Genomic DNA, 144179 nt, shown 5'->3' with positions numbered 1-144179 from the left:
ATAGTTATTGTTTATAATTAATGTTATAAAAATAAATGATTGAAGAGCAACTTCGGTTGTGAAAATGTTAGCACAAATTGTGTCGTTTCATTTCGCCGATATTTAATTGTGCGATATTTTTAACAATGTTAAAATGTTATTGAAATCAGTCTATGTCGGCATACCTTTTATCTTTTAATGGGTTAGTGAGTACAGCTTTTCGGTTGCGCCAATACTTTTGGATATATACATAGAGAAATGGGGTTTAACGTCCACTGGACACAAACTAGGTCATTTCGGGACTAACGTGTGGTTCAATTTTAGTTCAAAAATTTGCATGCGCGTAGGGGGTCTTTAGCAGTGGAGAAACCCACAGGGTTGGATAGGCGATCCTACACCTTGTCACGTACAAGTGGCGAACCGAAAACCTGTCACTTGACTCAATGACAGACATTACGATCTAAGCGCACGGTTTAAACCATTCGGCCACCCACTGCATCCTTTGAAAGTTATAAATGCGTTTCGTAAACTGCAACCTTTGAATGTTATAAATGCGTTTCGTAAATTGAAATTTATAAATGCGTTTCCTAAACTGCATCCTTTGAAAGTTATAAATGCGTTTCCTAAGCTGAAAGTTATACATGCTTTTCCTAAACTGCATCCTTTGAAAGTTATAAATGCGTTTCCTAAACTGTATCCTTTGAAAGTTATAAATACGTTTCGTAAGAAGAACGGAGATGGTCCTGTGCATATGCCGTAAAATGTGGATTGTGCGTTAGGGATAGGGTAAGGGTAAGTACGTATTTTTAATAAAGCTAGGAAATATCACGAACTACTCCTAGGTCAGTGCTTATGTGGAGACTTAACCTCTCCCCCAAATTCTTAAAACTAACCCACATATGACGTCATATGTTTTAAAATGTGCAGGACCGTCGCCGATCTAGCGTTCTCCACCCGTTTCGTAAACTGCATCCTTCGGAGGTTTTAAAGTTTCGTAAACACCATACCTCGATATTGGATGACAGTAACCCAACCCAGATTAAGCCCACATGGTTACAAGTTAAACATGTTTAAAATACGCAACGGGTCTATAAAAAAATAATATACTGTCCTTTTAGAGTGATTTATTTAATTCAAGATGTTTAAGAATATGTTTCAGAAATTGATTAATTTTCACATCGAAGGCAGAATGAGACATTTTATGAATGTTAACTAGACAATCAAGTCTATAGATCAGATTGTATTGTATTACAATTTCTCGAAGAGGCGTCGAAGAAAGTCAAGAAGGTCGCCATTTTGCCTTCTAGTAGACGTTTTGAGTTGTTACTTAATTCAATTATATTTTAATTTTATTCGTAAAAGGAATAGGGCTGTCGTAAAATTTAATTATCACAAATCTAATATAACAGTTGTCAGTCTAATTTTTTCTCGATTTGACGAAGATGTTATTTATAGTAAATTCAATTATATTTTGATTTTTGATTTCATGTGTAAAAGGAATATGCTTGTAAAATTTCATTAAAACAAATCAATATTTGAAAATTGTCGGTATCCGTTGGAAACGGCGATAACCTAAGACAAAAAGTATCTAAACTATGAACTTTGTAATCCTTTCGCCCGGAGAGAGAGAGAGAAAGAGAGAGAGAGAGATATCGGAGAACCAGGGAAACCCCACGTGGTTAACCAGGCGACCCAAAATTTAAAGGGAAAGAAGCATAGATGATCAAATACACGAAGGAAACTACACCTGTTGGATGCATTGGAATTTCTGGTCAGGTCAAACTTTCCCCCGTCATCCATCAAATACACAAGAGAATTACATCAGCCGAGAGAGTTACTCAGAGTTTCCGGCATGTTCTCCGCTTGTCAGTGGTGCAGGACGAAGGGCCTTGCAAGAAACAAGGACTAGTGGTCGCAATAAAATGGTAATTTGTCTCTTTTATTTGAATCCCCCGCATAACATATTTATATCCGACTTTTTGACAATAACACATGTAACATCCTACTGACGGCAATTTATCAAATTGATTTTTAGATAAGAGTAGGTCCAACCGGACATACTGTGACAAGAAGAGATCACTCTAGATACAGGATTAGTAACGGACAAACAATGTTAAAGCGTATCTGTTGATTAAAACGTATGATAAAGCTGAGATGACGAGGACTGTTAATGACACACCACAGTCATAACTGGATAATTAATCATTCAATCAATAAGTCGTGACCATAGCTTACAACACTGATCGTTTTTTTATATCAAGATAGTGTTGTTATTCGGTAATGTGGATTACGATAAGCAAGTAGAATTAAACTGATGACAATATGTCTATCAGAATGAAATTGACATTTGTCTGCTATTGTTTATAGTTTCGATTTTATCAGTTTTTTCTGGTTTTAATAATAATAATAATGTGCATTTCTTAGAGCACTTAATCAACCTAATGCACATGCTCAAAGCGCAAGGCTGACTTAGTAGGCAGTTCTTGCCTTTATTTGTAAAAACGCATAATGTTTAATGGTGAACCATTAGATAAAAAATCTTAAAATACAGTATTTAATAGATCACCAATTCATTAGAATCCTAGTTTTTTCGAGGTATTGTTCACACGGTTTTCCCTCTCACTCCTGGGCGCACACCTGCCTAGTTAATAAATATGCTTTAAAAATAAATGGCATCTTTTTTCAAATTTCTACAAAAAAACAAGAATTGTTTATGTCTTATTAAGTAAAGACCTTGTCATGATAGCCGCTTAATCATCCCACTGACTTCATATTTTTCTAAGCCGCTAATTATAACAGTATCAGATTGCCATTTTGAACAAATCTGGATAATTACAACAGACCAGCTTTAATATAATGAATAGTGTAAAGCATATTTATAGGTATCTTTTAATAATAATAATCGGACATCTCGACTTAATCTTCATCAATTACAAAATGTTATTGTGGGGATATTTTTAACTTATTATCAAGGTGTAGGTGTTGGAATTATTTAAAGCATGCGGGGCGCTTTACTAAGTAAGCGTCTAAGGGCCAATAGCGCAATGGATACCGCGATGATTTTACCCCTAAAAAGACAATTTTTGTTGAGTTATTTGAATCAACGCGCTATGTTGTATGTCGTCATATCATTTTAAATGTGACGATTTACGTTCAGATATTGGTATGCGCTGCGTAGACATATTACGGCGAAATGAAATATGTTGAGAAGAATAGCAATATCTTAAAGATACCTTCCCACGTACAAACTGGGTGATTTGATGATACATTTGGACTAAACACATATTCAAACTAATTAATCTATCAAAAATTTACTACAAATCCCTCTCAAAACATTGTATTGGCGAGGAAATACCACAAGCTATAGAAAATATATTAAAAGATGTCATGTTTGTGTCACTTGCCTTGGCAGTCGTTGTACCCAGCAACAGGTGCGAAGCCGGGGGAGAATTCATTGCATATTAATCGCTATCCATCTACGAAGCCTAAGTAAATTCTCGGATTTTTCCTTGGATTTTATCTCAGAAACCTTTGTACGTTTCAGTCTCAAGTTTATCAACATTACAACACCAATCGCTCCTTAACGCCAAGAGGTCAGATCATCTACGAGTGCAGCCTTTTATGTCACTCGAGCAGACAGCACTTAATCACCAGGCTGCCAATTAGTGACACCCTTTCATTTTTGTCCTGTGCGCGCTCCATGGGTGTTTGGGGGCCGAATGGTTAGCGCGTGCGCGCTGCATCATAAGGTATGTCATTGAGTCAACTGGCGTGGTTTCGATTCCTCGGTCGCCTGTCCAACCCTGTAGGTGTTTCTCCATGGGTGTTTTCCAAGGAACCCAGTATTCTTCTAGTAAGAGTAATATTGGGTGTCTCTACTTGCCATATATATACTTTTATTGGAAATAACCACCCGATATATACTTTTGGGTGAAAGTATCTTTAACGCAAACGTGCGCATATAAAATTGAATATATTTTACTTTCTAAACATTAGTAATACATTAATATGTGCTTTTAGGCCACAATTTCATCTATTTTAAGGTTCCAAAGAATAGAGCCATTGATGTCCACTCGATACGAACAGGTCATTTCGGGATTAACATATATGGTACAATTTTATTTCAAGAATTCGCTGGCGCGTAAGGGTCTTTAGCGGAGGGGAGGAACCAGGGCGACCCAGAAAAAAGAAGTCGATAGACAGGAGACTATTCATTGTCAGGTAGTGGGATCAAAACCACAACACTTGACTCAATGACAAACATTATGATCTAAAGCGCATGCGTTAAACCATTCAGCCACGCAACATCCCAAAGATAATTCTTAATGTAATTTCCGTAGTTAATATATAGGCTAGCTGTCACTGAAGTAATATGCCAGGCTATAATCATTAACACAGTCAGTGTTCTATTAAAATAATCTCTATAATTAATATATAACCTCTCCGTGAATGGATGATTATGAACTAAATCATCCCAAGTCCTCGTGATCCACTTACTATAGATTTAGTTAAGACAAGTTAATATATAATTTAACCGCGAATAAAACTAGGTTAGTAGATGATGAGGAACTGCCAGAAATACCCGATCCATAGTCATCAGTGATCAGTCATCTAAACCGTGAATTCTTACTCAAAACATCGTAAGACTCTATTACTGAAAGTGACAGCTCCGGGAAAAGAGACTATTGAACATTCATATCGCGATTTATGTCTTAAAGATCGTCGATCGCGTGTCGTGTCAACACGCCATGATAACACAATTAATACTGGTTATATTTGGTTCTTTTCCTTTTGACAATTGGTTTAAGTGAGGTCACGATAAATGGATTTGAGTCAAGTTCTGTATCTATACAATAACCACAACAACTTCTTAACGTAGAAATGAACAACTTTACAGCCAGTTACCAGGTTGGCTGGTTCCATTTTATTCAAATGCCTAGATCACTGATGTTACTATAAAAACCTATGGAAGCGTATAGGGGCCAATAGCGTGATAGATACCGCGATATCATTTGGTAGTCTGTCATCATAATGTGATCGTTGCGACAATTTTGCCCCCGAAAAGACAATTAATGTCCAGTTAATTGAAACAAAGCGCTATGTTGTATGTCTTCATTTCGTTTCAACTATGCACATTTGCGTTAAGATATTTTTATTCGAAAGCTTTGTCAGCATATTTCATTTGGCCGTTGTATAAGTTGGCATGTTCGCAAAACATCGCCATGCGCTATAATATACTAAGGCGAAATGCAATTGACCTATTGACCCCTATACGTTACAATAAAAACTTTTTATCTTATTAATCAACAAGAAGGTGACGAGGGATATCGTCCCAACTCCAAATGTAGAAAAGAGATGATTTGGATAGGACATCCGTCGCTTCTTATAACTAAAACTAAGCCTTTCTTTCAGTCATTGACATGACAATAATTACTAATAATTTCGGGAAGAAGGCCCTGAAATAACATATATCCGGGACAGTACTCGGGGCACTCGATCCCTCATGTTATTTGTACTTGAGACTTAGTAAACTTAACTATCGCCCAGCAAAGTGGTGGTGGGGGGGGGTGTCTAGCGCATGCGCTTTTGATAAGGGTGTCACTGATGCAAGTGGCGTGGTTTTGGTCCCACACCTGTACGTGACAAGAAGTAAGGCCCTCTCTTTCTCCCTCTCTCTCTCTTTCTCTCTCGACCCACCCAACAATACCTGTTAAATCTGGCTTGTAGATAAGAGTGTTCGCAAGAAATTGTGAACGGGCGACGGTGTTAAGTATTGATAAACTAGTAGCCTACGTGGTCTATGCGATGGGGCATGGCCTCGAGTTGTAAGCTAAACAATCGCGTGGACAATTTTTAAACGTCATCGTAGACTCAATTGTCTACCTGGAGAAAATTAGTGGGTATTACCACTGGTTGATGGAATCTAGAGTAGTGAACTTTGATTCCAATTATTTAATTCCAAACCGTTTCTCACCTGGGTATTATTATATCCACTGGAAGAGAATCGGTCACAGACGAGTTATTTGCCCCTGTAACAGATTAAGTCATAGTTTGATGTTATTTTTTAAAAAATAGTTTCCACTTTACAGGCGCCTACGGTGGCCCATATAACCTAGGTGAAAACTAAAAAAACAAAGCCAAAACTAAAAAATAAAACCCAAAACTAAAAAATATTTAAAAGTCGTATATGGGCCACCGTAGGCGCCTGTGTCTGGCGCAGATAGCGCCCTATTCATAATAAATACCATAAATCTCTTTACAGTACACTATCCAAATAAACATTTGGAATATATATCTGGTAAAAGAAAATAACCTTTTAATGAAAACGTGCATGTGTCATGCAGTGTGCTACGAGGGAAATGTTTCTCTGACTGTGGCGTTTTTACCGCCCCTTCGTCGAATTCCAACAAAGTTATATTTACAGCACGGCTTTTATGAGTTTACAGGTTTAACCACAAAGACCGTAGGCCGAGGTGTTAAACCTGTTAAAGAATGAACCGGCAATAAATGACTTGTAACATTGACACCTGCCCAACATGCTCGTTTTTATTGCACAGAAAACCTACCCCACTTCTCTATATGATTTCTACTAAAACTTGCGTAAAACAGTAAAAGTGTGCAGTAACACTGAAAATGCTTATTCAACGAAACGAATAAAGGAATATTTCCCGTCCATGTTATAAATTGAGTTATTTTACATACATGCCAACCGGTACATGGGACATCGGTTATTCGTCCCAGGCGAACGAATAGGTATTGTTCCTTGCCAGGTTCCCCATCTTGCACCACCGATAACGAAATTTTAACTAAGATAAAATCCAAATTTTAGTAATTTGATTGGATAATATTAGACTGATTTTAGTGCTTAGCCAATTAAAATTGAAGTATCTACTAAAATTTTGATTTTATCTTTAGTTAAGATTTCGAGAAACAGGACCCAGTACCTTAAGCACTGGGCCACCGTGACTGCCAGAACCCCGGAATAGAAAGCATACATACCCCCCCCGCACCCCTATCCATATCACACTAATTTCTATAATTCAACCTCAATAAATGCCATTACGAGTTCCCAGTTATACCCTATAAAACATGATATGTGGTAGAATTTCACTCACAATAATCCCAACCACTACTCGACACAACCATAAAATCCATATGTTTATATTTATTTAAATATGGTTGACGTAATAAAAACAGCGACATGCAGTCAAGTGGCTTGTAATAACACCACTCTGTCATAAAAATTGTGTTTTAGGGTGAATCTACAAAGATAAGAAACTGGTATTTATCAGCTAAGCAAATCTGTGTTTAAAGGAGCTAACGCTCTATTCTTTTGAATCTAAAATGGACGCAAAAGTGCCAAAGAGGGCATATTAATATACTAGGGATGTGTGTATATAAACTGATTTACATATTTCTTTTAAACTGTTATGGTAATTACTAATCAGTTTTGTTCGTCGAAATATTAAGTTCGTTTCTCGCGTCTGGTTAGTCCAGTCAATATCGAAAGTACTGTTTGACACATTAACGACAAATTTTCCCTGGCGAGTTACACATATTGGTGAACTAAATGTACGTACACTAGATCGAATAGAAATAATGACTCTTAAACAGATTCAATTTCGAGAAACAGTCTTGTTATTTTACCCAATAATCAATGTCGAAAAGTCAGTTTCTTAAAAGCAAAATAATCACGCAAATCTATTAGTCTTTACTATACTTAACGAATAAGAAATGTATTTCGAAAGACAATTAATGGTGCGTGCTAGTTGGGTAATGGCGGCGGAAATATACTGAATAAGTTCTACCGATTGGTATTGTGATTTTATACTAACATCAAAAGACTTGACATCAATCGTGCAATTTTAGCGAGGAAACCGTGGGCAATGACTTTATGTTTGTAGTTGCTCTTTTTTCCAGTGGGTAAAGGGAAAGTCAATTTTGGGATATATAATAGTTATTTTTTTTTTTTTAATAAAATTATTTTGTTTTTGTCTATCACGATTTTTTGTGTTAAATGTGAAACGGATATTTAAAAAAGTTATCTCATGATCTTTTGTGTTAATATTGGATATTTCTGGATATGAAATATGAAAAGAATTTAGCACATTTAAAGACTTTAAGACCATTAAGGATTTCTGGTTCATGAAAATGGGTTATTACAGACTCGGATCTTTACCGACCAGGCCCCGAGTTCACAAAACATTCTCTGACTTAAGTTAAGAATTTACTCAACTTTCAATTACTGTTTATGAGAAATATCTTTGATCCAGAAACACAACACCAAATATTGGTGTATTTGATACATTAAAACAACAAAAGTTTTATAAAGGGCTATATTTTAGTTAAGATAAAACAAACAATTTTGAGTAAATTCTTAACTTAAGCCTGAGAATGTTTGTGAACTCGTGACCAGAGTCTCCACCCACCTTCGATCATAGCCTTATCAACTATGCGTTCTTTCTCACATTTTGTAGTTACAAAGCTTAGCGTCGCTTAACTTCGTGTACCCCCTCTCTGAACTGTACCCAACAATAACTTCCTTGAAACTTTTAACAATAGAAAACCGTCATGCCTACAATTTATGTAACTTTATTTCCAAAATTTTATCCAAGCATTGTCCTGTTTATCTTTTCAATCTTTTGTCTTTCTATGAAACTCCCTATACCAACATTAATAACAAACTAATAACTCTGCGGCCAAAGCTTAATATTGTAAAAAACAGCATCCGTTTTAAAGGCTTAAACCTATGGAATTCATTACCATCTTACTTAAAAATGACCACTAACTTAAATTCTTTCAAGAAACAACTTTTTAAATATTTTACTGTCAAAGAATAATACTGGTACCCTCTACATGTATGTCCATATATAAAAATAATGTATTTTCCTTGTTCCGCTTTTTTATGCCTTTTGCTATTGTTAGTTATATGTGGGTATTTTTTTTTTTTGGGGGGGGGGGGGGGGGTATGTGTTATTTTATCTGTCTCCTTTGGTGCTGTCATCTTTTGTATTATAATTTCATTCTGATTATTTTATACTCCTATTCATCCCTCTCGTTTATTTGTTATGATATCATCTATTGTATTATATTTTTCATGAAGGGCAGGATGGTAGAAAGGCTCCCGCAGCCTAATCCTTTACCCTTCTTAAATAAAGATATTATTATTATTGTTATTATCATGAGAGGGTTCGGTTATCTTGGAACACAACTATCAATGATTTTAGTGCTTATTCCGTGAATTTACAGAAAAAAACAGGCATATTTTAGTGTTAAGTATAAGACTCGTGCCTTAACCTTTTTGATGGATTCAGGTTTAACGGACGGGAGAGAGTCAGAACAGTAATAGCCATTTTTGTTATCAATTAAAGTCAACTATCATAAGACCACTTTCCTGGGAAAAAAAGACTTGTGCATTGATCGAACACTTCATGAATTGACTGCAAAACGATCATGGCGTCATCGCAGCCATCTTTGAATTATGACTTCATGTCAAAAATGGAAGTCCCTAAATCGATGCGCAATTGTCTAAGAACACATAGTTGATCGTACTTGAATTGGCTGAGCCTTAGGCATCACCCTAAGAAGAACAAAAGATTATCAACCAGTTGTCAATATGCGTTTCTTGTCCTAAATAATTTCGCAACTCAGGGTTGCCCTTTCTGTTTATTTCAACCATAATCCGGCTATGACATCAGTACCATTTCCTAACTAAAAACGCTCATGTTTGGTTTGTGTTATTAGACGTTACACCCCCTCCCAAAATTCGTGGGGTTTTTTCTAGGTCTTCCGGTTTTCTCACACTGTTTAAGACCCCTACGCCAACGTTGATGTTTATTCGACGTTAAACACAATTACTCCCCCTGCCCCTCGTATTTTTTTCTGGGTCTTCCAGTTTCCTCGCACTACTAAAGACCCCTACGCGCAAGCGAATTATTGAAATAAAATTGTAGTGTTAGTCTCGAATTGACCTAGTTTGTGTCGCGTGGACGTTAAAGGCACTAACACACACCCTCTCTCTATATGTATCTCTCTCTCTCTCTCTCTCTCTCTCTCTCTCCGGGCGAAAGGATTACAAAGTTCATAGTTTGGATACGTTGATATGTTTGGACTGTATAAAATGAAACTTTAGCACCAACCTGTGCAAGGAAGATGGTCCCCCGTCACGCATAATTTTGCAATTTAGCCTTATCATTTCTGTTTATTTTAGGGATTTATGTTATGTTTATTTTAATGATTGTATAAAAAGAGTCGAGATTTTGTAATTATAGACAGATAAACTCAATATCATATCATATTACGATGAACAAAGACATGATTAAACTGAGCCAAATACTATCTATCATTCACTGATAATCCGTTAAATTGGAAACTTTTGAGGTATAAAAAAGACATGTTTACTGATGTTGATTTTAATGAATCTAATAGCTTTTCCTTGTTCAACAAAAGTCTATATATTTAATTTAATTTATTTGTCTGTGTTGAAATAAAAAATGAAAGGATCCATTATACATGTCATGAACTGTCAAACTGATAATGTGTCATCCATCATAAGTCATAAATCTCTAGATTAAAAAATCTGGTGCTATCGTCTGCTTTCTAAGTTGGAGGTTGTGTGGGCGACAGGTATTTGTATTTCATAGGATTGTGACCTGTATATTGCAGTTCAATTACTAAATGCCATTGAAATAATTTACGAATACATATTACCTCGTAACCACAGTATTTAGGAATAAAGATTACCTCGTAAATACTGTATTTACCTTTTAGATACAGTATTTATGACTGGATTACGCTATCCAAACCAGTATTTAATCCCTCTCTCAAAATCGTAAACGAGCTGGTAGTATTATTTTTAGGATTGGCCTTACTTAACCCTAACCATATTGTGCTTACGAATAACCATTTTTCAAATTCAAATACATTTTAATCGTTCGAGTGTACACATTGGTGTGCACATACTAGATCCCTTGGCAGTTGGAATTCGAAATAAGAGTAGACCGAAGAAAAATTCCCCTCATAGCGAGAGAGAAATCAAATGGGGTTTAGCGTCCTACTGGTCTGTTCCGAACTTGGCTAATGAAGACGGGCATACGCCATACTTTGTGCTATGAGGGGAAATTTTGCCCGGACAGCGGCAATACGGCCTACTCTTATATCGAATTCCAACTGTCAAGGGATCTTTTAAGTGCACGCGAGAGAAATGGGGTTTAACGTCCACTCGACATTTCGGGACTAACATAATGGTTCAACTTTATTTCAATAATTCGCTTGTGCGTAGAGTTCTTTAGCAGTTGGAGGAAACCGGAGAACCCAGAGAAAACCCACGAGGTTTGGCAGGCGATCCTACTCCTTGTCACGTACAACCGGGGAAACGAAACCACACCAGTTGACTCAATGACATACCGTATGTTACAGCACGCACGTGCTAACTATTCGGCCATCCACCCCCACCCGTCATAGCACACTATATAGCGTATACCCGTCTTCATTAGCCCATCAGAACAATAGGATGTTAAACCCATTTCATTTCATTTCATTTCATACATGAACATGTTTTGTTTTCCTTCCGTCTCCCGGACCTACTTCGTGTTCTACTTACATATCGGAGCCACGGTGGCTAATTGGGTAAAACGCTGGCTCGCTGGCCTGGAGGTCGCGGGTTGGCCCAGAAAGTTAATCGGGATTTTCCGACGTGGTTTCCCCTTGTCAGTCGTACAGGACGGAGGACCTGACAAGGACAGCTCACTAATCGATCGAATGGGACGAAAAATCGAGGTCCCGTGTACACATTGGTATGCACATAAAAGATCCTTGGAAGTTGGAATTTGATACAGGAGTAGGCCTTAGCACCTCTGTCCGTCCAGACAAAATTTCACTCATAGCACACTGTATGGCATATGCCCGCCTTCATTAACCCAGCCGGAGTAGAACAATAGGTCGTTAAATCCCATTTCATTTCATTTCTACTTACATATCAAGGCATTGCAGTAAATATCTCGGTGGGTTCGTTTTACGCTATTGCCAAATTTCTGATTTTTAGCGAAGCCTACAATCTGGACCAAAAAGACACATATTTTGCATTTTGGCAATTCAGAAAAACGAACCCATCGTAAATATAAATGTAATATAAGATATTCGTGTTCTTATAAGATGTAGTATAATATATTTGCGTTATTGCATCAATTCAGCTCCACAGAGACATAATTCAACTGAAGAATATAATAGTTGCCTAGATACAGCATCATAGATAGGCCCTGTAGTTAAATTTTATTATAATATTTTTGCGCTATTGCATTGATGTAACATTACCATGTTCTACAAAGATGTCGCTAAATCAAAGTATAAAATATTTTTGCACTAATACACCATTTTCTCAATCATGCGAAATTGAACTAAATTTAATTTGGGAGACTTACGATCCTATATCAATAAATCATGGTTCGTATTGTGTTATCGTTCATGTTACGAGATCATAAAATATTATCTTATCTTGGCGTGATGTATAGTCACAGATGTCAGTCAATATTATGCTATCCTATGCTAATTATTCTAAGTACACGAACGTCTCTGTGAAGAAACGGATTAACCATGGTATAAGACCCAAGAAACTAGTGCGCACTTTATAAATGCCTAATATTATTGTCTGTCGTGCAAAGGCTAAGAGAGATCGTGGTGATCGGTAAATGTCAAATCTTCTACGTGGGAACATAGCATTGATTTGTAACGGTATTTAGTTAAGTTTATATCCACCTGAGCCCCGAGGCAATATTTCCTGGTGTCTTCTAACTAGTTGTAACTTGTAGGGTGATATTTAGCTTAAAATTGATAACCGGGTGAAACGTTTCGACACGTATTATAAATAATAGAAATTAGAAAAACCGAGAATTCTTTAATAAGCATTCGTTTATGACGTCGTCGTTTATTTATGGTTTTAATCATTTTTGTATTATGTAATCATTCATTTGTGATTGATTCATTCATTTATGATTGATTCATTCATTTATGATTGATTCGTTCATTCATTTATGATTGATTCGTTCATTCATTTATGATTGATTCGTTCATTCATTTATGATTGATTCATTTATTGATTCATTCATTTATGATTGATTCATTCATTTATGATTTAATTTACGATTTAATCATGTATTTCTGATTTAATTTACGATTTAATCATGTATTTCTGATTTAATCATGTATCTGATTTAATCATGTATTTCTGATTTAATCATGTATTTATGATTTAGTCTTGCTTTTATTTTGTAATCATTTATTTATTATGTACTCATTTTTTTATTATGTACTCATTTATTTATTATGTACTCATTTATTTATTATGTACTCATTTATTGTGATGTAATCATCTATTATGATGTAATCATTCATGTAGTCATCTTATTGACGTCTCGGGTTTTAAAGAATGGCGCCCACTATTCATTAAAATCTGGCTTAGCGACTTTGCCTGGAGTACCATTCTTCGCATATAGGTCTGTGCCTCTTCTAATAAGTGATGATTCAGGGTTAAACCGCCATGGGTCATTTTTCTTGATGTTTGTTGTTAGAGTTCTTTTAACCTTTAAAATGATATTTAATGGCATCAAGGGGCAAATAATAAACTACACGATTTCTCCATTCTCGTACAGGAAGGTGATACGATTCACACCTTTCACGTCTGTAGGCATTACATTCAGAACACGCTTCCACGTTTTTGTGAGCAAGTTATCGTTTCAGGATCTGAGATGACAAAGTTGTTAGCAATTGACATTAAGATGACACCATTTAAAATTAACAGATTTAGGTTGTACCTGTACTTTAATCATGACTGATCAAATTGAATGATGACCAAATCTATCACCCAATTAACTAAAACACTATTTATGGATACTAATTACCATGTTTTATTACACTGCGGCGTTTCAACAAGATTTCACAAGTCGTTATCAAGCACATTTAATATGCTTTATAACGACGTGTAATAACTATAGTAATTGTTGCAATAAATAGTGATTTAATTTATTGTGTCCAAATTACTAAAAGCCTTTGAAAGAATATAATCTTTGCCCCATTATGCATCTTTAGGGCATATCAATATCACTTCAATTTTTCCGGAAGCCACGGTGACTCAGTAAGTAAGACGTTGGATCGCTAACCTGGAGGTCCCGTGTTCGATACCTGAAAGACAGAGGGCCTGGCTATAACAACGTATAGCCATTCGGATAGGACAAAAAAACTGAGGTCATTTGCGTGCACGTAAAAGATCCCTTAGCAGTTGTAATTCGATATAAGAGTAGGTCATAGTGACAAGGCTTGCCTTCATCAGCCCAGTCGGAGCGGAACTGTAAAACGTTAAACCCCATTTCACCCTGTCTCCATCAGCCCAGTCGGAGCGGAACTGTAAAACGTTAAACCCCATTTCACCCTGTCTCCATTAGCCCAATCGGTGCAGAACTGTAGGGCGTTAAACTCCATTTCTATCACCTCATTTTATCATTTTAGCTTGACTGGTTGCCCCTTTTTTTCTGACCTTTTAAACATTGACTAATGAAATTAGTGTTGTTGTACATCAACATCATGTATATATATATTTGATACCTGCTTACATATATAATAAATACTTGTGCTAAGAATTTAAATATTAAATTTAGTATTTTTCTTTTTTATAAAGTCAAAATTGACAATACTACCAAGAGACGGAATATGGAGACATACTTTATTGACCGGTTCTTACCGGACTTAAATGTTTAATGTTGATATTCCAATAGTATTTAAATAAATCTTAATATACACGTTTTACTTCGACGTTGTATAAGGAAATTTTAAACCCTGTTATTCTTTATTTTTCTATTATCGGTTTATTAGAGAATATAATTCAAATAAATGTTATTGAAAGATTAATTTAAAGCCAAATTAAATAATTGGCATTTAATTCATCTCTTCTTTTCTGTATTGTACTATTGTCAGGCTATACCAGGAAGACTATGTAAATTAGTGAAAGATTAAGTTTTATAGCCAGCTTACATAATTGGTCTATGAACATTTATTTCATTTTTTTTCCCTATATTGGCTATTATCAAACTATACCAGGAAGACAATGTAAATTAATGTCATGTTATGTATTATACACTTTAACCCTTTGTTGTACGTTACCTGATATTATTTATAATCCATTGTCATGGATATCTATTACTGTAAGAATATATATATATAATAATAAGATATTGAAATACTATATATAATGGTAATTCAATATCTTGTATACATTATTAATATCTGAAGACACCGATAGAGGGCAGACAGCTAGCTTATATGATTTAATGTATGTCAGTATGAAGTAAAGAGGAGAATTTTTTACCTGGACGTATTTTTTATTTTTATATATATTTATATATATTGTATATGGCATTCTAGATTAGTTGATAATTTTTTTAAAAATAGCAATAAGCAAATAACAGAATTTCGATTTAATCAACCAAATAATTTTAACTGATCGTTATTTGATAATGTAGATGTAACAATATTAGACTTATATTAACAAGAAAATAGAAATGTACAATTAATTATGAAGATGATTGCTAGATAATGATATGAAATACCACAATAACAACTGGTGACACCATATGGTCACTGATATCAAATATGATTTCTATGATATTAAGACCAATAAACTTTTTACATCCACCTGTCAGGGATTGTGAATGATCACTTTATTACACAAAAGCCGTACTTACCACCAAGTCAACCCTATTTAATAGGCTTTTCTTCGGGACTAAATTGGTTCTTCAGTTAGGTTTATTCTGTGTGCTATTTTATTACAGCATTCTCTTTAAGTTTAGCGATCTACTAAGATATGACAGAGTAGACATCTTGAGCACCCAATAGAAACCTTGCTTTCCGGATGGTCATGACGGTCATCCTGCGAACATGTCAGACAAGAAAGGATAAACCACCTCAATTATATTGTTTTTTGTATTTGTTATTTGTTATTATTTATACAAAATAGGAGTCACTGTGGCTTAGTGAGAAAGGCCACGGCTCGCTAACTAGGGGGTCTCTGGTTATCTCTCGGTGTTGGCCGAGGGAGTTCCTCGGCATTTTCCGTTTTTTCCTTGTCAGTTTTGCAGGATGGTGGTGGTGGGGGGCTGGTAAGGACAGTGTCTAATCTTAAAGATTGGACGAAACAATGTACAAATGTGATACATAAATAGGAAATGGTACCCGGTGTTTTATAGGGCGGGACACATCGATGTCTGTGATTCAGATTGGTATCTTACAATGTTGAAAAATACAACATGCTGGTAATTTGAATCTCCATAACCACAGAGAGCCCATCGAGTGACAGTCATCTCATACCAATATTGAAAGGGGTTGACCATTTCGATTTTTTTCTACGACTGGTCAAAACAATCTGTAGGCAATGGCGTCATTTCCCTAATTCACGTCTGTTTACTTCCCGATCAATGCAATATGAAGGCAATGACTCATTTTCGTGAAGAATACCCCTAATTCAAGTCTGTTTACTTCCCGATCCTTCCGCCTGAGAATCATGAATACCAATCAACAGATGGCAGAAAATGTAAATTCAAACACTCTTATTCGATTCTAGATCCCCCAAAAGTGATCAAAAATTGTCGTGGGTTTCAAAATAAGAGGAATCATTAACTAGTCTTAGTCCTGTTATAAATAGGTTCCATATTTAACAAGTAACCATAAATAATACCATGGACCTTATAATAATACATGGACTGACAACGGCTTAATAACCTAACCAGAGATGGGTGCCGCGCTGTAATTTGAGACACGTCACGGTAATTTGAGACGTGTCAATCACGACCAAACGGAAGTTGTTAACGAGTTATGTCCCTTCGCGGCGTCTGTAGTTACCCGGCATGCGTACTGCTCCATTATGAGGTATAATGGCTTACAACGCCTATAAAATAAATCTGCGAGCCGTCGGATGTTTATATTTTATTGAATAATATGATAATAAAATTAAATTAATTTTAAACAAAATTTCTCACTTTTACTATCTAAAGAAACTGGGCAACACTGTGGGGTAATTTGGTTCAAATCAAATACAAGTTTATTCATGATTGTTGTTCAGTACATGCATTGGTACATGAAAATATCACAAAACAAAATAATTTTTTAAAAATGTTAATATTTATTTTAAAAATAAGAATTTTGCTCACTAAAGTAGATAAGATATCAAAGTCTATGGAGAAATGGATCATTAATTCCAAAAATAAATGTTTCACTGATTGAAAGCAAAAATAAAATCACGTATTTTTTGCATAAAATTATGTTTGTCAAAAGTGTTATTTTCAAAATCGATGAATTTCTTTCCAAACAATGCCTTAGATTACCGTGTATAAGAAAGATGTCAGAAAAATATGAAATAATAAATAGATTTTGATTGAAAGCAAAAATCCCGACGCATGTTTTCGATTGTTTATAAAACAACAAACAATGGCGATGTCTTTGTTTCGGAGATGCAGTCTACGTGTACTTTGAAGGTGGTAATTACAAAATTGTTTACAAATAAAATGTATACATATATGCAGCGGAAATTATAGTTAATGACTTATCTTGTCAAACAAAAGTTTATTTTAGAAGTTTTCGGTAAATTCAGGACACACAACGGAACGATGAAAACGGGTGAATATAGCTAATTAGCCAAGACATTGAGTAATATCGCTACTGGCTTCTCTCGTGTTTTCTCGCGTGGCAGGTCCATGATAATACGTAGATATTAGAGTCTCGTGCACAAATTAAATGGAGTTTAACGTCCTACTTTCCTGCACCGACTGGGCTAATGAAAACTGATATACGCCATGACGTTTGCTATGAGGGAAACATAAGTTACAATTCAATTGTGTGATTTTGCCTTTTGTCATGTGGAAATTTACTACGTTAATACTTGAACCAGTTTGGAAATCAATTGTTTTAGCTGTTCATGAGAATATGTGTCATCGTGTCATTTTACTCGATAAAAGTTGATGGGTCCGCTTCAAGACAGGCAGGAGAGTGTAAATGAGATTTAGCTTCCTACCTTGCCAGATCAAGCGGATAAATGAAGACCAATATACGTCATGTCATGAGGGAAATTTTGGCATTCCAACAGCCAATTTCGAATGGACGAAAACCCAAGCCCCCTTGTACTGATTGGCTTGTACGTAAAAGCTGGAATTCGACGGACACGCCACTGTCCGGCACAAAATCTTCCTCACGGCACCTATAGCGTATCTTCATTATCTCGGCTGGAGCAAAGAAGTAGAAGTTGGCATGCCCGTAAAAGTTAGAATTCGACAGAAGAACAACTGTCCGGCACAAAATGCCCCCTCGTAGCACACTGCATTACGTATGCCCGTCTTCGTTAGCACGGTTGATACAGAAAAGTAGGACGTTAAACTCCATTCCCTTTAGAATCGAGGGCACCAGGTTTGATCTTAACCTCATAGGCCCGTCTTCATTAGCAGGGTTGGTGCAGAAAAGTAGGACGTTAAACTCCATTTCATTTCGAATCAAGGGCACCATGTTTGATAATTATTGCATGCTTGGTGTTATAACTCTCAAATATTAGTTCCTACAAACCATAATGAAACGTCAAAATAAACAAAAGCGCGATGTGTACGAACCGTGTTTTGTACGATATATCTTAGACACTGTTATTAAAATTTGCGTTTTCAAACTTTTTTCGCCCACTGTGTCAAAAGGGATATCATTTTAAGAAAAAAACTAAAAATTATTATATCAGAAATCTCGAAATGTCAGCAGAAAGTTAGAAAAAATTGAAAGCGTAATGTCTGTTATTAAGAGAAACACTTTGAAGCTTTTCTTGGTCGCTGATGTGAAAATAATTTAGCATTGGTTATTCGTGATTTACGAATGATTCAGAGTTATGAAAGCATTTTTTTTTACCAATATCCTTAAAACTTATTACTTCTGCTTGCCTCTGTGCAATTTTTTTAAAACTTGAACGAGGCAAATTTGTTATTAATGGAACTTTTTTGGCTTTAGCATCTCGCAATCACAATATTTACATGTAGTTCATTTTGAGACTATTCCTAAAATATTGTACAGCCATTGTTTAGAACCCGTTCTATCGTCCATTGGATCCGCTGTGCCCTGTACGTGTCCCCCCCCCCCCAAACACTCCCTTGATGCTTAGAAGAATGTGGGTTGTTAAAGGACAACATTGGTGTCAGACATTATTACATATGTGACAGAACTGGTAACTGGTTAAACACATTCCAAATATGATTTTAACACAGATATCATTGCTACTGTAGATGTGTAACGAACATTTGAAGAAACGAGAAGTGACGCAAACAATTACAAACACGAGTTATCCTTCTATATAATAGACTAAAGTAAAGTGGGATAACAGACACACGGTCGAATTAACTGGTAATTAATTTGAAGATGAAAAGTTGTTATATGAGACTGTGAGAAGATATCTGACAATTCAAAAAAAGAATTGGCTGTCACGTTAGAGCGTGCCTATTTTAGACATCTGGTCTTCGTGAGATATATATGATAGATTACGAACGCAAAATCTGATCACACCAACAAATTCTATTTTATCTTAATGAAATACAAATAGTGCTACTACAATTAGCCGCCTAAGTAAATGGTTAAAGTTCAAAGCAAGGATTAAGCGAAATGATAAGTATAAAGCGTTAATGTAATTAATTGTAAGCTAATTGGTTTATTTAATAATGACTTAAGCTCCATAAATATACAAGGACAGTCACACTACAGTTTCAAGATCGTCAGATAACGACAATGACCTTTTATGTTTACTGAAAGTAATGCCGTGCTCCGAATTGTACGCTAATCGGTTTATTTTATAATGGCCTGACCTTCTGTGGTATAAATACAAATATTTTCGTTTTTCGATATTAGCGAAACGACCTAGTTGCTATTCGTTATTCGCCAATATCGAAAAACGAAAATCGAGCTAACTCTAAATCTTGATTGCTTTTTTTAGCATTCCTCTAGAAATATTAACTTCGCTCGGTCTTTACGGTTAAATACAGGAATACTACCAAATAACATACTGACAAAGTTAAATAAACCTCCCAAGAATCTCACAAAATCAAAAAGCGTAAGGGGAGCGAAGGCGGCTTAGTGAGTATGTCGCAGACGCCGTAAATAATGTCATTGTATAAAGCTGGACAGGATAGTATATTTATACATATTTACATATTTATCCCAACTTCTATTACCTCGAGGGGGTAATCCTGTTTCAATAAATTTTTTTTTAGCTCACCTAATCTGACAACCCGGAGGTCTTCATCTATCACAATAGTGCTTATTTTTCTAGCTAAAGAAAAGGGTATATTATTTTTGGTATGGCGTGGGTGACAAGATTTAGATGAAAGATAGATTCTGGTATCTGTTTCTTTAGAATACATATCCGTTATAAGGAGTTCTCCTCTTCATTTCACTAGAGGGTCAGTAGACAGAAGTCAATGACGAGTACTTCTGTATGAGAAGACAATTATTCATTCAGTACCAGTGCCATAGCAATTGCTAGGCTACATTTGAACCACTTCGATGGAACCTTCTAGGCCTAATATATATTAGGTCTACGTTGTATTAGATATACGGGCAACGAGCCAACGATATATTATTTTATACTAGATGAAATATTGAATTCGCGTGACTATTTCATTGAAATGCACGTACGGGATAGTGTCTGTAGTTGAAATTGTTGATGGTCTCGAGTAAGACATTGCTTAATATATTGGTACATCACTGGGACTAACTTCCTCGTACAGTATCAGTATATTACTAAATGTTTGGCTCTCGACCATACGCTATATACACATTTATTATATACATTTATATTAGCTGGTATGTTAAGCAAACATATATTAAAGGGAATTCGGTGTTGCTTTATGCGGGTCCCATTGGTTCAGATGGGTTGAATTACCCTAATATTACAATATTACGAAACATAACTATATTCACCCTGGATGTCAAACCAGGAAGCCCCGGGTTCGACCACGACAGTTCCTCTGAATAGTTTGGTGTGATTTCTCCTGGTCAGTGACGCAAAGGGAAGTCAAAAACCGTTAAAAGAGAGAGAGAGAGAAATAAGGTTTAACGTCCACTCGACACAAACTAGGTCATTTCGGAACTAACATATGGTTTAATTTTATTTCAAAAATTCGCTTGCGCGTAGGGGTCTTTAGCAGTGGGAGGAAACCGGAGGACCCGGAGAAAACCCACGAGGTTGGACAGGCGACCCTACTCCTTGTCACGTACAACCGGGGAATCGAAACCCCGCCAGTTGACTCAATGACAGACCGTATGATACAGCGCGCGCGTGCTAACCATTCGCCCCCCCCCCACCCGTTAAAAGAACACTTGAATTCCAAGTAAGAACAGACCGTAGCGCCGCTGTCTGGGCTGATTTTCTCTGATTGTGTGATAGAGCTCGTTAAATCGCATTTCATATCATTTATGTCTTGGCCCTCATCTGGTTCTAAAAGCTGGTAGCTATAAAAGCTCTGTAAAGAATCTTTATTTCAGTATATTACTTATAATAGCGGATAATTTGAAGAATCTGTAGCTATATAAGGAAACAAGAAAATCGCCTTGAGTTTTCTGGCCATTATGATTAATCTTTTAAGTTCGATGGCAGTCAGCGTTTTCATCATGTTATCTTCTCAACGTCACTGTTGAACAATCGGTAAAAAACGTTAAAGGGGAAGTGTAGTGTATAATCAGGTGAATGAAATGAATTGAAATGGAGCTTAACGTCCTATTTTTCAGCACAACCCAAGATAATGTTGTCGGCATAAAAAGGGGCGATATAGTTTATAATAAAGAATGGTTCAGTGTATGATAAGGGCTGTGTTGTGTGTAACAAGGGACTAAGGGAGAGTATAATGTAATAATAAGGGACAGTGTAATGTATAATAAGGGACAGAGTAATGTATTATAAGGGACTGGTAGTGTATGGTAAGGGACGGTGTTATAGCGTATAATAAGGGACAGTGAATTTTATAGAGGCGTATAATAATGGACAATGTAGTGTATAGTTAGGGACAGTATAGTGTATAATAAGGGGCAGTGTAGTGCATAATAAGGGACAATGTAACGTATACTAAGGGACAGTGTAGTGTATAGTAAGGGCCAGTAGATGGGGATAATAAGGGACAATTTAGTGTATGGTAAGGGACAATGTAGTGCATAATAAGGGACAATGTAGTGTCTGATAAGGGACTGTGTAGTGTATGGTAATGGACAGTGTGGTGTATAATAAGGGACTGTGTAGTGTATAGTAATTGACAGTGTAGTGTATAAGGGACTGTGTAGTGTATGATAAGGGACTGGGTAGTGTATGGTAAGGATAGTATAGTGTACAACAAGGGGACGTGTCGTGTGAATATAATAAAGGACAGTGTTGTGTATAACAGTGTATAAGAAGCTGGCTCGCTAACTGGAAGATTCGGGGTTAGGTTTTCTGCATGTTTTCTGGCCTCTTCGCACCATATGACACAGTCCATAACACATGTCTGGGATGCATGACATTAAATAGGATGTTTACCTTGGCCTCTTGGGACCCGCGGTAGCTCAGTGAATAAGAAGCTGAGTCGCTAACAATGAGGTCCAGGGCTCGCCATTCTGTTTTAATATGTAGGCCACAATTGAAAACTAACGATATTTTATGGTTTTAGGATATTACTGCTTTGGGTTGAGATATTAATACTTGGGGCTGGGATATTACTACTTGGGGTTGGGATATTTCTACTTGGTTTGGGGATGTGAGATTATTACTTGGGGTTGGGATATTATTTCTGGCTATTGGGGTATTCCTAATTAGTAATATCCGAACCCTAAGTAGTAATATCCAAACCCCAAGTAGTAATATCCCATGGGATATTACTTCTTGGTTTGAGGATATTATTACTTGGGTTGGGGGTATTACTACTTGGGTTGGAGGTACGGGATATGACTACTTGAGTTTGGGATATGGGATATTAATACTTGAGTTTGGAACATTACTATTTAATTACAAAATGCTGCCCAGTGATTGTAACAGAAGAGTAAAGGTTATACACACAAAGGTTATAATTACTGAGCGACGTTTCTATTAGGCGTATCTAGTTATCATCAGATGAGACAAGGTTATACACAGATTTCAGTTAGGTATTAATTAATAATAATCATTTTCTATAGCGTTGAAAAATCAGTCAGTCTGACTGCTCTGTGGCGCTTTACAATGTAGATATGATTGTAAACAACATACATGTATATACAAATAAACAAAGGAATACAAAATAATAGTCAAGTTGCAAAATAATTATGGAAAGTGAAGCATTTAAATTATAGTTCAAAAGTTTGGGTAAAAACAGTGTTTTTAGACCTCTTTTAAATATAGCCAAGTTTGGACTATTTTGGACTTCCAGAGGCAATTTGTTCCATTCTTTTGGTGCTGCGTACGCAAAAGCTCTCTCGCCAAATTTTGTGTCTTCTGTACTTGACATACAAGTTGTTTTTATGCGATGAACGTAAGGTTCGAGAAGGTACATATTGTTTAATCAAATCGGATAAATAGGATGGTGCCACGGTATTGTTTAAACAGTTGAAAGTGATTGTGTTAATTTTGAAAATGCTGCGTTGATTAGGTGTAATATGGTCAGATCCAGGCCAGTTTTAAAGTGCGTGACTAGCCTGTGACTTCCCTAATGTAGGATACATATATGGATCTGTTCTTTCGTTCGTTGGGCTTAACGGCCGATTTCACGCAAACAATTGTTTCCTAGAAGATAGAAATGATAGAAGAGCTATCCTCGCCTGGCGTTGGTTGGGGATAGAGGAGAGATTAAGAAAGTTTTCCTCGATTAAAGCGGAAATCGTGCCTTTTGAGTAATAGTGTCTAATGGTGATGTTGAAGTAAATATGCAGTAAATGACACTTATTTATCAGGATCAGTCTGATTGATGTTTATCTAGGTATTTTAACATTTACAAATTAAAATACCGCCATCAGTACATCAGAGGGGGATTACTAGGAATCAACATGTGATTAGAAAGGATATTTGGGCTTAAAGAGTCCATACATTGTCGGCCTTGAGACATGTTAGTATAATTGATTCGGGGGTGGGGGGATATTGCTGAATAAATAAAATGAAATGGGGGTTTACGTCCGACTTTTCTGCACCGACTGGGCTAATAAAGACGGGCGTAGCACTTTTGCCCAGACAGCCTACTCTTCTTTCGAATTCCAATTGTCAAGGGTTCTTTTACGTGTACGCCAATGTGTACACGGGACCTCAGTTTTCGCACAATACGAACGACTAGGAACTGTCCTGACTAGGTTCTCCGTAGTGCACCACCGTGGAACTTTCTCGGCCAACACCGGGAGCGAACGCTAGACCTTGTTATAGCATGGGTGGGAGGGGGAGGGGTGGTTAGCGCGTGCGCGTTGTATAATAAGGTCTGACATAGAGTCAACTTGCGTGGTTTCGAATCCCCGGTTGTACGTGACAAGGAGTAGGGTCGCCTGTCCAACCTCGTGGGCTTTCTCCGGGTCCTCCAGTTTCCTCCCACTGCTAAAGACCCCTACACGCAAGGGGATTATTGAAATAAAAAAATTGAACCATGTTAGTCCCGAAATGACCTAGTTTGTGTTGAATGGGCGTTAACACCCCCCCTCTCTCTCTCTCTCTCTCTCTCTCTCTTTATAAGAGGGTTATAAAGGCGATAGATTATAAAACAAATTCAAAGTATTAATCCGATTATATAGTTGAAATCCAAATAGACGGATTAAATGAAATGAATTGGGGCATTTTGTTTTAGCTAATTGAAATAAAATTGTACCATAAGTTTGTCACGATATGATCTGGTTTGTTATGTGTGGACTTTAAATCCCGTCTGGCTAGAGGGACTGCGACCAAGGTGTATAAGCGTTTTGTAAACGCACTGTAGTCATAACCATCCGTCATCATTCTCGACTTTGCTCAAAATGTATTGAAAACACACTTTTCGTTTTCCTCTAGTTGTGAAGGTGGGAGAATAGGAGGGACCTCAGGCTAGGGCCTTTCTTCATCTTAATTCTCGGGGATTTTTTGAAATTTTTATGGGGGATGCCCTTCCTCCTCCTCGCACCCACCATACTTACAAAATTCTGGCATGGCTATTGTTTGACAAAATATCCATAGGTGGGAGAATAGGAGGGACCTCATAAGTGAAATAGGCTAGGGATTTCTTCATCTAAATTCTCGGGGATTTTTTTTTAATTTTATGGGGGATGCCCCTCCTCCTCCTCGCACCCACCATACTTGCAAAATCCTGGCATGGCTACTGTTTGACAAAATATCCATAGGTGGGAGAATAGGAGGGACCTTATAAGTGAAATAGGCTAGGGCCTTTTTTCGTCTAAATTCTCGGGGATTTTTTGAAATTTTTATTGGGGACGCCCCTCCTCCTCCTCGCACCCACCATACTTGCAAAATCCTGGCATGGCTACTGTTTGACAAAATATCCATAGGTGGGAGAATAGGAGGGACCTCATAAGTGAAATAGGCTAGGGCCTTTTTTCGTCTTATTTCTCGGGGATATTTTGAAATTTTTATTGGGGACGCCCCTCCTCCTCCTCGCATCCACCATACTTGCAAAATCCTGGCATCGCTATTGTTTGACAAAATATCCATACCCGGCTATCTAAATAAGACACATCACAGCGAAAGACCCCAACGCGCAAGCGAAGTATTGAAATGAAATCGAACCATATGTTAGTTCCGTAATGACCTAGTTTGTGTCGAGTGGACGTTAAACCCTATTAAAATACATATGCAAATGTGTGACGACAAGAGGATACTTGTCGACACGTCGCTCATTCAAAAATAGTATTATTTTTGAGATTGCGCTATATGCAGAGATTTCCTGAAAACATTAAACATTATATATATCGAGTGAGTAATATTTTGAATACAGGAAACTGAAGCTGTCAAAAAAAAAGAAGACTTGCCGCTGGATACCAGTTATCGCTCGGTAAACTAAAATTGCGTACTCGCTTGACTAAAAATAAAATATTATTAACGAAACGAAATACACAGTAAGTAAAAAACGTATAAAGCTATGTGGTTACGAATCTACACGCAGCCCAAAGATGGATTGTTAAATGGTGTTTTTCGAATGGCAGTGTTAGTCTTACAGTAACCGATGTTGAATGTCGAGCAAGGGTTACGCTCCATTCCAGGCAATGTCTTCTTTTAACAATTTGCTTTTTCATGCCAGGAAATGTCAGATAAAAAATAGTGTAATATGTCTAAACATATTCTATATTTGGGTATATTTAAACGCGCATGCCTGCAATTAACCACAGTATGGAAATATATGCAGCTGTGTATGACGTACGTGGATATTACTATTAATATAGTTACAATCAACAGTCGGTGTTCTCCCACTCCTAAAGATCCCTACGCGCAAGCGGAAAATTGTTATTCCCGAAATGACCTTGTTTGTATCGAATGGACTATCCGATTAATAAATTTTATGAATATCTTTTAGGTTTGTGTCCAAGGAAAGACGAAGAACCTCTGAAGTCTTTTCCATCTTCTGACGAACTCCGATCATACGTGTATCGGTATCGGAAAAGTGGTCCAGAGAAAGCAACCCGACTTTTTTTCAAAATAGGTTACGAGTACCATTTACGAGCAGCCGGTTATATTCAGGTGAAGAATCCGTGTTACACCGTGCTGGCACAATGGCGGTCTTCTCAACTGTGGAAAACCTGGGACATTTACCTAATGCCGTATTACTGTGATGACACCTTAGATATGGAGACGAGAAGCAATATCTTTATACGAAACTCATTGTGGGTGACGGTTGCTATCCAAGAGGGGCAAATACAGCGCATTAGATCATGAAATTGAAGAAAAGAAGACTGAATTATTGACTGAAATACAATCAAAAATAGTAGAATATGTTGGTGCTATATCTCAGTGTGTTGGATTATAACCAACACGTAGTTTTGTTCAATGAAGGCAACGCCAAGATTTATAAATCTGTTTGAAATGATTACTAAGTGGATTGTGTTAATGTTTTTGTCAATTTTATATGGGGGGGGGGGGCACAGTGACTTTGTAGGTTAGACACTGTCTTGCGATCCCAGAGTTATCCGAGAAAGTTCTATATGTTTTTCCAAGTATAGGAAGAAAAAGCGAGGTCCGACGTACATTTGCACATAAAAGAACCCTTGACGGGACAGAGGGAATTCGATCAAAACTGGGCAAATTCACCTCAATGAAGTAGGACGTCTGTTAAACCACATTTAATTTAATTTAATTTTTTTAGTCGATCTATTTTAACAATTCTATAAATAATGATAACAATAGTAACTAAATCGATTATGCTTACACTACATCGAGTTTACATATTTCAGTGATTAAGGAATATAGATTGTTTAACATAAATCTATAGTACTATAAATATGTCCTGCTCCGGCACATAACAAAAATAGTAGTCGCGCGGTAGGACACGACTGACCACTGGATTATAGCCCCAGCATGTCGTTATGACCGTTCTCATTAGCCCAGATAGTGCGGAAAAGTCAGACGTTAAATCGCTTGATACCGTCGCCTAGAGATTTCCAATCGTATTGTCTCGGCCGCCTAGAGATTATAAGCTCAATTTACCTTATAGCCCCTGCATGATCTATGACCGTCTTCATTATTCCTGTTGGCGCAGAAAAATCAGACGTTAAATCGCTTTATACATCGCCTACAGATTTAACGTCTGATTTTTCTTTGCACCAACAGGGATAATGAAGACGATCATACATCATGCAGGGGCTATAAGGTAAATTGAGCTTGTAATCTCGTGATATCGTTGCCGCTGTAACTCTGGTTGAAATGATGTTTACATGTCCAAAGAGCATACACGGTCCGATTATTCTGTACCGACTGGGTTAATCAAGACGGGTGTACGCTAACGGTCAAGGGTTCTCTTACGTGCATGCCAATGTATACACCGGACCTCAGCTTTTCGTCCCATCCAAACGACTATACATTGTCTCTTGATAGTTCATCGGTCCTGTTGCACTGACAGGGGATCACCCAGAGATGTAGGGTGGTTAATTAGCTGACGGTAAACTTTACCATTGCTTTGGGTGCGTGTGTCAGGGGGAGACGGGGCAGCAACGAAAAGAGATTCCAGAAAAGATTTACCGAATTGCTTTAGTTGTGTCGAGTGGACGTTACCCCCCCCACCCTCTCTCTCCCTCTCTCGGAGCTGATCAATTAGATTAATATCTGATTTGTAAGTGTAAAAACATATATTTTATAATCTTGATTCGTACATTCATTCATAACAAGTAAATTGCAGAAAATACATGTGTTTATATGAAGTTTATTTAAGTATCATCCATTGTTCATCGTTTCCTGTGACACAACCAGCCAGTACATTTCCTTTTAATAGCAGCATCAAATGTAATACAACCAAATAATTCTCCACTGTCTGGATTTAAAGCTCGTACATCTACCGTATAATCACCCTAGAAATAAACAATAAAAAAGTTTACACTTGGGCTACATATTTAACCTAAATATCAATGATGTCTGCTACATATTTAAAATATCAATAAAGTCTGCTATGTATTTAACCTGTCATGAAAAATCTGCTACATCTTAAACCTATCACTAATGTATATATGCAACCTATCAGAAAGATCTACTATATATATTTAACGTATCAATAAAATCTGCTACATATTTAACCTATCAATAACCTCCGCTACAAATTTAACCTATCAATAAAGTCTTCTACATATTTAACTATATATTTAACCTATCAATAATCTCTGTTACATATTTAATCTATCAATAAACTCTGCTACATATTTAACCTATCAATAAATTCTTGTACATATTTAACCTATCAATAGACTCTGCTACATATTTAACCTATTAATAAACTCCGCTACATATTTAACTACATATTTAACTACATATTTCACCTATCAATAAACTCTGCTACATATTTAACTTATCAATAAACTTTGCTAAATTGCGAACAAATTAAAACAAATGAACAACTTATATTCACTGACTAGATGACTATCATATATAGAACACGCCCACCTTACATGATCTTAGACCTTACTATAGTTTGAAGTTAACGAACTGAAAGCAATTCTAATGTCATCAGACGGATCATAAAAGATAAGTTTAAACTGTTTCAATGGTATGTAATAATTGAACTAGAAAACACAGGGCACAATTCTATGGTATCCCAATTACTGTTTATTACTGGTCGACATTACATCTAAGATTCTCTTGTCTGAATCAAGGAATGATCAAATATAAAGTTGGTTTGTGAGGCTTAACGCCCACTTCCACTGAGGTTATATCCTAAAGGAAACTTGCTTGAGGCGCTAGCCCGGCTTAAAGTGGGAACGGGTAGGCGAAGTAGAAAAATCGTCGCCATCGCCCCTTGATTAAGTGTCAGATCGTGCCTTTTTGAGATACAGCATCTAATAGGCTATTTAGGGTCATTTGCATATACGATACGATTGAACATTATATGCTTCTAAAGAAAATAATACCAACAACTTAGTAATGAACCACCAGAGACATGCACTAATTGCCTTTAAGGAAGAACCGCATTACCTTAAAGGAGACAAATATTAATCAATGCAAAATTATTGAGTAGAAGATTAAGGTTGATTACGATAGCCGAAAAGTCGCTTAGTCATAAACAGGCATTGTATTCGATGGGGGGGGGGGGCTGTGAGTATGGTGCGCTCTTGAGCCCCTACAGAAGTAAATGTTCCCACTTAGTTTTGGATACCTTTTATTATTGAATTTACGTCGTTTTTTATGAATTGCTAAGATTGTGACACGCTAAATTTGTGCATAAGCTAAAAACATCAGGATATACTAGAAAGCACCATTTACATTCAGTTTTTCATAAATATTTTGATGATACCGGCCTCCGCCCCACCCCAGTACGTCCCTGACTGTGATGGTGTTCCATAGAATTGTGTCCCCTGTGTAAATAAAACCTACGTCAGCTAAAACATCAGCAACTGCTCCTAGTTCTGGTACAGTTATAGTAAAGGTGTCCACAGATACGGGTTGTGATTTAACTGGACAGGTAATGTCTATATTATTCTGTGTTAGCATTGTCTGAACTTGATTAGCTAATGTGGATATTCCTTGGTTTTGTTGATTCTTCATATCATTCAGCACCTTACAACCATCAAACGTACTGGAATATAATGTACTCAGAGTTAGACAGTTACAGGAATGCGCCGAGCAAAATTGATATCGGTTACGTTTTTGATGAAGTGGGAAGGGTGAGGGTGTTTACCCGAATATCACCAGATATCGACATAGCTGAATATGCCAAAAAGTGATTTCCGAAGTTTCTGTAGGGTTTTATTTTAAGACATATGTATATTGATAATATTAGTGTGATTCTTGGTAGGTTATTATAGTTTGTAATATTATTCGGAAGATTCTTGTTAGACTGTTCACCTGATGTCCAATGGAAAAGATCATAGTACCATTTATGTGACCACTTTCCCGAAATTTCGGTCGAACCTCAGAATGATTCTAAGATTCTTTTAAACACGAGAAGGTTTCAAGTTATTTTGAATTTTTGCCCGATTCGGTTGGTGTTGTCTTCAATAGTAAGTGCAGGAGAACCGCACTACACACAAACAAAACCGACAAAACAAATCTGCGGACAAGACAAACTACATATAGACAGTGTACGAAATAAACAACAAAATTAGTATCAAATCAAGTGAATGGATCTGGGACTCAGCCGTAGGCGTCCACTGTGCTGTACAGTCCCGGGCCTGTAATGATACAGGCTTCACTCAAAATGAAAAAAAAAAATGATTTACGAGAAAGACGTAACAGAAATAATGAGACCGATCTTGACGAGGTCGTCTCTTGAAGGCGATAGTCTGTCAGTTGACATCATGAGTTAGAACGTTAAACAGATTTAACGAAAGTAAAATTGAACATATTAATGAAATTCCCATAAAGATTTTCGATCGAAACCGCATTTGAACCACACACCATCAAAAACAAAAACAAGTCTTTAAGTTCAGTTAAATCGTACCGATACACGAGATGGAATGTAAACAGATTTAGTGGTGTCTGAGTGAATTTAAATATTCCTCTACAGATCTATTAAGGAAATTTTAAACTAATGCCAAGGATAAGATTTAGACAAATCGATTTTGATAACTTTTTAAACCGCCTACTGCATTTTGTAGTAGTGTTCTTAGAACTGTATATTGAATAAAACTGCAGGCATGTTAGAACTCGGGTCCGGTTCTTTAAATGTCCTAATCAAATTAATGTAGATGTTCTGCGCGGAGAGAAACGAATGCATTGGATACCTTGTAACTGTGTAGTCTTTTAAGGGTAGGACGGGGACCAGTGCAATTGAATTTGTACTTGTATGGAATAACTTAAGCCTGAAATACGGATCTCATCACTTGGGTCTATTGTATATCATTAAAAATTACTATAGATGAACATAGTAATATTATTATTATAATACATAAATGGTGCAATAGCAGGATCTACCTATGACGTTTAAAATATATATTTCGATAACGAAAACAAAAGTAGCAAACCAAATCATTACATACCAAGATCCGAAATCGTGGGTACATGGTATTAGGACAGTTCCAGCAAACGTATGTCTTCGTATATCTAATTTCAAAGACCATTTAGTTATGTCTTTGGCAATCTTTCCTTTAATATGTAGTACTAATGGTCCAGGGGTAACCAAAGGCATTGGTGTGGCTGTAATCTCCTGTATCTGGAGGGCCCTGTTAGGGTCACTGCTTGCTGGAAGATATGATTTATTAAGGATCAAAGCCCTTATCTCAAAATTAAAAATACCCAAATATATCAAACCCTAACCCTGGTAAATAATGGAAAGCTTTTATATAAAACCTAATTCGTAATAAGAAACAAACGCTCTCACCCCCAGAAACTCCAACATTTATTTTTGCCCCGGAAAGGTACCAGCGACACCTCCAGGAGAAGAGCGTCAGCGACACCCCCAGGGGACTAGCGCCACTATACAATAACCGGGAGGTTTTCAGGAAGTTCGTCTTTCGAGGTCAAAGTCTAAACTCAACTGTCCAGTTATCTGTAACAATGGTTAAGTGAACGAGACGTAATGACGCGCTTTAGGTCATGGATTGGAAAATATCAATGTGGTTTTCAATACTATAATCATAATCACGGGTCTGGTCTTGTTGACTTCAAACAGGTAAGAATTTGTTATATAATATTGAAAAAAAAAATATCCAAAAAGGACATTTGGCTTGATAATTCTATTGCTGAATGAGCGTATTGTCTCTACTACACCATATATTAGTCCTTATTTATACAATTAATGCATAATCATGTAGCTAAGAATATCTTATATATCCACGCAATTATTACCCAATTCACTATATCGTTCAAATTTGAATATTTCTGTTTTAAAATGGCTTCAGAAAAAAAATCGCATTTTTGAAAATTGAAGAAAGCAACCAACAAGTTATCTGACAGTGCTTTAAGACTTTATTTAAACCCTCTTCTCATTTGTTGTTTGTATTATGGAGATCCTGAATTTGATTTTCGTTGCATGTAAATCTTACGGTATTTAGGTATTTAATTAACTTAAATTTGATGCTCAGACTGAAAGATTATTTATAAAAAATGTTAACTTGTATTTCTATCTTATAGCAATAAACAGATTTATTATGAAACGCTTTTAATGTCAAATTTTCAATGTAAAACCAATTTCCAAAGACGACTTGTCAAAAAGTAACCACAATAATTGCATCGAAACAGGATATGGCGTCATACATTTAATGCGCCTTATTTGATTATTTCATTTGTAATATCGCATCACTCATATTATTTCAAATTTCAAATTTTTCTTTGGTTACATTACACATGAACAAATAAACTCTTCTGTTTTATTTATTTTTGTGTATTTTCTGATTCTCTCGGATTTTTTTTTTTTTTTTTTTTTTTTTTTTTTAAGAGTTATTAAATTGAATGTTTCAGGTTGATGTCAATAACCAGTCGAGTAATGGTTTGATTTAATATTAGATATAACTGTTTGTTACAACAATATCTCCTCAAGGGAACGATCGGAGAAAAAAATATATGGCCGCTTGTCACATTCAGAGGTATGCGTTTGAATCTCGGAACGACTGTACATTGTAGCTCACGAACCAGAACGTATCAAACTCGGTCCCGGCCGAGAAAATTCCTGGTAATTTTTCAGGTGGTTTCCTTATGTCAGTGATGAAGGATGGATGGCTTGGCGACGAACCGTGTCAAGTTGTACACGTTGAGATGCACGCTAACAGGGGCTGAGACAAGATTTTCAGGAAAAGAGCAGGTGGGGCAGAAATTTCAGATTTAGTGATAATTCGCGAAAATTTTAGAAAATGGAAAGCTGTAGATGCTATTTTCGACTATTTCGGTCCCCGGGTCACCTAAATTGAGCCTGTGCAGGGAGACCCCCAACCCCCCACGCTTTGGATCCGAGCTTGTGCAAAGCAATCTTTGACAGTTGGCATTCGAAATTAAAGTAGGCGGTTGTCAATTCAACAAATGTGACGTCCACTACCTTGTTCAGAGTGGTTCAATTTCTGTTGATGTAATCCTTAATTGAATTAAGATCTAGGCAGCCCCCGGTCCAAGGTGTATAGTATTGTGGATACCGGCTTGGCTCAGTTATGTTTAAAACACACTTTCATTTTTCTTTAGTCGTGATCCGTCTTCATTAGCCCAGGTTAGGAGCAGAACAGTAGGACGTTAAACCCCATTTCATTTCATTTCATTTTCTTTAGTCGTGAGAGTTGGTGGTTGGGAGGCGCCTCATAAGTGGAATAGCCTAGGATCTATCTTCATCCAATTGCGGCACTAATTCGCCAATTAATGGTGTTTTTCCCAACATATTAGATTGTAATCGTACTATCAATTTAATATTGCTGGGATTTAAAACAATCAGATGCTTGAAATTGTTTTCTTTGGAACAGAAATTCCCCTCATAATACTTGGTTTTGTTAAATTAGCAACAAATGATTTCTAGACGAAGGCCATCACGCAATATAACCTTTTAGCTTTTACTTGTTAATTTGACTGAGTTAGATTGCTATCCGGACTATTATTTTGTTTTGGTCTATAAAACAATTTAAAGAACATCTACCAATTTTAAAAGAATCGCTTCGATATATAATACATAGGGCGGGTATCAGGGATCATGGTGTTTTTATTGAGGTTTTTTTTAGGATGGTTTCTACCAAGTAATGGAACTTGAAGGCCGGAAATCATGGCAAGCGTCTAGTCGTTCAGATTGGCCGAATATCCGTACACAGTGGCGGTCACACCTGAAAGAGCTCGTGGGAGTTAGAATTCGAAGCACAGAAGGGGCTACATGAAGTCACCTTTGCTGACACATTTCATCATGATAATATCGGGGGGCATGCAGTACGAGTCTGCACGTGAGCCAAAACTACGTAGCAGTGCTCGTATGCCCAGCACTCTTGGGTCTCTCACCAATCCAACATCTGTGGGACTCGCCTCTCCCGATGTCCCCAACTGCAAAATCCCCGTCGACTGGAGAGGGCTTCCGCAAGCAACAATTCAAAGAATTTTCTCCATTACATTACATAACGTGGCTGACTGCTAGAGGTGGGCATACGCGTTAACGACTATTGATTTTTACTTTCGTGGGTTGCTGTCGATTTTTTTGTGTCGGTAAATATACAGCCAACAATCATGCCAAAAACCACATTTCGACTGCATTATGACCCTCCAGCACATCCAGTCACACCATCAGTGCGCTTTCATTGCATCTCATTGTCGCCTTGATGCTTCGTTGCATTATAGTATACTAGCGTCGCCATGTGGTCCAAGATCTGCTTACCCGGTATCTTCTTCCTTTCATGCACGTTAGCTTGCATCATCAGTTACTATTATTAAACTTAATTATGATAATAAACAGAGTTACCTCCCGTTAATTGTTAATTGCAGTAAAACAGTTTAGCTGCTGTCACTTTCAACCAACGAGTTTTGGCTGTGTTAAACTAATACATGATCTTGACCTTCATAAATCATGACCTAAAACATTCACGGGGTAATGCTGGTTAATTTGATGCCACATAATGTGGAGGTGGATCGCGGCGACGAAGCGTAATGGGGGGAACATACATACGCACATCTTTGATTTTATTTACATAGATATATCGAGGACAAAGTTATACAAAGTGTACTTTATGGGGGTCTCCAATCCCTCTTACACAAGAGCACCTGATACCATTACGTATTTGATGAGTTCACATGGCTGACACATCTATGTAGTATTTTTGAATATAGGAACCATACAAAAGCAGTTGAGAATGCTAGAGCATCTCCCTATTTTTGTTTGTAGGTAGGCCTACCACCCCCGTGGAATACAGATTGAATAAGCTAGCGTTGTTCCACCCTTGTGTTTGGTGCAGGGTGGAGAGAATGACAAGGACAGTGTCTAGTCGTTCGGGTCGAATAAAAACACGAGATCCCGCGACACATCGACGTGCACGTAAAAAAAAAACCTTGATAGTGGAATTCGAAATAAGTGTAGGCCGTAGCGCCGAGGTCCGGACGTTAAATTAGATTTTGTGGATAAGCTACAAATAATTGCTTACCACAGTCGCTCCATTTAAATTGTGTAATGGCAGCATCTATTGATGTAGCTACAAGCAGGAAGAGAACACAGACAGCGCCGTCATTCCTCATGTTGTTCTATTATAAAATAATTGTCTGTTAATCATTAAATTTGGGTTATCGCTTATATATGGTGGGAATGATTAAAGGTGTTTATCTCTAGGTATGTCACGTATTAAACGGGTATTATCACCTCTCTACAAATTACAATATGTCGCCCAAACAGGTGCTTGTAAACTGGAAAATCTCTTTCATAAATAACATTAAATTGTGGATAAGTATTATGTCTTTGAACATTCCCTGTAAAATTCATAAAATCATTTTTAACAACTAGCGAAAATTAGCCAAGTGACATCGCCTGTTTAAATCGGACAGCATGGTCGTTATATATACATATATATAGAGAGATCAAAAGAAAGTTACATAAACCAGATTACAACAGAGATCAAGATTTCATACTGACCATGTAAAAGTATGCTCTGACACTCCCTGGCAGTGAATAAGGCACTGACCTCTAACCAGTACGTAACTTCGTGATTTTTCACTGTGGCATTATCACACTGATCAGGGTGAATTTTTGCTAGGCCGCTACTATCACTAATAAGGATGACATCGATGCGACTTAATGAGTTCCAAATATTAACTTTTTTCTTCCGTCAAATTAAATTCTAAAACATTTTTTTCATTTATTAGATAAATAAATAAAGACGTTTGAATTATTTGTAGGTAAAATTCATTTCCTATTTAGTGTACATAGGTATTAAAATAAGTAAAATTCACCATTTAGCCCGAATCTGTAACGTCTTACGTAAACAATGCACGCGCTATTGAGCCAATGATTGATGCCGCGTGATGTGACGTCACGTGTCGAAACAGTCATCTGTTACAGGGATATTAGAAGATCTCTGTGAAACAGATTGTGGCATTATGACAAAAAAACAAGGTCCCGTGTGCACGTTGGCGTGCACGTAAAATACCCCTTGGAAGTTGTAAATCAACGAAGAGTCCTTCAGAGCACATCCCATGGTGTATATGTAGGTCTTCATTAGCGGATTTGGTGCAGAAAAGTGGAATTTATAAGAGGTTTATGTAGCAAATTCTATAGTTATTTATAGGAAGGTTTATTTTAATATTCTATAGAATAGGTTTTGGGTCAATATAGTTTTCAATAAGAATGGGTACTATAGAATTCTAAATATATATTTTGTTTATCATTTTTTTTATAGTTAGCCCATAGATTTTTCTCATTTGATAAACCTATATTTCTCTCTGTAGATTAATTTGAAATCTGTTAGTCCTCTTGGGTATAACTGTAATATAAGGAATTATAATAGTTAATTGAAGTTATGTACATAAAATAATAAAATTACACAAAGCTTTATATCTAATTTAATTTTATTGTAGGGAAATAAATTGAGTATTTCCCTTCTGTATTTGATCAAGTTGTACAGGCTGTACAGTTGTATACAACTTTCATCAGTTTCCTCGTCGAATTCGACAAAAACTACGTCATTTCGGGACTAACAATTTTATTTCAATAATTCGCTTGCGCTTAGGGGTCTTTAACAGTGGGAGGAAACCGGAAGACCCGGAGAAAACACACGAGGATGGACCAGGCGACCCTGTCCCTTGTCACGTACAACCGGGGAATCAAAACCACGGCAGTTGACTCAATGACAGATCTTATGATACAACGCGCACGCGCGCTAACCATTCGGTCAGGGATAATTTAACGTAAAAATGGATAACCGAGATTTTGTTTATCGACGCTAGCCTAAAATTGATTCCTAATATCTCGATTCAGAGTGAAGCAATTTGACTGAAATTTTCAGCATATTCTGTTTTCATGATGTATCTTTTAACTATTATAGCGAGAACTGTCAATTCTTTATCTGATCTTACTTAATGCACCTTTAAGTTAAGAATTTACTTAAAACTTTAAAACTTGTGTTGTTTTAATGTATCAAATACATCAATAAGAAACTATGTGCAAATTGTTGTGTTTCTCGATCAAAGATATTTCTCAGAAACTGTGCTTGAAAGATAAGTAAATAGTTAACTTAAGTCTGGGAATGCTTTGTGAAACCAGGGCCAGAGTGTTAATGGTAATTTGCCGACATGTATTCTTTACGGCTGACTTGATAACATCAACAAAACATATCGATTAGATATAGTATATTACCGACGTAAAAGAACCCCTGAGAGCTGGCATTCGATGCAGGGTAAGCCTAAACGGCACAACCCGGGCAAATTTCCCTCATAGCACAGATTAGGCACATTAAACCACATTTCATTTGATCGAGGTTCAACTCATATAAGGCCTACATGAAATTAAATGGGGTTTAACTTCATTCGTTTCTGAACTAACCGAGCTAATGAAGACAGGTATATGGCATACAGTGTGTCTGTGTCCAGATAGCGGCGATATGCCCTACTCTTAATTTCAAATTCCAACTCTCAAGGGTTCTTTAAAATACCCCCGGCTGACTAGGTAAAACCACACAAGAAAATCCCGAGGACCTTTCTCGACCAACACCACGAGCGAAGACGAGACCTCCTAGTGCCAATCTGTATCACAGAGAATTACGAAAGTATTCTAATATCTCTGTAAAAGATGACTGCCTTCAACACGTGCCGCCACAGCACGCGGCGTCATTGGCTGAATGGCGCGTGCATTGTTTACATAAGACGTTACTGCTTTGGGCAGAATGCTGCCTTTTAGTTATTTTAATACCAATTTACACCAAATAGGAAATACTTTTTACCAACAAATATGTCAAACGTCTTTATTTATTTTTCTAATACATCAAAAAAATATAAAAATATTTTAGAATTTAATTTGTCGGCGGAAAAAAGTTAATATTTGAGACTCATTAAGTCGCATTGATGTCATCCTTATCAGTGATTATAGCGGCCTAGCGAATATTCACTTCTGATCAGTGTGGGCCAGTGCCTCACTCACTGTGACTCGATAGGCCTACATATTAGAGCTCGAACAAAAAATAACTGAAAAGAGTTTACCTACATTAGTTTGTAAACATCACGTAAATATATCAAGGTAACAATATATATATAATGTCCTTCAGTGGCGGGCCTAATTATGTGGTGCCGTGAAGCTCGAAATGTTATTGGGGACCTTCCCAGCCAACATTATAAACTACATGTAGGTAAACAGTGTTAGTGTCTTCAGTGTTGTTGTCTTATGGCTGAGGCTATTTGCCCGAAAATCTTCTTCGTCGCCCGAATTTTCAGAATGCATCAATCATTAACTAAAAAGATAGGTTGCAAGGCAACGAAACATAAGCCCAAGGCAGCTAAGTCGTCCGGGAGTCAACAAGAGTTGTCGCATATTTGTTCTATTGTCGGTAATGAAACATATATAATACACTAAAATCTCATTAAGTAATTATCAGAAAATCCCTAGAATTTGTTTGGCTTTTAGTTCTGCCCCATGCTAACGTTTAGTATACAAAACATTTAATATCATGAATTTAGCTGCTAAAGTTATCAAAATTCATGAAAATTAATATACTTGTTCATCTTAAGACCTCAAACTCTGTTTATCAATCTAAAGTCAATCGGATGATAACTTTGGTCTCTTAGAGCATCCACAAGATTTTTTCAAAGTGATCAAGGGTAGTAATTATCAGAAATCATTGAAAATCGCTGGGCTTCTTCGTCTCGCGACCTTAAACACTGTATATCAATTTAAAGTCAATCGGATATTAACTTTAGCCTCTAGAGCGTTCACAAGATATTTCAAAGTGTTCTAGGGCCAAAACTCTGGCAGTAATTATCGGATATCGATGAAAATCAATAGGCATCTTCGTCGTATGACCTTAAACACTGTGTATAAATATAACGTCAATCAGATATTAACTTTGGAGCGTCCACAAAGATTTTTCAAAAATATCAAAGGCTATAACTCTGGCAGTAATTATCGGAAATCGTTGAAAATCAATAGGCTTCTTCATCTCATGAACCGACGGACGAACGGGGCGAGGACAATATACGACCACATTTCAATGTGGGCTTATAATGATTTTCCACAAATGTTATTGTGCGAGGTCTTAAATATTATAGTATTCAAAACATAAACCGCTCACGATTTTATTTTGCAATTTTACAATTATATTTCTATGATATGTGATCTTATTCTCTAATGTTTCTGCCCGGAAAACGGGGATACATATACATTGGCCGAAAAATCGACGGTTCACCTATGATGGCGGATCTACATACCGTCATTGCAATTTGATTAAAACCCAGATTCTATTTGGTTTCGTTTCGTTTTTTATAGTTCAAAATTTCGTTTTACTTGTCTTTACTACACTGGGATCTGGAAGAGTTGTTATATAACCCACGTTCTGAATGAGGTAAGGGATTAGCCAATGAAACGGTCTATAACGGCGACTTTTTGGCTTGAGGTACAAGGAACTGTGGGTAACCCACTAGAAACATCAACGCTGGTTAACCCTGACGTCATAGGGTCAAAAGCCGCTCGTATGGCCTCTGACGCGACCTTCCACTACAACCGTAGTAGAGGCCATCGAAAGTAGAACAAAAACGAAACGAAATATAGATCTGTATTTTAATCAGATTGCCGGCATTGTTAGCGTGTTCAGTGGTGTTGTTCAATGTCTGAGGTTACAATTCCGAGGTTAGGCCAACACCCTTTTCTGACAACCGTGTAAACACGAAAGAGGCTATAGTCATTGCCGAAATTTTGTTCAATTTTGGTGTGAAGCATTGGGGTTCTGAGAGGACGAACCCTATCGTTATTCGGCGTTTCCTAGACTCCCTTTATCCCCCCTGTGAAAGCGTTAGAGGGCCTACCATTTTAAATAATTTTGCGTTTTTTTTTCGTACTGGGCTCATGAGAGGACGAACCCTATCAATATTCAGCGTTAGCGAACGCGACATTTCGGTCTGAAATTACCTAGAGACTACCTTTATTGAACTGTTTGCTAGATTCTTATACCCAGTTATAGTGCAGTAGGCCTATAAATGTATATTGAGGCATATGTGTACATGAAGGAAACACGAAATGATTTCTTTATTCCCCCCCCCCCACCCCCAGAAAAAAAAGAAAAAGAAGTTTGTAGTGAGAAAAAGATTTCAAAACAGATATGCATAATGCATGCCGGTCCTTACTATTTAAATAATCTTTTAAAATAATGAAATTTTACAGAACTTTGCCAGTAGCATTATAAAGTAGTTCAAAATAATATGCTGTTTGGTGTCCATAATTATGAAAATGCACTGGTTTTTTGGTTAAAGGGGGGTAACTCTAATAATTTAACCTCCAGTAGTGCAGACTCTCATTTCAACGTCTAAAGCTTTCTGTTTCTTAACTTAAACACAGCTAAGCAACAAATATACGCACATCAGCAGCATTTTTTAACATCAGTTTCCTTAGCAGCTGCGGGCTTTGGCTTTGCATTTTTGTCTGTAGCAGCAGCACCTGGTGGGGGAGGTGAAGGTAAACCCATAGGTTCACCCCATTGTTTCAGCGGATCAAATTCTTCTACCTTCTGTGCACCATTATCAACAATTTGAGATGCAGCACCATCAATGCCATGGAAAGGATTAAAGCCTTCTGTTTCAAGAGATTCGAAAGGTTTGTTTGGGTCAGCAGGAGAAATGGGTAATCCTTCTTGTAGAGATTCTAATTTTCCTGTCATATCTAACATACCTTTTTCAACTCTAATAATTTAACCTCCAGTAGTGCAGACTCTCATTTCAACGTCTAAAGCTTTCTGTTTCTTAACTTAAACACAGCTAAGCAACAAATATACGCACATCAGCAGCTTTTTCATTGGCGTCTTTTATATTTTCACGGTGAGTGGTAATAACTGCATTCTGTTAGGGCTCCTCCTGGGGACTATAGCTGGTCCCAGCAAGTTTGAAACTGTGGAGCACCTACAATGTTTCGACAACATGTTGAACATGGGTATAGTAAAGACAGGGACATTAAAATAAATCGAGAATGATTAGATAAAGAAAGATTTCAGCAAAGTTTTATAGACACAATTATTTCCCTTGAGTCGAATAATTCTTCGAGACAGACTTTTGTCTCCTGAGTGTTTTAACAAATTGAAGGTTTAACGCTCATCTTCAACTTTACAGACAACCTTAATGCCTATTCACGTTGATTTGATATGGGTAATTGGTATTTGTCCTGACAGTATAAACTACACACCGAACAACCAGCCACATTTGAGAGGTAAAAAAACGTGCATGTTGACTATCGTAAAATAACCATTGACAGGTGGGATTTCAAATAAGACAAAATTACTCCCATAGCACACACTGCATGGTATATAACCGTCTTCATTGGACCGAATGGTGCAGAAAAGTAGGACGTTAAACCCCATTTCGTTTCATTTTCAAATACTAGATATTGGACAAAATAACAGAGACTATTGACTCGTTTGTGAAAAGCATTTATTTTCTTGTGGCATTTTATGAACGTAACATTGATCGGGAGCAAACATAAACAAGGCCACAGACCAATAAGGCAGCCATTAGAAGCTGTATTCAGAAAAAAAAAATTAGTTAAATTCACAATAAGTATCAAAATAACAAAGAAAAATACACTTGTAAAACAAACAAACAAAAAATCTACAACATGTACAATGAGGGGGAAACATGAATTATTCCGAAAAACGAAGATGACAAATAATATAGTGTTACTAAATAACTTAACAACTCTTGCTCATTGTGAAGCACACCAATATATGTTTTGCACACTTATAGGCGAAGCTTCTCAAAACACCGTTATTCTTGCGCAGAAATTGGATTGTTGGGTTTGTTTTTTTTACAGTAAACAGCACCATCTGATCATAAACATTGTATTTCTTAGCCAATTTGGTATAAATAAACATAGTCCGGATAATAAAATCACAGGATTTATAAAGAATAAGATTAAATTAATACTAGATTCTAAAATTACTAGTAGGTATCACCACTCTAAACAAAAAGATAAACCGTAATCCACAGAAGTTTTATTTTGTAAATCAAAATTATATAAATACTACAATCGTAAATAAAAGTAAAAATCTCCCTTCTATACCAATTATAAGGTATGTTAATTGAAAGTTAATATTAAAAATGGGTTTACATACATATTTTGTTGTATGCCTGTTTTACTTCAATTAAATGCCTTAAAATTGACAACTAGCATCTTAGAAATTCAATTACTTGAAGATTAAGAAAATGGGGTTCAGAAACTAGAAAGCAAAAAATTTAATTCTAATTTCTCTTATGATTAATATCAACAGTACCATCAAAAGGATGGACATGTACATGTCCCAATTTCCGTAACTGTCGTTTATTGTTCAACTGAATTTTAAATCTACTTATTACTAGCACTAGTAAATGATGAACGAGATCACCTTTATACAATACATTGTGCTACCAAGACATTAGCCATATTATTTCAAATGGGCTTTCTATTAATATGTGTATCAACGAATCTATAAACTGTTACAGGGCATTGCAAAGACCAAAATGAACGAAAAACTAATGACCCTTGAAAGACAATTTGGCAGCGCAAATGTCAGATGAAAACAATTGCTTAATAATGTTCATAAACATAATAATGTGAGGGAGATTATTATCAAAATGAAAATGTTATCTAACTACAATAAATATCTATACATATTCAAAGAATGTCATTAAAAATTCGTGAAATGATACAATAGCAATATGCATGATAAAGAAAAATTCCATCACAGTCAAAAAGTCAAACTTGTACACTACTTAATACTTATAAAAACTTATTCCATTTTGTTTTTAATTTTAATATTACAATACCAGTAACCACGCCCCTTACAACCATTTGATTTCATTTTATACTAGAAACTAGTAAGTTGGTCCAAATCACGGAGAGGGGGTGGTTGCACTAAAATGTCCGTGTATAACGTATGTCACATAAACCTTTGCTGGAGCTTTGTTGTTGTCAACAAAGAATTATGAAAAGTGGACCGGACATTGTATAAAAATCTTATTGCACACTATCCTAATTTTGGGCACTTTGAGGATGAACAACCAAGTTCACAGTTAATTGATATACAATCTACAAAGCTGATACTGACGCATTATCAAATATCAAACTGAACTCAACTATATATTTGTTAATTATGATCATACGACTACAAAATACATCTAAGTTTGTTCAAATTTAAAATTAGGAAAATAAATCTAATCCAGGTAAAAAGCAATCATATAGTTACATGTATTTTACAACTATCACTGAATATTTTAAGATAAAACAGGTTCAGTGACATATTGGTAAATCGTTTTGTACAGGTATTAATTATACTGCGAGTTTTTATTCTTTAAGGATAAATACATTTACAATATGTTTTGTCCATGATAGTGATTGGAGAATTGGAGAATATATTGAAAAAGAAGCACACTGAATATCAACCAGACTTTACTATCTCAATCACCTCGAATAATTATAAGCATTCACCATTTCAGACTTGACTTGCTCATTCTTCAATGTATCTATGTTTTTTTTTTCCCACGAAAGACAAGATTTTTCAGCACAAAAACCCATGCAAAAGATTCTCTCTTCTAAGTGTTACAATATTCAAACTTAAATGGTAACAGTGTACTACGAAATGTTTTGAGTGCAGTCTGAAATGGCGAACCCTAGCTCACATCCATGTTCACATTACATGTACATAATATAACAGCCAGAAGCTTTAGAACTCTAATCTATAGGCAGAGCAGTTGGCTTCGTGGTCCTGGAGTTGAATAAAACAGCGACTAGCGGATGGCGCGACATCAATCTTCAGCTGACTTAATTTTTCTTTGTTCAAACCCATCCAATGTCTGAGTGTTTCATTATCATATGTAGGTATAACCATTACTTCTGTATCTTTGTTGTCCCACGTTGGTTTGGCTTCCAACAATGCATTTAATATTTCTGGATTTGGAGTCAATGCGCTTAACACGTAGTGTCTTGCTCTGATACGTTTGAAAAATTCTACATCACAATAGTTGGATTCTCCATGATTAGGAACATATGTAAGATCTACGTAAAAAGGTGTGAGGGCGGGTAATGGAGGTAATTTGACTGGAGCTGGAGAAGCTCGACTAGTTGCTGTAGCAGGTCTACGGGCAGGGGCAGCTTTAGTCTTTGTTGTATCTAACTTTGAGGTTTCCGTTTTAGCAGGTGCTGTTGCTGGTCTTGTTTTAGAAGCTGGCCTTTTATCGGCTGCACTGGTAGCTGGCTTCTTTGTATCAGCTTTCTTATCTACACCGTTTGTTTTACTAGCGGCTGAAGATGGTCTAGCACTTGATGTTGCCTTTTTGGCCGGAGCAGAAGAGGGTTTTTTAACATCAGTTTTCTTAGCAGCTGCGGGCTTTGGCTTTGCATTTTTGTCTGTAGCAGCAGCACCTGGTGGGGGAGGTGAAGGTAAACCCATAGGTTCACCCCATTGTTTCAGCGGATCAAATTCTTCTACCTTCTGTGCACCATTATCAACAATTTGAGATGCAGCACCATCAATGCCATGGAAAGGATTAAAGCCTTCTGTTTCAAGAGATTCGAAAGGTTTGTTTGGGTCAGCAGGAGAAATGGGTAATCCTTCTTGTAGAGATTCTAATTTTCCTGTCATATCTAACATACCTTTTTCAACCTCAGGGGTTCCTCCATCAATAGAATCTGTTTCATCATCGTGAGTGGCAAGTGCCCCATTACCATTCTGTTTTACTTCACCCGCTTCAGTTTCTTCCAAAGATGGAGTATGGTCTCGTTCAAAAGCCTCTGGTATATTGGATACCTCCTGATGATCCAGTTCTTCTTGTTGGTCATTTTCGATTCCTTCATCTCTAACATCAGCAGCACGTTTTTCATCTTCAAGATCAACATCCTTTTCATAAACAAAAGATGACGGATCCCCTTTATCATTACCATCTTGACTACCCTCATCATCCTCATAAATACCAAGATCTTCCATGGTCTGTGGTGCCATGCCATTATCTTGATTTTGGGGATCTTCTCTTTCTGCTTCTTCCTCATCTTCCTCTCTGATTCCTCCCATACTTCTCAAACTAGCATCATCAGTAATGCCATATTGAATATTCTGCTGTACCGACTCTGCTGATGGTACAATATCAGGTTCATTTGAAAAAGAAGGCAGAGGAGCTGTTCTACCTGGTGGAATAGCAGGATAGTCATGATCCTCAAAATTAGGCTCTGGTGAAGACGGGATATCCACAGCTGGGTCTCCATACTCCTGGTTCTCGCCATGAGGAACTAGGTCTGGCTCTGATTGTATAGAATCATCAAGTACGTTATTTTCAACTTCGGTACACACCTCCTTCTCTGGTGCAGCTTCCTGAATGAGATCTGGTTCAACTGGTGCTTGCATGGGTACAGCAACAGGCTCTGGTAGGTTCTGTGGAATCTCCTCTTCTGTTTCATCAACTGATGATCCTTGCTGTTGCTGTTGTGCAGACAGTGTATCAATGGGCATAGATCCCACATCATCATCTTCATCATATATTCCCAGATCAGCAAGTTGTTGTTTATTGTAATCATTGGTTTGTTGGACATCTGCAGCAAGTGGTGCCGCATTGTATTGTTCTGGACTGGGGAGAGGTTCAGGAGATCCATTGATACCAGCAGCTAGTTCTGGAATTAAGGCTGCAGTATCTGGAACATGATTTATAATTGGTTCCGGTTCTGCAATAACTGGGGCAACTGGTTCCACAGGTGTGATTGCTGGGGTGACATTTTTAGCTGGAGATGTAGAGGAAGCTGATCCTTTAGATGGACTAGACGAAGCAGAAGACTTAGACTTGTCGGATTTTTCTTTGTCTACATTTTTTGTTTTTACAGGAGACTTTCGTGGACTATCATCCTTTTTAGTTGCTTTAGGAGGAGAAGATCTTGGTGTAGTTTTTGTCGGTGAAGCTTTTGTTGCAGTTTCTTTCTTGACAGGAGCAGCTGCCTTTGCCGGAGCTGATCTTGCAGATACTCGAGAGGCTGAAGAAGCAGATGTTCCTTTCTTTGCTCCAGCTGCAGGTTTTAACAAATCTTTACCTGTGCACACTGGGTGTTTAAATACATCAATAGTTTTCACTTTTTCTAAACCTTCAATTATTTTGTGCTGTGGGGCATTTCCTGGAAACAATACTCTGGTTATCTTCTCATCGGGATTTGTAGGTTTCCACACCAATAATGCACAAATAGAGAACATATTAGGCATTGGGAATCCTTGGTGTGTGCCAAACTGTGCAGATTTCTTGGTCCATTGTTGGTAGAATTCCTTTAGTTCTTTACTATCTTGGACTGGATTGAGTATGTACATGTCTAGTGAACCGTGGCCAACTTTATGGTATAAATTTACAGGTTCAAGTGTAGGGGCTTTCTCACCACGTACACAAGGATGTGGAACTACGCCTAACTGTTTCGACATTTCAATAATATCATTACCCTCATCGGCCAAATTAATCAACAAGCTTGGTTCTTTAGGATTACCATTTGGTTTAGTTTGATCAATTGCATTCATATAAATATAACCTATTTCAGGATGGGCACTTTCAAGACATTTTCGTTTTAATACTGAACTAATACCAAATAAATTATCTGTACCTAAATGGGTGAGCAAGACAGCATCAATTCTATCTAAATGACGGGTGAAGTCCCAGAAACAGGCCTTCCTATTGAAACCTGCGTTAACTAACAAATTAAAGCCCTTGATTCCAAAGAGAGCAGAATCTCCTTGGCATCCAGGAAATATGTACAAAGTAGGTTTATTAAATCCAATGTTACCAATAACATCAGAAGCTGGCAAGATATCGGTTAAATTACTAGTTTTAACAAAGCTTCCAATGTAGGTTGTGAATTGTAAAACACCATGCATGCTATCCAACTTCTCTGGTGGATTGACATTGAGTGTAATTACTTTCGAAGCTTCTTGTTTGGAAATATTACTATTCCAATCACCGACAGCTGAACAGTACATTGTCAGCGTCGTTGCTTGCTGTTGCTTCAGGGCTGTTTCAACTTCTGTATCATTAAGAATATGTGTCAGTTTCTTGAATGTGAAGACGCCATCCTGTAAAACCCAATCACCTGATCCCTGGAAAGCATGACCAGCAAACAGCAGGAATTTATGTTGGACTGGTAAAATAAGGAAGCTCTTTAAGGAATTGGTAACACTCTGTGTCTGTGGATTGATAAGAATCTCCACGGCAACATTGTCTGAACTGTGTCGAATAAGCCTCTCTCCTGAAAAAAAAATCAAATCAAACATTATTTAATGTTTAAAGATATGTTAACATGAAAAAAACAAAACAAATCAAACATTTTTTAAAGATCAATTAAGATATGTTACATGAAAATTATTGGCTTTGATAGTTACTTATTAACTCAAGACTGATTAACAAGCTAATTTGTTTTTTGGATGAAACAAATGAAATAGACTGTGGGTAAGGCCCATAAACAGCTAGGCACCACCGAATGGCTTTAGGGCATTTGTAGAGACAGAGAGAAATGGGGTTTAATGTCCACTCGACACAAACTTGGTCATTTTGGGACTAACACATGGTTCAATTTTATTTCAATAATTCGCTTGCGTGTAGGGGTCTTAAGCAGTGGGAGGAAACCGGAGGATCCGGAGAAGACCCGTGAGGTTGGACAGGCAACCCTCTCTCCTTGTCAAGTACAACAGGGGATTCAAAACCAAGCCAGCTGACTCAATTGCAGACCTTATGATGCAGTGCACACGTGCTAACCCTTCAGCCATCCAACCCCTGGAGCATTTGTAAGGCACTAAATTGTTTCACTGACGAGAAGTACGTTCATTTAATATTATACACACATTATTTAAATTCTGCGTGTTTAATTTTTTTCTATTTGACCCAATTTAAAGAGAACAGCTGTCACTCCACCTGTTTGTGTTTTTTAAAACATGGCACATAAAACAGAAACTAGCAGTAATCATTAAACTATTTATTGATCTGGGTGGATGATGTGATTCATATCTATGTGAAAACACTGAATCACCGACCATAACAACCGTGACAAAGATAAAATTCTAAGCATCTCATGTTTCCACTTGTTGGGAGATCCATGAAACCAATGATCAATAAGTTACTCGTTACATGAACTGATTAAGGGAGGGAGATACTCATGTTCCACGGCAGGAATAGCCGGCCTTGTCACTTTTGCAACGTTTGTCATTTTGAACAGATCCTACATGTATGGTCAAGAAATTCAATTACTACTTCTCTAATTTGTCATGTCATTTTGGAGAGTATTAAATTTGATGAAAATTTACTGATGGTGATTTCCTATCTTTTAGATCATGCATTTGTTTCATTATGGTCAAGAAAATCAATTACTACTTCTCTAATTTGTCATGTCGTTTTGGGTAACATTGAATTTGATCGAAATTTATGTATGGTGATTTCCTAATCTTTCAGATCACACACTCTTGGGACCCCGAACTTTCAAAAATATGACAGCAGACGAACCTACATGTAATCCAGTTTGGGATTGAAACCATGCCACTTGACTCAATGACAGACCTTAAGGTCTAAAATGCACACCTTCATTAGGACATTAAAGTGTTTAGGCATATCAACTATAAAAAGAAGAAAAGACAATTTGTTGTCAGCAGTATTCTCGGACTGCTTTAGGTTTTCCAATATATTCCCCACTTAAAAAACAAAGTCTGCAATTTTTGACTACCGGTAGCTTACATGTACGTACAAGTATACATGTACATGTAATAACATTTAAAGAAACACACAAAAATAATTCTTACACAGAAGAGAAAATAATATTCATTTTTCAGAAAAAATAAATAGATAGATCTGATTATAGATTTTTAAAGACATCCTATTTCTCAGATTTGAAATTAAAAACAAAATTGGAGATTAATGAAATATGGATATGCTCATATTAAGTTGAGAATATCGAAATTAAATTCTAAATGAAATAATCCAGAGAAAAATATTTGAATAAAGTCATGTGAAAAGAAAATCATGCTTTTAATCTACACTCTAAAAGTAACAGGCATGTTTTTATGTGCTTTAAAATAAATGATAGACAAGCTTTAATTTAAATTTGTCCTTGGTCATGCCAATGAGACTTACCTCCCTTGGATTGTGCTGTGCAACAAAATAGATAATTTGATTTTTTTTTAAAGATCTTACAAGTATATATTCTTGATAAATGCTTTTATACATTTTATATTTTAACAGCTGAGTTTTAATATTTGTTAGTATTGTATTTTTAATTAGACATAGACCTATTAATCTGGTTAATAGCCTAGAATGAAAGACTTATGAGATGAATATACATGTATGAAAATAAGTCTTTGAATAGTAGGCCTATACAATCTATCATGGTTTTATTAAATCACATACAAAAACAAAAGTTCCCAAAGTTTTAATTTTTTTTTTTCTTGCAATCCTTACCCCCAACTTAACCTCCCCGAAATTTTTTAAAATTATCAACAAAATCATAAAATCAGGATTTAAGCTACATGTATGGCTTTTCCATTGTTAGCATTAAACTTTTATGTCTGACAATGGATTTATGAATATAAATGAGAATACTGAGTCACTGATAAGAAAGCATGCACCCGATTACCAAAGTTAACAATGATGTCATCCATTATTACTAAGTGCAGTGCCCAGCCCTATTATTATAATACAGTGAAAATACAAACAATGATTAAAGGGAGATAACTAACCATTAGGCCCTTCCTCTCCAAGGGAAGCTCTATTTGCAATTTGTGATAATTCATCGTTAATATCCACTTCTGTCACCTCTTTGTCCCAGCCTTTAAAACCTGAAAATTAAATAAGAATTTGAAATAAGTTTGAATCATATGATTGGAATGTGGTTAATATTGATTAATATATTTATTCATATATTATATACATCTCCCCCAGCTGTTGTATGTCTATTCTAAAATAACTAATTATTCTACCATACATAGATCAATATCCTCTAAATATTGTTTATATTTTTTTAATATCAAGTAATGACTGTCTGATTGTCTCATAAAATGTCTACATTTATCATCTACATGTATGCAAACCATGAGTTTGATTGATCCCATAGTACATGTGTATGTGACAAGGAGTGATGTGGCTGGCCTAAGCTTGGTTTCCCCAACGTTCTACTTGGTTTCTTCCCGTATTTTTTAATAAAAGTACATGTAACTACTGTATGTGTGACGAATTGTCTAATGATTGTCATCTATGCAAATCATATGAGTTTGATCCCTTAGTTTATGTGACAAGGAATATGTGGCTTGATTAAGCAGATGGAATATCATCCTGATAATTCATTATTAATTGTATACATGTACATTATGCAAGAGCTAAATCTGCTTATTGCAGGTCTTTTTTTAGGCCTGAAATGTTATCTAAAATATTATTTAGACGATAATTTAACATGACAAGACAATAATCAACTCTCGATGCCATTGGATATCTCTGATATTAAGTAGATTAGAATGGTTCAGCCATATTTTGATATACATGTACTGTAATTTAAAAATAGAGAAGTGAGGTTTAGCTTCGAACAACCAGCAAGGTAATATTCTTTAAGTGGCATTTAGTGACTGGGCAGATAAATAAACTATAAACATACTTATACCTTCAAAGGCTAATGTTTCTTCGCTTGCAATAGGGTAATTTGAATGAAATTTTCAATATATTCATTTTGCATTATCTATTTTCGACCTATTATAGCAAGAATGGATAGCTCCTTATCTAAATCTTACATGTACATAATGTATCTTTAATTAATCTCAGCGAAATCATTCATCTTTAATCTATCTTCAGACAGTTTTATTTAAAGAAAGTATTATGTGTGTACAGTGTACAATTTATTTTTCTTTCAACAACACTGTACATAGCAGTGTGGTTAAAACATAGAAAACTCATGATTATTTAGGTCTACCATTTCATCTGCTTGTTTTATATTGAGAGAAAACAATAGAAATACCCGGTACCCCACTGCTGAACACAAAAAACATATTAGCTGTGGATACATGTACATCTTCAAACTTTCTTGTTAAATAACATGGACAATTCCATTATTTACAGTAGGTAAAAAAATATAAACTGCACGGAGAGATAGAGACAATAGATTGTCACTCATATAATGTTGATCTAAGTCCACTGAGTTTTGTCAACAAGAACATTTTGTAGAATAGTAAAACCTTAGTTAAATATTTTCATCATGTGACATATATAGCACCTGCTTCTAATGTTAATTTACTGTCTACACAAGTTTTACCTGGTTAAATACCTGACAAAATTTTATACCACATGCAAGGTACACTACATTTAAAACTTGAACATTCTGAACCAAATTCATGTTTTATTTAGGAATGGGATATATTTTTTGATTAAGAAGACACACGATATTGGCCAATCATACACATACATGTAGTCCCCACATATCGGGGGATATGTTGATTTTTCCTGCAGCAATCAGGGATTGTTCTTATTGTTCTGTAACAATGGGCTAATAAAGAATTAAATTTTGCCCAGACAACCATGCTACAGCCTCCTCTTTTTTCGATTTGCAACTCTCAGAGGATCGTTAAGAGGTTATTCATGCTAAAATACAATTTCATTCAATATTCATTGATACAATTTCATTCATTATTCATTGATAAAATTTAAGTATATATTCTATTGGCTTTCTCTTGATGTGGGGTCCCATACAGCCTATGACCAAATACTACAAGATTATATTCCAATATAACAGTTTCTCATGTGGCGAGATCACTTCCTGTTGCACAATTTGGAAAAGTTCATTCCCAGTACAGCGTATTCTGAATAGATCACTAGTTAGGATGACTTGCTTTTTAGTGTAAATTGATGTAGTCTTTAGTCAATTACAGACCAAAATGATTAAAACTTAAGTACATCCTCAGATAAAATAATACACATTTGTCCTGCATTCAGCAATGTGAACATTACATTATTCAAATATTTCGATTCTATTGACATGATTGATTTTTGGACATTTTTTTTTTTTGGGGTGCATTTAAAGTCTTTTAAATCAATATAGTTTCCTTGATCTGTTTATCAATATTTAAATTATTGCTAGTAAATATTTCATAAGAGACAAAGGGCAAATCAAATTCTAATAATTGTAATTGAGATCAAATAAATAATACTAAAATATTCAGTTTGTAAACTAGTTTCCTTGATCTGTTTTTCAATACATGTATTTAAATCATTTGTGGTAAATATTTCAGAAGAGACTAACGGCAGATTAAATTCTAATAATTGTAATTGAGATCGAATAAATAATATTAAATTAATCAGTTCATAAACTATTCCAATTCAATTTTTCGTGCGACAGTGAAGAAGATTCCCACTAGTTTTTAATTATACTAGACTACTCGCGATCGGTTGGTACATTTAATATTTATAGCTCTACTGTGATGTACATGTACTAATACCTACAGTATAGTAGTAGTATTATTTTCGACACTGTGGGTGAATGAATGATTAACAACACTCAATGTTTACTCTAGAACAATTATTACTGGTTCAGCACGGTACCTAACTTCATACAATCAACCAATACTGTAGACTATATGCTCTATTCAAAAGTACTATGGAAGGAAATTCTGGTAGGTCGCCAAGAATGAGCAAACTACAGATCAACTGATGTGCATAGTAGCAACACTCCCTCCTACAATGTTATACATTATTTGAGTCAAGCCACAAATATTTCCTTTGTCTGGAGTTTGTCTCAGAAATGTTACTATGAGGCTCAATAAGAAACACAGACTGGTAAAGGAAGGGGGAAGGGAATTTAGGGTATTAGACAGACAGATTGGTAAAGGAAGGGAGAGGGGATTTGTGGGTAAAGAATTACACAAATTGGAAGAGGAAGGGGAAGGGAGAGGGGAAACGGGCAGAATTTTAAAAATTCTGAAGTTCTCCAATTCAATGGCCCAGAGAGTTGATAATATAGGCTTGTCATGTTAATTAATAAATGTTTAAATAATACTTTAATATAACATCTAAATCCTGCAATATAGATTTAGCTATTAAATAATGGAACTGGTTATTAGATGTACATGTACGGCAGGTTTATTTTTCTATAATCGATGCCTTTGTTTGACATGTCTGGATGACCCAGTCTATAGTATAAGGTCATCAATTACAACAAAATGTCAAAGTGTCCTGGACTACATGATAATCTCTGATTATTTTATATTCACTGTCCAATAGTAGGTTTATACATGTACATGTATCATTATTTATCATCCACGGTATTCCTATTACCCAGATTTATTTCATGGACACCAAAGGTAATGTTTACTCCACTAACCTGGCTAATGCATACAGACAAATGCCATGCAGTGCCAGTCTGATTTATAAGAGTGTATGTCAGTCCCCAGATTTGTAAAGAGTTTATTCCAGGTCCCTCTATTTCAGTCACTGATTTGTAAAGGGTCTATGACTGTTCCCTCTATTCCAGTCTTCATTATCCCAGTTGGAGTAGAACAGTAGAACATTAAATCCTATTTCATTTCATTTCCAGTCTCTGATTTGTAAAGAGTTTATCTGTTTCTTCTATTCAAGTCTCTGATTTGTAAAGGGTCTATATTTGTTCCCTCTATTCAAATCACTGATTTAAAAATAGCTTATACATGTACCAGTCCTTGCTATTCCAGTCTTTGACCTCTGATTTATAAAGAGTCTATGCCAGTCCCCTCTATACCAACCTCTGTCTATCTCAGTCTCTGATTTATAATAATAATAGGGCATAGTCTCTTAATTTATAACAAGATGCCAATTCTGTGATTTGTAAAAGAACAAATGCCATATAATTATTTTCATTCAATGTGCAATGTTTTGGCTGTGCTTCTTGTTTAAAATCATGTCTGGCGCTGGCTGCTTTAATTGAGTATATCACACAGTTAGGCAATTCATTTCACTTTTCATTCCTGATACAAGCTGTTGGCATTCCTCCAGATTTTACCATCTCCAGTTTCTATGTTTTATATACAGACTGCATCAGTGATGATTGAAGACATTGATAACTCTCTTTAGGCTGATTACTTAACTCATTGATTTATTTTTTTCAACACCAAACCTGATCCAATGAATACAGATTAAGAAAGTAAAAAATATACAGATTTAAGATGAATTTAAAACTGAATTTATTTTAAGACATTCAATAGGAAAATTCTTAAGCAAGAATTTTGAAAGATAGTATTTGATTTTTAATGAACATGAATTCAAACACCTACACGTATGTGATCTTTTCATTCATGAAAGATCTCATTTTCTCCTATATTTTTTAGTCACATCAGTTTCTGAGCAAATTTAGGTAAAAAATTCACCCAATTTCATTCACAACTTCCACGAACAATTTTGTCTTCTAGCTTCTATTTTTTTTTCTTTTCTCACAAAAGGTAACTTTGATTGTCCTCTGTCCTCTTTAAAAATAAAATTTAAACACAACATTCCTTATAGACAGACTGTGTAACCGATTGAAGAAAATACAAATATTTAAAGTCAAACATAGAATGAAACGGTTAACACATACAAAGTTCAACTAACATATTTCCTATTGCACTTTCAACTCTTTTAGCACCCATGTTTGAACTGACTTTAAACAATGACAAGAGTTAATAAATCTAAAGGTTACATTATATGTTCATTACATTAAACCTGCCAATCATCATTTGAGGATTTTAAACCCCTTACAAACTACATGTACAATATTGTGTAAGTTAAATCTCTAAATGGGATATGAGTAAAAAAAATGATTTAATTTTGTTGCGTACATACATATATGAAAGAAATGATGAAGGGCAAATTATATACAGATGCTTGAGCATATATTTTTGTAGCCACCTACATGTACATGTATAATTGTTGGGTAAAATATTTTGAATGAACCCAAGGCAGGTGATTATCTATGTTCATATTTTACTTTTATTAATTAAATGTAAGACACTCAGTTTAAGAACATTTTAGCATTGATTCAGTAGTAAAAAATATGATATTTTCCAAAAATGCAAATGGATTTTAAATAATAAATGAGATGGGCCTCTTTTTCATCTAATTGGATCCAAAATTGGAGATTATCTACCATTAATATATTAGTTTTATTTCATCAATTAAATGTTAAATATTAGATAATATCTCAACAAGTATGATTGTACTATGAACCAGGAACTGACCATGTTGTTGGATGAAATTCAAAAATCTAATTCAACAAATCGATGCAGCAGTGTTCAAAGAACAAGCATGCAAATATTTATGTCGATCGGACTTGAATTGACAGAGCCTTAGGCTTTTTCAATGAGCATTTCCACCAAGAAGACGAAGAATAACAAGATGAGTAGCAACCGCCAACCAGTTCCTAGTCCAAAAATGCTAGATGATCTGTCATTTTAACCCCATTTTAAAAATACACCAACATTTTTAACACCTTGACATGTAGATTAAGAACATTCAACACATGGTATATAAAGAGGAAAATCTGGGACACATATCTCCTGTCTCACAAATATCAGTCATAAAAATACAGCTGATCTACTCACTCTACATAGACCTCCTTTCTAACATACACAATTAACAGCAGCAATCAGACTTCTTTACTTCACTTTAAATGTTCTTATTTATCCATTTCACTGATGTAGAAAACATGTGTCCAGTCTTGTGTATGTATATGAACCCCAATATGAAATGCAGCATATTTTTTATATCAAAGTTTTTAAAAAATAACACAAGGAGACTCAGTCACACTCAAAATCTAAGACAAATTTTTTTCCATGGAAATATATAACTCCTATAACAGATCAATGTTTGTACAAAGTTTCATAAGATATCTTGACTGGAACAATGGATGGTTAACATACGGTAAAAAAAGTTAGTAATAATAGGAACTGCCAGAAGTGACAGTTGTTCTTCTATAAGGGGTAAACATATCTAGACTTGCGCACAAGGTCTATTTCATCTCATCTTTTTTTGAACGGATGATTTTCACCAAGTTTTCAGAAGCTGAACAAACTAATGATTTTCACCCAGTTTTCAGAAGCTGAACAAACTACCAATTAAAAGACCATCTGATCATTTCAAGAAAGTACTTTGAACTAAATGAACATAAATAAATTCTTTCAATTTCATCAGCTGGTACTTTATGACTTCACAAATATGATTCAGTCCATTCCCACCATAATCTAGGACTAAAATCACTGGTAAATATTTCATGAATGGTTGTAAACAGGGCAATAAAAACAACCTGTATACTAACAATGATCCATCATACATGTACTATTCCATCTATGCTATAAATATATATATATATAGAGAGAGAGGATTTAAGGGCCACTCGACACAAACTAGGTCATTTCAGGAGTAACATATAGTTCTATTTTATTTCAATAATTATGTAGCGGGGAGGACCCAGAGAAAACCCACGAGGTTTGATAAGTGACCCTACGCCTTGTCACGTTACAAGCAGGGAATCCCCTTGTCAGTATTGCAGGACTGAAGGCCTCATTAAACCAGCGTGCATAATAAAGAACTCTTGGCAGATGGAATACAAAGAGTAGGTAGTAGCAACAAAGTTGTCGGGGACATTTCCCCAATTAGCACGGCTGCTGCAGAACAGTAAGACTTTCAACCAAATTTCAATTCTTTGAAAATAAATCTGAGATCTAATTCTATTCCCATGTTTCTCTAATCCAGGGAACAAGAGAAATGTGAAATAACGGCATAATACTCTTGTTATCACAAATAACAGAGTAACAATGCTTCTGTTTGACTAACAAGTGGACATCTTTACCGAGTCTGTTTGGACTGCCCTCACCCGTATTAAATGTATAGGAAAATACAGAATAAGGTTTCAGATTGATAAATAGAAAACTGTGACACTGTCAATAGTTGATGAATTACGGGAGGATAAATTCAACATTACGTTTATCCATATATTGTTACAGGAAGAAAGGACGATCTGTCCCATCACTATCTAGTCAGCTCAGTAATAACCAACCTTCTCAATTTAGAAAATATTGTAGTAGGTCTATAATGGTTACGTGCAGTTCATGATTTTACATGTAGATAAAAGTTCACTTTCAAATAGACATACAGTACATAAAGTCACTGGTACATGCATAGATATAGAAAAATTCATTTGATCACCGGAAAATCTATAAAGGCGAATTAAAGGCTCAATAGTTATTTAGCGCTATAGGAATATACCTTTCAAACTATAATATTGTGATGGTTTATTATCTAATAGAAATATCAGGTCAAAGATGGTTCAATTCCGTTCAGTATTTTCAGAGTTATGATACATTGACATTTACAGTAAAGTTAAATATTTCAAACAGTCCAGACTCCATGAATGATGTTAGTGTAAATGGTAAAAGTGAATAATAGTGGGAGGCACCTATTTATAACATATATTATTGTAGACTTGTTATAAATTGTTTACATTCCATCCTCCCATGCTATGTTTTTATTTAAAGGCCATATGTTTTAACTTGTATCCTACTGCCACTTCCAATCATGTCTTAATATTTTCTCTTAGAGATAGAGAAACCAGGTTTAATGTCCACTCAACAAAAGTTTAAAATATTTGCTTGTGCGTAGGGGTCTTTGGCAGTGAGAGGAAACTGAAGGACCCTGAGAAAACTCATGAGGTTAGGAAGGCAATCATACTTCTTGGGATCGTAACCATGCCATTTGAATCAATGCAAAACACAGAATGAATATTTCAAATCTTAAGTAATTGCACCTTCTGGAGATTGAACATATGAAATCGAAAGAAGATATTTGGACATACAAATGTAAGATTTCTCCTTCTGTGACTGTTTAAACTATAGAATAAGAGAGAATTATCCCAATTGGCCCAAACTTTCCAAATTTGAACAATAATTTGATAGTATAGTATCTACATGTAATCGTCAACATGCTCACAGGTCAACCTCATTTTGCTGTACCTTTGGAACAACTTTGCACAAATTCCATGTTAGCCCTGCAGTCTTGATAAAGAAGCCATGAAGTACAGTTGGATGTGGTAATGGTCATTAACATTAGGTTACAGACATGATCTGATATAATTCCTAGTCTCCTAGATATTGATTATATTATCACAATCTTATTACATTACAGACCAAAAATAGAATAACACTTTATATCCTTTAATATTAGAGAAAAGTACTGATACAAACAATCTTCATCATATTAAACGTGTCTGCACTTTAGATCAAAAGTCTGTCTTAACATACCAAAAGTGTACTTGTAATAGGAACGTTTTACATACATGTATTCTTATCAAAAGTTATTTGGCACCATGAATCTGCATACCCAGTCTATTTTGGGGTACATTACCCTTTCCAACAACTGTATAATATACATGTACCTACATGTATCTTCAATTGAATCAAGAGTTTTACATACCAGTACTGTTTTCATAACAGTAATTTGTTCATACTGAAAATATATTTGGCACCCCAAGAGTAATAGAACTATTAATCACTCATAACCATCATTTTTTATCAAGAAGATAGATTAGTAACTAATATTAAAGTAGTAGTTAATTGTGAATGATAAGGACTATAGATGGTAGTACTGGTAGAATATGGTTGACTACTGGAGAGATGAGGTTTTTTTTATCAGATACACCCTGTAGATCAAATAACCTAGCTGGTGTGTGGCAAGATAAAACTTGAAACATCAGTACAGTAACAACATATATACAAAATCATACTTTCAGAGACCACAAATCAAAATCATACTTTAAGAGACCACAAATCAAAATCATACTTGAATAGACAACATATACAAAATCATACTTGTACTTGATCAAAATAATTTATATTTGAATTTTGTTAAACTTCAAAAATATTTCTAGCTGCATCCTCGTCTGAAATTGGGATAACCCCAAAAAATATTTCTAAAGGCACACGTTTTCTTCTGAAAGCAATATACATGTACCCTAATCCAAAATTTGTGGAATTTGTGTCATTATATTGAATGTAGTAAATGGAATTTTCAGTTTACATATGAACCTTTAATGATTTAATGAGTTTATAAATATTTAGTCTACATGCTTTCTATTTATTTCTTTTTATCATCCTGTGTGACCCGTGCTGGCAAACTGAGTCACCATATGATAAAACAACAAGAACAATTTTTTGTTTTACCTCCAATAATTTATACTACTGTATGGCAGGCCATTCAAAATCATATATACATCTATATACATGTAATGTACAGATCCCAGAAGAAATTGACTGTTTATAAATTATTGGTGTAAAGATCCCTTAGCATGTAAATTTGTCAATCTATCATATAACCAAAGTATTGAACCCAATCATAAATCGTTCTGCTGCATCCAAGCTGATAATTGTCGAAATATATGGTGAGGTTGGAATCCCTCGACAGTTGTTGGTACATGTATTAAAAAAACAGTACATTGAGTTGAACTTGTAAATGTGTCCATCTAGCACATGGACCCATGTTGCTTTAAAAATAACTGGATTACTGAACTGAATTATACCCCATTTCCCCGTAGTGCATTTCAGCTAACAACTTATTTGTGACCACAGACAATACAATACCACTGAGAGTGGAAGCCTGCATCATGTATAATATTACAGTATTTCAACAGATTAGATAGTTTATAGAATTTCTATATCTCCCTGCCAAAAGGGACATATCAATGTCACTTGTTAATCTTCACATCAGTTTTCAGATGTGAAGGAACATAATACAACTGATCTATTTCCATATAAAAATTGTTTTGGTCTGAAAGGTCAAACTTCCTTGAATGAAGCTACAGAAAGCCAATCAAAAAACCTTTTGGTATATATAACTGAGCAATTCATTACCCGATATTATCTCCTTCAACTCTAATGCTACATATTTTCTGCATGTGTTTTCTTCAATTGACTAAATGGTTGGAGTAAATGACTGTAACAATGTTAACAGTACCACTTGTAAAGGAGTTAAAACTACTGAAACCATTAAGACCATTTAGAGAAAATTGCTAATTGTTGTTTTCTTTGATCAATTGGATTGTACATTTACATGTGGCTAGTGAAGATAAAGTACAACTCTGTGGTTTCCAGCAAGTTTTGTCAAGTTAAAGGAGTTACAACTACTGAAACCATAAAGACCATTTAGAGAAAATTGCTAATTGTTGTTTTCTTTTATTAATTAGGATTGTACATTTACATGTAGGTAGTGAAGATAAACAAGTACAACTCCTGTCTACAACAACCCTGCGGTTTCCAGCAAGCTTCGTCAAGTTGCACCCATGAACAGCTTATTTTGTTCACAAACAATCACTGAAAGTGGAGACTAGACACAGTATGATTCATAACCACAGGATAAAAATATTGGAATGCTATACATGGCCATATTCCTGGTCTAGTCAGCATTTACCAACAAGTGGATATGTACTGTCAAACATTGTACTTGGTTCATTATGAATTAGACCAGCATATTACATGAACTGCCATATTACATGTATATGAACTGCCAATGTCTGCAGAGGATATCATTGTCATTTAAAAATCTAGAAGCACATCCTTTATATCTAAAAAAAAAATTGTTTATTTGGGAAGTTCATGTACATGTACATTTCATCACAACCTCCCTACACCAGAATTATACTATAAAATATATAGCACGTACAGATGGTAAGACTTATTATAGATGGCCAATTAATAATTATTTCATTCTTCAAGTAGATTAAAAGGAAGTAAGATATAGTTGGTTTACATCCTCATCACTGATACTGGTCATCAAATTGTAGTGGTGTGTGAATCATATTTGTTATATTGGCAATTTCTGGTCTTTTTTAACCAAATTTACACAAGGTGTCAAGAGGCTGTATAGTGGTTTTCATCAATATTACTATAAACATGACTGTACACTGTTTACTATATAACATTTATATTGTATATAGGCTACATTAATATCAATACATAAAATACAAGGTACTACTCGCACCATGAATATTCAATTAAACCAATACTGATGTACATGTAGGTCTGTCTGAAATTCTGATAGAAATGTTCCAGTCATCAATGGTTTGACAACACTTGATCAATTTAAATTAAACATACTTTATGCAAGAGCTAAATCTGCCAATTACGGGTCTTTCTTTAGGCCTGAAGTGCCAACTATTAACTACACACATGGGTAATCTTTCATAGCTTTCACATTGAAGAAAATTCTTTATATTCACCTTTTGCAAAACATGGGGCCAATAGTGTGCCCATTGCAACCAAACAAAACTGTTTTGTCTCTCCACCCTCACCCCCCCATCCCACAATCAGAAAACAAAATAGTTTGTGCTTCCATTCCCATCAAGGATTGTTAAATGGCTGTAATTATGTTAGCTTTATGCTGTGATTAGAAATGTAGATGAGTTTGACCTCAACTACAAATTTCACATCGTTTATGTAAAACAGGAAGACATGAAAATTTTTCTGAGCTTCTTGAAATGATGCTATCTAGCTCGACCATTAAACAACTTTCTTCTTGTAGATATAAACAGTGATGAATAATAGAGATATTCCAACTTTAATTAGTCTAAGCTATACACTTAATTAAACCCAGTGAGAGTTATCTAACTTTGATTGTATAAAGGTGGTAATCATTAATACTGTGTTTGATATGTTGATACAGACATAACAACTGTTTATAATACTACTTGAAATACTCAACCCATCATTACTAGATTGACCTTACATGAACTATTCACAAGTCAAATACATAACCCCAAGTACTGAGAAATTAACTGAACCTAATCTGGGGAGCTGGGTTTTACATGGGTTCAATGTGCTCCCCATATTCAGAGGAGTTAATATAGTTTAATTATGTACATGTACATGGAGTGAGGATTACAGTCATGTACATGTATACATGTATGTATCAGGAGAATTGTCTGTTTTGAATTCCAACAGCCAAGAGATGTTACATGTACATGTATATACATGTATGTACTAACAAACAATTAAATGGGCCCTTTGTGTTTCCTACACTTTCCTTGCCACCCCTGGTAAGTGATCCATTGAATTCTGGTTCAGAGTCAAAGCAAAGGTGTCCTCAACACCTCGGGTTCCTATTCAAACATGTGGACTTAATCAACTTAATGTCCACTTTACATGAATATGTACTTCAGAACTAATAATCTTGCCTGAAGGGACAAACAGGAATAGATCAGAGACTCTGTTGTATGCTATCCAGAAGTCTATCAGACTTGATCACAATTCCATGTCCTGTGTTATCTAGTACACTAATTTGGAGCTAATTGCTCATTCTTTAAATATTCCCTTAAAAGTTTTCTAGTAGTTAATGTTATTTTTAAAAAAATCAGACTTAATTATATGCTAATCTAACCAACAGCCTTGTTGAGTGATATCCAGTATGGTAGTCTAATCTACAAATAACTTGTCATTCTTTAAAAACTGCCATAATAAAAGTTGTCTTGTAGTTAATTTTATATATCAAAAAAAATATATATTATCTGGTCATTTTGTTTTATCAAAATAGATTCCATGATATAAAATATCTACTCCTGGCACAAAAACAATCCTCAGACAAATACCACATCAACCTACATACAAACATAAACTGACATTTTCTACTTATATTATTGTAAGTAAATCACACAAATCTCCTGATGTGCATAGCATCAACATCTACACAGCATCATTTCTTTATTTTTTAGCATTCTGTATTTGTTTCTATGGAAACCCAGTCATTCATAGTGAAGAGAACAGATGTTTGCATGATGGAGAAGGCAGGCAGACAGAGAAAGAAAAGACAAGCAGTAGCAAGTCTACCAGCTGGTTAGTGCATGTAGTTAGCCTGCTGTTAATATTTGATTGTTCATCAGCAATAATAATACAAGAAACAGGTACTACATAGTACTCTGCTACACCAAATGTAAAATGCACTCAGATACATGTACCACAATTATCTTATTCACAGTATATAAGGAGATCACAGTGGCTAAGTGGGCAGGACACTGGCTCGCTAGCCCGGAGGTCGGGTGTTCGATCCCTGCGTTGGCCGAGCAAGTTCATCCAGATTTTCCGGCGTGGTTCCCCCTTGTCAGTGATGCAGGACGGAGGGCCTGACAAGGACAACTGTTTAGTCCTTCGGATGAGACGAAAAACCGAGGTCCCGTGTATACATTGGAATGCACGTAAAAGATCCCTTGGCAGTTGGAATTCAATATAAGAGTAGGCGATAGTGCCGCTGCCCGGGCAAAATTTCCCTCATAGCACACCGTATGGCGTATGCCCGTCTTCATTAGCCCAGTATAGGAGCAGACAGTAGGACGTTAAACCACATTTCATTTCATTTCATTGTATATAAATATAAAATTAAAAAGGGTTTAAGGCTACATGTTTCTGCACTGACTTATGAAGACGGTCATACACCATGCAGTGTGCTACATGTACATGTATAAGGAAAGTTTTGCCCTGACAGCTGCGCTACGACCTAGTCTTATATCGTGGAGAGTTCTTTTAAGTGCACACCAATGTGTAAACAGTCCTTGGTTATTCGTCCCACCTGAACAACTAGACAAGGAGTAACCATGCCCGAAAATCCTGAGGAACTGTACTGGTCAAGACTGCGCGCAAACCTGAGGCCTCCATGCTAGCGAGCTAGTGTCTTACTCACTGAGCCACTGCAGCTCTGGGCTTTTCATTGTAATATGCAGATGTAAATTTAGAAAACAGATCAAACTACGAGAAAGTTAACCAAGATAAAATGTTCTGCTGTACTATGGACCAGAAACTGAGTATGACATCATTACAGCCATCTTGGATTGTGACATTACGTCAAAAATTGAAACCTGCGATCAATGCATTTAAATGCGAAGTTTCATGTCAATTGCACTTAAATTGGCGGAGCCTTAAGCTTTTTTGAATAGTGTCAACTACAGAACAAGATGAAGTCCAGACTATAATTTATCCAAGACTGGTCTCTGTGTGGCAAAGTTTTGATGGATTATTTAGCCCAACAATTATTAAATATTATTGCTATTAAAAGTTTATGTGTTTATCTATATTATTTAACTTCATTTAGATAATTATTTAATAAATTACATTTTCACACCGATAAGATGGGGTTATATTCTTTTATATTTTTTGGGGATGGGTAATACAAATACAAGTATAACAGAAGTGATCTTTATAATTGACCTTAGGTCATCGACAAATCCAAGTTAATACAAATGAAAAAAAATGTCGAAAATTCAAAATCCTCCCAGAGGATTATTGGGCTTAAAAATGAAACTCTAAGGTCATGGTTGTCAAACCTAGGAACTTAACTATCAACTTTAACACTGTTGGTACATGTACATTAATTGGAATCTGGCCTTCTATCAGAAAAATCTTTGCTATGTTAATAGACAATAAACAGCAGACCCCATATGGTTGGTTAGTGAAAACTGATTAATAAAATATTATGGATGGGAAAAAAAAAAAAAAAAAAAAATACAGAAAGCTGGAAATAATTTTTTATAATAATTTTATATCAAGAGCCAACTTTCAATGAGTTGAACAATGTTCAAATAATCTCAAATATTGATGAAGATCAATTTTTTTTATACTTATCTTATATCAATGAGTCGAATAATTTTCAACTTTTCTAAATATTGATGATACATGTAAATACAATTTTTAAATACTCAAGAACCAACTTTTAATGAGTTGAGCAATTTTCAAGTAATCTCATTTTATATCTAATCAGTCGAATATGTTACATCTACATTGTACATCTTTAGTTTAATACATGTAAATATTTTAAATAAAGAAGTGAACAACAGATAAAACCTATCTTTCCTGTATATCTTTATTTCATGTACCAATACATGCATGTCTCTTTCACTTTAGTTTATTATTCATGTACATGTAAGGTGCTTTATGCAATAAAGTTTCTTTCTACCTAACGAATCAGTTAAAAATCAGGCAGCTTCAAATTTCACAAAATCGCAAAATCTAGGTTTCAGTTTTGTTTTTTACCTTTATAATTTTACCTGTGGAGGAGATGTTAATGACGCCCAGCTGTTTAACTTTGACTGCAATATGATCTGAATGCTGGCAATCTTTACCTTGCAGCTTGTAAAACTTATATTGTATACAGATTTAGACTAGTAAAATTCTGCATTATATAGCTATTTATACCTAAAGCGTCTTCACAATAACAAGGTAATGTAAAATAGGGTCTAAAATCTTATATTTCTGCACCAATTGGGCTAATAAAAATGGATATACACCATGCAGTGTGCATGGGAAATTTTGCCCGATCAGCAGTGCTAAAACCTACTTTTTTTAAAATTTCCAACTGTCAGAGGATCTCTAATGTGCTCCCAATGGAATCTCAATGTTTTATTCAACGAGCCCCCTTACCTCTAAGGTATTACAAAAAGTCTGATACCCTGGACCAATAGTGAATTGTCATTACGCATGGATATCTCTGGATCATAACACATGACTTCAGCTTTTACTGGGTCCCATTTGTATTAGCCTAAAATAGAAATGGGCTCAGGAACCTGGTGGTGGGGATTATGGTGGCTAAGACACTGGCCCACTAGCCTGGAGGTCGGGTGCAGGGCTGTCGGTAATTTTTCACAGATGATTAGCAGCACTGCTAATCAAAAAGTCCAATTTTGCCAAATTTGATTAGCAAATTTAAAAATTGATTAGCAGTTTTTCAGTTTCAACATAAAACACCTAAATAACAAGATTATTTTAATTTTAATTGATAACAAACGGTTAGATTTCATTCTTAAGATTTTTTTAGAACTTTAGCACTTCTACAGGTAGCTGTGAACATTTCCGAATGAATGTAGACTTTTGGTTAGGCCTTATGTCTGGGCAGTGACTTCTTATTTCTTCGTTAGAAAACAATTTCGTCTGCTTTTTATCGTGTGTTATTATTTTTGTTCAATCGTAAGCACGCGGTATTTTACGAATAATCTCGATTATCTAGACGTACGAGATATAAACAATAAAAGTTTACGGGAATTCTTACTTTGATTTCTCATTTTACAATACGTTTACACATATTTATTTTTTATTTTTTATTTACAATACGTCTGGGATACACTGAATTTAATTTTTTTCAAATTGAATACTTATATAATTACTCGTAATTGACATGTCTCGCAACGCGAGTGGTACTACTTGATTCCCTATTTCCGGTTTAATAGTCCCGATTCATAGAGTTATGTCCCTGTATTATATAGTATAATGAATTGAGTCGGGATAGTTTGAGAAGAAAATGTCACACGGAGAATTCCATTTTGTTTATAAAATTGATATTTTATATACGTTGAAAGCGTTGAAAAATGTGGATAAATCTTTGTGTCATATCCAAAATGACAGGCCTGTTAATGATTCGCAATTACTGCGAATCAAAAGCGTTAGATTTTAATTTTTGATTAGCAACGGACAAAATATGTATCGCAAATTGCGCTGCGATACTGGTTGTCGGCAGCCCTGGTCAGGTGTTCGATCCCTGCATTGGCCGAAAAAGTTAGATTTTCCGGCGTGGTTCTCCCATGACAGTGATGAAGAACAGAGGGCCTGACATGGACAGCTGTCTAGTCGTTCGGATGGGACGAAAAACCAAGGTCCTGTGTACACATTGACATGCACGTAAAAGATCCCTGGACAGTTGGAATTTGATATAAGAGTAGGCCGTAGTGCTGCTGTTCGGGCAAAATTTCCCTCATAGCACACTGTATGGCGTATGCTCGTCTTGATTAGCCCAGTTTGGAGCAGAACAGTAGGATGTTAAACCTCCTTTCATTTTATTTCAGGAACCTGGTGACCAGTAACGAAAAGGGTAATACAGTTCTAACATCACAATTTCATTGATAAGTTTTTTTTTTTGTCTATATTGATCAATTCGATGTTCAGAATATATGCACAACAAAGAATCAAAACATCATTATACATGTAACAAAGTAATTTCAGAATATCCTGGGCTTTAAATAGAGTTTGCCATTTACCAAGAGAATAAAAAAAAACATCTGGATAGAGGATAAACTTTTATGTAGACAACAAAATGCTCAGGTAGCCATTAAACTCAAATTGTGTTTTCAACTCAACTTATTCATCAACTGTATTACTAACTCCACAAATAGAGTTTAACATTTACAAGGAGCACAACAAAAAATCACCTAAATACTTAAGGCAGAAAAAATTTAACATCTGGTTTGAAGATATACAAAAGAAATATATCCATAAAAAAAAAGAAAAAAGTACATAGCCTTTAATAAAGTTGTGTCATGTTTTCAACCATTATGAGTAATTTGTTTGAAGAGGCCATCATAACATTCTATCATCATCATAACATAAATATTCCACATTCATGTTACATGACCCTAGTTCAACACCCAAAACCTCATCACATCAAAAGCAATTTGGTCACGAATTCAATTCTCTCTATTAACCACTATACAACATATAGTCTACCCAGTAATGAGCTAAACCATGAAATATATCACCAGTGGCCTTGTCAGTACATTTTACTTTTTATTTTCTGAACAACTTTATTTACCAGTTCTTCAATAGCTGTATTTTTAGTGATGTGTATCATACATTAGAGTGTGTGCTTCCTCTTTCAAAATCATTTCTTCCTTTAGAAATTAAATGGGGTTTAAAGTCCTACTGGTCTGCTCCTACTGGGCTAATGAAAATGGGCATATGCCATGTGTGCTATGAGGGATATTTTGCCCGGACAGCGGCGCTACAGCCTACGCTTAGATCGAATTCCAACTACCAAGGGATCTTTAACGAGCACGTCAACATGTACACGAGACCTTGGTTTTTTGTCCCATCCAAATGACTATACATTCTCGCTTGCCAGGCCCTCTGTCCTGCATCACTGACAAAAATCCCGATAAGCATTCTCGGCCAACGCAGGGCTCAAAAATGGGACCTCCCGGTTAGCAAGCCAACGTCTTACTCACTGAGCTACCGTGGCCCTCTTCCTTTAGAAAAGAAAGGAGTTTAATGTCATTTTGAGAAGAATAGAAGTTTATTTCATGGTCACGTGCGAAATGCTTGTGAGAAGAATTCTGGTAAATAGAGGAAATCTGTCTACTCTTCATAGAATTCTAACTGTCAAGGGTTTACGTGTATTTACGTGGTAACCAACTGTCAAGGGTTTATTTACGTGGTAACCAACTGTCAAGGGTTTATTACTGTGGTAACCAACATGTACATACATGTACAAAGGTTTATTTACGTGGTAACCAACATGTACAGAGGTTTTTTGTGACATACAAACAACTAGACATAAGACAACACTTTACTTTTCAGGCTTCAGGGCACTACTCCATGACAAGTGTGAACAAGGCTTTAAAAATGGCTAGATTTTTTTAGATACACACAAAACATTCTAGACACTTCCACTTTATTTTAGGAGTTACATGTAATTACAGTATTTAGAACAATTAATACCATTTACAATATGGGATTGAACATCTAACATTTTGGAATCAACTGGGCTAATGAAGACGTGTGAATATTACTTCATGTACCTTTGTAAATTCTACACAAATCAGTTAAGTGCCATGTATAATCCAATAAAAGTCAAGTCTGGTTTTCAAGTAGGAGTAGAACAGAAGAACATTAAACCCCATTCATTTCATTTTATATAAGGTTAATGAACAGTTTGCACTGAATAATGGGTGACAGCATAATACAATGCACAATAATATCTAAGAGTAGCATCAAAACTGAGACATTACTACATAAATATTGTATAGTGTCTGTATTTTAAAAACTAACATTTGAAACACATTCTAGTGACATTATCAGCTCTAAAGGTGTGTGGGGGGGGACAGGGCCTTGGTGATTCACGTTTTTGGTGCCCGAGTGGGAACCATCATCATTGTAAGTTCTTCCATCAAAGCAGATAGTATTACTTTGTATACAGATATCATTTATTCACCGTCCGTCATTTAAAAGACAAGTGTACACGTTCATTTTATATATTGATTAGCCCAGTTTGTGCAGAAAGGTATGAAGACGTAAACCCCATTTCATTTAATATCTTCTAACAAAGTGCATTGAAGCACTTCAGTGAAGCAGCAGTATTTGAATATAATTGATTTGTAATAAATAAATACAGATTCATTCATTTCATATACCTGTACAATATCTAATATTCTAACTTATATTATTGAAGTGGTTTTTATATAGGATGACTCATTCAATCCACATGTTTTTATTAAACCTAGCAAACGGTTGACAGCTGACCTCCAAGCTAAACCCATTTAAAAAGAAACACTTACAATGATTGTATGATATATAATGTATACCAGACACCTACTTGGTGTATGCAGAGTTATATCTTTTTTTAAGTTCTGAATGACATGAGTCAAACATGTTGGACAGCCTTTTACTGAAGAATATTACATTGAAAACTTAAACTATTCTAGATTTTATTGTTAAATTATATGGTTAATGTTGATCATTACATGGTGGTAGTAGTGATAAAACAGTGTTCTACAAAGAGTCATCTAACTGAGCAACAAACATGACACCTACAACAGTAGTAAATACATTTTTTTTTTGGCTGTCTGAACTTTCCAAATACAAAATGCAGTTTAACTGGGCTAATGAAGATATGCATATGACATGCAGTGGGTTTTAAGATCTTTATGAAGCACGCCAAGGTATACACAGGACATTAGTTTTTCACTGATCTGAACAACTAGATGCTCTCCGTCCTTTACCACTGACAGGAGGAGGGGGGAAACACATTGAAAAATTATGACAACTTTTTTGGCTAACACCGCAATTCAACCAGGGACCTCCTCGTTAGTGAGACAGCGTTTCTTCTCACCATGACACCCTTTCCCCAATACATGGGAAGTGTTTTCAGGTGTTCTAGATATGGTAAGCATAACTGACATGTTACTGCACTGGTAGCATGGAGTATATACATGTATATATATTGTCTACCACAATAATACATGTATGACTGCATTTCATTTTATTGGTATACTACGAAAGCCCAGAAGGCTCATTCCAAATTCCAAATGCGAAATTCCAAATCTGATCTGATTTGATGTGAACAGTTTGCTGATCGGTTGCATATCATAGTAGTACTTGATCACTTACTCAGTTCCTCCAGTGTAAAAGTTCCACGGATATTGAATGTATAGGTCAAATCTGCCGCATCGGCGACACTTATCTTCTCTGCAGCAGCCATGATGATTGTAATGTTACATGATTATGTCGAATTTGGAATTTGGAATCTAGTAATTTGGAACGGGTGTTTATCCGGCCCAGGCATCAGATAGGTAAACTAGCACTAATTAGTTGTGTAAAATTCTAATTTATTTAAATTCTAATTTGTTTAATTGAGGGGGGGGGGGTCCAATTTGCTATTTTGTTGGTAAGACATGAATTTGGAATTTCGCATTTGGAATTTGGAATGAGCCTTCTGGGCTTTCGTAGTATACACATCTATTTCCCACAATAATGACTGTATTTCACTTGATATGGTATACATCTCCATAAAATTTATATCTACCACAATAATATGTCTATGTATTTCACTTGATACATACACATCTCATGTAATTTATGTAAAATTGAAGACAACTTGATGATTAATGGTTTACGGCTGACAGCTCAGGGTGGCTTTTACACCAGATGTAGGTAAAACTGATATAGGTATAATTTTACATACATGTACACTTCATAATATACCATATATCTACGGTTACAAAGAAAGTCGAGTGCATTCTAAAGTTGTGTAAAATGGGGGAGAGAGAGAGAGAAATGGGGTTTAACGTCCACTCGACACAAACTAGGTCATTTCGGGACTAACATATGGTTTAATTTTATTTCAATAATTCACTTGCATGTCTTTAAGAGTGAATGGAACCCACGAGGTTGGACATGCGACTCTACCCCTGTCACGCACAAGCTGGGAATCGAAACCATGACACTTGATCAATGACAGATTTTATGATCTAAAGCATCCGGCCACCTAAACCCCACTGCAAAAGGGAGGCAGAAACAATGTATGGCATTTTGAGCAAATGCCCATCTTTAGAATACACAAGGTGGCCAAATTGTTATAACATCATAATAAGCTATATCTATGACATGCTTTTATACAAATATTAGTATAACAACTTGAAAGTGCATACATAAACAATGGAGGTCACATCATTTCAGTCTCGGGTTTACGAAATTAAAAAACATTTTATTATTTTTGACATACAATATATTTTTCACTAGAGGGGGCTTCATCATATATTCATTGTGAAATGAAATTGAAACCTTACTGACAAACATAATTCTACCGAGTCTAATACAATGTACCTAACCATTCACGAAGAGAGAAAATGATCTTATTTTGTATTCGATGGGAATTTAAGGTCTAAAAAGTTGTCCTAAAGCAGCAGTATTTTGATAAATTTCCGGAGACCTGACAGATCACCCTCACTAATATACGGGTATATGACATATGTATAATTTGGTTCAGCAAAGTCTGAAATTGCTGTTGATTGTTGATAGTCTGGTTGATTTAGCCCCTTTTGCTAAGTGCATACATGTATACATTCCTTATTTGACCACCCTTACTAACATACCAGTATATGACACTTATAATTATTTTGTTCAGCAAAGTCTGAAATTGTGGTTGATTGTTGATAGTCTGTTGCTTTAGCCCCTTTGCTAAGTACATGTACATTCCTTTGAAATTCATAAAATAAACATATCGACATAATCATAAAGCCATGTGAAATGTACAATCTGAAGTAAATGAAAGAAAGTATTGTGAGTTTCAGGTCAATTAAGAAAGGGGTTTCCTGTGGACAAGTGTTTTTACTAGACTAGGTCAGTAGGTACACATGTCAGCTAATGTAAATAAGTAGAAGTATATTTTATATATCAAGTTTGTAAATTATTGGGTGTAATTATGTTATACTGTCTGAAGACTTGACGATTGTGTCACTTCACTGGTATACAGCTAATTTGTTAGGGCTAGCTCAATTTTCATCAAGGTTGTGAGATGTAAATAAGGTTAGGGAACATGATTGTTGGCGAGATTGTAGGTTAGGGTAAGCATAAGCATTGGGGCTAGGTCCAGGGTTAGCCCCGTTTACATCTTGTGACCTTTGACAAAACTTGAAGTTGGCCTTATCAAATAGACCTAACCACTGATCTATAGACATTATGCATGATTATTAATATTAACCCTGGAGGCAATTCTGGAAGTAAGCCAGCACAGATGATGTCCGCCACAAATCCAGGCTGTGTCAGACACAATCACTCTGGTGCTTGCCATTTTGTCTAGCAGAGATTTGTCTTCTTTCAGTGTTTGTATTTAATATATTTAATATTTTTGACACACATCCAACTCCAATCAAAATGTTATGTACTAGACTATTTTGTCAGGTATTAAATTATTATCAGTTGGCAGTGATATTAAATTTATTAGAACATACATGTAAGTGCAATTAAATAATTTAACGCCAAAATGGATAATCAAGACTTTGTTTATTATCGTAGCAATGGTACATGTACTTGACAATCAAGAATATTAAGGATAAATCTTATCAAAACTTTAAAGTAAGTAATTTGACAGAAATTTTCAATATATTCATTTTTCATTATCTATTTTTAAACTATCATACATGTAGCAAGAACGTCACCTCTTTATCTAAATCTGACATGTCACATATTGCTATAAAACTCTAGAGAACCTGTGTTTAATTAACAATACACATGCTTTGTGCATCCGAGCACTGCAGTGCATGATTTTAAACCAAATAACTATATTTATATGCACTGATGAATTGATTATGGTTGAATGAATAGGTTGAATCGTATCCAATCTACACGTAAATAATTAATTTGTAGACTGAACAATTCTGCTACAAACATATCAACAATTTTCACTACACATGTGCGAATGTTTTTAATTTGGCAACAGATCAACTTTCAAATTAATGATGATGATGTCATTAAATGCAATCTGTGGCTTAATCAAATTCTTCTCACAGTTTGATGGCAAACGTCATAAACATCATCTATTAATCTTTGAAGTCCGACTATATTGTCATCTTCAGAGCTGGATTTCTCTTATTATGGTGTAAAATTTCTGTTTTTGAAAATAAAGGATCATCAGCAGAGACATCAATCATGTAAGATGAACACCCCAGTGGCAGAATGACCTTTATGAATCTCATTTTAACATTTGAACCATGGCACTTCATAGAGTTGTGTTTACCACAGGAACAACATGTATAATGCGATGGTCTATTTGCGGAATTTTATGAGTTTACTTTAAGATTGAATGTTGAATTTTTGAGGTTTAGGACTGTGTAAGCTTCAGTTCGTGGTGTCTCAAGGTGAAATTCCATAAACCTTGACTTTGACAGTCTTGGTTAAAAATAAATCACAAAAAAACACCTCCAAAACTAGTAAATATTGCAGTACAGGTAATATGGTAATTGCAAGAAAACAGAAATACACACCAACACATGATCTCAATACAAGATTAAAATGACCGGTTATTGTACAGTAATGTAAATGGACCATTTTCTTGAAATTTATCCCGGCCTGGAACGGTTCTGAGAAAGGAACACAAGTGTAAATGCAACTTTTTTGGTGCTAGCACCATAGGTTTTAAAAAAAAAAAACCCCATTCCTTACAAGTTTGCCCCATAATTTCAAGTTAATTTCTAGTTAAAATTCATGTTTTATAAGAACTCAACATGACTAACGTTAGAGACATTCTGTACATGTATTTAAAATGGAAGTCAACGTGACACAGTACATGTACATGTCTGTTCAAGACGCTAATCTATTTCTCATCTATAATAAGTCAATCAATAAACTTACATAAAAACACATAAACACAATAATGTACATGTAAGTAAGTGAGCAACTAAACTATTTACAACAACATGTCATAATTCATAGGTCTATTATTATCTATACATGTACTTTTATATAAGATTGCCCCCACACAGTCAGAAATGGGCTGTAACAAAAGCTGAACAATTATAAAGTAATCATTACATTGTCCGCAGTAGTGTGTATTCGCTTAGAAAAAGCAATTCTTTTATAGTGGTGGGAGAGAGAGAGAAATCGAGTTTAGCGTCCACTCGACACAAAGTCATTTTAGGACTAACATATGGTTCGATTTTATTAATTAAATTTGCTTGTGTCTAGGTGTCTTTTGCAGTCGGAGAAACCCCACAAGGTTTATGATCATTGTCAGGTACAAGCGTGGAATCAAATCATTCCACATGACTAAGTGACAGACTTGATGATCTAAAGCACATGCATAAGACTCTTCAGCCATCCAACCCTGAATTTGATTTTACACATCCATATTATATTGTAAGGCACCTTAATTTATGTATGTACATAGTACAATATACTATGACTGCAGTGGAGAAATAAAATGAAAGAGTGTTTTAACTTTGTAATGTTCTTAACCAACCAGGCCAATAAAGATGAGAACTTTTCTCTTTATGTGGTTACACCAAATGTGGGACTTTGCCGTTTAAAATATACCGATATAAAATATAGAGTCAAGATAACCAATTGTACATGTATAAAGTCACATGTAACTAATTTCATACTTGCAAGGTCATGAATTTGTCACCCATTCAGGAAGGAAGGAACCAACCAACTACATAGTCTAAACTACAGTATATAAAAGGCTGTTGTCTCCTATTACTTTTTCACTTAGAATGCCATGTCTACATTATAATTTAAGTCAACATTAACCCAGTTTATGTATAAAGTTGACAGATGTCACAATTGGAACAATGGTCAGATTGACCACACGGCATCATAGCTACAGTTATAATGTAATAATTCTTGGTTTTCAGACACTACTACATGACATACTAATACTAATCAAAGTGTCCTGCGCATCATAACTAATAGAAAGAGAGAGAGAGCTGGGTTTAATGTCCACTCGACACAAACTAGGTAATTTTGGGACTAACACATGGTTCAAATTTATTTCAATAATTCGCTTGCGCATAGGGGTCTTTAGCAGTGGGAGGAAATCAGAGGTTGGACAGGCGACAATAACTAATAGAAATTTCAAGCCATAACTCAAAAGCCATAACGCACAGTCTATCTTCTTTCGACACTTTAACCGACAAAATCAAGATTTTATTCTGTGAAATCTAATGTTCACCCGGATTCTAAATCTAATCTGTGATTGTCTTAACATTGACATAAATATTTGCTTTAATGGATTCACTGAATGTAGAAACAAATTGTGACGCAGAGAATTTAAAGCAAAAAATTCATTGGAGGGAAAAAAAGGTCTTGGCAATTGGGACGTTTTTCTGTATCAATATTTGACAAATGAAACAGCTGGTTATAGAGAGAGTGAAAAAAAAAAATGATTGTGATTGCTTGGATTAAGATTAAAAAAACATCAAAATCATTTGTAGAATGTGAAGTTTTCTTTAGTTAACATGCAACAGTTCTTTTGTGAGAGACATGAACATGTTCTGGAACATCTGAAGCCACTTCTTTTGGTGATTCACATAACTAACAATTCTCTTTAGACCTACATTGAGAAACCGAGTAAATAGCTTTCAGAATGTATGAATATGTGGAGAATTCTGTGCATCCAAGTAAAATTACATAGATATCCAGCCAATACATCATTTCTTGGATAACACTATCATTATCTCTTCATCTATGATACTGGCTTGTGCAGAAAAGTGTGATGTTAAACCTTATTTCATATACGATACTGGGCCATCTTGATTAGGTCAGCATTTCATCTATGATACTAGCCTATCCTGATTATCCCAGCATTTTATCTACAATACTGGCCTATCTTGACTAGCCCAGCATTTTATCTACGATACTACCCTACCTTGATTAGCCCAGCATTTCATCTACGAAATTGGCCGTTCTTGATTAGCTCAGTATTTCATCTACGATACTGGCCCATCTTGATTAGCCCAACATTTCATCTACGATACTGGCCCATCTTGATTAGCTCAGCATTTCATCTACAATGCAAGCCTATCTTGATTAGCCCAGCATTTCATATACGAAACTGGCTCATCTTGATTATTAGCCCAGCATTTCATCTACGATACTGGACCATCTTCATAGGCCAAACCAGTATTTCAGTCATACATGTAAATGGGTGTATTTCTGCATCTAAAATCTTTGACCTTTCAAAACCGCTCAGAACAGTAGGACGTTAAACCCCATTTCATTTCATTTCAAAACAGCTGATTATGAGACCTTCATCTACTTACACAGTATGTGTTCAGTTTAAGCCAAAAGCAAAAATACAATTAATTTTTTAAACATAATAACTTCCACTTAAAAATTTATTGCATAGAGCTTTCTCCACTAATTTACATCTAAATGCATCTAGAGTTAATTCAACTGTAACCATGCTTTATTTTTCTGCACGCGTACATTTGTAAATGTACATGTAGGTAGGGCGTCTAGATACTTCATTATGTAGTATTTACTGATATAGGTAATCAAGTGTGTAAATCTCAAAACATTGCCTCAAGCACTCGACAAATTTAGATAGAGATTGAGTGAGGATTTCTTCTTGGTCTATTAGCTTCGTACAATACCTACAGCTAGTTGAATATAGATAAAGAGTTTATTAAAGTGTTATTATAAACCTTTACATTGTTTCATTTATAGTAAAACAGAAAGGTTATTAATACCGAACATCATTGGTCTACATTGTAGACTGCATGCTTAAGAAACAGATTTTACTAAGAAACTTAAAATGCTGTCTAGACGCTTTACTTAAGCTAGCTTAGAGACAAAGATGGAGCAGGTAAACCAGTATCAAATTTGTTGGTTTCAACTAATTGTTTCATTCATGGTAGAATAGAAAGGTGATTAATACAAGCAGCATTTGAACTACATTGTATAGACTGCTTAAGTTGAACTGATTTAAAAACCCTGGGGGTTGTTAACCCAGTTTAACTTTGTCGTCTGAAAGCAAATTTGAGGCAAATAAGCAAGTTTAATTTTTAAAAAAAAACAGCTCGAGAGAAGGCTTTTTATTTTAAACTGGTCCATCTTGGCCGTCTTAACAGGTAGGCTTAAAAAACCTGACTGAAGCTCGTTTTGAGCATGCACAGTACGCAGTAAGTTGCATTTCTGGGAAAGTGTCGGGGTCAGGCAGTGCCAGTGTTATTGAAAGCGTTCGAGAACCGAATAAAGAATGTGAAGCTACCCATGCGTAGTCAATTCTAACCTACGACCGAAGAGGTCAGAATAGTTAAACTAGTAGTTTGGCTTATAGTACGTGTGAACTGGTTTAAAATAAGCGTCTGAACGGTATATTAGATGCTCAACTTAAGCTAGATTAGAGATGACAGTGAGAGTCTGAAACAACAGTATAGTAAGTAAAATGGTTTCAAAAATTTCAAAATATGGTCATTTCTTCAAGAGTAAAATAAGGCAATGTTTTGTTTCATTTCACTTGTGAAAATATTGAACCCAAAAGAAAATCTTAAAGGTTAGCAGTTAGACGCTTAAGCAAACTTACATGTACCCAGTCGGTGCAGAAAAGTTGGAAGTTACACCCTTTTTTATTTCTCACCAACATTGACCAGTGCTATTAAATGTAAATGAGGTACATGATTATGATGAGAGACGTCTGTCAGTAATTGTGATTATATATTTAAATTATATCAAATTATCTGAGTGATTATCACTAGGTTATCATAAAGTAATCATTCATAATAATTACACATCAACTGATAATACATGTAGCACATAAACTAACATTTAAGGGCCAAATAAACTGACATTGAGTTTAACCTCCTACTTTTCTGCACAAATGAAGACAGGAATATGAGAACAGACATGCTATGCAGTGTGCTATGAGGACAATTTTGCCCAGAGAGCAGTGCTATGGTCTACTCTTATCTCCAATTCCATGTCAATATGTACACAAGACCTTGGTTTTTCGTCCCACCCCAAGAACTAGAGACTTCATCATGCAAGCTACAACATCTATGAGGATAATTTTGCCCAGAGAGCACCACAACATTTACATGGGACCTTGGTTTTTCGTACAACCCGAACAACTAGAGACAGGTTCATTGGAATCTGTTCTTGTCCTACCCAGTAGCGGATTATCAGTGAGGCTGATGAGGCTGCAGCCTCAGGCCAAAAGATTTTGTAAAAAAAATTTGTTTAGACTTGTCTGATACGATTAAAAAAGCATAGACAATGAATGTTAGGGGGTGGGTTTAGGCCCAACGGGAATCAACATAGGCCCTGACCCGAGATTAATCAGGCCCACGCCATTTTAAATAGGCCCTATTTAAAAACTAAATAGGCCCTCCAACAACTGCCGCCTCAGGTATACCAAAGAAAGAGAAACTTGTTTCCATAGAAATGTCTAACAGTTTCTTAAAGATATATGTATGCTCCTAGCCAAGGAAACACCCAAAATATTAATGGATAAATAACACAAGTGTTGGCGTGAAATATCACTTATTATTCAAAATGATAATATGAAAACGTGAGATGAGAAGCAATATCATAATTTAAATTACAATTTTCCCAATTATTTCAAGGATCTCATGTTTTCTGAGTGAGCTGAATGAAAATAATATGGCCAACCATACACATCACTACAGGTGATGACGTACAGGTATCTAAAAAGATTTGCTCTAGAAACAAAATCAAGACGAACGGACTGAACCCTTTTCCTCCCGAACTTTGTATGGCTCTTGCAATTAAATGTTCATGTGTAAAATCCTGTGAATTATAAGCAATTTAAGGATAATCTTTATGAATTATAACCCCTGATAAGCTGTCAATTGATACATTAGTGGCAAGGTGATCCTTACATAATATCAAAGTATTAAAAATGCTGACAGTTTATGTGTGTCCCTATTAAAGTGATTATTATTTGTTCAGATTAAACTCTAGTTATTTGTCAACATGACATTCAAGCAATCTTGATCTAAAGATAGGAATTGGCCCGACAACCGTCATACAGGTATATTGTTATTTATCAATGTACATTAATATTATTACAATGTAAGCGTAAGCTATAATCGAAAAGAAAAGATTTACATAATATATAGACCATAATCCACCCCCCTACATCAATCACAAAGAATACTGATTTTATTAATGAAATGGGGTTTAACATGCTACTTTTCTGCATCAACCAAGTTAATGAAGACGTTGTGTGCTATGACTAAAACATTGACTGGACAGCGGTACTACAGTCCATAATGAAGCCACAATGCAATGGTCACACAGACAGAATACAGATTTCATTAATGAAATGAAATGGGGTTTAAAGTCCTACTTTTCTAACCAAATCGAGCTAATGAAGTTGGGTGTGCTATAGGGGGGAAACTCTGGCTGGACAGTGGCACTAGAGTCAATAATGAAGGTCAGATACATTGATCACACAGACAGAATACTGATTTTATTATTTAAATATATTATATTTATTCGAGCAAGATTTATGCCATTGACTATCTTAAGACGAATTACAAAAACTTTAAAACATATAGCTGATCTTATCGTTTAATATGACTGGGGTCACAGTGGTATTAAATTTGATTCCTAAATACAAAACCCCCAAGAAACCTGTAAGTGCTAAAAGAGAGAGTTTAAATGTATCTTTTTATCATGACCAAGGATGAAATAGAGTCTGTAATATCATTAGTATGAGTCATACCTGGTGTATCTATGTGTATTCATCTTCACCTTGTACAATACCTGTATCTTAATACTTAAAACTATAAGCTTACATGTTCTCAGTAAACTTGACACAAAGTACAAACCAAATTTATACTATTAATTCTGTCTTCATACAAATTGCAGAGTTGAAACTGATTTGACACAGCTTCATTGTCAAATGACTTGTGTGTTCCTCCAAGAAATATCTTGTTACTATCTAATACTATATACTAGTGGAAATGCCCTGATCCTATATTTGATTTACTTCCCACATCCTGAAGCTACCTTTTGTCCCCCGATGTCTCTTTTTTTTTACGGGTACATGTACAGTACAGATATCATGATCCTTATACGAAAAACACTATCATTTTGTCTTGATAACTGAATTAATTCCAGATAGTACTCTAAAAAGTTTTTTTTTAGTTTTTTCCCCTGCACTCTGATACAATGAGAAGTGGTATATGGTGTTCTGGGAGAGTGAACTCCCCTGCTTCTATACCTCTAGTTAAACAGTAATTGATGTAAATGTAATAATTAAGTACGTTGGTCTGGGGGTTGAGACGGTCTGGTGGTCTAGAGTGTCGCGCCTCAAACTCTAGCTGGCCGGTCACCTCTGGATTGCAGTCATGGTTTCAAGCCCTGGTGTTATCGTATGTGGCTTGGAGACATGGGCACCTTCTCAACCTTGGGGGTTACTCAGATAGTAAAAAAAAAAGAGACAAATTGTCTGCGATAGATTGCCATGCAGAAAGTGTTAAATAAAATACCATCAAGATTCATCAAAAACCGCCCAGTTTGTGCTACCGTTTAGTTTGACATTGGTTGTCTAGTTTATGAAACTAAATGGTCATAAACTGGATGACCAATATCAAAACTAAACTAAATGGTCATAAACTAGATGACCGATGTCAAAACTAAATGGTGTTTCTTAAACTAAAAGGTAGCACAAACTGGGCGTTATTTGATGAATCTTGATGGTATTTAATACTTTCTGCATGGCAATCTATTAACTGAATATGTGTATTAGATATTTATAGATGGTAAGCTCAGTTTCTTTCCTTTTTTCATCAAATCTGAATGATACCCTGTCCCTAGTGTTTGGTGGAAGCTGTTGTGTACATTTGTTTCATTACTTTATCATGTACAAAAAAAACTGTTATGTCTTACTTTTAATGATACAATTTTACCAAGAAATGTCATGTTAGTCTTGGGTGGGTTTGACATACCTGTACATCATGGTAAATCCAATCACAAACTCATTATTCACATAATTAACCTAATCCTGGCACCATATCAACTCAAAACATCATTCATAATGTCGAGATATACAGGTACATTGTACATCACAAAAATAATCAGCATGTTTTCTTCTGGTTTTATTACAAATATACCAGCTTATTAAGGATGCATTATGAACGGTAATAGTTCATAAATAGATAATGGGGAATGAATATATTGAAAATTTCATTCTAATTTCTTTATGTTCAGCAAAGTTAAGAGTGTTTGAAGTTTTAAGAAGATATATGTCGTCTAAATTGTTGAGTATCATTGCTGCGATAATAAAAAAAGTCTTGATCTCAGAGAGGGAGGTGTCTTTACTCCACAATGTGTACACAACAAAGAAGGCTTAGCAGTTCGAATTCAACGAAGGCTATTTGGAAATAAAGCTGTCAAGGAAAAATACTCCACCTCGTATTGCAAACATAACTACAGAAAAAAATATATGTGTTAGTCTTAAAATGACCGGAGCTGTTTTGATGACACCCAAAAACCCATTTCAAAATCAATGGTTGTCTGAACCAATATTTAAAAACGTCTGTGTGCATGTGTTGGCTGGGAATGACCCACATGTGTTGAGGCGACATTAAATCACATTTTCCCACCCCTGGAATTGAATAGATCCAATTGGACATAGCTACCCATACATTATCTATGGGACCATAATCTCATAATCTACTGAGTCATTCTAGACTATTAGAACAGATGGTAAAATACCTCCACTATCCTTCATTAACTATAGACTATCATATTACACTCCTGGTAGAATCCTATCTCACTCAACAGGAGATATTCCAACTGTTGGTGTATTGTAAGTAATGAAAGAGAATCAGTCTGGACATATTATTATAAATCAATAAAAGATGGAGTAACAGCAGTCTAGGCATATTGACATTCCATGTTGTGTATTTAAATGGCAAACTAGGGCCCATATTCACAAAATAAAATGAAATGGGGTTTAACGTCCTACTGTTCTGCACCGACAGGGCTAATGAAGACAGGCACACACCATACAGTGTGCTACATGTACAGGACAGCGGCACTACGCCCTACTGTTACATGTATATATTGAGACTGCCAAGGGTTCTTTTACATGCACACGAATGTGTACACGGTATGTTGATTTTCTGTCTCATCCTAACGACTATACACTGTCCCTTGACAGGCCCTGTCTTGCACCACTGACAAAAGGGAATCAACATGGAAAATCCTGATGAACTTTTTTGGCCAACGCAGGGATCGAACATGCGACCTCCAGGTCATGTTTTAAATGTTTGGTTTTTTTTTACAAATAAAACAACCAGATCAAAATCAGAATTTTTGGTGATAAGATTGTTTCTGGTTCCAACACAAATTCTCCAATTCAACAACGTTTCAGCTAATTGTTTCCATATGTAATCCTATAATTTATTTTAACTAGCCTAAAATCCTGACTATAGCTCATAAAAACAATTCTCTTCACAATCCAGGAGATAATTCATTAACAATTTGGTTAATCAATAATTTTATTTGAACAATATAGTCAATTAATCCTTTCGTGACTCAAAGACGAGACATGAACTTGGAAGTTCTTAACCTAGATCTGATTTCGGCGGCAGGAAACTGTAGACAAATGATAGTTGACTGTAGGAAGGGCGGGGGATCACTGTGGGTGGATTTATTCATGAAACATAATAAAGAAGGGTATTCTATAACACTTCATTTACATGTGACAAACTACAACATGTGTTGTTTGCTATTCTATCCCTCAATCTGTTACAAAAAATATCTGAAATTTAACAAAAGGACGTTTTATGTTTTAGGAGCCAACCATGTACTAAACTTGCGCTGTATGTCTACGTTTAGTTTCCCTTGAGAACAGACACTAAACTAGTTTAATGACATTTTAATTATTTTAGTATACTTAAACTACTGCATACTGTATAGTTCTCTGTGTGAAGAATGAGTCAAACCAAGTCTAATAATCTTCTTCTGATAAACATTTAAAAGCATTTGTTGTATTTCAAGAATTTCTGCCAAGGTGAGGGGAGTGTGATAGAGGTGCATTAGTTAAAAAGTTTTAATTCCGTTACTACTTGATAAGACCAATGCTATTGCTCTTTTTTTAAAACTTCATCAGAATGTTTTAAATTTTGAGATTTTCTACACAAATGACAAGGAAAGGAATGAAGAGGGTACATACTATGGTATGTGAAAGAGTGCAACAGTTTTGATAAGAGAGCGAGAGAGAGAAATGGAGTTTAACATTCACTCCATGCAAACTATATAATTTCCGGATTAATATTTATTTCAATTTTATTTCCATAAATCATTTTGTGTGTAGGGGTATCTCTAACAGTTGGAGGAAACTGGAGAACCAAGAGAAAACCCACAAGGTGGGAAAGGCAAAAGTTTTGCTAAGACAGATGCTCTCTAAGCCCTCACAATAGATATGCATGTACTTATACATGTAGCTTACAAGTGTAATTTAGATCTATATCACAACCTCACTGGAGTTTGTTTACACTCAGTACATGTAAGTAATTAACACGTATCTGTTAATTACTTAATTAAATAAAGACTCTCGGTATCATTAAGCTACTCAAAAACTCCACTACCTCTACAGTATACATGTATATATCAGTTATCACTATTGGTAGTAGTTAACTACTACATGTACCAGAAGAAGCAGATGTGATACATGTATTGTATGTTACATTGTTATATGTACTTATTTATCTTGATGACATAAGATAATTATGTTATAACTAAAATCAACCAAGAAAGCCAGATGGTTCAACTTTTTCTACACACCCCCAGCAGTCTGTCGGCAAAATATAATGATGCAAACACAACAAATTATGAGCCTCAATTACAAAACCAGCTGGCTAAGAATTAGTTTTTTTCTGTATATATGTATGATTAATAACTGTTATCCTTGACACAGAAATTACATACAAGTTTCTAATGGAACCAATCTGTACCTATGAATGTTATATTTTGACTATCTAACATAGAGAAACATTTGTTTACACATCATTCATGGCATGCACAGTGCCTAAATCTACAAAAAATTGTGACATTTTTAGTTTATATACATTGTACATATGTATATAATGGAATTTCATCTATTTTCTATCTCCTGTGAAATATTTACTACTATTAAAGATGCATTATGTACATTGTAAGAGCTAAATTCATCTATAGCCAGTGTGTTTTCTGACATCAAATGTTATGTAATAAATTATTATTTAGATATCAACTCCTGAGGACCATCAGATTGTTTAGATATTGGATGGATTAGAACAATTTAATAATGTAATGACAATATATATTCAGTTTTCATTATCTATTTTTGAACTATTACCGCAAGAACTGCCAGCACTTTATCTAAATCTTGGATAATACATCTTTAATTAAATGAAATCAGCTAATATTCAAAAATCGATCACTCAATTGAGTCAAATAGAATCTGAGAGACTTAAAATATTCAAATACCAAATCCCCAATTCATTTGAGCACTAAAAAATAGCCAGCTATTTCTAGTCATTATACATTCAATAACCTCTGACCTATTCATTTTGACTTATTTTGATTCTAGAAAACCGTCATTTCAAATTTAAACCTTTCCCGTCTTAGTATTTGATCTACTGTGATTTTTCAATGAACCCAAACCCAGTGTATTTCATCAAATAAATACAGCCTTTTGCCTTGTTTCTAAAGTGACTTTGTAAATAGATTTTTATATCAAGTGGAATTAGGCATGTTTAAACTGTATTTATATGCATTTGTGAGGTTTTAACCCAAGCTGACGAAACCTGAGCCAACATAATGTAATCAATTTAAACTTTGCAGCTAAAACACTTATAAAAGCTCAATTATACTACAAAGTCTTTAGGTGTGATCAAATTCTCCTGAGAATAAATGAATTTTAATTGTATTGTGTTGCAGATGTGAATATATGTACATGTATTGTACAATGTATGTATACACCTGGTACATTTTAAAGGCACCTTCAATTAATCCATACTCTGTCAAATTATGAAGTTTAACATCCTACTTTTCGAGGCTAATGAAGACAAGTGTACTCCATGCAGTGTGCCATGAGGGAAATTTTGCCCGCTTTCTTTTCATCGTGGTAGTTCTCCCAATATTTGAAGCATGGAAAACACAAACATGTATTACTACATGTATAAATAAATCTTTATGAAGGGCGATTCTTCCTTTAGCAAAGGAAGGCAACACACAAGAACCATTCATTGTTCGGTTCATATGGAAGGCAACACAAGAACCATTCATTGTCTGGTTTATATATGGCATTGCCGACTATCATCCCACACTTGACCAACCTATTGGTTTCAAAATATTGATAACCAATTATGTCATATCCTTGTTATTTCCTTGTTCGTCAATAATATTGTGCTATTATAATAGATTTAAACTAGACAATGTTTAGAGTCACCTCGAGTGATAAGGTACATGTATGAGATAAATTATCTGGTGTTAGTTTTCCTGTGATAACAAATTTACATCATAATATACTGATAAGTTTAAATTACTTGCATAGTTTCAAAAACTATAAAATTTCTTATCTAACAAATACATTTGCATAATTTTACTGAATTCATCCATGGCATTCCACAGTATTTTTGACTACTGACTGAAGACTGATTGTGCACAATATTTATTTTATATTATACATCACATCCAATCTTTTATGTACATGTAGGCTACACATGTAAATAAAGAGTGAGAAATGGAGATGGAGATCATTATTTTGTTATTACAAGTGTAGTACTATGAGCGTCACGAAATTTGAAATGGCTTCATTATCCCAAAATGTTCATGATAAAAACCTCATGAAATGAAATGGGGTTTAACGTCCAACTGTTCTGCTCCTAACCTGGGCTAATGAAGACAAGCATACACCATACAGTGTGCTATGAGGGAAATTTTGCCCGTGCAGCGGCGCTACGTCCTACTCTTTTATCGAATTCCAACTGCCAAGGGATCTTTTATGTGCACGCCAATGTGTACACGAGACCTCGGGTTTTGTCCCATTAGACAGCTGACAAGGGGAAACCACGCCGGAAAATCTGGATGAACTTTCTCTGCCAATGCAGAGATTGAACACCCGACCTCCAGGCTAGCGAGCCAGCGTCTTACCCACTTAGCCATGTGATCCCCCACAACCTCATGAGCTTTGGCAGAGGAACAATCTTTGTCACACACACAAACAACAAGTCTGGGATCCCAAACTCGACAGTGTATTAATGACAGACCTTATGATCTAAAGCCCACTTGTTCGATAATTGCTTCCCCCTATCTGTAGGATTCATGGGAATTCAACATCAATTTAAATAAAATATAAATTTCTATCCATTGATTGTAAATCTAAATAATCATGTTTAGCTTATAAAATTAATGATTGACCAATTGTTCTGAATAAATTGATATTCGATTTGCTGAGTAAAAGACAAAAGCTAACCCATGTTCATAAAATGAATCTTTATGACTGATGATTTAGGCCATGACAGGTTTCCAGCTAGGAGGCCTGTAGTTTAACCTAATGAGCCACAACCCCTCACTGCTCCTTTAATTACATGTAATTAGATAGCACTGACATTAAACCAAATAAAAGGACTGCCTGCATAGCTCTTTCATTTGGCTTATTTACAACAATAATACAATTGTTGACTAATACAACAAAGAAATAATAAAGTAATACATGTATGAAAACAAGTACATGTAGCAGACATGCACAACATAAAGCATGCTACGTCATTTAGTGTCATGCGTACATGTACCTGACGCTGTATTATTGTGAATTTTTGAGGGTATGATCATTTGGATGGCATCAAAAACATGGAATACACGTAAAATAACCCTTGTAACCATTACAAGTCTGAAGGCCTGGCAAGAAACAGCGCTCATTTATTGGGGGTGGCATGCAAAATCGAGGTCCCAGGTACACGTTGGCGTGCATGTAAAAAAACCCTTGGCAGTTGGAATTCGATCAAGACTAGGTGAAATACAGCAGTGCAGACAAACTTTCCCTCACAGCATGGTGTATACCGGTCATTATTCCAGTTGGTGCAGAAAAGTAGGATGTTAAACCCCATTTCAATAAGAGTTTATTTCATGGCAGTCTTAAGATTTTATGTATTATCGTAACTCATTAAATGGTATCAAACACTATGCTACCTTTGCATAACACCAATGCAAGCGATTTCAAAATGTCTACCATTTGACCTGATCTCTTACCCTTATTCACTGCACTGCAATACAATTAATAAGAGTGGTGGACAGATTCTAAAGTCCAACCAATTGTACGTGGATTTCAGAAGTTGCAGACTACACCTGACCTGAATATAATCTAACTCTAGCGCTATAAAACCAGGTAATATAAATCATAATAGAATTTTATTGATTCATTTGACAGAAATCTTATTCTGAAAATCAATATGGAATGTTGCTGGTATGTGTGCTAAATACAGTCAAGCCTCACTGTATACACTGTATTTATTCCTACATGTATATGTAGAACAACAATATATGTACTTATAGTAAATGTACTGTAATACTGATATATCACTATACATGTACATGTACCATACGGTTCTAATTTTCATTTTTCATATTATGTACATTTAAAGACATTATTGTATTATTCAATTGAAATAATTCATTTGTGAAAAGGTTCTTGATGCCTCTTCAAATTTCTGGATATCTTTCAAATCATTATGGCTTCATGTTTGTTTGTTTTTAAATATTAGTGGATTTCATGTGAGTTACATGTACATGTACATTACCAGCACTAAATATTTCATGGGAGTAATAATACATGTACATGTTCCACTAGTAAATATTTCATGGGAGTAGTAATACCACTAGTAAATATTTCATGGGAGTAAATAATACTACTAGTAAATATTTCATGGGCTTAATAATACTACTAGTAAATATTTCATTCGAGTAATAATACCACTAGTAAATATTTCATTCGAGTAATAATACATTACCAGCACTAAATATTTCATGGGAGTAATAATACATGTACATGTTCCACTAGTAAATATTTCATGGGAGTAGTAATACCACTAGTAAATATTTCATGGGAGTAAATAATACTACTAGTAAATATTTCATGGGCTTAATAATACTACTAGTAAATATTTCATTCGAGTAATAATACCACTAGTAAATATTTCATTCGAGTAATAATACCACTAGTAAATATTTCATGGCAGACCAAAGACAGACTCAATTCTATTATCAATCCTATGATGAATACCTAAAAATCTGTTCTAGTAGCTTCAAATAATTATTAGAATTTTAATATTTGTGTTGATATTACATGTCCAATACCGTACAATGTACCCATCAATATTAGATAACTACATGTACATGTACCAGCACAAGTACGATATATACAAGATACAATATACCCACACAACACTAGATACATGTGGTATACAAGGATACAATATACCCACACAACACTAGATAATATAATGATACACAAGTACACATATATATATATATATATATATATATATATATATATATATATATATATATATATACATTCAGGACATGGTACAATATGATGACTCATAAAATAGATGTGCATCATAAAATATTTACTAATCTGTGTAATAATAATATCCATGCAGCACTATGGCCTACTCTTATATTGAATTCCAACTGCCATTGGATCTTTTACACACATGTCAATGTATACACAGGACTTGTTTTTCGTTCCATCCGCACGTCTAGACAGCTGTCCCTGTCCACCACCCCCCCCCGTCCTGCACCACTGACAAGACGAAACCACGTCGGAAAACATTAGAAATATAAAATATATGGAAGTGTAGATTGTAGCATCCCTGGCATGTACACGGCATACAAAATACATGACATACCTGTATCTGTGTACTACAACAACATTCTCAATATTTTTTTTATATTTTTGGCAAATAAAGACAGCGATGATTTAAACACAAACCTGGTCATAATAACCTAGACAATTGCCAACAGAAACTATGGAAGCTTAGACAATATATGAGTAAGCAAGAATGAAAGACTTGTTGATAAATACATGATAATATTAACCGATATTCCTAACAAAACACATTTTTTGGCCCATCCAAATAATTAGATATTGGTATTCTTCCTTGCCAGACTCTGCATCCAGCACCACTAAAGGGAATACAGGCTAGAAAATCCTAAAGAATTCCCCAAGTGACAACTCACTGGATGTAACACAGAACCTCCTGCTATGTGAGCCAGCACAGAATGAAAGACAGCAATTCCATTCTCTAAGAGACAAGTTTTTCATCCAAAACAAACAACTAGACAGTTTTCCTTACCAGACCATTCATCCAGCACCACTAAAGAGGAAGGCTGGAAAATCCTGAGGAATTACTTGGATGACACTGGAAAGAAAACTCAGAAGTTCCTGGTAGTGAGCCAGCATCATGGCTCCTACAATGAAGGAAAATACAATGTGATTTGTGTTCTCAAGTAAATCGCTACATGTAAGTAAATCAAGTAAGTTTGACTAAGTCCAAAACAATGCTGTGGTTTCCAGAGGGTTTTGTCAAGGTGCTGTCATGAATGGTTGATTCCAGTCACAAACAACCAGTCCATATGAAAAGAAGTGAACAAAAAAGGGAACACGGTAGAAAAAAAAAAATCATGAATAAAAATCCTAGATTAGTCTATTTTATAAAGTGCATTCTTATTGATTTTATCTTTTTATCTTAAAATTTCTCTTGACACAAAGAAGTCAGCACCCACAATAACTCTACTTTCAATTTCTATCATACTTTAAATGGTACATTGGAAAGACACAACAATTATTCGATCATTTTCATGTGTTCTGTTGTCTGTATCCGACCCACGAGCAGCTGGTCCTGATTTATTGTTATTCTAATAATGAAGCTTAGCAAGATGTCGTAAATACCATTCAATAATATGATAAATAATGCAGCCTTTTGTAGGCTAGCTCAGGTAAAACCGGTGAGGCTAAGCATTAAAACAAATACCTTATAGAATTCTACACAAATACATGTATGCACGCTTACACAACACATACATGTATCACATGTAGCATTTAAACAGTTTCCACATGTACATGTATGTAATGATATCTACATATATTTTTTAGGACAGAAATGATACTAGATCATTATTTAGGTTAAAAAAAAATAAAGAGTACAAATGTAATACAGAATACTCTTGAATACTCCATAAAAATATCAAAGATTAACAACATTTTAAGTTTTGTTATAAATAAAATGAAATGGGGGTTTAACATCCTTCTATTCTGAACAGACTGGTCTAATAACGACAGGTTATATTACAGACATCATGGATATTGAACTTGTACACATGTGTACCGTTATAACTATTGTCTGCAATGTAGGATGTAAGTAAAGGTGTACACATGTTCTTGCTATTAAGGTTTAAATACATATTCATGTATGTCCAAATTCATCCCTGTTTTACAAGACAAATCAATATGAAAATATGTATATATCATTATATGTTGACCCATCTTAGAATGATTAGAGTATCCCACCCATAACCCAATCTCCATGTTTTTTTACGGTTATTGTCGATTCCATGTGTAATGTCTACCTATCCAAAAATGTTTAGAGTACTCCCGACCAACAATCCAAATTTGTCTCTTTATAGAACATTAGTGTCTGGGACCATAGTGGAATCCAACACTTATCACTGTAATAGCAAATCAGAGAGTTGTGGTGCATGTATTGTAAGTTATTGTTCGGCAAACTATATCAGGTAATTGTGACCTATCAAATTTAATTTGACAAAACACCAGGGCAACATGACATCATATCTACCATAACTAAAACTTCAAATATTTTTATGTTTTCAACAATAACTTTGATCTAATGCCAAGACCTTGAATCAATCTAATGATTCAGATTTAATTCCCATCTTTCCTTCTATTGATTGCGTGATAGGATTAGACAATGGTTGTAGTAAACAGACTGACATTAGGCGGCCATTTGTAAATGAAGGTATAGGGAAACATCCATCACATCTGTTGTAGAAGTCAGTCAAATAAACCTTTAGACTAGAATGATGAAAAATTACCCACATTGTACATGTAAAAATAGAGGGGTAGTAGAAAGAAATATATTATACAATCTGTTATCTATCTTCATCATTGACTCACCTATTTCTATTTTAGGGGGTTTCTTGTTATAATACCGGTATGTATGTTTACTCACTGTTACAGTTTCATAAATTTATATAAATTAAAATCAAGTCCCCTTACATAAAAATAAATCTGTGTGCTTGTGTTAAGTTTTTAAATTTTATAAATGTACCCATGCTAGGGTGGCCCATGTGCTCTACAGAAATAAAGTCCACCGCTGATAGTTCGAGACTACCACTGAAGCGTACACATTCGCCGTGCCGAGACCAACTTTCTGACAATATGATACTATAAATAGCCATGGCACGTGCAATTCTCTACAAATCTATCAACTATTACAGCCGTAAAAAATTTATTGTTGACGATTTTGAATAGCAGTGAAATTAAGCTTCTTGGTTATTACAGCAGATTTAGAAATTACGTTCGTTTCATTTTTTAAATCGCTTTATCATTAACTGTACCGTTAAGAGCGGCATCTTTTGGTTTAGTACAAATAATATCTCTGAATCACTCGGATTAGACAGGAACATGATACTTGCAGTAGTTTCATTTTACTTTTACAAGGTTCTTAAAACGATTGTTGAGCTACCTAACGTGCTTATTTCTAAATTCAATTTCTTGTTCTAGCTTTCTGTTATGTTTCGTAAAAAAGTAGTCTTGATTATCCCGACCTGTCAATCAGACGTAGAATGGTCGATAGACTGGTTAAGCGAGACTAATTTCAAAACAAGGGCACGTAACCTATCTTTTACTCAAAAGTGTCTGGATGTAATGGACGACACTTGGAACCAGTTTTCAGTCTATTATTTATAGATGATTAATGGTCATAGCTTATTAAGTACAACATGATCGTTTATTTAGTGACTATAATTGTGTGAAACTGATTTGAGGCTTGGCATATATATAAATATTGTGGCGTAATTGTCGAGATATAAGGAGATATATGGAGATATTTATTTATGGTGGGTCACCCTACCCATGCCATGTGAATGTACATGTAATTAATGTAGGCCTACACATACATGTACATGTATATATTCCCCAATTGCAAATCCCTGTCATCTACAATGTACATATATGCAGGCTACATGTAAAAAAATGGGTTTTCAGTTGAGTTATCCTGCATTATTAACACCCTATTAGAATATGAAATCATGACCATCGTTACGTGTACTTTATCTGCTGTAATTTGTCTAAAATGTTTTACCTGCGTATTTACGCAGCTGATGACATGTTATCAAACATACTGAACAATGAACATACAAATCTTGCAATAATAGGCTACAAAGTTTTATTGATCAAAATAAAATGCCGAAAATGAGCATGTCATGCACAGTCTTGCACATCATTATGTACCAGTGCATGTAACTGTCTGAACTGCATAATTTTTATTCAACAAGGTATAAAAAATTGCTTTGTGTAAGGTACCTGAATAGAATCATGAATCTATTGCATAATAATAAATCATATATCGAGGTGTGTAATGCATTATAAATCTTATCTTTTCTAAGCCAAATCAAGCCTGACAACCTGAACAAGCCAATTAATCTTGTGTGACATGGGACTGAAATTCCTTTGAAAAGGTAAATAATTATTTTAATGCAAGTCGAATAACAATTTTATTGTTGTGACAACTTTCTATCTTGATTCATTGAAACCGGAGAACAACCCAGACAGTGAAGAAATTCTATTTTTATCATCCACAGATATCGAATGTAAGAGAAAGTGAGACTGAGAGAGAGATTCCGAGATGACTGGCTTGATATACATGCTTACTGGGCTCTGCAGTCTCAATCTCATTTAAAAAACAAAACGTTAAAATTACACCCTTAATTTATAATCTTAACTCAGTCTAGAATGACAGTTTTAAAGAGTGAAAGTCCATGATGAAAATAACCGTATTTACGAAGCAAGTTCATTCCATGATGTTGTCTACACCGAACCGTGCCACAAGAAGCTGCAAAGTCACAGCAGCCAATAGTGAAAAGCGAAATAGATAGCATTTGTCTGAAAACGGCTGGCCTTGTTTTTGTTCAAATTAATCAAGCTTACCTTTTGTTATCTCGGCCAAAATCAAATCCCTATGTGCATCCGTTGAGGGTTCTCCAACAACAATAAAAATTGCAGATTTAGGGGTCGAGGATCCATCCCCGAATTGAGAGGAATTTGTAAACCCTTCCGTCGCCATTCTCTTTCTATCTTTACAGTCGAGTGCTGACCGGCGAATACAAGTGCTTGTCAATCAGACATTTAACAAATTTTCTTATCTTCAATTTGATTGGTGCGGTGAATCACCCATATAACGCTCAACCAATCAAAAGACGACTTGTATGTGACTTCGGCTTTAGAGTCGCGTGGATCTTCCGAAAAAAATAACTACATGTATGCCTAGTAAATTTTATTTTCTAAAATATTTGCAAGAGCTCAACGTTTTTATCTTAAAACTATTGCTCAGGGTGTGTATATTATAAAATGACATTGTAATAACACTGTAGAAGTGGTTCAACAATGAAGTCAGCAATGAGTCAGTCAATTGAGTCAACTTCCACGCTGTTTGTGTGTAAAATGGGCAGATTGGGGTTATGGACATAACGGCGTTAAACCATAACGGCCACAAAATTTAGTCAAAACGTCCAAACATTTAGTCATAACGGCCAAACAATTTGGTCAAAATGGATAAACAAAATTCAAAATTGTTTAAGTAATTAATATTTGTTATCCATTCTCAATCTAATGATATTTTGTTATGTACATAAATTTAACATAACAATGTCTATAAATAGCTTCGGTGAAATGAAAAGACGCTCTTAGTTTTTTTTTTCTCTCCCATACCTGCAACTTTCAATATCTATTTACAGTAAGTCCAAGAGAAAACCATGTAAAATTTAGACAGAAGTGATAAGATGCGGGTCCGCCGATTTCATTAATATTCACGGGGTTTAGTCTGTAGAGCTGGTAGTTATCACTATAATAGTGAAAAACTAGATAATGTAAAGGGAACTTGCTGAACATTTCAGTCAAAGTGATCCTCTCTGAACCGAGATTTTAGCGATTGAATTTTCGACCTAGCCTCGATCATCAGAACTAAAGTCGGTACTATAAAAACATTGTCTCGATTATCCATTTCATGATGAAATCATGAATGCCAGTCGAACAGCAAATCGGAATCTAATCCAATAAACATCGCAGGCTAGCGATGACACCGAGAGTTGATTATGATCTGGATAAGTTAATTAATGTCACATTAATAATTTAGATAACATTTCAGGCCTAAAGAAAGATCTGCAATAGGCAGATTTAGCTCTTGCATAATGTATGTTTGAGCCAATGATTGACGCCCTGTGATGTGACTCAAAGCAGACATATTTTACATTATTAGTCTTCGCAATACCTCTGTGAAACAGATTGGCGAGAAGCATTAACCCACTCGTCAAAAGGATACATAAATCCAAAATGACAGCCATCCACTCTGTCATATGAAATCAACGTTGTTTTCATCAAATCTTATTTTCATGCACAAATCGATAGTCAAAACCGGCAAAAATTGATCCGAAAATAGCCAAAAATAACCCTAAAACACGTATGCCCCGTACCTCTGGAATGGTTAGTTTTTGGGGTGGGTCATTTTGGCTACGAAGTTGGTTGGCGGGCATGACTCAACCCTATGAATATGAATGAAATCGGCTGACGCTTAAACCTTTTAATTTAGGATGAAGTTATAACATTAAACACACATTATTTAAGAGATAAATCTGCCTATTGGAGGTCATTCTTTAGGCCAGAAATGTTGTATAAACTATTAATTAGACATTTATCAACATGAAAAGACATTAATCAACCCTCGTTGCCATCTTATGTGTCTGATTTTCACTGGATTTGAATACAGCGCAACGCTCATTGATTATTAAATCCAAAAGTGGATAATCAAGACTTGTTTTATCGTGCCGACTTTAGCAATGATGATCGAGGCTAGGCAAAAATGCAATCGCTAATATCTCGGTTCAGAGTGGAGAAATTTTACTGAAATTTTCATCATACTGTATTCCTTTTACATTATCTAGTTTTTAACTATTATAGTGAGAACTGTCAGTTCTTTATCTAGGCGTAATCTTCCATAATGCCCCTTTAAACAAATAATTTCTAACAGGTTGTAAATTTATGTAATGTAAGCTCTGGCTTGTTTTCCGATCCCATAATTACGTAAAAATGTATCGAATAAACAGTGTTAGAAAAATAACATACCATAATGGCGTCATTTCACCTGACGACTGGACATATCTAATACAGATACTGACTAGTAATTTGACATTTATATCAGTACGCAAGAAGACTTCTGAAAATCTGGTCATGGAAATGAAACTTACAATATAATCTACATAATCAAACAATCTGAATCAAGATTCAGCTCATAGTGCATAATAAGCAATTGCTTAGTAGTTTATTGTTTTTGAAATATATTGGTATTTTTTGGCCGGATTGATCAAGTATTTGGCCGTTATGACTAAATTATGGCCGTTATGACCTTTGCTTCGTGTGCCAAGGGAACTAACTCTGAATAAGAAATTTCTTTCGAACCAGGCGAGACAGCAGGATCTTTCCATGGTTGCGTGTGCAGTACCATCGATGACAAATGAAAGCGTGTACAAAATGCTTGGCAATGATTAAATCGTTAGGATATAAAGGCCAAAAAGTATTTGGTTGGATGCATTTGCATGTAGGCCTATATTTTGCAAATCATTAAAGTGACAGTTAAAAGAGTTCACATATAGCCTAACACGGAAAGAAATCGAGTTCATAATAACTTCGTGATAGCCAAGTTTTCTACAAGATATATCCACCCATTCAACGCCCGATAGCACAGCTAGTAAGCTCTAATTTACCCCCCCCCCCCCAAAAAAAAAACCACCCCAGCACGTGTTATAAAGTGCTCCCTTGATAGGTAATGAGCCGCTATGATCAAATTTACTAGTATTTATGTAAAATAATATGGCATGATATTGTGTATTCTAACTTTCATTCCCGTATTAAAGCAAACAGAAAAACCCATTAATATCTTTGTAACGGTACGTTGTTGGTAGTATTCATAGAACTTATTTTGGACATGTCAGTCTAAAATTAAAAAAAAATCCAAAAAGATAGAATAAAACCATCAGATTCAGAACTACATGTATATTCATTAATAACAAACAAAATAGTCTAAAACATTTTTTATTTATTCTTAGACTAAAATAATTTTTTAAAATTCCACGCTACATTGATTGTTATTTTCGAAGCGGCTATTATGTCTCTATAAATGTTGATTCACAAATTGTTGACCACGAGACGTGGTTTACACTTTCTCTGACCGCTTGTTTACCTCTGAAATTTTGGAAATGACCATTTGAAGTTTTAGCAAGGTATGTAGTCACAAACCACAACGTCACCACCTTGGCATAAACATTCACTACATTTATAAATAAACGTCTCTCCTCCATTATATAATGCTCCTTTAAATAGACATTGGTCTGGTCTTAAAGCGGCCATCCGATCTGTAAAACAACAGATAAAAATGTTTCAATACAATGTTGTCATTTATCAGCACGTTTAAAGAGCCACGTAGATCATTATAATCACAAATAAAGATTCTTTAGTAATGTATTAAAACCATTTGAAATTAGACTCGGTTTTGAGAATGGTGCCTTTATACATTTTGGGTAGTGGCCTGGCTACGGGGGAGCAACGACCCCCCTAGTCCCGGACACCCATAACCTCCTAGTCTTCAACGTAGAATATTTTTCTGGATGATAGAGACTACAGATTAGATTTTGTCGCCATATTATTATCGCGCTTTTGTTCACATGTGCGATAAAGGTCGGATGTTTGGACCCATTTATTTTATTCGAACTTAGTGTTATTTGCAGTTTCGGACTGATACCCCATTTAGATATTCGACTTTCACACTGTAGTTTGCATGGGATTAGCAGTCTCTCCTATGACGATCAGCGGACTTAAAGATAGAGATAATTCAATTCCGGAACGTTCAGTCCAGTGTGGCAATCATGAATCAAACCGGTTAATCCGAGAAACTGTTTGAGAACACGTTGTTTTCGTGTAAAACAAACCCAACAAAATAAGTGTAACAAGGTTGACAAGCCAACAAAATAAATGCATACTATAACCTACCGTTCATTTTGAACAACCCAACAAAAAAAAATAATTGATAAAACCTACCGATCATGTTGCACAGATATAACATAGTGACTATTGTCAATACTTTTACAACTAGAAGCTTCATGATACAACCCTCTCCACAGATAATAAGCAATAAAACAGACCAGACTCAGATAAACGGCTGAGGTATTACTCTGAACGATTCCACAAGTAAATATTTTATTATATATTTAATTTTTTTTGGAATTATTCACGGTTAAGTTTAAAGTGGTCGTATAGAGTGGGTGGGGCTTAACGTGCCGTTAACATGACTTTCGGATATTTTGACACAAACATCTGAGCAAATAAATTTTATGGTCAGGTAGGCAATGGAGGATTTTGACCGGACAGCGACGTTTCTATATTTCTCTTAAATTTCCAGCAGAAAGAGGTTCTTTTACGATTTAATCTATTAAAGTGTTCTTTCACGTGCACGCCGTGACAGGACCCCATCCCTCCACAACCCGCTCTTAGTTTAAAGCCTTAGGAAAATCCGACGCTGATCCCCTAGCCCTGCCAATTTGGCAGACGAATGAGTTATACAGGGCCCTGGCATAGGGGGAGGCTGAGGTGGGAGGGGAGCTGAGATAGCAAATCACCGGCCTTCGTTTCCCCATAACCTATGTAAACCAGTTCATATTTCAGCAAATAGGGAGAGTAAAATTAGGACTGTTCCAAGATATAGGGTTTTTTCTTCGATCAAATGGAGGGTTGAAGGGGAAATAAACATAAAATGTTTGCCTATAAATAAGGTGATTTAATAAATAGTTATTTAGATAAGTGTTAAAAGTATAAAAAAAAATGTATTTTAAAATTTCTTTTATCATAAGAAGTCAACAGAGCGTAGGCACACTGAAGTTACAGTATACAGGGGTGTGGGTGGGGGATTGGGGGTAACTGAAACTTTTGCTCTGGGGCGCCACATAGGCTTGTGTGAGCCTTGGCGTTACATTTACCCACTGTGCTCTCTTTAATTAATAGGTTTAAATTTAAGTCGTAAAATAAACCATATGTGACATAAATAATTATATTTTACTTGATATTATTCAGATTTGATTGATTAAAGTAATACTATATATATTACACCTCACATACTGTTTACAAGTATTGCCATTTAAACATTGATAGCCAACAGATCTTATCTTGGACTAATACTACCAACAACAATACATTACTCATATCTGTTTTCACACAGTAACCCATGACATACTGGTTGTAGGTGTTTCATAACATTCTTTCGCAATCATTTCCCTTTGGTTGAATAACATAACCTCGGTGAAAGGAGAGGAATTCTGGTTGTCTTTGTTATTTTGAGACTAACATATGGTTAATGCTATGGTCACGAGTACAATGCCCTAACAGCGGTGTTTCCACCTGCTATTAATCGAATATCTAGCCTGGCTCACAACCAGCCGTATGTGTTTTCACACGCACTGGTCGTAGGGTTTGGTAGTTCAGCTCTAAACGTAGGTCTCATTACCCGCGCCCTGTACGTTCAGGAACCGTCCTATTGAATCCTTGTCGAAAATAAAATCGGCCCCAGTCAATTTTACTTGGCAACTTTTTACTGCTAAACGGTCGTGTGTCAGTCTCTGTGAACGCCTGAACAATGTAAAGGAACATTTTAGTGACAAAATAAGACCCTGCTTACGTCGCTAACGTCAGTATGTTTAACACGACATGCTGTTAAAAATACGTCCTCTTCGGCTAAATGGCTTGGCATACGCCAATGGAGGGGGTCGCGGTGGCTAAGTGGGCAAGACGCTGGCTCGCAAGCCTGGAGGTCGGGTGTTCGATCCCTGCATTGGCCGAGAAAGTTCATCCAGATTTTCCGGCGTGGTTCCCCCTTGTCAGTGATGCAGGACGGAGGGCCTGACAAGGACATCTGTCTAGTCGTTCGGATGGGACGGAAAACCGAGGTTCATGAAGTTAAATGCTCCGAACTGGGCTAATGAAGACGGGCATATGCCAAACAGTGTGTTATGAGGGAAATTCTGCCTGGACAGCGGCACACTCTTATATCGAATTCCAACTGTCAAGGGATCTTTTACGTGCTAGACAGCTGTCCTTGTCAGACTCTTCGTCCTGCATCACTGATAAGGGGGAACCACGCCGGAAATCTGAATGAACTTTCTCGGCCAATGCGGGGATCGGACACCCGGCCTCCAGACTAGCGAGCCAGCGTCTCACCCACAAAGCCACCGTAACCCCCATACTATTCTGTAATGACTTTCTTCACCATTTTACATAAGAAAGACTTCAGAAAAAACTCCCGAAAGACAAACCAAGGCCTGCTGCCCCCCCCTCCCTGTGTTACTTTTTATGGGGTTATTTTCTTCCGTTTTTCTTTCCCCAACATAACCTCGGTGAATAACCGACGAAACCCAACCAGGGGATTTTTGTTTAGATTGTGTTAGTAGTTAGTTAGGGCAATATACTGTCTCTCACAAAGATATGTAATTACCCCGAGCTAATATAATACACATAAATTTAGTCCCTCCTAGGGCTTTTTGGGGTTATCTGACGCAGAAGAAAAAAAAAAGACAAATATCAATAACAACCAAATAAAAATTCAGTTTATTCTTTTACAGGATAAATTTCAATTCTTCACTTAAATAAATTAGTCAATACGATATGGACTCTTTAATATAAAGAAACCCTTGTAAATATCTATACATGCACTTCACTTAGCTATAAGAGACGATTATGGATATAAACATAATAATTGCCCTGGTTGCCGCGCATGCTTCGCAAAATATTAAACATGACGCATGCTGCGAAGTCGGCAGTACACATATCGACTATTTGTCATCTTGCGATGAGTCCTGCGAGTAAAACGCAAAACTGAGAAAGTTAAGTGAAATAAGAAAACAATATAAACGCTTTATATAGGGTTCATTGTCATTGACAGTAAAATTGTCATTATAGGTTCATATATTTTAATGTTTCCATATGCAAATATATAAAAAAGAGCCATGTACTTAATGGAAGACAAAGGGTCTTTTTTTATAAAGCACCCAGAGAAACTGCACCTAAAACAGCAGATCATAAGCCAGCCTACACACAAGACACCGAGGCTCTGTAACGGGCAGTGCCGGATTAAGACTTTGCTGGCCCCAAGGCTTCACCTTGAGAAAATAACAAAAATTACGATATTACTTACATAAACAATATCTCACGTGTGTAAATCCGTTGCCGGGAAACAGAATGAAAAGCCTGAGAACAAACGCGTAGATGACGAAAGGATGCCTTTTATTTACATAAAAATAAAGGAAAGCATTTTTATCATCACCTGATAATTATCATCAAAAGTTTACTTTATTTTATGTGGCCTGGATTTCTGGTTGGCTCTAAGGCACTTGTCTTATTTGTCTAATGGCTAATCCGGCACTGGTAAGGTGCTGATTTCTATTTTTCACAGGGAAGCATTAAACAGAAAACGTCTGCACCTAAAACAGAGCAGACCGGAAACAGACCATATAAATACACAATAATTCTATATCAAAGATAACAGCGCATAAACTTGTAGTACAACATGCATATAACAATCTGATTAAAAAAAATCTATATTTCGTTTCGTTTTTTTATACTTTCAATGGCCTAGACTACATGAAAATCGTGTCAGGGGTCGTACGAGTGGCTTTTAACCCTATGACGCCGGACATTGATTGATCAATCAGCGTTGACGTTTCTGGTGGTTTACCCACAGTTCCGTACATGGCACGCCAAGAAGTCATCGTAACAGACTGTTTCATGGGCTAATCCCTCCTTTCAACTAAACCGCCGATAATATAACAAATCTTTCTGATCCTAGTGTAGTAAAGACAAGTAAAACGAAATTTTGAACTATAAAAAACGAAATGAAATAAGATCTGTGTTTTTATCAGGTTGTGCATATAACAAATACGACAAACACGTAGTACAACATATATACAATAAAACCACCGGAGATTTCAAATATGACACATATATTATAGCACTTTTATCATAATAAAACTAACATAAACAATATATTGTATTTAACACGGGTACCATATTCAAGAAAACCTAACTTAAAAGAATTTAGGTTAAATTTACTTGAACGAGGATCCATCACTTTATCTGGGCACTGTTTACTTGTGTCCTATCACATCAAATCATAACATTGTTAATATAACAATATCATTCCTCTCCAATAAAAAAGAACGGAGTAATTACAACATCATTCCTCAAACAAACCTGAATGGAACGATAACAACATCATTCCTCTCCAACTAACCTGAACGGAATAATAACTACATCATTCCTCTCCAACTAACCTGAACGGAATAATAACTACATCATTCCTCTCCAACAGACCTGAACGGAATCATAACTAATCGTAACATATGCCTAATAAATGTTAAAGTTGAGCATATTATGCTTAGTAAAGGCACATAGGAGTCGATCCATGTCTCTAAGCAGGGGAGAACATGTATAAGGTTGCTTAATTCGTTGTGAAATAGCTTTATACTTTAAGTTATGGTCGAAAAAATAATACAATTATTTATTTATTCTCCCCATGGGCGAACTAGCGGAAGATGACAGTTTCTGCGGCATCACTAATGGTGGAGATAGACATAAAGAGCCACTTCATATCAGAAGGGCGACAACAACATACCAAGTAATAATACGTTCACAGGTGATCCATAAATGCAAACCAGGAAAATAACAAGATAAAGCTGTACCAAATTAGGGCATAACGTGCACCACACGGAAAATAAATAATAAGTTTTAGTCAGTGTCTAACTGTTAAATTCTAAAAGAAAAAGGTAACTCTATAGCGTAAGATCACAGCAAGGGCATTTGTGGAACTAAAAGAAAGGGTGACAACTCTTAAAGCCTAGTATTGTAATCAGCATCACTGGGATTGTATATCACAACAGCCTTCTCCTTCTTGAACTGTTTGTGCTTGACCCTGGACCTCCAGACTTTGACGATCTGGTCATCACCAACAGATACAACAAACTCTTGGTCAACGGGATTGATGGCCGCGGCACTGACCCCTGCCATCAGATGATCTAACTTAGATAACAAGGCACCAGAATGTCTGTCCCATAAATAGACTTGGTTACTTTCACTTCCGCTAAAACAAAAAGTGAAAGTTGAAGAGTTTAAATTTGAACAAACTGCTACATACATGCAATGAAATATCTACGAGGTAATCTTATTTCAGGGGATCTTCAATTCTCCCTTTGTTGAACATCCCAAACCTCCCGGCCCACCGTCCTGCATCACTAAACAATCCAGTGAAACCTTCACCACCAATACCCAGATCAAACCCAGGAACTCCTGGGTATTGAGCTATCTGGATCCCTGGTAGATAAAATTTGTGAAACATACGACAAAATATGCAAACCACTTATAGCCCGTTCAGACGGTTAAGTTGAACTGGTTTAAAACCCCGGGGATCGTTAAACCAGTTTAACTTAAGCGTCTGAACGCACATGTGGGGCAAATAAACCAGTTTAAAAACCCCAGCTCGCGACCTGTCTTCGAGAAGGCTTTTTTATTTTAAACTGGTTCATCTTAGCCGTCTGAACGGGTTGGCTTAAAAACCCCAGCCCCAGCTTGCTTTGAGCATGCGCAGTACGCAGTAAGTTACATTCCTGTGAAAATATCGGGGTCAGACTGTGCCAATGTTATCTAAAGCGTGCGAGAACCGAATAAAGAATATGAAGCTACCCATGCGCAATTAACTCTAACCTCCGACCGAAGAGGTCAGAATAGTTAAACTGGTTTGGCTTATAGTACGTGTGAACGCAACACGATGCTGTCTTCAAAACCCCAGCGATTATGAACTGGTTTAAAAATAAGCGTCTGAACGGGCTATTAGATAAACGTCAATATGGTGTACGGCAACGGAACAAGCCGGATCCATCCGATATACTTTTATCAGTAAACTGGATGCCTACAAAAGACCCTTCAAAAATACTTATTCATTGACGCCCAATACTATTAATTGAAATTCACTTACCAAACGACAAAATCTTTATTAGCGTCTCCGAAGCAGAAACAGAAGCTATCCGAATCCGTGACAGCTTTATGACCCGTGTAAACTATTGGTTGAACCCGCAGAGTGAGTAGGTCTATCAGACGTACCTCCATGTTTTTGGACAAGCCTGGTCGTTCGTAGGGATCTGAACCATCAGGCTCTTCCAACCAGCCTCGCATATTTACTACCAGATACCTGAAAAATATTAGAGAGGTAGACCTAATTTCATATCCGTTTTACAGGTGATTGCTCATGACATTTTTCATGATCCAGTTCATGGCTTTCGGAATTTTTACGTTCTCTGTTCTGCTGGTCAGAGAACAAATGATAAATCACAACTGGTCAGTAAAAACTATGAGACTAATTCGGTAATGTGCGGAAAAAATGAAACGTTTATGTAATAAGCAGCAGTGACTAAAATGAAAAGACATACTCCTGCGCCAATCGGGCTGATAAAACCAGGCATGTAGTACGCAATATGCTATGAGAGAAATTTTACCCGAACACAGAACTCCCAATTGCCAATGGTTATTTTATCAGCACACCAACTAGGTCTCGTATACTGTCAGTGGTTCTTTTACATGTACACCTAGTTGACTACCACATAGATTATATGTAGAAATTGTTTCCATTACAGGCCCCACGTCCTATACCATTGACAAGGGAGAAGCCAGTCTGGAAAATCCGACGAACTATGTTGTCAAACACTATCAATACCTTGACGTTCTGGTTAGTGAACCGCCGCCATACGCACCATGCCACCACGACTCCCGAAGTACCCGCTAAACTAACTGTAACACCTACCTACTATTTACACTGACTCTGACACCTAGAATCTGTCCATGTAAATCTATCAAATGATCACAATGTGCGTTTTGTTTCCTTTTGATAGATGGTCGCCTTCTTTCATTGATGACACCGTTTCGGTGATGATTGTTGCCGTTTCTTAGAGTTGATTTCAACTTGTTTTTTGAGACAAACTTTATACCTATTTGGTTGAGCGCATCACAATATCCCGTGGCAAATACTAACAAGTAACCACAACTATTGTTTGTAAATATGTGTTCGTTGTTCACGTGATTGAGATTTCGATGGACGTCGTTTGAATTAAACTGGTTTCTAGTGGTGTAGGATTCATTGTTCAAATCATTCTTTACCATATGTTTTCGCCGCACCACATTTAAAAATTGTATCCGTATTTCTACGTCGAAATTAATTTCCTGTATCTCCCGGGGCTCGCCCTCTTCTGTGTGTCTCCCGTTAAAATCTTCCTGAAATCAAAAGAAAATTGTTTCAAGACTGAATTCTCCAATTGGCTTAAGTATCGCGAAACGTAAATAGAACGGGGCTTAACGTCCCACGTTTCTGCACCAACATCGCATTTGTCTCTTCTACCACGTAGATATTGCTTAAAGTTGAACTCCGATTACAAAAGTACAGAAATAATTAGATAAATTTTTTTAACGCCTTAAACAGTCGCCATACTTGTTTTCAACTTGTAGAACGAACATGGTGTACAAAAAGAGAGGCAGGCCACGCCCACATCCAGTATATGCCTTGTCAAGCACAGTGTCCACATCCGGCTAGTTATTCAACTACCAATTACCGCCTGCCTGATTGACATTTTTTCACTACCAGCTTACTGAAAATATTATTGCTACACAATTATTATGTCTGATCAGGTACATATTACTTTACTAATTAGACGAAATAAGTCTACCACGATGTACTTTTGCTCTAAAAAATAAGAGACAAACTTGAATAGCTAGCCGGATGTGGACACTTTGCTTGACAAGGCATATACTGGATGTGAGCGTGAACTGCCTCTCCTTTTGTACACCATAAACAGTAGCCATGTTTGTTCTACAAGTATGGCGACTGTTTAGGGCCTTAATTCTTTTATTTAATCATTTTTATAGTTTTGTAATCAGAGTTCAGCTTTAATGTATTTACAGATGAGCACTTAAGCAAGTAAATACAATCTGATAATGACAAGCCTAAGGAAACAAGGCATTCACAATAACCACAATATGAGCTTGCTTATAGCAAGTACAAGCTAAGGTGTAGCTGTAGTAATGGAAACATACATCTGATACATAAGAAACACAAGATGAGATGGAATATAACATGAAAAATCTGGTGATGCCAAGTTCATGGCAACAAACATGAACCAGATTATAACTCACCCCTTCCACACACAGTGATACAGCTTCTGCTGTGTCAGATTGAGCTCCATATAATAAATGATGGTTAGATAACCATGCTCCTCGTATACCTTGGGGGGTCATAACATCCGTCCAAGTGAGAGTAAAACCTGAAATGTAATCAAAGATAAACATTTGAATTCGTATTAACTTAATTGTTTTACCATTATAATATTATCTCATATATAAATATACTACAAAGAAAAGTGGTGGTGTCAGGGGATTTTCGAATATGAGTGAGGGTGCCTTAAGGGCGGAGTACTCCTACAAAGAAGTTACTAAGATTATATCTTAGATAAAGAACACAATCAACATAATATTTGCATCTAAAGATCGACCAGAAAAGGATGAACCCGGCTCTTGAATTTTGGATATGATTATCATCGCACGAAAAGGGCCTGGGGTGCGGTCACTGCAACAACTTCCGTATTAGACTATTGGATTTTATAGTTTAGTCAACAAACAAGCTCTCGTGTTCTACTCATCTAATCATCTGGTATTTCTCAAGATAATTCCTTACTTTTACAGTAATATGAATGCTAATAAGGACTCATTACCGTCTGTCATTGAGAACCACGCCACCCAGCCACAATGGAACCGTAATCCGGATACCAGCAGATTTGTGTCGTTTTGGTTAAAGGCTGAATATCTGGTGTAATTCCACCCTGATTCTTCTTTTAGATTATAGGAATACTTCAATTTGGTCGGACATCCAATTTCCCACACCTGTCGGAAAACATCAACTGTGTTACCTGGGAGATCTACTCATTTACCCGAGACAGTGTAGGTGGTTGATAAGGTCAGAATGAATGTGTAGGAATCGACGATTAACTAATAGGAAACATTGCCGAAGGTCCATACTCCCACCAACAGCAATTTAGCTCTAAAATCTATGTCATTAAATCCCACTGAACACGTTCTAAAAAAGTCCGTGGAGAATTGTGTACTGTATCTTGTTCACAAATTCTAAATTTCAAAATGTGAACGGAAAGATAGCCCCACAAAACATCTACAGGGCGATAAGTCCGTCATTTACGATCGAAAATAAGGAATGTGTGCAAAAGGCAAATATTTATATAGACCTGCTGAATATGCAACACAGTTGACGTACTGGTTTATTAATCTTCGAATGATCTAATTTATTGAGAGTGCCCAATGAAATACACAATTTGGCATGATTTATACGGTATTAATAATGAAGGCCGGGCGATATAAGAGCCATTTGCTTCTTTACATTTATAATAATTTTATAGACCAAATACTGCCTCTTTACATACCTTGACGTTCCCATCTTTTCCAGTTGTGGTAAATAGTTTTCCGTCATGAGAAAAAGCCACGTGAAAAATTTCATCTGTATGCTCTGCGAGTTCCTCTGACAATACAACTGGTGAATGGCAATACAGGCGTCGATATTCTTCTAACCAGGTCCCAACAAATGGTGCTTTGTTGCAATCGTCTCCCCAAGCTCTGTAGGCTAAATTCCTCCAAAGGCATTCATCTCGTCCTATCTCACGCCACCAACGACAACACCCCGTAACTCCCAAAACATCTTTGACTTCCAGAAACGAAAATATTTCTAACAGAAGCGAGTCTGGAAGATCATAAACTGTGACATCATCTTCACCGGAAGGTCTCCTGACCAAGCCTTTCAGACGAGTTGTATCCATTGTGTTTTTATTTTTCTGTGCCCTGGAATGAACAGATTTTAGAGAGTTGGCGAATAACGATTTGAATTAACGGCTCCTATTTGGAACTTTCCGACACTATCTTAATACACCTAATTTATTTGGGATAGCATGACTTGTTCCGACATATTCAAATTCACCCTTGAGTACCATTTTACAGTCAAACGTTTATACTTCACAACAAAAGAATACGATCCACTCTTAGCATTTTTCCTTTATTAGGGTATGTTCCTAGAATGTGTAGTCTAGAATCCCGTCACTATGTTAATTCAACCGTGCTGGTAACAAACATGAGGCACTTCGTGTATGTTGGGCATAGAATAGATATTGACTATCGCCACGTGTAATGCGCATGGAGGACATAACCGTAATCGAAATATTGAGAAAAGTGTTCTATAAATTGTTACACATAAACGGCCATATATCGACTTTAGCGTAAAGTGTATGTAAACTCTGACTTCAAATACATACCACTTGTGTGTTCATATTAAAGAGAGAGAGAGAGAGAGAGATGGGGTTTAACGTCCGCTCGACACAAACTAGGTCATTTCGGGACTAACATATGGTTTAATTTTATTTCAATAATTCGCTTGCGCGTAGGGGTCTTTAGCAGTGGGAGGAAACCGGAGGACCCGGAGAAAACTCACGAGGTTGGACAGGCGACCCTACTCCTTGTCACGTACAACCGGGGATGTGTTCATGTTATGTGGAAGAAATCCAAGCAATAATTTGTCTTGTGGTCTACGAAATTTAGTATTCCAGGGGCTGAACTGTGTTGCTTACTTCAATAGTATGAAAGTACTATCAACCAGTGGCGTGCAGGGCGGCGTGGGTGGGATGGGGTCAGATGGGGCCACGGCCCAGGACATCCATTTCAGGAAGGGAAGGGGCATTCAATCGAAATGTCGTTGGAACCCCGGGCATCACCAGACCCCTGTACACCACTGCTACCAGCATCCCATGCCAATTGGGTATACAAACTCGTATACATAAAAGAGATACACAAGAGTATATAGGCTAATTACCGGATGAAATATCACATGATGAAACTACGTAGCCAAATTATGCATTTTTTGGCACATTGACTTAAATATTTGAAAACAGAGCTAAAAGCGTAGAATTCTGGTAACTAACACAGATCCAACTTATAAACAGATGGCTATCTTTAGACAGCACTGTTTGGTTTCCATGTCATATAAAATAAACTTAGAAGGTATCGTTATTTAGGATGCATCTTGAACACACAAGTAATACAGGTCAATAAAAAAAAATAATGTTGGACGTTTCATAAATAATTAGGTAAACTGCAGACTATTCATGGAATTGGTCTCTAAACACGATACTAGTTTTGTACAACACAACGTCGTAATTCAAAATACACCAAAAACTTTAAAAAGCAACAATGATAACTGCTATACTTCTGTGTGCTTATTTTTATAGGTCACATGTAAATATCATGCAGCTTTTCTAACTTAGTGAATAGAACTTGAGAACAGTTCATTAGCCCGTACGTCAACAGACACAAAGGGCGATAACTGCAATATTTACGTTTTAATAATAAATATTTCCCTTTTGGGGTTTCGACCAAATATCTATTGCATATAAATTATCCAGAAATATATGTTTAAATTATTAACGAATTTGTTCACATTTCTATCAATCTATTGAAAAAGATGCCTGAAGTAGATAGACGGACCAAATTCTTGAAGAAAGGTTACGATAGGGTCATCTCCATGCCTTCATGTACTGCAGCATGAATTGGCACAATGTTCTTGAAGTTAAGCACCTTATGCAACAAAGTCAAAGAGTTCCCCACCATTTACAAATGCTAACCATGTTATATATTCATTATATGATTAATAACTCAGTTGTAATATTATCTATATATTATATTAACTTGACTTACCAGCGACTTAGAGCTATATTGGACATCTGTGAGTATGTATCTTCCGTGTTCAATAGTCTATAAATAGTAACACGTAGATAACTACGCGGTTTGGTATTATGCAGAGAGCTGTTTAAGTGCCGTGTGCATGAAATATTTGTAATTACCTACAGTACTACTCCGCTTCTGTACAAGGTGATATCGCAAACAACCGTGTTTGATCTAGTTGTACCGTGTAAAGTGAATGTGGTAATGGTGCACTAATAGGCGGTCCCGTGGTTGATCCTGGTGCAGCCTTGTTTCTTCTTGCCAGGAGGATCCGTCACGGAATAGGAGTCTAGCATTGGAATAGTACAAAAATTAACGTTGGCGTGCAGGTAAAAGAGCCTTTGTCAGATGGAATTCGACGATGAGTAGGTGAAAACGCCACTGTCCGGGCAAATTTCCCCTCTATGAGTACATTAGCCCAGTTGCTGAAATGTAGTGTAAACGGTTAGATCTAAACATTAAGGCCACTTGCAGATTTTGTCAAGGCCACGAGATGTAAACAGGTCTAGCACTAACCCTAATCCACAATCCTCGGCAACAATCACGTGCCCTAACATTACTTTAAACATCAGATTAATTAGGTACTCCTTAAAGACTGGTCGGTTTAAAGAATAATTAAATAACATAATTAATATCAGATCCGATAAGAAGGTTTAGCAGTTTATATAAAACCACCTGCTTATTATGAAACAGTAAGAGATTTACAACATTCATAGTACACATACATAAGATTGGAGTATCTGAACGTGCTATGTTCAAAAAGAGTGTTTTATAAGGCAAGGGAAACAACTCCTTTTAGATAATATGAAAATAGACCACTAACTATGAAATGAAATGAACTTTAAATGTCTTACTTTTCTGCACCAACGGGGATAATGAAGACGGGCCATATATTATATTATGAGGGTCGCTGTGTCCCCACAGCGGCGTTTCCGCTTACTCTTCATCGAATTGCAACTTCTAGGGGTTTATTTACGTGTATGTCAATGTGTATACAGGAACCCCGTTTTGTTCGGGGTATGCTAACGATTAGACGTTTTTCCTTAATAATGAATTTGTCTTGTACACTTACTGTCATTTACATTAGTACTAGACACATACACACACCTAAATTACAATGTACATTCTTTGTTAATGAACAAGCTGTAGATGGCTACATATAACAAAAATTTATTTAGTATGTTTTCAGTATTTTCACCACCAAACAAACATATCTACCGCATGTTGTTGAAATCCACTTAGCGGATTTCGGGAGGGAGTTTAAAACTTGAGAAAGTATTAATATTTGGCATTTTAAGGCATCCCCTCAGTGTTAAGTTTGGCAATTGCAACTGAACAAAGCTGGATAAACAAAATCCAACATCATACCTACCAAATTTGGTTGACATTTATATCAATTGGTTTGAGAGAAGACGTTGAGTGTGTGTGGAAATGTCTGTGTTTTCCCTTAAAAGTGCCCCGCCTCCTGCTTTTTGGAAGACCAAACAGATAGAGGCATGCTGGGCGCGGGTAAGGGACAATTCGTCCCCGGACAACTTGTTCCCTGACAACTCGTTCCCGAACAATTCGTTCCGAGGACTATTCGTCCCAAGACAATTTGCCCACGGACTTTTCGTCGCCTAGGACTATTCGTCCGAGGACTATTCGTTCCCGACGACTATTCGTCCCCGGACAATTCCTTCCCGACGACTATTCGTCCCCGGACAATTCGTCCCCTAGGTCTATTCGTCCCCTAGGACTATTCGTTCTATATGTTTTTGAAGGCCAAATGAAGGAAGAAATTAGTAGTAGGGTCGCCTGTCCAACATCGTGGGTGTTCTCGAGGTCCTCCAGTTTCCTCCCACTGCTAAAGACCCCTATTGAAATAAAATTGAACCAAAGGTTGGTCCTGAAATGACCTAGTTTGTGTCAAGTTGACGTTAAACCTCATTTTTTTTTCTCTCTACGAGAGCAGCTGCCTCATCAGGAATGATGTCAGCCAAAGCTTCAAATGCGTCTATAACTCTATCAACAGGTACAAATGCCAGTGCTGGGAGCATTCTGATCATTAGCGCAAGTTCATTGTCCTCTCTGTAATCTGGAGCTAATCCCGACTCCTGAACTCTTCTCCACACTGCTTGGCTCAGATGATAGAAACAGTAATTGATGGTGGCATTAGGAAAAGTCAAAGAGACGCAAAATTTTACTATAAAGTTGGGTTTGGTTTTGTACTCATTTGATGCCCCCTCCCGCCCTTCTGCACTGAGCCTCCAGACTATTACACTATTTTGCCTATACCGTTTTTTTTAGGACTTCGAATTTTGTTAAATGGTTTTATTTTATTATATATATATTTGTTTGGTACATTAGAACTATAATTTGGGGACCCCTTTAACATTGGGGCCCCTGGCTCAATCCCGACCGGAACCCCACTTAATCCGGGCCTGGTGGAAATGGATTGTATGTTGGATCCCGAAATGCAATAAAAAAAATCTTTCGTTGTCTCCAGATATATGTGCCAAAACTCCTACACCTTTTGTTTGGTCCAGGGTAAGTTGAAGTACAATCGGCCCGAGTGGACACCATAATTTGGAATAATATACTGTTTTCAAAATAAATAAAATTCATCTCTTCGTTTCCACTAAAATTTATAATGATGTATGAATGCGGTGCAGAAATAGTGAATCAAACTTGTTACGTTTTCTCATCATTTTACGAATTCTTCACCGCGATGAGGCCCAACGAAACCAAATGGTCCGTGGGCCTCCATGGACTCAGTCCGAGGAAAACAATGATCTATGAGCGAGGTGCAGGAATAGTAAATCAAACTAGTTTCGTTTTCTCATCATTTTACGAATTCTTCATTGCAATGGGGGGACAAGGGAAATCGGTTGGTGCAAGAGCCTCAATGGACTCAACCCGAGGAGAAAAATTATTTGTGAGTGAGGTGCAGGAGTAGTGAATCAAACTAGTTTCGTTTTCTCAATTTACGAATTCTTCACCACAATGGGAGCACAACAAAACCGCTTGGTTCGAGGTTCCAGAGCTTCCCCGTTTGCACCTGAAAATTCGGATTGTGATTATAAATTTTAATGGTTGTAAGTTGGAAAGTTTTTAAGATCGAAACTGAAATCAGAGAAAATTGGATATCAGCCACAACCAGTCCATCACCAGCAGCGTTAACTGTTTCCTGTGCCACTGAGGTTGAGAGCCAACAAGCAAGGAGGATTGATCCACGGTGCGGGGAAAATGTGCCAGGAAATAACTAATATATTCAAAAAGCGATAGAAAAAAAAATACTTTCCGGTGATGCATTAAGAATTAAGAACACTGACCAAAGAGCTGTTTGCTCCAATAAGACGGATTAACTTCAGTTGAATAAATCTATGTACAACATTTGGTTGAAATTCATCAACCGATTTGCGAGAAATTGAATATATACTCTTCAAAAAAAAAGTAGGGGATATTGAAATGCAAATACCTATGCAGGTTGCGATATGATAAATACTTTCCGGTGATGCATTAAGAATTAAGAACACTGACCAAAGAGCTGTTTGCTCCAATAAGACGGATTAACTTCAGTTGAACAAATCTTTAAACAACATTTGGTTGAAATTCATCAACCGATTTGCGAGAAATTGAATATATACTCTTCAAAAAAAAATAGTAGGGGATATTGAAATGCAAATACCTATGCAGGTTGCGATATGATAAATAGTCATGAACACGTGACATGCTTTGAGAGTATGTTCACAGATGAAGAACTTGTCGTCCCAACAGAACCACTAAGCTGCACATGCGACACGCAATAGCGCCATACACGTGTGAGGGGTTCATTGTCAAATTGACACTTCAAGGAAGGGTTGATGAAAATTCCGGGTGCTGGTTTATCTATCCATGTTTGCTTTCCTATCGGTTCTTGCATAAGATGTGTTGTTTAGTGTATCTTTGCTTTAGTGTGTTACGTTTAATTTGATCCGGAGACGTGTTCGTCGACGTCAACGTCAACCCTACAAGAATTGGCCGTGGCACTGAAAGAAGAGTTGGTCAGATTGCCCCAAATCGTGATTGGACGGTTGATTAGGAGCATGCCACGACGAATTGCTGAATGTCTGAGGATTGGTGGAGCAATTACTCATTATTAAGACAAAAATTAAAAACGTCCATTTTCACTTTTGACGGTGTATCTCTTTGCGACTGAAATGGGGCCGTCAGATAAGCCGCCCATATGAACTGTTTATGTTCATGTGTAGGCAATTGGCCTGTTATTAACATACACTGGTTACCTCTAATAAAAACAGCAGTGCATTTCCGCAGTTTTGTATTGTTTTTTTTTGAAGAGTATAGATTAGATTGACGGTTGGACCATGAACAGGATAATGACATAAGCTCATAGGCCCTTCAGACCCAAGGTGCACGCTATATTTCTTCTGTGGATAATTCTGGGTGACTTACCGACCGACGGAGGAGCATAGGCGGATGACGACAGTACACGGCCAAATTTCAGTGTGGACGTATAGAACACATCTGTAAAGAATACAGACCCCGAGAAACGAACTAGTATTAATATAATGTTTCCTTGCGATGCAAATGTGATATTTAAATTACTCTCCATACCCTTTTTATATTACAGAGGCTGATCCAAGGGGGCAGGAGGGGCGCCCCCTCCCCCTAATTTTCGACAGTGCCCTTTTTACAGCTGAAAGTGCCTTTTCTCAGACCCAAATATGTCCGTTCCCAACCCGTTGCAGGGATCCCAAATGACCCAAACCATCGACTCAAACACACCAGTCTCGTCTAATTAATGCTTCCACTTTCAAACGAATTCTTGTTGTTTAGCTGACGGTGCCCCAATCCTATAGAGTGACTATAGACAGACATCAATGATAGCATCTTGTGGAATCGGCGGCGTATCACCGACGTGAAACTTGATGTAGCATAGTTTCATGTGTGGACAGTACACAGTACAAGTTACAAGGATTAAATAGTGAAGTGGCTAGGGAATAGATTCGTCTTTTTTCCAATAATAATGCCTCGCTCGCCTTGACAATTTTCGAGTCGTATGTTCAACTGGCTTTTTTGCTCGATTTTAAGGCTCTTTTTCAACGATTTCCGAACGTCTACTTAGACGAAAATATCTGCCAAATAGCTCTTGGAATGGCTACAGATGCAAGGAAATGGTGGATAATTTTCTTGGGGGGACCCCCCACCCACAAAACCCCCCCTCTCAGCGGTATGCCCCTTCTCCGCGGTGAGAGGCCCGCATTTTGCGGCGCCCCCCCCCCCTTTTCAAAATTCCTAGATCCGCCTCTGTAATATAAGTTGTTAAAATAGATAATATAACCAATTTCATATAACTGACCCCCCCCCCCCCACCAGATCTGCCCAAAATCTACATTTTGTTGTTTAGACGAATGTTGTAAAACATGACATGCGCTGTGCACACTGGGCCGGAACAAGACGCATCACAAAAATCATGTTAAGTTTATACTGACAGAGAATTATATAGAAAAGTGTTATATTGATTTAATATAGATTAAACAGAAAGATACAATCCTATGTGGTTTGCGCTATATATCCATTTTTTCAGTAAAATTCAATGTACAATAAAACAAATGAAATGAAGTGGGGTTAACATCCTACTGGTTTGCTCCCACTGGGCTAATGAAGACGTGCATACGCCATGCTGTGTGCTAGGTCCCACTCTCATATATCAAATTCCAGCTGCCAATGTGTACACGGGACCTCGGTTTTTCGTGCCATCCGAAGGACTAGATAGCTGTACTTGTCTGGGCCTCCGTCCTGCACCAATGACATGGGGAAACCACACCGCAAAAATCCGATGAACTAACAATAAAATAAACCAAAGATTCAGAACATTAACATGCCCCACATAAACTACAGAGTTGTACAATAGACTGAACAAAAACTGAACAAAAACAGAACAATTAGAACAATGATACAATTGTAGTATCACAACGGGCATACTTAAAATTTAGTAACCGGCGCAGAAACATTTTCCAAATGTAAAGTTATTTGTTGTCCATCACAATTTAAATGAATGTCTAGACAATATGTTACTGAAACCATATTTTAATAGATAGCGGACTGAAGGCAAGACCTTCCCAAAACGCATCACTAATATCCCCACTCCAATTGCCACCAGGAGGATGGTTTAGAGAACCAAGAAGATTGCACCTGGCGCAGTTCTCGTTATACCAGAATGGTGCCTGGTAATCAGCTGCACAGCTTCGTGTACTGTTGTTATCATTATCTTTGTCAAACGTCGAAAATGCTGCTCCAACTGGATGCTCCAAACATGCGGGTGACTGCACAGGTCCCAAATTCGCAATACGGTATCCATTGCTTTCATTTCCGATACTAAAGCCTTCTATACATGTTGATGTATATTGTTCAAACATAGCCTTGAATTCATAGCAAATTTGCCGGGGTGTATATCGTGTCATAATATGGATATGTTCCAAGCCTATCCAGCCATCGGCTTCTTCGTGGTTTGGATCACTCCAGAAGCCCTCGCTCAATTCGCGCCAGGACCTATTAAAATCGTACAACGAATCGTAATGTTGCATCAACATATCTCGTCCACCCCAATTCATTCTACAGACGATTCTTATTGGTTGAGAGGTTCCAGGTGGTAATATATAAAAATATTTTTTCTGCAAGTGGTAATATGGTCGTTTGCAACCCTCTGCACAATCTAAAATGAAAGAATGGAGATTTAATCACGATATTCTGCTTTGATTTTAATACACTTGAGATAAGATGGAACCTTACCATGAATGGAGTTGGCGGTTATGAAAATATATATGATTTGATTTTGCTATTACGGTCAATATTTTAAATTTCATATCATTAATGAGTTTGACATTTATAAAACCGTCAGATAAATATATAAATATATCCCGCCTAACAGTATTTGTTTATATGGCATAACGAACCGCATTCTGAATACATTATTGAGTCACGAATGACGTACGATGTATGGTGTACACAACGTCATAGTCATGGGGACATTGGGTTTCAAAGGGCAATGCTGGAGACCGATTACAGAAATGCATATCATTAAACCCATTGTTTTCTTTCCTACAGAATTGTAATATAAATTTCCAGAATATATATAGACATTGACCTATTATTGTAATTTTCATTAACAGATTGTAGTTGTCTTACTTTGCATTAGTCTTTCACATCTGTCACCAATGTATCCATCAATACAATCACAATATAATGGTGACGAAGAACGGTTACCACCATGTAAACAGTCCTGTAAATTAATAAGACCAACATCCATTAACAGACAATGTTACAGTATAACAAAGATACCCGTATATGCTGTTGCAGTGGTAGATTGTTTTTCACAAAGAGCCAAATTCCTTGGTCACATTAAAATTTCAACCGTCGTCTTCTAACAAATACATAATTACCCCATTCGGTATTCGTCGTTTATTTTACGTGCGTAAAGATGACGATTGAACTTTGCATTTGTACGTATGCGCAACGCTCCATTGTGAACGCGTGAGAGAGAGCGGGAAAGCGGGAAATGAAATGAAGTGGGGATTAACGTCCTATTGTTCTGCTCCGACTGGGCTAATGAAGACAGGCATACGCCATACAGCGTGCTATGAGGGAAATTATTTGCCCGGATAGTGGCACTACGGCCTAGTCTTATATCGAATTCCAACTGCCAAGGGGTCTTTTACGTGCACGCCAATGTGTACACGGAGCCTCTGAATATACGTTGTTACTTGCTACGACGGAAAATCTGAATCGAACACGAGACCTCCAGGTGAGCGAGCCAACGTCTTACTCACTTAGCCAGCGTGGCTCCGACAGAGAGAGAGAGAGGGGGGGGGGGCGGGGGCATAGAACGAATACGAATAATTTAACTCTTCGATAATGAATAATGTTTTTCAGTATGATGTTTGTATAAAAAATACAATTAATAAACGTTAATGTAGACATTCAATAACAATCTCCCTGGTAATGGTAATTTGATGTTGGTGTTGTGGGGAGAGATGTATACAGAATAAAAGATTCATAAGAGGATTACGTTCGGATAGAGCGCTCGAAATTAACATTGGCATATAGCATAATGGTGATAAAAGCCGAAGCAAACACGGCCTGCTATCTTGTAAAATAAAAATGGTGTTTTTGTACTAGACCATACGTTCACATCACCAAGTGTTCGTGTAATAAAAACGACATACCGAATGGTTTGCTACACTAAAATGATATTCCTTTTTTATAGATACAGTATAGGTGATATTAGGGTAGGCATAATGCTGGCGTCACATTGTCCCGAAATTGACACCCGATGGCCATACGAATATGGAATTTTGAAATTCGCGCGAAGATATTCCCGAACTTGGTCAAAATCCAATCAACAGCCGAAGCAAGTGCAATGCCCACAGAACGTCACACGATGACACCCTAACCACACACGGAGGTAATACGAAGATGTGAATTTGTATTGTAGTTTATACCCGCAGGACACACGAAGGCCAAAGGAAGATGCTTTATCGGGCGTCACGATCTCTCGAAATTGACACCAGATAGTCACACGATGAAGTGAATTCGGCTCTGATCGTAAAAACATCGGGCCATTCGTGAGGGCATCTTAAGCCATCGTATGACCGCCTGTGAGCGCTGGCAAAATCTTTGGTACGCCAAAAAATTGCCGAAAGATCTTGGGAAGGTTAACTTTCGTATTGCATACTTTTACACTATTTGCGTACCGGGAGCGGCCATTTTGTCGGGCAGTTTCGGTCCGATTTTCACAAAATTCGAACTCAACCGTCATTGTGGTGTAACGTTTTTCTAAAATCAGATAAAAATAGAGAGGGACAACACGCTAAAAGCACGATTTTTCATACAGTCAGGGGTCATAATCCATGATACATGCCAATGTCGAATGGAACCGAGCTCATTGGGCGATAACTCGACATTTCAAGTTTTTGTCAAAATCGGATAAAAATTATGACCTGTAGAGTGTTAGCAAACAGATTGTGGACGGACGTCCGGACGGACAGCGGCGACGACAATGTGGACGTATACGAATGTCCAATGACACCGATGATCAGACGAAGTAAAGAGGAAGATGACACGATTTGACAAGATGCCCTCACGATGGCCTTATGAAGGACAAAATGGACACACGAATTCAAAACGATAATGAACCTTTGTAAGTGTTTGCTAGCGCTCAAGAAGTTGCTGCCCGGGCCTGTGAATCTCCACAGGATATCATACGATGGCTTAAAATGACCTCAGGAATGACTTGATGTTTTTACGCCCATGTCAATTTCGGGTCATTGTGACGCCTGCTTTATTGTGGTAAAATCCGAAGCCAGCACAGGCTTCGAAAATACCGAAAATGAAAAACCCCGAAAAATACGGAAAAATACCCCCCAAAAAAGAACAAAAAACACGGAAAAAGTTTTTTGAAACTTATAATTACCGCAAAAATCCGAAAAAAAATAAATACCACAAATCACTAAATACCGAGAAAACAACACGAATTACCCTTTTTTGTCGGATTTTTTCCGTTAGCCCGGCTTCTACAGAAAAATAAAAATTTGTTGTAGTAGACATTATCAAGTGTTCGTGCAATAAAAACGACATACCGAATGGTTTGCTACACAAATATGATATTCTTTTTATAAAGATACTATCGGTGTAATTATTAAAAAAATGTTCAGCACAGCTGTAACATCTCGGTATGGATTGTGAAATTCGGAATCGCGCTGTTTTCAACGCTCGGAATCCCAGGTAAATATTAAAAAAATATTTGGGAACGCTGATCAGTTGGTTTACGCCGATGACACTAAGGTCTAGTTTTCATTTAAATCCGATGATTGGTGTATCAATTCAATTGAAACGTGTAGATGAAATCAGGGCATGGATGACATACATTTTTATTCTAAATTTCGTTATCAGTCTATTTTAAACAATGTTCGTATTGGTAGTGAATTTGTGCACCCCGTAAATAGTGTTAGAAATCTTGACACAACGAATCCATTTAAAGTACTTGTCACGGTTTTTAAAATTCTACACAATCAAGCACCTTCGTATTTATGTGATCTGATCTCCTATCGTCAGTCAACTAGAACCACCAGATCTTCATCAGATATACAACTTTCGAGCCGAGATACAAGAAGGAGTTTTATGGCAAGCGAGCGTTTTCTATTGCCGCCCCTTGTTTTCGGAATGCCACACATCCGTATATACTGTCACTTGAATCTTATAAATCCCTACTAAAAACATATTTTATTATTATTATATGCTGACGTAAAGGCTCAATTTAAAAAAAAATATACAAGGCTGTGGTATTTTTGGTTAGGCCTATGGTTGTCATGTGATCGCGTCCGTTGGGAAAACGAATAAATGATAGATCGAAGAGAAAAGGTATAAACAAATTTCGATAACTTTATATTACACTGTACTCGGATGATAAGTCAAATAAAACTTTTGAGATCTGGCGGTTTTATCAAAACAGGCGCCTCTTCTATATTGATTCCCACTTATCGGGAATGGGGGTTGGATGGTCGAATGGTTAGCACGTGCGCGCTGTATCATAAGGTCTGTCATTGCGTCAACTGGCGGGGTTTCGATTTCCCGGTTGTACGTGACAAGGAGTAGGGTCGCCTGTCCAACATCGTGGGTTTTCCCCGGGTCCCCTGGTTTCCTTCCACTGCTAAAGACACCTACGCGAAGGCGAATTATTGAAACAAAATTGAACATGTTTTAGTTCCGAAATGACCTAGTTTGTGTCGAGTGGACGTTAAACTCCCCCTCTCTCTTTTCGGGAATTTATTAAAAATTATTATTTCATAATTATGTTAAGTGTTATTGTCACCAAATTTACAATATACATATATGTATTTAAAGTAGTATATGACGAAAATTTAACCTTTTAACCTTGGTACCACGCAGCGATAAAATTAGCACCTTGATGAACAAGGACCCGACCGCGAAATAGATGAAGTTCTAAAATATTATACATTTATTCGAAATCACTGGCTAAGGAAACTTTGACAGTTTTGATGGCAAATTCTTTCTGCCGTCCACAGCCCCTTGTGACATGTCCTTTCTACTTCTGAGTGCAAGGGATTTAAGTGATTGACTCATACGAACCAATTGTCCAAGATCCTGTTGTTCGTAGATCACTAACAAGAATTGTGGATAACATGTTCAACGACAATATATCATGAGCATTTAGAAGAATAAAAAAGGGTGTTAGTGTATCTAAAACTTCGCGAAATTTTAAATTTGATCTCCATTTCATCTATAAGAACCCACTTTCATAGAGTAAACGTAATAAAATCAAAATGATATACATTACCTGTGCTTTACCCTTCTTTTCATAATATACAACATATTTCTCATAAACGGCATTCGAACAATTTTCAGCAATAAAACCACGATTAAGAGAACATTCGAACGTTGTTTTAAGAAAATTTAGAGAGAAGCATTCAATATCCAATGCACACTTTTTTGCGCATTCCAAAGCACTTCTTGTTTTGAAGAGTTGGTAGTTTTCAAATGAGTGAATTTTATGTTTTTTGCACGTAGGGTTTGATATAAATTCATCATTGAGAATTGTTGTTCCAGCAAAGTAAACATAATCGTAGAATACAAAAATTACGACTACCCGGTTGAAATCCATCACTGAACGACTGACTAACTGTATGACCACTGGGGAGTGAGCTTTAACTCAGTGTTCGGTGTGAAATAAAAATCGATTATGCGTGTAATATATATATATATATAGTTAAGGGTGACAAACTGCGTAAAAGCTTAGCGACAAACCACAGAGATACACAACAGATGAACCAAGAACCTACCCCACCAAAAACAACAGAGTAACACATACCCAACCAAAACCCCATTTCATTTAGTTTTCAATGTTTATAGTTGTCAGTCATTGCAAAATGTGTTTTTCAACCAAAGATGTATTGTAAGATTTGCAAGAAATAATAAATGATTTCGATTTAAATATCAAATTCACAATTGCAAATCGCATTCTTGGACTTTCTAGTGAAACGAAGGGGGAGGGGGCGGATCGTTATAACGGATATGTATTCAAAAGAAATAGATACCCATTGTTTTTTTTAAATATTTTCTCGTCTCAATGGTTAAAACTGCTAGTAAGAGTGAAAATTTACTACCCTACCCATTGCACAGCCAATGAGTTGTTTATAATAGAATCAAAATAAAAGCAATTGTTTTCTAATATGGAAATTGACACAAATGTTTGACCAGTGGATCTCATAGAACCTTTTCTTACAATTCGAATCGGGACGATCAAGTTGCCCCCGTTGGACCATTTGACCTCTATTCGGGGCCAAGGGTCAAATATAGTCACCTCAAGGCTCAGTGACCCTGAGAGAGACACGGCCCTCGGTCATTCATTTTAGACTTAGCGGGGTGCGGATGCAGTGATGCAATGATCAGAGCGGCAAAAGCTACTGAATCACTTCGGAAAAGCCAAACTATGACATCTACAGATTTTGTCTTATGTGTACTTGCTCTCACATATTAGTACCCTGTTATAAGTATGTACGGGGAAATTAGAGTGGGGTAGTGAAATGTTTTTAATTTAATAGTAAGACAGTTGTCCGATGTCAGGTGTGGTCCCCAGTCCCTCCTTATCTTTAGGTTCCTCCTTCATCCTAGTGTCACTCATTGACCAAAACAAAGTACCTGTATGAGTAGCAGAGACGGTGTTACATGTCGGATTTGGTAAAAACGTGATTTCGCTTCCATGTTCGACCGACTATGCTACACTAAGGCTCAGAATAGACACTCAAGCATAATTCAAAATGGACCAACATTTCTAATAACTGTTCAGATTTGAATTCTAGGGAACAGTTCTATAAGACCCGCTGGTCAGAAAGTAGTGCCCATTGGATTAACCCCTCCATTATCATGAATAGTATTGAACTAGAGGTTTAACCCCTTTACTGATGTTAAAACTTGTGAGGTCTTGAACTTACTCAAATGTGTTACAAAAGGTTTATTTATGGATTAGTCTAAACAACACATTTAAGATGCAAAGATGCACACCTCCTTGCCTTTTTTACTTGTGTTTTATTTACACTTTGTTTGTTTTGGGATTGGGTGGGTGCTTATCTATACTAATATTTGAGAATGTCGTTTGTTGGTTTGTCTATCTGTCTATTCAGGTTTGGCGGCTACAATATAGGGGTAGCTCAATCCGGGGAGTAACATAGGCCCGATGGAGATGGCCTACCACTTCCGGTTTCAGAGTTACTAAATGAAATGAAATGGGGTTTAACGTCCTACTGTTCTGCTCTGAACTGGGCTTTTGAAGAATTTCGACAAAAATATAACCATGTATCAGTGAGGGTAATGTATTTATGTCCCGGACTCACTGACACAAATCGTGCTGTTATTTTAAAATTAGTCATATATATTATAACATCTTCCATTAGTCCGGATGGTGCGGAACAATTGGACGTTAAACCTCGTTTAATTTCATTTCTTTCTGAAATAGTTTGCACAATATTTGTTAACGTAGCATGTATTCCCGTCACTTTAGTAATCGAGATATCTTTTAGTCAATAAAAAACAAGTATCTTCAGTTTACATGTTTATACTAAAATTACTGTTGATTTAGCAATGTTATTGATTTTTGGGGATATATGATACATGGTGGCAAATACTACCTTGAGAGTGGAGACACCCCTTATCAGTACATAAGTGATATTGTCGAGATAATGTATTCAACAATACCTTGACTACTATACATAACTACAGAAACAAAACCAGATATATATAAAAAGTTTAACATAATTCATCGAAGTCCTTTTCGCTGTAAGTTAGTATGGATACAAATTGGGGATGCAACGTACTGTTGCTGTGTTCTGTAATATCTACAATCTTTTTCATAAATGTTACTGACGGTAAGATACATTCATATGAAGATGTGATTTTGTATTTGCTTACATCAGTCTATTATCGACGTATTGCCGTTGCCGTTGTATTTGTCTATTCGTGGAAAAAATGTGAATTAGTTTTTGATAGGCTATGCAATTTTGATTCTGGAGTAAATTCCATTAACCATGCAAGATGTAGTTCTGATACCGTTTACGCACATCCACCCAGTGTAATATTTGTGTCTTTTGCTAATAAGAAATATATGAAGAGCCCCGGGGAAGAACGGTTTAAGTCACTTTTTCAACGAACTTTAGTTAATGGCGCCATCTGGTAGCAAATTGTATAAGCTTTCTGTGGAACAATCAATTTCAGGTAAAAAGATCGGAGTCACATCGAACCAAGACCCTTCTGAAATGGCCTCCCGGACCCTTTATTTGACCCTAATTTGGCTGAAAAGTGGAAGTCAGTTGTTGTATTGGTAACTATGATTCGTATTAAACATGATTTTGAAGTTTTAATTAAACCCACTCGTTGTTCTGTTCGCGTCAAGTATTCTCGTCCAAAAGTCTGTTTTGCCTTTTATCTTTTATGCGAAAAGACAAAAATGTGACTTAGATCGTTCTTCCCCTGGACTCTTCATATCCGTTGATTTATTAATTATTTGACTGCTTAATCATACCTATACGGAGAGACTGGCCATCCAAAGTATGGCTAAGTCCGTCTTTATTATAATAAGAATAGTAAGACGTTCAACCCCATTTCATTCATTTATTTATAGACGTATTTAAACTGGGCAAAAATTGATGACACTGTCGCTACTAGTAATTGTCATATTGTTATTGCTTTAAGGTCAGACAACAACACCATCTTTTACAGAACGACTACGTAAGTATACCATGTAATCTACTCCAGTCAATCATTCACATTTTCTTAATACTGTAATGAAGACCACGTTGTCTGCCTAATCAGCAAAACCACCTTTACCCATTCTGATTTGTGAATTGTAAAAGGTATGTGAATCCGTATATTTGTGATGAAGGGATGTTTTCCTTAATAATTGGCCGTGCTTGCTGGCCTAAATGATACACGGTGCTTGCTGGACTAAATGATACACGCACATACATTGTAAAAACTATTTGAATGGGAAAGAGTAACCCTAAATTACATATAGTTCTCTTTTGCTATTTTGTGTCGTTTCCCTATCTTAATACCTGTGCTTTGGATCATAACGTCTATCATTGGGTCATTTATCGTGGTTTCGATCCCAAGCTGATATGTGACAAGGAGTTGGGTTGCCTGGCCAACCTCGTGGGTTTTCTCGTGGTTTCCTCCCACGGTTAGTAAATTATTGTATCATATCACTAAACAACACAGCATGGAGGAGGAATCGTTCTGCACCACTGTCAGGGGACATCCACGTTGAAACATCCCAAGGAACTTTCTCGACTAACAACGTGATCGAAGTCGTCTCTTAGTTAGCGAGTCAGCGCCTTACTCACTAACCTACCATAGCACCATAGCTTCTAGAGATTAAAATATCGACTGTCCAATGACGAGTTGAAAAACTAATTTTCTGGATTGAATTATACATAGTTAATGTATATAAACAATTTTAATTTATACCCCAATATTTATAGATTGACTAATATAGTATTAAGGAATCGGTTCCAAAAGCAACGTTTTAAACATATATACTTTGTCCAACATTTTTCTGTCTCAGATGGCATGGACGGTGATTCGAAAGTGAACACAACAGGAAAGGTACTGGTATTATATAACGGTACTTGGGGTGCAGTATGCGGTACAAATTGGGACGATGTAGATGCTAAGGTTGCATGCACTGAGGCAGGGTTTCAAAATGGAAAGGCTTATGTAACGAACTTTTATGATCAAGATACGCCTACCTGGGTGTACGAAGCTGATTGTTCGGGATCAGAACAAGAACTTAAAGAGTGTGACCTGACAAGACAAGTTGGGTCATGCCCAGATAGACTAGGCGCCATGGCCTATTGTTATAATGATACCGAAGGTAAGTGTAAATAACTTTGACACGGTTGATTCCTACAAATATAGTTTATATATACACATGTTCGTGTTGATGTATTTGATCACAACACATTGTTTATGGGCACAACTGTATCCTACTTTAATAAAACTTGTGTTTACAACCTAAAGATCTCGGATGGGATCGATCTTGACGTATTGGATCATCACTTCATGGATTGTACGAAAACCACCAACGAAGCACTAGTTTGAGGAATTCTATTCTTATTCGGGAGCAGGACAATTGCCGGCGGAACAACTGCCGGTGGGACAACTGCCGATGATATCATTTGTTTTTTCTGTATTTAGGCCCTTTTTGTTAAAAATAACCAATACTTAAAGCGAGAATTTCAAATTTTCTAAGAAAGTCAAAACATAATTATTTCTATGTCTTTTGCTCAATAGGTTATCAAATCACTATTATACGATCATGGGCATTATTTCCCACCCTTAAAAATCTATGACACAGGAAATAACAACACAATTACCTCCCCTGTTTTGCTATTGACAACATGGGGCAGCCATTTTCCAACGTTGGAATTTGAAGTTAAAAATGATATTTTTGCCAATTTCTCAGCTGGCAATAGCGAATTATAGGATCAATAGGATTATTCTTTAACAAGGTAGGACTGTTTATGGATACCATCTATTTTAAGTCTTTATTTTAATACATTTTAAAAATATAACTTGAAAATTTGCAATTGCAACTTTAATAATTAAATATTCTTTATTATTATCATACCTGTTCAGTTTACGTAACACATTGTCTATAATAGCACTGTGACTGGCTGACTGATATTACAGTCACTGACACAAAATTATCACAGGTGAATAGTATGTGCAATACTACGTAAATAGTCCAACCCATTGCGACTGTTGAATTTACGGACAATGTTTAGTACACGCTCTGCACAGTCTCTGTACTTTTAAGTTATGTTTTGATAATGATTACATGTATTGTGCTCATCTATCAATTAATAAACTATACCAAAACAAAAACCCCAATAAAAATCATTGGCAATAAGATTAACAGTTATGTTTTTATAATAATTACATATATACATTTCTAAGTATAGTTTATAACTGTTGCCTTATTTATCATTTAATAAACTATACTAGAAAGAACAAATAAAATCAACAGTTATAAACTATAATAATAAAAGAAAAATAAATAAATAATAAAATGGTCGGCAGTTGTCGAAAACCTTCTGAACGCAACAGTTTTTAAGGGAATTATTTGATGAGAGGATGATATTTAGCGCTCCACAACCTTCCGTTCCAGAATTACTCATATTTACCCGAAAACCGCATCAGCTTTTAAGGAACTTGTCAAATTCGATTTGAAGCATAAGACAATAAGAGGAAGAGCTCTATCGATTTCCCGCTTGTGTCAGTTCATGTCAATAATTACACTGAAAGAAAAATATCTACACAAGTTTTATCCTTTTACCGAAATAATCCACGTTCTTCCGAATTTAAGTCTTCGAAGACAAATCAATTATTTCGGTTTTTTTTATCTACATGTATATACACGATCAATCTACTAGTATTATTAAATTTTGTCGATAAAAATGTTGATTTATTTAATTGTTTTACATTTAGCTATAGACTATTCACTGGTAGGTACTGGATCTAATTATGGAATTGTACAAGTCACTAGAGATGGTAAAACAGGCTATATCTGTGGTATCGGGAATCTAAATAATGGGGAAGCTGGAACTGTGTGCCGAACTATGGGATTTACAGACGGTGACAATTATCATACTTCGGTGACTACAACAAACCATGAATGGTGGAGAGGTTTTTTTAACTGTTATCAAACACCCCCCTTCCTCCATGTTTGTAAAGGGCCTGATTGGGAGTACATTACACCCAGTGACTCTTACGCCACCCAAGAGTGTCGCTTAAATACTCTCTCAGTTTACTGTTATGGAACATGTAAGTAAATAATATAACTCATAACTCAAGGTCAATTGCGTGGTTAAGAAAGTCATAATCAAATTCGTTGCGACTCACTGTCAACCCTGTGGTGATTAGGAACACTATAGGCAAATAGGCTATTGGGGTTTATCGTGTGTGGAAGGCTACGTGTTTTCGAGATGGTAATCGACCTAAGAGCATTATTGCCACTATTGCTTTGACAGTTTTCTATGTAGAAAGTTCACTATTTACTCGAATTTGCATTTGGATGTACTTGAGTGGTATACTATTTTGCCATTTCACGAATGCCCTATAGGATCTATTATGTAATGTATTTTATACTTCATTACATAAAATTCAGTAGATTTCGTTTCTTTTCTGATTTAGCATGCTACAGTACACATCACATTATGTGCTTCTTAATTTATATTTTATAGTCTGCATTTTAATGTTAAAGTTTTATTTAAGGTGACTTGTATTTTCAGTACGACCAGGTTTGAAGTACAAAAACGTAGCGGGATATCCTAATAACGAGAGAATAGTTCCTTCCATGCTCTCTGTTCTGATTGCGTTACTGTGAACTTTAAAGTAGCTAATTTAAATCAATTTAAATCAACATTGATGTTGTGATTTTACCGGGAAAAGATGGGCTTCTGATATCCAATATTGAAGACAAAATTAAACATTTTACCATTGGTATACGAATCGTGTACCATACCGAGTTTTAGCGCCATTTGTAACAAGCGACTCGAAGAACGAGGCTAGACATATTCCAATCGTCATGTCAAACGTTGACACCATATTCTTATCTGGAGAGCATGCGCAATAAATACTTTCAGTATAGAATAGAATAACCAGACGCTAGAGATTGCCATTCAAGTCAGACTTATGGCGTATTCGCCGAACATAACTGATTAGAATTTACAATAAAAACAGAAATGACTGAATGTAAATCAGTTATATATGTTCGTATTACATTATTATATGCGTTGCGACCCATTTGTGTCAATTTCTAGGTCCAAAGTTTTAGCGATTTAGCTCCTTTAACATACAACAATTTGGTGATTCATAATATATCCTAGTTTTACCTTTCAGTAAGACTACATAGCAAGTTTAAGAATAGCAGTGGTGTCTTGTTGAAAAGAGAGAATCGTTACTACTATGCTTTCTGTTCTGATGAGTTTAACATGAACTCAGCTAATGCTGTATGTAAAGATTTAGGATTTAATAATGCTAGATTAATATTGCCAGCATCAATATATAATATCGGATATTCTGTCAGATTCTCCAATCTACAATGTTCTGTTGGTGCTACATCTATGAAACAATGTACATCAGTATATAACAGCAATACCTCCTGTAATGGAGGGGCAGTGGCTGTTGCTTGTGATGATGGAAAGCCACTCGTAAAAGGTAAAAATGAACTGAAACGAAATGCATGTTTAGCTCCCCACTTTTCTGCACCAGCCAGGCTAATGAACACGAGCGTATATCATCCAGTGTTCTGAGGGAATTAATTAAAAGGACACCGACCTTTCCGACTATTCTTAACCGATTTAAAACTGTCAAAAGGTTGGGTTTTTTTTACTTTCGATTCCCCCGTTTGTACGTGACAAAGAGTAGGGTCGCAGGTCCAACCTCATGGGTTTTCTCCGGGCCCCCAGTTTCTCCCCACTGCTAAAGACCCGTACGCGGAAATTGAACCATATGTTAAACCCGGAATGACCTAGTTTGTGTCGAGTGGACGTTAATCCCCATTTTTCTCATTCTCACTGTGTTTCACGTAAACGCCAACAATGTTTTTTCGCGTGAACAGCGAAATCACGCTGAAAAATCCCCCTTGTTAGCTGACGCCTCACAAACTGAGCCACCGGACTGCCTTATACACGCTATTCCTGTATGTATTTAAATATCGTATTACAGATTAGTTAAAACTATTTACATAGTTTACAGGCTTATTCTTCTTGCATAAGATATGACCTTATATGATAAGCTAGCTGTGTCGTAAATAAAACCTTAACACGGAAGCTATTTTCAAATATGCCACATTGGTGTAATAATGTAATGATGCATCTATACAGAGTCTGGACCCCAGCAATATAACACTGTTGTGCTGTCCAGTGGCAACATTAGCCTAACAGAGTCCACTAATTTAACACATCATTTCTTGTATTCTTAATGTTATAAATTAATGACGCATTTATCGAGCTCACAAATACCAAGAATGATAAATTTCCTAGAATAAGTTTATTACTTTTACATTTTCTAGAATTCGTTTTAAATAATACATCAAATATATTTAAGATTACTTAAAATTACCTTTAATATCCTAGATAATTTGATAAAAATCGCCATAGATGGTACTGTTCAAGTGAGTAAAAATGGTATATGGGGTAACATAAATGCTTATAAATGGGACAATGCGGATGCTAAAGTATTATGTAAAGAACAAGGATTTGATACCGGCGAGATGAAACAATCAATCTACTCCGACAAACCACGGTAATGTTGGCCTGCTTTAATTTAAGACGACAAACTCCGAAAGTGTGCATGGTCGCCATTTCGGGAATTTAAACACCTTACAAGCTACAATATCGTGAAAGTTGAATCTCTACAAACAATATTAGACCAAACATTGTTCAATTCCGATCAACGATTCGAAATAAACGGTCCTACTAAGAACCGAGATTTTTCTAGTCAATGGTTTGGCCCATATGGACTATAAGCAAATGCTGTTGTCGGTGATAAAAGGGCCCATTTCGGTTAAATTTAGTATTGTATTGACTGAATAGGATAATCTCTTCACGATTTAATTGGTGCTTCCTTGAAGTAATCCGAAGCCGGATAATTTAGTTTTAATTATCATATTATCTTCATGTGTTTAATATGTAGACGCATATAAGACGTATAAAGGCTGGTTTACAGATATCGAGTTTATCTCAATTGAAGAACTCAATGTATTGATCTTATCTTTGTAGATGGATGTTTGATGTTGATTGCCAAGGCGACGAAAACAGTATATTCAGTTGTCCCTACAAAGATTTGCCTGATAATGATACTACATCTTTAAGTGGCAATGCTCGTGTCTTTTGCTATAACAGATCGGATGGTAAATATATCAATAAACCCACCGTCTCGTCGTTCGGATGGAATGAAAACCTGAGGTCACGTAGACACGTTGGCCTGGACGTAAAACGACTCTTCGTGCACATTCTCCTTAGTCGTTCTCGTCGTCATTAGCCCAGTCGGCGCAGAACAGTAGCCTGTTAAAAGCCAATTTCCTTGCATTTCATTTCTTTCGTCGTTCGTATAAGACGAAACAAACCCGAGACCTCAAGTACACCAAAAAGAACCACTGGCAAATGGAATAGAATAGCTTTACAGTACACTGTATAGCGTATGCCTTCATTTGCCTGGTTGTTACATAAAAGCAGGAGTTAAACCCCATTCCACCCATACATTCATTTCCACTTTTGTGTTCGTTCTAGCTATAGTATAACACATGCGTGCATTTTACTTTTACAGCTAACGAGTACAGGTTAGAAAATGGTGATCATGGGAGACTTATCCGTAACAAGGATAACCAAGAAGGTTACGTTTGTGATTTTATTAGGTTCTATGATCAGGAGGCTACAGTAGTTTGCAAAACTCTCGGCTTTAACAGAGGTGAACGGTTAGAATCCTCCAGCCTTCCTGAAGGTAAATATAATCTATCACTTCTCTGCAGTCTGTGGGCATCAACGAAATACGATGGCTGTTTAAATATATCCTAATTCAGCAAAGATTGGGTATCGTGATTAAATTAAGAGATTTGCTGGTGCACATGTATCAGGATTATACAGAATCATAGTGGATGTACTTGACAGGGGGTAGGATCGCCGGTCACCTTTCTCCAGGTCCTTCGGTTTCCTCCCACTGCTAAATACGCCTACGCACAAACGAATTATTGAAATAAAAAAATGAACCATATGTCGGTCCCGAAATGACCTAGTTTGTGTCGAGTGGACGTTAAACACTCATTTCTCTCTCTCACTCTAGTTTCAATGCAAAGGAACTGTATAAATAGGCAAGATATGAGTAATCGGGATTACTTTGTTCGGGCTTTCTGCAAAGAGTAAGGGATTCTGTTAGATTCAGAGTTTTCTTTCCTTGTTTTCATGTTTGTTAAATTATTAAATTCATGAATATGTCGTTTGTCACTCCATTTCATAAATCTTTTAGGAACTAAATGGTGGGGTGTGCAGTTAAGCTGTTTTTATGGAAGCTCTACAATTGAATCCTGTAAAGTTTCTGACTGGTCATATAGCTACAATGCAAGTTTAAACTCGACCAGGTCTGAATTTGATAAATGCCGTAATACTTCTTATGCTATTTCGGTTTCCTGTTACGGACAAGGTAATTACTGATTTTTGCGAATTTGCTGATACTGCTCGCACAAGGAAAGATGCAAAGGCATGTCCTTAACAAGCATACACAGAAATGATAATTAATTACACAGTGTATCCTTAAATATAAGACAAATAATTGAAAAATGAAATTATAATATTACATGAAAAACATGCAGATCGGAGCATGCATGGGCTGCAGGGAATCGCTTTGTGGTGTACCTATAATTATACCTTTGTCTAATATTCTCTTGTTTCCCATAAGCAAATTCATTTCCGTCTTTGACACAGCTCTCAAAAAGCAAAGGTATCGATCTTTATTTGATGATTTAGTTTTAATTTTACATTTATAGATGTATTATTTGGTCAGAAGGATAAGGTGATTTACAAATAACCATTATGTTTGAAACTAAACATCTCTATATTGTGTACTCCTAAATGCATTGCTTCTTGACAGATACCGATATTAATATTATTTTTATTTGGATTTCAGACAGGTTGTTTAATATTATTTGTGTTGCGTGACATAGGTAGGATTATATAGTGCAGCTGGGTTTCAAGTCATGAGTTACAGAGATTACATAGCGAGTTAATTTGAGTTTACATAGTAAATCACCATAGATCACTTTTTGTTTACTAGTAGATCACCAAGTTTTATATATAACAATTTTATTTATGTCATTTGCAACACATAAAAGACAACAGCTGCTACGGTATGCAAAAGTACGTGTACAGCAAACATTTGGTAGCTATGTGAACTCAACAGATAACGATGCAGTTTTCGTTTAAATAATGAATGCAAAAGTACATGTACAGCAACAATTTGTTAGCTCTGTGTACTCCAAAAATAACAATTACGCTATCTGATCTATAGTATATCAATGGTGGTATATTGTTAATGTATTTAATCCCCTTTTACCCCCTGGTGCTTGCACCATAAGGGATCCAATTTCCGATCTCGTGCCCTTCATCACCGAAATGAACCGTTCGGGACTGAGATCACCCCTTTATGACCGCAACTTGACGAAGCAATCTGAACACAATGTGGTTGTTCTAGAGGTAGTCAAACTTGTTATTATATTTTGTATTGAGTAACTGAATTCACCAGGTTGATCGAATATACATATATCCTTTTAATGGCAATTTGCTTTCAATTTTTTCTAGTGCGTCTGCATGATGATTCAAATAATATTGGTATTGTCCTAGTTCGTACAGGTAACAATGAAAGAGGGGCTTTTTGTGCGGATGGGTTTGATTTGACAGATGGCGATGTGGCTTGTAGAGAAATAGGATATTCTGGTATCAGTCGTATTGTTGCTGCCTCTACCTTTTCACATCTTAATTACAGTATTGTGTCTTATAATTATGACTGTGTGGGCGGCGAAATGTCTTTATTAAATTGTTCAAATATCAATCAAACGAACTGTGCATCACGAAATTATGCAACCATTGAATGTATTCCTAACACAACACCATCACCAACTATAAGATCTACCTATCCAGGTAGCAGTAACAATCCTAACTACAGTAAAGTCACTTCTATTAGCAACGTGTCTGGTAAGTCGAAATATTTATTTATATATATTTTAATGTAAGAAGGGGCCATTGTTTAAGATAGATATAAGACCGAAAGATTTGGGTGCTGCAAATGGAGGAGGAAGGCCATATACAACCCACATCTAAAATACAAGTCGCTACAATGAAGATGGGATACATATTCAGAAAGATAATCAGAGTGAAAATTCTCAAGTCCGTCAAACCGCATATTCCTGAAGCAATGGCCCGAGAAATCCCCCTCTGGCCATTGCTGGGTTAGCTTCTGATACTTGCGCTTTTGAGAGAGTGTGTCTATTCTTCCAGTTCAATCAAATCTATCCCCAAACACAGCAACATGACAGCCCTTCTTTTAATCAGGGGCCTTCCCTAAAACTTTGGACAGTGATTTAAGGTATGTAAAACGGTGAAAGTGTCTCAAAACAATATTGTTTACATATATCCACGTAGTAAAAATCGTGTTGACAGTTGATAGTCTTGTTTGTCACACAATTAGTTTTTCTGCAATATTCTGCTATGCACTAGTTAATTGGACATAATAAAATCGTTAGTCATGACGTAACGTTATGTAAACATATTTGGTCCAATTTGGAGCTCTGTTTGGTATTGTTACGCAGTAAGCTATTGGTTGTTAATCGGACTATTGACCAGTCATAATTTAGAACAAGAATTTGCTTTGTTTATAGCAGTGAGTAGTGGGATTAGCTCTAATTAAACGAAACACTCCGAGGAGTATGGTCAAACCGATGTGCATAATATAAGTAGTAATACATGTACACAGTAAGACGATTCCATTCCGCTGATACAAATGTACAAAGTATTCAACAACCAAAACGAAAAAATAAACCCTAATTTCAGGTTCTACTAGTAAGCCGATGTCTGGAGATAGCACTGATGGCACCGATAGCACTGATAGCATCAACAATACCAAAGGTAAGCTCAAAGGTCCATATCTAAATTTTAAACATAAAAAAATATCAATATACATAATATTTATAGATAAATGTACAAACTAACATGAAACATAATTTGAGATACGAAATATAGCACACCAATAGGATACTTGCAAGTAAATACATACATGTACATAGTTTTCATCGACCAAGACTCATCATTAACCATAATTTCAGGTTCCACTGTTAATTGGGGGACTGGAGATAGCACTGATAGCTTCAACAATACCAAAGGTAAACTCAAAGATCCTTATTAAAAAAATCACTTCATGTGAATAATATTAGTAATATAAGTGAACAAGAATATGAATCTTAATTTCAGGGTCTACCAGCAAGCCGACGTCTGGTGGTCCAAACAACAGCACCAAAAATAACAACAACGCCGGCAGCATTAACAATCACGCAGGTAAAAGCATCGAATTCAATAATATCAAGGGATCAATAGGATCCACTCTATATGGTTTGCAGTTATGTGATATAACAGCTATATAAACAGATACTGAGTGCGTTATATTTTTGCAAGCAAGTCATGCGAACCAGGTGGAAAGTGTGTAAACTCATACCCTACACACTACAATTGTGGTGGACTCGAAATTCAAAATTGTTAGATGGAGGCAGACCACCATTAGATTTCACCATCTCGCTACACTGTTAATAGGTTGGTTACGGTGATCTATACGGCGAATGTTTTTAATATGTTACTTCAAAATATTGGTGGTCAACCTCATACAAATTTTGGTGCAAAGACATGACCATTTGTTTTTCTGTCTGTAGTAAAAAGCATTAACCCCAACGAAAATTTGGGGAAAAGTTAGAGCCGGGCTAAGAGAAAGAATTAACATTGAAGATAATAGGGAAATTACTGGTGGTCTGCCTCAGGTAGATATTTTTTTTCAGCGTTTTCACCCCATTTCCCAGACGATAAACAGGTCATAATTCTTTGGAATAGAATTACTGCTTATAATACCTTAGCCACATTTCGACTAGGCTTCTATAGTCATTATCAAGCAATGATAAAATATGAAATAAACAAAGCAATATAAACACGTAAGCAATACTGAGCATTGTTCTTGATTATGTTTTTGTAAAATTGTCCATTAGGGTATGTGGGAGAATGAAATTGAGATTGAATTTTAAATTTTGTACGCGTTTAGCGGCGTGATCTTTCCCATCATATTTCAATCGCACAAATTAATGCATATTATTGATATTGTTTTCGACTATGTGTGGCACTTTAATTTGTTTATTATTTACTTATTTTAGCTGTAATTATGTATCTTTATCTTTCGTTTAGTGTCAAGGTTCCGGATGTTTGTCTGTGCATTGGTAGTTGTGTTATTGTCCCAGATTTAACATACAGAATTATAGGTGTATCCACTGAACAAAATAAAATGTTAATAAAATAAATAAATATAATGATGAAAATAGAAGATATTAAATATTATGAAGCCTTGTTGAATATTTACACACTTTGTAAAATGCCATGTTCTAAAAACGGTCATAGGAAACCAATACATTTTGATATTGATAGACATGTTATGCCAATGCCTTTTGAGATAGATATTATGATAGACTTAAAGCATTGAACATATATATTGCATAGGTGTAACGTTATACCCATATGTGGTAAAACCACGGACCTGTATTATAAGGTTCATGGTAAAACTCTACACCAACGGTAAGTATCAAACTTACGAAATATATATTATCACAAGTATATACGTATGACACTACCACCCTGTGACACCAAATCCCTTCCAATGAAGGGGGTTGGATGGCTGGATGGAACTCAAAGCTTTGCATATAGTTTCGTATTAATGTATTTGATACATTAAAACAACAAAAACATTATAAGGGGCTATATTGTTTTGTTAAAATAAGGCGAACAGTTTTGAGTAAATTCTTAACTTAAGTCTGAGAATTCTTTGTGAACACGGGGCCTGATCTATATTTTGTCATTCAAAACAAAAATTATCCATCGTACAAAAACAAAAAAAAAGTATTCGGATGACTGTTTCAGGTGTTTCTTTTATAAGAGTAAATGTCTTTTAACAAGGTCAAGCTTTATTTCTTTTCTGGGTGTTTATTGTTGACGATTGTGAACGCATTACCCCGTGATTAGTAGTTCTGCACTGTTTGTTTAATCTGTGTTTTCTGTGGGTGTTTTTCAACGCCAGTGGCTGTTTTAAACGGCTGTATTATATACCGAAGAATTCCGAAACAATCGGAAAAATACCGAAAAGAATCCGATAAAAATACCGTAAAAAGACCGACAATTGTTTTTGATAATTATCGAAATGATCTGAAAACCCTATATACCTAAAAATCACTAAATACCTAAGAAACAACACAAATTTCCGAGAAAAAAAACTCTAGGCCACGCATAAATATTCTGTGGGTCATGGGTCAAACTAGACCACGTATAAATATTGCGGGGAACTCTATGCCACGCATGAAAATGGTGGACACGCTAGGTCGGTAATTTGTAGCTCTAGGCCACGCATAAGATTTGTTGGGCACTGTAGGTGGGCCATGGGTCTATGCCACTTATGACAATTGTGGGACATTCTGGGCGGGCAATGGGTTAGGGTTACTGATACAGTATTTTTAGTCTGTGGTGTTTTTTACCACAGGAGTTCCACAAGAAATTGGAAGATTTTGTGGAATGTGGTACCACACAGCCATATAGGGAGGTCTGAGAAGAAAATTTTGAAAAAAAAATGATATTTTTTCTAAGTACAATTTCTTGTGGAACTCTTGTGGTAAAAAACACCACAGACCAAAAACACTGTATCAAAATTATTCTAAGTCGAAAATTTTGTGGAATTGATTTTTTTTCTAAGCCCAATATCTTGTCGAACTCTTGTGGTAAAAAAACACCACAGACCAAAAACACTGTATCAAAATTATTCTAAGCCGAAAATTTTGTGGAATGTGGTACAACACAGGCACATAGGGAGGTCTGAGAAGAATTTTTTGAAAAAAAATGATATTTTATCTAAGTCTAATATCTTATAGAACTCTTGTGGTGAAAAACACCACAGACCCAAAATTTTGTGGAATGTGGTACCACACAGCCATATAGGGAGGTCTGTGGAACTCTTTTGGTAAAAACTATTATTGTTCCAGCGAAATAAAAAGAAAATGTGTTTTAAATATTTCATTGTCCACTTTTCCAAACGCCCCCAAACCTTGCCATGTCTAATCCGAGAACCTAATGGGGTCCCTAATTTTTCAGTATTTCGGTATTTAAGTTTCTTTCGGTCACATAGTGTTGTTTTCTTTCTGGTATTTAGATTTCAGATTTTTTCCGGTAATTAGTATTAAAAAAAAATGTCTTGTTTTGAAACCAATCTAGCACGGGTATTTAGCACCAACCTGGTTAATGAATACATAAAAAGTTAATCTTTGCATAACTGAATAAATCTAAAATAAGAGGATTAAATGTACAATGAACGTGTCTGATTTTTAAAGATGTAAATGCGATTATATAGTTCAAAACGACTAATTAAATGTATTTTATCGTGGTTATAATACAGCTCCCCAAACAACGCACTGTTTCCGTTTGATCAAACTCGACTCTTTATTTACCAGGTTGTTTGTTTGAGTTAAATCTAAGATTACTGTGATTTATTGATTAGAATGATTTCTGAAAATGCCAAAAGCAACATTAAGTTGATTTAACAGATAAAAAATGATATGTTCTGGTATTAAGAAAGTATATATAAAAGAGAACGTGTGTTAATTAACTATTTTAAAATACTTTCAAAGTAACCCGGTGTTATACAAGAAAATTAATGATGGTTTTATGATTTTTTACTTGGTGTAGTACAATTAGTAAAATTAATTGGACAATTAACGATTATTGCGTTATGGTTGTCAGAAACACTGAGGTTTTTCTTTAGTGCAATGCCGGGTAACTAAACTCGTATAGAGCCGTATAGTAATAATCTGAATATTAATAGTTATAACAACTGATGTGTTCATCTGCGATACAAGGAGTGGCATGCAATGAAATAGGGTTAAACCTCTTACTTTTCTTCTCCAATTATACGCCATACAGTGTGTCACGAGGGAGATTTTGTCGGACAGTGGTGCTACTCTTTTGAATTCCAACTGTCAGTAAGACAGTTACGTGTACGCAAATGTGTACATGGGACCACGTTTTTTCGTCCCATCCGAACAACTAGACACTGTTCCTTGCCAGACACTCGGTCCTGTACCACTGATTGGAGGAATCCACATTGGAAAAGCCCAAAAAACCTTCTCGGCCAATAAGGGCAGGGGCGCAGATCGCCAAAAAATTGTGGTGGGGACAGTCCATGCGCGGGCGACTATTGGTAAAGAGGGGGGGGGGGTCCTTCCCCGAAAGTTTTTGAAAACTAGACGCTCTAAAACGCACTCTGTGGGTATTTTCAGCATCATTTTCTGGCAAACAATTCTAATCCCTGATGCAGCAAATTATACGAAATCTATTCTATAGGCAAACCTTGAAGCCACCGTTCACGATTTATTCTCTCATGGACACTACAAGAACTAGAAATATTTACACTAAAGAGATCCCAGCTCTGCCTCCATTCCCAGTAGTGTTCGATCCGAATAACAATTTAAACAATATTTTCTTTAGAAATTTATAAGTGTTCATACAGGGTCGGGCCTGTCAGTCTCTTCTCTGTCAGTAAACTGGTGGTTATATACCTTTCAACTGGATCTACACACACGAGATCATTACTATATATGGCATTAATTTCTCTGACTGATATAAATATATACATGTGGAATTGATCTCTTTAATTAGTGCGTCGTGTTTAGAACAAAGTGTATACAGGAAAAGCCGATATCATATTATCAAAACCAGCTGTGGTCAATAAGTTCACTGCATCTAAATAATAGTTCGTATTTTATAAAATAGAATATTAAGCACTTCATCTCATTCTCATTTACCAAAATAAATAACTAACACAATTCTCAAAGGTGGGACACTGGTTTCATATGTATTACATGATAAAATACACAATAAAGTAACATCACACACGATATCATAACAACACACACGATATAAACGTTATTTCTAAACATCACAAAAAGGCAATTCACACAATCAAAATATAATTTTAAGAAAGAATAGCAAATATTTTTATAAAATACAAAACGTACATATATAGAAAAACAATTAACATAGGATTTTGTCATATAGTTTTTAATTGCGATAGATGAAAATGAATGATTTGAACACATTTTACTAATCTTAAGATATTTTTCAAAGAACTTATCAGATTACCATTTGTTTATCTCTCTAAGTTTCGAACAAGACACAAAAACAAAACATAACATTCGCTTCTAATTTAAGCGCGATCCGTCTTCCTTTAAGGTATAAACCGATTTTTCTTAATAGGAATACAAAGCTCTCGAATTTACGAGGTAAAACTCTCCCGTTATGTCGGGGTATATACAAACCACAGGAGATAAAACCGTGAATACTTTGTGAATGTTTATGAGTTAATATCTTCACCGCAAACACGATGAAAAATCTATTCACCCGTCTATTCAACAACTTCCAGCCAAAAGTCTCAGAACGCTTATGATCGATATGGGCATCCTAAATTTTGACAGAGATCCGCTAAAAATACAGCCGCTATCGCGTTCACGAGGTTTTCGGAAAAGGGGGATAACTCTGGTACAAAAGGCCACAAAACGTTGAATGTCGATAGGATTCGTCCTTCATGACTACGATGCTTCACGTCGAAAACTGTTGCCAATCTGTTAAAAATTTTAGGACATATCGCGTTCACAAGGTTTTCGGCAAAGGGAGATAACTCCGCAACGGAAAGTCGTGGGAAGCTGAAAATTGACGAGGTTTGTCCTCCATGACCCCAATGCTTATAACCAAATTTGATATAAAAAAAAACGTTACAAATTGTAGCCTCTATCACGTTCACAAGGTTTTCGGTTAAGGGGGATAATTCCGGAACGGAAAGTCGAAGAACGCTGAACATCAATAGGGTCTCGTCCTCGCATGACCACAATGGCTCAAACAAAATTAAACGAAAAAATAAAAACGTCGAAAACTGCGCGTGCTCACAAAGGGGATAACTATAGAACGGGAGTCGCAGAAGGCTAAACATTAATCTGTTAAAAACTAACTATAGTCAGTTGGTGTGGTTTCGATTCCCCGGTTGTACGTGACAAGGAGTAGGATCGCCTGTCCAACCTCGTGGGTTTTCTCCGGGTCCTCCGGTTTCCTCCCACTGCTAAAGACCCCTACGCGCAAGCAAATTATTGAAATAAAATTAAAGCATACTTTAGTTCCGAAATGATATAGTTTGTGTCGTGGGACGTTAAACCCCATTTCTCTCTCTCTCTCCCAATCTGTTAAAACTTTAGCTTATACGCGTTCATGGGGTTTTCTGCAAGGTGGGGGGGGGGGGCATAACTTGAAAGCTAAACATCGATTTGGTTCATTCACATCTCATGTCAATTATTATCAAAGTGTATTGGCTTCCTATACGTTTTCAGAACATGGAATTTTAAAAAGTGTGTAAATATTTAACAAGACTTCATAATATTTAATATCTTCTATTTTCATCATTTTATTTATTTATCTGTCTATATATTCTTTTGTTCGGTGGATACACCTATAGTTCTTCATGTCAAGTCTGGGACGATAACACAACTACCAATACACCGACAAACATCCAGAATCTTGACACTAAACGGAACAAAAAGATACATATAATTATCCCAAAATAAGTAAATGCGCAAAAAAGAGTGACACAGGTAGTCACAAACAATATCGATAATATTAATGTGTGTAGGTTGCGAAACAAATATGACCGGAAAGATCACTTTGCTAAACACGTACGAAATTTAAGATTCGAAAATTTTGCAATTCGTTTTCCCCATATACTAATGGACAATCCGGTCTTGTATCGCTTCCACAGTTCCACCAAATTTGTAGCGTGTAAAGTATGAGCGTACACACTGCCCGTCTGATTCAATTCGAATGACTTGCTGAATATAACGCTCACTCAATATCTTTTTATATGGATGTTAGTACTAGTAGCAATGCATAAATATAGCTTAAACCCTACTGATGCCTCGTTGTCCCTAGCCTTTGAAAGAAAACAGAGGACTATTAAAATGGGTCCATCCTCCCGAGCTAGAATGTTCAAACTTGGTGTAGGTGTTTATTGGGTGGATGCCTTGATCGAGTTTGAAGATGAACATAATGGCTATGCTTTTAATTGAGGTAGAATGTTTAAACTTGGTGTAAATGTTTATTAGCTAAGCAATTTCATTGGTCAATGCTTTGGGAAAAGATAACTTTGATACTTTGATTCTAACCGATGTAGCGTGATGAAGCTTAGTGTATAGTTTTACTACTTCTAAACCTTGACTGAGTTCCATTGACGTTTTCTACTTAAATTATGTATAGATAATCAGTTTGATTGCTCGATACTTTTCATAAAGATAAATGTGCAATTAATTAATGTGTCATTTATTAATTTTGGCATTGCGGCAGGGAACATGTTGGCTTTTTAATACTGAATTCGATTCTGTTACCTGCGTAATTGTTGATGCTGCCCGCGTTGTTGTTATTGTTGTTGCTGTTGTTTGGACCACCAGACGTCGGCTTACTGGTAGACCCTGAAATTAAGATTCATATTCTTTATTTGTACATGTAATATTACTAATATTATTCACATAAAGTGATTGGCTTAATACGGATCTTTGAGTTTACCATTGGAATTGTTGAAGCTATCAGTGCTATCTCCAGCCACCGATGTAATCGTGGTACCTGAAATTATTGGTTATATTTAGTCTCGGTCGTTGAATGTGTCTGGTGGCAGGGGGGGGGGGGGGGCTTTATTTCATATCTCAAATTATTTTATGTCCAAAAGTAAAGCTGCACTACTCTTGTTACGCGGTAAACGACCAATACAAAAACTGATTTCAACACTGATTAAATAAAATTTGTGTTAAAGTAATTACGCCCATCTGGGAGCTCTTCAAAATAATGTCATTGTATAGAGACAAAATACAACAATTTATACATATTTACATAGTAACACTGTGATTTTAATTGTCTGTAGTTACAATTGTCTGTGGTTACATAGTACATGCAGATGGGCTAATGAATACGGGTATACGCCATACAGTGTGCTACGAGGGAAATGTTGCCCGGACAGCGGCACTACGGCCTACTCTTATATCGAATTCGAACTGTCACGCCAATGTGTACACGGGACCTCGGGTTTTCGTCTCATCCGAATGACTAGCCAGCTGTCCTTGTCAGGCCCTCCGTTCTGTATCACTGACCTCTGTGCCAATGCATGGATCGAACACCCGACCTCCAGGCTAGCGAGCCAGCGTCTTACCCACTTAGCCACCGTGATTCCCTACATAGTACATAGGTACCTAACAGAGAACATATCCACACGTGTGTTAATCTGTTGTAATGGGTATAATTTAGGAACAATGAGTGGGAGATTATCTCGGGATAGATTTAATTGATCATTGTTACTTATTGACTATTATTTCGAGGAAGGTAATTTTTAAATAAAATGGCTATCCAATATATACTATTCAAAAAAAGTAGGGGATATTTGATTTTTAAGTGTTATTAAAGTCACCTAATGAAACTGACGAAGAAACAAATGACAAAATGAAATGAAGTTCACATTCATCGATTTATTCCAAATGATCGTTAGACTAAGTAAGGCACAGACTGACCATTATAAGGGTAAAATGATACCCGGGGTCAAACAGCAAAGTTACCACAGCATCACAACCAAGTCAGTAACGGGTAAATCCTCCTCTGTTTGCCAAACAAGCATTGATCCGACGTGGCATACTCCTAATGAGACGTCTAAGGTCATTTTGGTCCAGATTGTCCCATTCCTGTTGCAACGCAGCAGCAAGTTCTTGGACATTGGCAGGACGTTGTTGACGTTGACTTAACCTCTGTCCAAGCATGTCCCAGACATGCTCGATGGGGGAGAGGTCGGGACTCAGTGCTGGCCAAGGTAATGTGGTGATGTTCTGTTGTTGGAGGTAACCTGTAACGATCCTGGCCCTGTGACATCTTGCGTTGTCATCCTGGAAGATGAAACGGCGGCCATGACGCCGTGCGAACGGCACAACATGGACTGCCAAGATGTTGTCCCGGTAGTACTGGCCTGTAACACGCCCTGCAACAGCATGTAAAGCCGTTCTTCCAGCAACAGTGATGCCTCCCCACACCATAACAGAACCACCCCCAAATCGATCATGTCTGATGACGTTAACGTCTTGGAAGCGCTCGTTTCGACGACGCCACACCCTCCTACGTCTGTCCAAAAAATCAACAGTGAACCTTGACTCATCTGAAAATATCACATTGCTCCAGCGTCGATTATCCCAGTGTTGACGATCCCTACACCAACGACGTCTTGCCTGAATGTGATGATCTCTCAAACAAGGGATCACGCGAGGACGTCGGGCGCGAAGGTGACCCCTATGCAGTCGATTCCGAATCGTCTGGCCACTCACTCTCACACCAGT

At 36.2% G+C, this 144179-nt stretch overlaps 4 protein-coding genes and 3 long non-coding RNA genes across 9 annotated transcripts; 2 read left to right on the top strand and 5 right to left on the bottom strand.

Moving 5' to 3' along the window:
- Positions 1 to 28333: 28333 nt before the first annotated feature.
- Positions 28334 to 35790, bottom strand: LOC126817637 (uncharacterized). The gene is made up of 4 exons (XR_007679085.2): positions 35665 to 35790; positions 31612 to 31813; positions 30008 to 30209; positions 28334 to 28494 (listed from the first exon to the last, which is right to left on the bottom strand). It is a non-coding gene; the product is annotated as an uncharacterized LOC126817637 (long non-coding RNA).
- A 6323-nt stretch (positions 35791 to 42113) lies between these two features.
- LOC126819172 (microtubule-associated protein 1B) lies at positions 42114 to 94101 on the bottom strand. Of its 2 annotated transcripts, XM_050547048.2 has the most exons (4): positions 93914 to 94101; positions 50410 to 50508; positions 49808 to 49822; positions 42114 to 47936 (listed from the first exon to the last, which is right to left on the bottom strand). In XM_050547048.2, the coding sequence occupies exons 1-4, from the start codon at positions 94047 to 94049 to the stop codon at positions 44398 to 44400; spliced, it is 3789 nt and encodes a 1262-aa protein (XP_050403005.2). In that variant the 5' UTR covers positions 94050 to 94101; the 3' UTR covers positions 42114 to 44397. The 2 variants fall into 2 exon arrangements, with proteins under 2 accessions (XP_050403005.2, XP_050403006.2); XM_050547049.2 differs by lacking the exon at positions 49808 to 49822.
- A 2914-nt stretch (positions 94102 to 97015) lies between these two features.
- LOC126819174 (uncharacterized) lies at positions 97016 to 98221 on the bottom strand. The gene is made up of 2 exons (XR_007679537.2): positions 98072 to 98221; positions 97016 to 97389 (listed from the first exon to the last, which is right to left on the bottom strand). It is a non-coding gene; the product is annotated as an uncharacterized LOC126819174 (long non-coding RNA).
- Positions 98222 to 100600: 2379 nt separating this feature from the next.
- LOC126819173 (F-box/WD repeat-containing protein 5) lies at positions 100601 to 110310 on the bottom strand. Of its 2 annotated transcripts, XR_007679536.2 has the most exons (8): positions 109859 to 110310; positions 107545 to 107956; positions 106825 to 106993; positions 106250 to 106377; positions 104868 to 105334; positions 104046 to 104258; positions 102349 to 103154; positions 100601 to 102308 (listed from the first exon to the last, which is right to left on the bottom strand). XR_007679536.2 is itself a non-coding variant. In XM_050547050.2 (7 exons), exons 1-7 carry the CDS (start codon positions 109882 to 109884, stop codon positions 102905 to 102907), a joined length of 1665 nt encoding a protein of 554 aa, XP_050403007.1. In that variant the 5' UTR covers positions 109885 to 110310; the 3' UTR covers positions 100601 to 102904. The 2 variants fall into 2 exon arrangements, 1 of the variants encoding a protein (XP_050403007.1); XM_050547050.2 differs by having other exon boundaries at positions 100601 to 103154.
- A 5125-nt stretch (positions 110311 to 115435) lies between these two features.
- LOC126817624 (ficolin-1) lies at positions 115436 to 121564 on the bottom strand. The gene is made up of 3 exons (XM_050544716.2): positions 121224 to 121564; positions 117056 to 117149; positions 115436 to 116582 (listed from the first exon to the last, which is right to left on the bottom strand). The coding sequence occupies exons 1-3, from the start codon at positions 121545 to 121547 to the stop codon at positions 115942 to 115944; spliced, it is 1059 nt and encodes a 352-aa protein (XP_050400673.2). The 5' UTR covers positions 121548 to 121564; the 3' UTR covers positions 115436 to 115941.
- A 7463-nt stretch (positions 121565 to 129027) lies between these two features.
- On the top strand, positions 129028 to 133724 carry LOC126818055 (scavenger receptor cysteine-rich type 1 protein M130-like). The gene is made up of 6 exons (XM_050545232.2): positions 129028 to 129157; positions 130078 to 130246; positions 130723 to 130853; positions 131270 to 131443; positions 131966 to 132139; positions 133294 to 133724. Exons 1-6 carry the CDS (start codon positions 129064 to 129066, stop codon positions 133722 to 133724), a joined length of 1173 nt encoding a protein of 390 aa, XP_050401189.2. The 5' UTR covers positions 129028 to 129063.
- A 684-nt stretch (positions 133725 to 134408) lies between these two features.
- Positions 134409 to 136019, top strand: LOC126817828 (uncharacterized). Its single transcript, XR_007679130.2, has 4 exons — positions 134409 to 134616; positions 134814 to 134870; positions 134959 to 135042; positions 135931 to 136019. It is a non-coding gene; the product is annotated as an uncharacterized LOC126817828 (long non-coding RNA).
- The last annotated feature ends 8160 nt before the right edge of the window (positions 136020 to 144179 follow it).

Source organism: Patella vulgata, chromosome 4 (genome assembly GCF_932274485.2).
Source record: "Patella vulgata chromosome 4, xgPatVulg1.2, whole genome shotgun sequence".
In the NCBI taxonomy this organism is placed as follows: domain Eukaryota; kingdom Metazoa; phylum Mollusca; class Gastropoda; family Patellidae; genus Patella; species Patella vulgata.
This window is presented reverse-complemented; position numbering and strand designations above follow the sequence as displayed.

Excerpts from the sequence above, each read along its gene's own strand:
- LOC126819172 (XM_050547048.2), bottom strand. The coding sequence starts at position 94,049 with ATGGCGACGGAAGGGTTTACAAATTCCTCTCAATTCGGGGATGGATCC. Across the intron at positions 50,509-93,913 it reads TTTGGCCGAGATAACAAAAG|GTTTTAAAGGCTGGGACAAA; the intron begins GTAAGCTTGATT and ends TTTAATTTTCAG.
- LOC126818055 (XM_050545232.2), top strand. The coding sequence starts at position 129,064 with ATGAAACAATGTACATCAGTATATAACAGCAATACCTCCTGTAATGGA. Across the intron at positions 131,444-131,965 it reads ATCCTCCAGCCTTCCTGAAG|GAACTAAATGGTGGGGTGTG; the intron begins GTAAATATAATC and ends TAAATCTTTTAG. Across the intron at positions 132,140-133,293 it reads GGTTTCCTGTTACGGACAAG|TGCGTCTGCATGATGATTCA; the intron begins GTAATTACTGAT and ends AATTTTTTCTAG.
- LOC126819173 (XM_050547050.2), bottom strand. The coding sequence starts at position 109,884 with ATGTCCAATATAGCTCTAAGTCGCTG. Across the intron at positions 107,957-109,858 it reads AATATAGCTCTAAGTCGCTG|GGCACAGAAAAATAAAAACA; the intron begins GTAAGTCAAGTT and ends TGTTCATTCCAG. Across the intron at positions 106,994-107,544 it reads GAAAAGATGGGAACGTCAAG|GTGTGGGAAATTGGATGTCC; the intron begins GTATGTAAAGAG and ends GTTTTCCGACAG.
- LOC126817624 (XM_050544716.2), bottom strand. The coding sequence starts at position 121,547 with ATGGATTTCAACCGGGTAGTCGTAATTTTTGTATTCTACGATTATGTT. Across the intron at positions 117,150-121,223 it reads AAAAGAAGGGTAAAGCACAG|GACTGTTTACATGGTGGTAA; the intron begins GTAATGTATATC and ends ATTAATTTACAG. Across the intron at positions 116,583-117,055 it reads ATGTGAAAGACTAATGCAAA|ATTGTGCAGAGGGTTGCAAA; the intron begins GTAAGACAACTA and ends CTTTCATTTTAG.